The sequence below is a fragment of the Octopus sinensis genome, linkage group LG15 (assembly GCF_006345805.1).
Source record: "Octopus sinensis linkage group LG15, ASM634580v1, whole genome shotgun sequence".
Classification (NCBI taxonomy): Eukaryota; Metazoa; Mollusca; class Cephalopoda; order Octopoda; family Octopodidae; genus Octopus; species Octopus sinensis.
This window is the reverse complement of record NC_043011.1, coordinates 13395420-13539598: the sequence shown is the minus strand read 5'-3', so window position 1 is coordinate 13539598 and position 144179 is coordinate 13395420. Positions and strand designations below refer to the sequence as shown.

The 144179-nt window shown below is 36.7% G+C and overlaps 2 protein-coding genes and 2 long non-coding RNA genes across 8 annotated transcripts in view; 2 read left to right on the top strand and 2 right to left on the bottom strand.

The window, feature by feature from the left end:
* Positions 1-35131: 35131 nt before the first annotated feature.
* LOC115219823 (pyruvate kinase PKM) lies at positions 35132-78795 on the top strand. Of its 2 annotated transcripts, none has more exons than XM_036509497.1 (12): positions 35132-35154; positions 40510-40695; positions 49170-49264; positions 53647-53769; positions 57041-57227; positions 59711-59862; positions 65028-65155; positions 68185-68335; positions 71129-71281; positions 73880-74046; positions 76919-77037; positions 78391-78795. In XM_036509497.1, the coding sequence occupies exons 2-12, from the start codon at positions 40560-40562 to the stop codon at positions 78588-78590; spliced, it is 1611 nt and encodes a 536-aa protein (XP_036365390.1). In that variant the 5' UTR covers positions 35132-35154; positions 40510-40559; the 3' UTR covers positions 78591-78795. The 2 variants fall into 2 exon arrangements, with proteins under 2 accessions (XP_036365390.1, XP_029645964.1); XM_029790104.2 differs by lacking the exon at positions 35132-35154 and adding an exon at positions 35293-35441.
* On the bottom strand, positions 41602-46748 carry LOC118766214. Its single transcript, XR_005002119.1, has 3 exons — positions 46736-46748; positions 42036-42041; positions 41602-41721 (listed from the first exon to the last, which is right to left on the bottom strand). It is a non-coding gene; the product is annotated as an uncharacterized LOC118766214 (long non-coding RNA).
* A 6335-nt stretch (positions 78796-85130) lies between the features above and the next one.
* LOC115220020 (pyruvate kinase PKM) lies at positions 85131-137123 on the bottom strand. Of its 4 annotated transcripts, none has more exons than XM_029790331.2 (13): positions 136964-137123; positions 113935-114003; positions 111522-111666; positions 105477-105568; positions 104884-105003; positions 102340-102526; positions 100611-100753; positions 100375-100502; positions 100145-100295; positions 98787-98939; positions 96593-96759; positions 92906-93024; positions 85131-85386 (listed from the first exon to the last, which is right to left on the bottom strand). In XM_029790331.2, exons 2-13 carry the CDS (start codon positions 114001-114003, stop codon positions 85151-85153), a joined length of 1710 nt encoding a protein of 569 aa, XP_029646191.1. In that variant the 5' UTR covers positions 136964-137123; the 3' UTR covers positions 85131-85150. The 4 variants fall into 4 exon arrangements, with proteins under 4 accessions (XP_029646191.1, XP_036365387.1, XP_036365389.1 ...); XM_036509494.1 differs by lacking the exon at positions 136964-137123 and adding an exon at positions 121628-121672; XM_036509496.1 differs by lacking the exon at positions 136964-137123 and adding an exon at positions 119695-119721.
* Positions 137124-138120: 997 nt separating this feature from the next.
* The window catches only part of LOC118766212, a 7780-nt gene continuing 1721 nt past the window's right edge, over positions 138121-144179 (top strand). The window contains exon 1 of the long non-coding RNA XR_005002117.1: positions 138121-138547. This is a non-coding gene — a long non-coding RNA (uncharacterized LOC118766212). The remainder of the gene's footprint in view (positions 138548-144179) is intronic.

Genomic DNA, 144179 nt, shown 5'->3' with positions numbered 1-144179 from the left:
AGGGGTAAGTCGATTACATCGACCCCCCAATGCTCAACTGGTACTTATTTTCTTGCCCCCGAAAAGATGAAAGGCAAAAGTCGACCTCGTTGGAATTTGAACTCAGAATGAAAGAAATACCGCTAAGCATTTTGCCCAGTATGCTAACGATTCTGCCAGCTCGCTGTCTTAGGAGGAAGCCACTATTAGCCACGTACGGATTTGAATTAGACAATACAAAATCTGAAAAACAGCACACATATAATGAGAGTAATGAACATGGTTCTCGCTGGTGATTTAAGACCAGCTCTTCTTGGAATTACACGTGGGATCATTCAGATCAACGCTAAAAATATTTTACCTCTCGCACCACGTCTATCGACTGGGCATTAGCAACAAGTATGCGAGTATAATTGAATATTGAGGTTGTTGTTGAATGAGTTCGCTATCCAGCTACTCCATGAGGCAAATGAACTTCGTTAAATGGACTCCGTTGACTAAATTCAACCGTTCTTTGGCCAATTTACGAAAACAAAGCAGGAACGGATTACCGAATATTCCTGTTAGAAATTCTATTACTTAAGGACTCAAAATATCTCATTATGCGATATATATATATTTACTTGAAGTTAATATATGTCCTCCGGTCATAGCGTGACCAATGGTTTGGCATCTACAAAGCGCCAAGCTTTATAGACGAGTTGTCAGACTCTAATAATGCTTCTTTTTCGGATAGGTGATCCACTGGCTGTATGCATCTATATATATAAATGATAAAATATACAGACGGAGAGTAAACATACTACTATCATGCTCTTATGAATGAAATCAACCTCTCTGTCTATATATCTACCGTCTTTGTAATGTTGGCAAATGAAATAGGGATAAGAATGTGCATTGTCCGTTTAATTGGAAAATTCTATATGTGGTTGAAGATTGCTCGACATTTTAAAACTGATGTAATATTTACAGTGTTTAATAAAATGAAGTAGCATGAAACAATTGTACTACTCTACCTTGGATATACTTGTTGCTTATTTTGATGTATATATATATGCCGTATATTTCCGCGTATAAGACTACCATTAAATTCTAAAATTTACCCTAAAAATTTGGGGTCGTCTTATATCACCATTCTAAAAATCAAACTTTGAATTTTGAGTGACTTTATAAGTACGCTAACCTCAACCTCGGTGCGATGACCATAGACATACATGAACAGATTAACAAAATGTTTAAAAAATATAATATCGGTAATAAAAACATATTTACTTTATATATTACTTTATATATCTTCATAATAAATAGCCTATTGGAGAGATAATTCTATATCGTTGAAATCAACTTTTATCTATGCGGACTCGGCTGAGGAAATGTAAACATCCAGTTATGGTTGCGCTCACAGTAACCTCTATCTTTCGCTAACCTTTCAAAAATTTTAATGGTGATGTATAACTATTATCATTTAGTGTTAAATAACGCAACTTGGATTACACACAACCTGTAGTTTTCAATAAAATTATTTCACAGTATTTCGTTTTGGATTTGGTTTGCAAGATTCTTTATATGAGTTCGTGTGTTGAAGCATATTCTGTTGTATCTGGGGAGAGTCGTTTTCTTTTTGTGCTTTATAATGTAACACACCCATCGGTAAAATTTCCACTTATTCCTTATTTTTATTTTCCTAAAATTTTCGTTGCGTCTTGCAAAAGGTTGCAAGACGCAACGAAAATGACTCTCCCCAGACACAACAGAATATTTTACAGTAGTTGCATTTAAAACATGAGACGTTGTAATTTTTTAAATTCCTATCACGATAAATAATATTAATAAAGCATCAAACTTTCTCAATCCATAATTTCACACCACTCTCGTCCATCCATTTTCTTGTGAAAATGAACAAAAATGTCAGGTGGAAAATCTATTTTGGGCTTTGTTTTACGTTTAAAAGTGACCATGGGTTTTAATTTTGTACCGTCAGCCATGCAAGATAAGGATCTTTTCGGTTTGAACGGCAGTTTTTTAAAATAATTTCCACTTAACTACTCGTAGAATGTGTTTATAAAACATCTTTTTCTCTTGGATTTATTAAGAAAATTCTATAGTTTGTAATATATTTGTTGTTTTTTTTCTTCAATTTCTGCAATTTCAATCAATCACTGACGTCTATTGAGGTAAGAAAAACATTCTGTGCCGTATGAATATGTCCCTCGTTTAAGAAACAGATTGGGTTTATTTACATTTGTGAAGAAAAAAAGATACCCTTCCCCCACCCCTAACCCTAACTCTAACCCTAACCCTAAAACAGATTGAAATGCAATAGATTGATACTAGGGTCATAATTATGGGTGACAATTTCATATGACACCACTAGAAAAAACTGCCGTTCAAACCGAAAAGATCCCAAGATAATACCACCGTAAACTTCGTTTTCTCATATCCTGTACTTTTAACGTGCATTGTTTTTACTCGTTTCAAATCTACCGTTTTGATACCCAGCATGTCAAAGTTTAATGGAGTTCCATCCATATTTCCAATATGAGACAATGTAAACTGATGCTTTTTTCTCAGCAGGATGATGAACTGGTGAAAACTGATTACTTTGTGATTGAGATCTCTCGGGAGATTTTGGGCGGTTTTTATTTTCTCTCTCATTACCAGATTTTTTCTCCCTTTGCCATTGTCCATCAATTTTCGGCCGTGCAGCCATCTAGCAATCATCACAGTACCACGAAGGTAAATGATTGTCTCCCTTCAGCCTTGGCTATTGGTTTCCGGCTGTGAACTTCTCGAGAAGGTAATTTAAGTTCTGTCACTGAGTTGCAACAGTCCTCTCTCTCTCTCTCTCTCTCTCTCTCTCTCTCTCTCTCTCTCTCTCTCTCTCCCCTCTCTCTCTCTCTCCCCTCTCTCTCTCTCTCTCTCTCTCTCTCTCTATATATATATATATATATATATATATATACACACATATATATATATATATATACATATATACATATATATATACATATATAATAATATATATATATATATATATACATATATATATATATATATATACATATATAATATATACATATATATATATATATACATATATATATATATATATATATATATATATATATATATACATATATATATAATAAATATTAGGGAATAAATCCAAATTTACAGGGAAAAAATCAGATTTAGGATTAAATCCAATTTTATAGTAAAATATTATATAATATTATTAGAGACAAAACCACTATTTTGCAAAACAAACAAGGAAAGACTTAATCAATACATAAAATTTTAATAAAAAGTCAAAAAAACCGCCACTACAATTGTTTCTTGTCCTAATCGACAATCTTGAAAATTGGAAGTCCACCTGAAGATTGTCGATTAGGACAAGAAACAATTGTAGTGGCGGTTTTTTGACTTTTTATTAAAATTTTATGTATTGATTAAGTCTTTCCTTGTTGTTTTTGCAAAATAGTGGTTTTGTCTCTAATAATATTATACATATATATATATATATATATATATATATATATATATATATTATATATATATATATAATATATATATGTTTGTACTGTCGTTACCGTCTTGCTTTTTTTTACCCCTCTGCGAAAAGATCTCAGAATTTTAATTGATTTGCTTTTCGCGGGAAGGAATTTTTCTCTTCGAAGTATACGTCTCGCTTTTATCCTTCGAAACGTTTAGTAGATGAAATCTTAGCGACTGAAGAAGGGGATTTTTCGTTGTGCTTATTGTCCTGTATCTCTCCCTTTTTGTTTTTTGCTTGTCTTGTTCCGTGGTTGTGTCTATGTGTTTCGTCTCTCTATGTGTTACCGACCGTCCTTTTGGTGTCCTGTACACATATATGCGTGTATATATGTACATGTAGAGGTAGGTACGTACATATATGTTTATATATATATATATATTCTATTTATTACATATATATATATATATATATATTATATATATATATATATATATGTATATATTATATATGTATATATATATGATATATATATATATATATATATATATAAGTAATAAACCTTATAAGTAAATAAACGGAGTTGAACGAAGATGTTATTAAAATTCTTTACATATAAAGAGAGAGAGAGAGACATATAATGGGCTTCTTTCAGTTTCCGTCAGCCAGATCCACTCAGAAGGCTTTGATTGGCTTGAGGCTATAGCAGAAGACAATAACAGAATGAAGATGTTACTTTATCCAGTCTAAAAAAAAATATTTGAATAGTTAAAGGGAAGTAACTACCTTACCTTTACATGGTTTATGACTATAGTTATCTCCCACTAAATATAAATATATGTTTATATAGACATGCACACACACACACCACACACACACACACACACACACACACACACATGACTTGAACAACTTAGGTTTTGGTCACATTTGGCGCAGGCTGAAAAGCACCCCCGTCATGTTTAAGGTCATCATAGTCCATGCAATTAGGGTATTGTTTGACAGCATATGTATAGGTGTTAGTATTTTGGCTGGTAGTTCCGAGAGGAATTTGTTTGAGCGATATGAAATCCATTTCTTGCTTGATTAGTTTCGGAATAATGTCGATAAAGCGGTTCCGGTTGAAGTAAAATTTAAGTTGTGCTTCAATGATATGAGCTCCGTTTTTGTCCAAGCCTTGGGTGACTTGTGTAATTGATAGCCACATCTTACCTGTTTAATTCTCCTTTCACAACAATGCAAGGATCATTTCGGTTTGAACGGCAGTTTTTTCTAGCGGTGTCATATGAAATTGTCACCCATAATTATGACCCTAGTATCGATCTATTGCATTTCAATCTGTTTTAGGTTAGGGTTAGGGTTAGAGTTAGTTAGGGTTAGGGTTAGGGGTGGGGGAAGGGTATCTTTTTTTTTCTTCACAAATGTAAATAAACCCAATCTGCTTCTTAAACGAGGGACATATTCATATGGCACAGAATGTTTTCACCTCAATAGACGTCACTGATTAGTTGAAATTGCAGAAATTGAAGAGAAAAAAAACAAATATCTTACAAACTATAGAATTTTCTCAATAAAGCCAAGAGAAAAAGATATTTTATAAACACATTCTACCAGTATACGAAGTTTAAAAGTGTTTAGTTACGTGGAAATTATTTTTAAAAACTGCCGTTCAAACCGAAAAGATCCCCTTTTGGTGCCTTTCCTTTGCCACCTTACCAATACTCCATCAGGATTACCATTGAAACTTTACACTCCTTAGACTCTATCATCATGGATATTGCTGTATACTATTCTTGATTTGTGTGCGCGCACGCGCGCGACTATCTGCCAGGCTCTTATTTAAAAAGTCCCTAATGAACCACTTAAATATACACACATGCACTCCAGGGACCGAAAGTAGTATGTTCTGTTTTGCCCAATCTCACAGTGAGACCCTATTCATAATCAATTAACATTCGCAGATCGATAGCGAGACAATTCTATCATTTTAGAATGGTAAATCCGTAGCTAAGCACAGCTGCTTTCACAATCAATAAAAAATATCATATAGCTAGACAACCTGGCTTTAGCAATCAATAAATAATAATAGATCCTGTAGGTCAGACAATGAATTCAATACGCAAACAACGAGAGAAACAAATGGAAAACAGGTCAAGTAACACAAAGAACGACCCTTCATCAGCTGTCGGCTGTCTATCTACTCCTCATTTCGAGAATTCAACGACAATAGGAATCTTCGAAGACAGTTGCTCCCATAAGTACCCAAATAAAATTTAAGATTTATGGAGGGTCAAAGTTGGGAACAAGAACAGGACAGTGGAGACATACAAGGAAACCGAACGAAAATAAACATGGAGGGCCGTTAGACCAGAACGAAAGTAAAATAACGAACGCTGGAGAAATATTTTCTTTGACAAGAGAAAATAAATCCTTTCTCTAATTCCCTTTTTCCCTCCCCTTCGTCGTTTTCTATCTGTCTCTCTCCTTCTTTCTCTGTTTCTCTCTCTCGTTGCTCACACGTGACCATCGTCCATCTTTCTCTTCTTCACGTAATCATCTTTCTTTTCTTTCAGGACTGTCTTAAGGACAGCACGTATCTTATCTCTCTCTTCTATCAACAAACAAGATGAGGACAAATATCCGTCAAATGTAAATAATGAACATAATGTACGTAATTCCTTATCTCTTAAATACAGAACTACATGTGTGTGTGTGTGTGTGTAAATAATTACAACAAAAGTTTATCCACTTTCACACTTTAACTATGGGTCTTTTATCCGAGGACCTATACACTTATACATATACACACACTCATACATATATTACTGGTTATCAAAGAACGTATGCATGTTTAAAGGTTATTAAATTGTTACTAAGATATGTAAAAGTAGTTATTAATGTGACATCATAGGAGCAATGATAATGTGAGATGTGAGGGTAGTAGTTATTCCAAAGAGTTTTAAAGACACATAAATAAATGGACACATACCAATATCAATTTTCTCTATTACATATGTGAGAAATTCTGTCTGTGGTTGTGTTTGTGGAGTTGTTTGCTAAATAATAATTAATGAAAGTCAATTGTTGCTCGTCGATATTTTTCCATTTTCTGCTTTCTTTAAATTTCGATTCTTGATAAGCTCATGTTTATCCTTGTCTTTACTTATGATTAATGAGCATAATATGCTTGCGTATGTATGCCCATGGTTAAACATAGGTAATATACCGGTAGTGTAATGGAAACTTCTATCCATTAGACGGTTATTTTAACCTCCAACTCAGTTAACCTCATATATATATATATATAGGGAGAGTTTACGAAAAAAGCAAAAGACGAAGACAGGTGGTGTACGAAACAAACAGATGTATGAGTATAACGCTCAGGAATAGAAAAAGTCTTTTACGTTTCGAGCCTACGCGCTTCTACAGAAAGGGACACAGAAAAAACAAGGAGAGAAACAAGGAGAGAAAAAAATACACACACACACGCGCACACACACACACACGCGCACACACACACACACACACACACACACACACACACACACACACACACACGCACGCACACACACACACACACACACACACACACACACACACATATATATATATATATATATACACACACATGTATTTATACTTTTTTACTTTTATTTGTTTCAGTCATTTGAGTACGGCCATGGTGGAACACCGCCATTATTATATATATATATATATATATATATATATATATATATATATATATATATATATATATATATATATATATATATATATATATATATATATATATATGTATATATATATATATATGTATGTATATATAAATATATATATATATATATGTGTATATATATACATATATACATACATACATACATACATACATACATACATACATACATACATACATACATACATACATACGCCCTTCCACCAATGCCCTTGGGCCCGGCATAAAGTGTTTGACCAAGATATACACCAATGCATCCATGTACACATACGCACACCCCCATAAGGCGAACACCCTGCAGTTAGCTATTACCCACTACCCCCAGCACATACTCCCTCACGCAAATTGTCCCCTACATATCAACAAACCACACACACATTATACATTACACTCCCCACGCTAATATAAAAAAAAACCCACAGTTTAATCCTTTACAGAAAGAAAACAGAATATAAAGAACTCAGCGTTATATATATGTAAAGGATGAAATTAATTAGTAAACAATAATGAGATGTCGGCGCCGTAATCAGTGTGTAAAGGATTCGTTCTTTGTTGATTGCCATTATGTAAAGATGAAGGAACAGTAATTGAAGTTGTGAAGAAAATATTTATTTTCTACCTTTACATTCTACAATGCCTTGCCTCGACAGACAGGTGATAAAATCAAAGAGCGTGCAAAGTAAAAAAAAAGTTAATTTTGGCCTGTGTGTTCGTATTGTTGTAGTAAACCATAGAGAGAGATATAAGTAATGTGCAGAGAAGACAAAGTGAGTTAGTGAAAATGGGAGAGTGTGGAACGAAACAACTGCTTCGTTGAAGAAATACTATAGCTGTTCTAGCCGATCAGCCATTCTCACTAAATGAGCTGTCACCAAAACGACTAACTGGTTTTTGCTTGGGGTTCTTGCTTTTATAACTATCCAGAAGGATAGACATATCGTTGAGAACAATGGGCTTCGTTGGTGGTACTATGATATCTCTATTCTAGCTTTTGGTGAAATAGAAGCGGTGAGAAAGGGTCAAGTGGTGAAGACATTATTTCGGCCTAGCTGAAGGCATCTGGAAAATGTAAAACTGCTGTCAGAGAAAAACCATTGTTCCACCGTGAGAAAAGTTCTGTTGAACTGTTAATTTAAATTTAGCTATGGTAGATTGAATCCACTTCATGCCTGCAAGATCCAACATAGTGTTACGGAGGTAAAATTAACAGAAGAACATTGTGCCCTAGTTCCGTTGGTTGGAGTTGAACCGGCGCTCCAGTTGTTCAGGACGACAAAAAAATCCTTTGTCCTGTCAACGGCAACGGTAAATAATGAGTTTAGGAAGTGATTTCTGATCCCTACACGGTCAGGGAAAGTTGAAAAAAAAAAGAATTCCACCCTTTAAAATCGACGGGCACTGGTGTTAGCGGGTCAGTCAGCGAGAGGCCGGATAAAGAGAAGTTGAGTTGGCAAGAGGGGTCAGTTGGCAAGAGGCGGTAGTTGGGGAGAGACGGTCAGTCGATGCGGACAGCCAGCCAGGAGATGATAACGGCGAAGCGAGGAAGACAGGCAGTGAATGTGAGAATTGACGAGCGGGAGGAAGTAAGGAAGATGGCAGTGTAGGGGGGCAGAGAGAGACATTTTGAATTCGAACTGATATAGTGGGGTTTTGTTTTGAGTGTTGCGGACGAGGAACATGCGGTAATGTTTATTAATGTTTTGATTTGTGTTTTAAATGTAAAAAAAGGGGACTTTGTGACGTAATCTGTTGAAAAGAAAAGGAAAAAAAGAGAACTTGTAAATGTAGAAAAAAACAGAAAGACTGATGAAAAGGAAAGAAAAGGAATCTTTGAGAACGAACTCTCAGTGTTAGAAGGAGAGAGAGAAAAGAGACTGTAAAAAGAAAAGAAAGAAAGAGAAAGACTATTTGCTTTGATTGTTGTCGAGCGTTGTATTTTGCTAAATGCCATTGATTGTTCTTTATTTAAACTCTGTGTACGATCTGTTAAATGTTTGTTAACCTTGTAGTTAAATGCTTTTGTTTTGAAATGTTTTGATTGATTTTGTGAAGTTATAAATTGTTAAAGTACTCCACTGTCTCTCACCTTTGTTGTTGTTGTCTCGGTTACTGACTTGCGTTCGCCGCTTTTACTCCGCTTTCTGTGGTGGACTTCCGTTTGACTGAGCACTGAGCGTCGTCGCGGCTTAGGGCCCGTTATCGACCCGGAAGGCCTGGGGTCTTAGGGTCCTGAGTTGAATGAGCGGCGGCGTAACAATATATATATATATATCTACACCCTTAGAAAATTTAATATATATGACACCCCCCGAAAACTTTATATATATAACACCGCTACACACACCACACACCCCGTCCCGCAGAGAAACCACATTATTAATACAAACTTTCCCCACTTCAAGATGAATTTCACCGTCTCCACAACATACCTAACTTAGCAGAATGCTTTGGAACTTTTTCATTTCACCACCTTTTTACAGCAGACGCCGACCGGTTGTGCTAATCCACCTCCACCAGTAGAGAGTAGCCACCATATTCCCTTCCATGTCGGCTACCTCTGATGAGCGTATTTATATAATTGGCTTGTTGCCTAACACTCCATTGTATTTTTTGCGCAAAACTGATTAGTAAGACCAACTGTGATGGACACTTAATACTATAAAATTCGGATAATATATATCTATATATATATACACACATACACACATACATATATATATATATATATATATTATATATATATATATATATATATATATATATATATATATAATATTATATATATATATATATATATATATATATATATATATATATATATACACTATATATACACTATATATATATATATATTATATATATATATATATATATATATATATATATATATATATATATTATATATATATATATATATATATATATACATACACACATACATAGACACACACATACACACACACGCATATACCTAATGCACAAAAGGGATAGAGATGCAGGTAAAGCTGTAAAGTGTGACAACCGATGCAGACAGTGGAGTTCACACCGAAGATCTCACCCACATCATAAACAGTTGTCCGAAAATGTCATCACGGTTTTATCTACCGATGAGACATGACGTTGTAACTAGGACACTCTATAATGAAATTCGTCGGAAGGATAATCCCGAGGACAAAGAAATGAGAACCCACAATATGGTAGAAGCCATAGCGACTCATAATGAAAAGGAATACTGGTGGAATGTACCAGTAAAGACTTCAATAAAATGTAAGCACACCAAACCTGATATAAAGATTTGGGATACAGAAGAGAAACTGTGCACTGTTGTGGAAATTAGCTGCCCAGTGGATGTTAACATAAAGCTGAAGATCAGGGAAAAGGAGAACGCCTGTGCTGAACTATTGAGAAATCTGTAGTTACTCTATCCAGATTACAAGTTAAGGTTTATACCTGTAATTACTAGGGCCCTGGGGTATGTAACACACTGTTTAAGTACCAATCTTGAGAAATTAGGCTTCTCAAAACCAGAGAGGAGAAAACTAATTCGAAGTCTGCAGATCCAATCCATCACTGGAACTAAAAATCTGTAAAACTTTCCAGAAGTTTATCGTTTAAATATATATGAGCATGTCTAGATATGCAACTACATGCATGAGAATACATACATAAAGCATACAAATCTGTACATACATACATACATACATACAAACATACATACATGCATACATACGTACGTACATACATACATACATACAAACAAACAAACAAAAAAATACCCTTTTGTTGATGTTGAAATTCCAATGAAGGAGCCTTGGATCTGGGTTAGAAACCGGTTTTTTCTCTATTGGCAAGAAACTTGAAATAAACTGAATAATGACATGCATACATTATACAATGCATTATACAATGTATGCATGTATATGTAAATCAACGTTCACCACCACCACCACCACTGTATACATGATCAAAGCAACTAGCATCAACACCATAACCAAAACAGCCACTACTCTCACCAACCCAACAACACCATTAGCAGTTGAACGAGATAAATAACTTCACCGAAAATGAAAGACGATGACGTGAGATACGCTGGTGTATTTCAGTAGCTGAATAAAATGTCTTTCATCTTAGGTGCATGAGGATTGACTTGAGGTTTAACAGCAACAATATGTTCATCACCACCACCAGCAATACTCCACCACCTTCCCCACCACCACCACCACACCACCACCACCACCACCACCACCACCACTAACAGCGCCACCAAAACCTGTTCAGCCAAGGCCTTCACTACCAGCCCATGAAAATTTTGAATAACTAGCGACGACAATAACTTTATCTGCATGTTAACAATGTCTATAACTGACTGAACCGGTTCAAAGTACCGGCAACTCGGGCAGTCGCCCGGGGCGCGAAATTTTTTTCCCACGAGAGTTCCGGACCCAGCTATGATCTCATTTACATACAGCCAATCAGAGCTCAACTATCAAACTAGTGTCCACCTAGTCACGAAAATACTCTGGTTGAGTTCATTGGAAAACGTGCGTTATAGCAAAATCCAACTGTTCTAAACGGGTTAATAGGGGTGACAGGTGTGAAATTTAGTGTATAAAGTGAATGGTGAGCTGCTCACCGACGATGCCTAAGTGTTACCAATTTGCCTAATTTACTAGAAAATGTAAATGAGTGTAGTTTCCTAATTTTTTGACTGGTTTTGTACATTCCTAAAATGTTGGTGTTGATCTGGAAAAATCGTAATCAATATGGCGTTGTGTCGTATTGTACCTTTCTTATATATATCAATGGGTACATGCAGTATCACTAATCTCAGTCTGAGCATAGGTACCTAATGTTAGCTCCATTGGTCTATGATCGTGCTCAATTGGTCTATGAAGATGGGGATGGGGCGGGAATGTGGTATTTATGTGAGACTTGCTATGCTGTACTCACAGGGTGGCATACACAATAGGTGGATTTTCAAATGAGTTCATTACTGAGTCCGGAACTCTCGTGGGAAAAAAATTCGCGCCCGCGGCGCCATGTACTAGGGGGCGTCAAGAGGGCGTGACAAATGCAAGGAAATTTCCACGACCGTCAGCTTGTACAAACCTTGTGGGGGGAAATGCTGTGGGGGAAATGTTTTCCTGAAAGTCATGAAGGGAAAAATCGGATCGTATGAATTTTCCGAAAGTCCTCTCTCCACTCATCCTCCGTTCGTTTGCGCAAATTTTTGTTTTCATATTCGTGTTCTACATGCTCTCGAAAACTAGGCCTCTCATTCAGGCCAGAAAATACGTCTCCTCGAATTAGTAGCTAACTTTCCACCAAGCTCAAGTTGGCCAACACGAGAGTATTTTTCACACAGCTGGGATGGCTTTGCTGCTTCGCATCAAATCCAACACCGCATCCAAAGGAAGTCGTCAAATTGTTTCTTCATTAACGCATAATAACCACTGACTCGTGGATATAATGTTCCTCTTTCTGCTTCTACCCCTACTACAGTCTTTTATTTCTTTTTGGTTTTTTTGTAAGCTGCACACCAGCCTCCACCCAAACCAGTTCATTTTTCTTCTCCCGTCATCCTTCTCTCTCACCAGATCTCAACTTAATATTATTATTTTCGCCTGGATTTCTGGAATGCCACGACCACCACATTTTCCTGCAGACATCAATTTACAGAAATTAATTGCCCCCTCTTCATCAGAATTGATTAATAAAGTTCTATTTTTTAGGAATGCTTCTATAATGCTTTAAAAAATGTCGCTATTTACCACCATTTTAACGTTAAGCATGTGTCCACACCTCCTCTAATTAGCTTTAAGCGTTGGCAATGAAATTATATGGAAGCTATAAATAACATCGTAGAAAACACAGTATATGTGTTTTGTTTATTCGCTGAATTTTCTGCGGGATAACGTTTAAGAAAACTCCTTATAAATGCTGTGTGATAAAACACCTGAAAGTCATAGACCAGGCGAGACAACTCGCCTCGGATCGAACCAAGGAGTGGTGGATACCGATATTTTACCATTATTATGGCTTATCGACACCACGCACTTGGATCGAATAGTTTTCACACTCAGTGACCCGGAAATGAACTTTGCTAAGGGGTACAAACCCAGGTCCAAATTTTTTTTTACAAAGAAGCTCGATTTTTTTCAATCTTAATATCAAAACAATCACAGGTTTAATAATCCTTTCCACTAAAGGCACAAGGCCTGAAATTTGGGGGGAGGGGAGTAGTCAATAACAATGATGAACCACTTGTAGCCACCTTTTTGATAAACAGCTTCAGCACCGCCTTTAAAATTTGTAGTTCAAGCCAGAGATTTACTGGTAAAACAATCTGAGCACTGAAAAAATTACAAAAATCGATTCCAGGTGATAAAGCCGTGGGAACGTGTGTTTGTACGCGCAAGTACATCAGCTGTTGCGATTTTATTCACGCGTTGTAGTGAATAAAATCGTTTTTCTTTGAATTTTACCTATTACATAATGTCATTAGATGATGTGTGTGTGTGTGTGTGTGTGTGTGTGTGTAGACGTGCATATTTACGAGTTTCTATCTTACTGCAAGATGGTGTGTCTCAACTAGCAAGATGGTAGCGTCTCCATTTGCAGCGCAAATTTTCGAGACGTTGGCGGAATACTGATGAACCGATCTCTTGTTCACAGAGAAACCTTGATCTCAGTCCCTTGTATTTCTTCTTTTGATGCTGTCTTCATAATAAAACCCACAGAACCGCAATCACGGACATAATGGCTACTACAAACAACTATAAGTCAAATTTACTACAATAAAGAAATATGCAATGACCATTATCCTTATTTATGCCTTGTCTTGTATATATATATATAAACCCTTGTTCTAGTCTAACGACCTTCCATGTTTGTGTACGTTCGGTTTCCTTGTATGTCTCCACTGTCCTGTTTTGTTCCTAATTTTGACCCTCCATAAATCCCAAATTTTATTTTAGAATTTATGGGAGCAACTGTCTTCGAAGACTCATATTGTCGTTAAATGCTCGAAAGGAGGAGTAGATAGACAGCCGACAACTGATGAGAGGTCGTTCTTTGTGTTACTTGACCTGTTTTCCATTTGTTTCTCTCGTTGTTTGCGTATTGGACTAATTTGTTTTCGTATTTCCTGTTGTTTAATGTTGGTGATGTCATGTACTCATACATGCATATGTATATGTATATGTATATGTATATGTATATGTATATATATATATATATATATATATATATATATATATATATATATATATATTATATATATATATATATATATATATATATATATAAGAGCAAAACGCCCCCCGTCCAATGGACGGTGCTGAGTTGTCAAACGTTTAAACCAAATTTTCTCAAAACATCTTGCCCGACCGTCCCATAGGCCTCCCTTTTGAGAAACACTGATTTAACCTAAATTTGAGACAGCAGCAAAACAAGAAATAAAGATAGACCTTTTTTTCTATTCCAAAGAAAAACGATTTTATTCACACAACGCGTAGTATCGATCGCAACAACTGATGTACTTGTGCGTACAAATACACGTTCCCACGGCTTTATCGATTGCATTCTCACCTGGAATCGATTTTTGTAATTTTTTCAAGACTTATACACGCGCTGATACCGCCGGTATCTACACATCAAATTTGAGCGCAATCGGATGGAGGATGCCCGAGATCCTAGAAGACACACACACAGACATACAGAACGGATTTTATATAATAGATATGCATATATATAAGGTGGCGAGCTGGCAGAAACGTTAGCACGCCGGGCGAAAGGCGTAGCCGTATTTCGTCTGTCGTTACGTTCTGAGTTCAAATTCCGCCGAGTTCGACTTTGCCTTTCATCCTTTCGGGGTCAATAAATTAAGTACCAGTTGCGCACTGGCGTCGATGTACTCGACTTAATCCGTTTGTCAGTCCTTGTTTGTCCCCTCTATGTTTAGCCCCTTGTGGGTAATAAAGAAACAGATATGCATATATATATATATATATATATATATATATATATATATATATATATATAGGGAGAGTTTACGATAAAAAACAGAAGACGAAGACAGGTGGTGTACAAAACAGATGTATTAGTATAACGCTCAGGAATAGAAAAAATCTTTTACGTTTCGAGCCTACGCTCTTCTACAGAAAGGGACACAGAAAAAACAATAATGTATGTATTGTTTATATTATATATATATATATATATATGTACACACCAGCATATACATACACACATACATACATACATACATACATACATACATACATACATACATACATACATACATACATACATACATACATAATGGTTGTCAACTTGTTAAATGAGTATGGCCATCATTGACAAATTATCTTTCTGTGTTTTGTTTTTTATTTTCAGTGCCCATGGGACCTACAATGGCTTTTAAAACCAAGAAACGAGTTGCATTTTTTGTTGCAGATGTGGCATTCCTTTTCATGTGCTGCAATTTGGTGCTTGTTTGATTGTGAGCTTCATGTACCTTGTAAATCCAGAACTGTTGGAAAATTCCATACTACGTAGACTGAATATCAGATTAGCTGCTAGAAATTAATTGAATTCAACCTGAGGGCCTTTCAGCATAAATACATGTCACTAGATTTTTAGACACATCAGAATAGAGCTGTAGGAGAAAGAGACAAAGAGCGTCTTTGAAGCCTGTTATCCTGAATTATGTGGCGTCTGTTGAAAATTAACGATAACAGAAGATCGTGCCAGACCTCGGGAGGTCATTAACTAAGCTTTTAGCTATAAATTGCTCGAAAGTTTCACGAACGGTGAGGTGGTTAGGAAGTATGAGATACAACTCTTGTTTTCAAGTCCTTTCGACTTGTATAACCGATTCGTTATATTGTGTTATTTCTAAAACATTGAAAATCTCATTTTTTGGTGATAATTTTTTTTTATATATAATAGATTAAACAATGAAGATATCAAAAACACAGTGACAATGAAATAGAAAAGACAATATTAAAAATATTCAAAAAGAAGCTTGCATCCCAACCACATAGTTCCGGGTTCAGTCCCACTGCGTGGTGTTATGTAATCATCAAAACAAACATGAACAATCAACGTTGCCCATTGTCTCCCTTGATACAAGGACATTCAGTAAGTTTCCCGCCACAACAAATACCTTGTACAACAACGGCAGTCTAATAAAGTATCTCGTATCGTTAACACGTTGTTTCAGTCTCTCTCATTTTCTTAATCTTTCATACTAAGTACTCACTACTTCCTTTAATACTCAATACATTATATATATATAACAACAACATGGTGTCAGAATACTAAAAGAACCCAAAATACAGAAACCAAAAGAAAAAAGAAGTTGAAATCATACTTCAAAGACGAAATGGAAAATTTACCGCATCCAAAAGACCTAGACTTTAATCAGGAAAATCTAGCCGCAGCATGGAAAAAGTGGAAAAAAGAATTCAATCTCTTTTTGATAGCAACAGAAAGTGACATAAAGCCAGACAAAGTAAAAACTTCAATGCTTTTAACTTGCATCGGTTCCAAAGGCCGAGATATCCATTCCACACTGGATTTCGATTCACCCGACGAAGAAATGAACCTTCAAACAGTAATCGAAAAATTCGATGCATATTGTGAACCCAGGAAAAACATAACTTTCCTGAGACACAAATTCTTCACATGTGGACAAGCGGAACATCAAAAATTCGATGAGTACGTGGTAGAGTTGCGCCAAAAGGCACAACAGTGCGAATTCGGCAACCTCACAGACAGTCTCACCAAAGATATTCTGATATGTGGAATCAGAGACATGAGATTAAGAGAAAGATTATTGAGAGAACCAAATTTAGACTTACAAAAAACAATTCAAGCAGGTCAGAGTGCAGAGCAAACACGACTCTAATCAAGGATGCTAAATGCCACATCCGAAACAAGAGATAACGAAATCTCGAGGGTATATAGTCAACACGATAGAAAAGGCGCCAAAACTCAAATAACTCGCCATATGCAATCCAGACATCAAAACGAACAAGGCGGAAGTGACAGAAAGCTCGCGAAGTTTCAAGCGACAAGTCAACACTACGTCACTAACTGTCACTATTGTGGTTATAATCACAAAAGAAATAAATGCCCAGCATTTCACAAGACATGTGAAAAATGCAAGAAACAAGGACACTATGCAAAAATGTGCAAATCAAGAAAATTTGTACATAAAGTAGAGATACATACCGACGATGAATCAGATGACGATACACATGCACTCGAAATGATCACTGCAAATAATTCCCGCGTGCACAAAATCGAAAAGTTCAAGACTCCAAAAGACATTTGGACGGTCAAACTAAAAGTGAACAACTCGAATGTAACATTCAAAATTGATACTGGAGCAGACGTAACCGTACTGCCATTCAGAGAATATAAAAATATAATTCCAAAACCACAACTGCAAAAAACCTCAACTCGATTATCAGCTTACAATAACACAGCTATAAAAGTGCTAGGAAAATGCACAGCAGTCATTAAATACAAAGAATTATCAAAACAAATAAAATTCATTGTTGCAAAAACAAACTCGCACGCAGTTATAGATGCAAAGACAGCTCAAAAATAAATTCGTCGAACACAAACGACATAATAGAAAAATGTGAAGAATCAGTTGTTGCAGATACCCTATCACGTGCATACCTTGAGCAAAATACTCCAGAAGTATCAGACGAAGATATGAAATCGCACATACATGCAGTAATAAAAAATTACCCCATAACCGACACTAAATTAAACGAGTATAAAGAAGCCACTGCAGACGACCCGTCACTACAGACACTTATCACATATACAAGAACAGAATGGCCCCCAAAAGACAAAATACCAATAAACATCAAACCATTCGTCTCCGTTCGTGATGAAATATCAATCGTCAATGGTCTCGTTCTAAAAGGTTCAAGAATAATTGTACCTAAGTCATTACGTAGAGAAGCTCTACAGGAAATACATACCGGACACATGGGTATCGAAAAATGCATAGAGAGAGCGAAGGAATGTATATACTGGCCTGGCATTAACGCTCAAATCAAAGACATGATTAACACATGTTTATACTGCATTGACTACAAAAACCAACAAGCAGCCGAACCACTAATAAATCATGAAATACCTACTACACCATGGACCAAAGTGGGTACAGACGTATTTCACCTGTCTGGAAATTCGTATGTCACAATTATTGACTATACAACAAGATTTTTTGATCTACACGAAATAAATGATTGCCAGTCAAAAACCGTAATCAAAAAATTAAAAGAAACTTTTGTTAAATTCGGAATTCCGCAAACAGTTGTAAGTGACAACGGTCCAGAATTCAATTCGGCTGAATTCAAAAAATTTGCAAAAAAGGCATTCAAGAGTGGCGAAGAACCTCAGTTAGCGCTCTTGGCATTACGCACGACTAAATTACAAAAGGGTGCACCATCCCCTGCAAATCAAATAATGAATAGAACATTGCGAACAAATCTCCCAAACTTACTACACGACAAAATTGGTATCAGGCCTCACGAAAAGAAGAAATCAAACATTACAACAGAACTCCCAGAGTTAAAACCACACGACACGGTTAGAATTAAGTTTAACAACAATTGGTTTAGAAGGGGCAAAATAATTAAAAAACTAGAGCAACCTCGTTCATACTTAGTAATAACAGAGGAAGGTAATACAGTCAAACGAAATAGACGACATATTCTTAAAACAAACGAACACGTTCGCATAACAGAAGAATTAGATTATGAAAATATATTTCCAAAGTCAACAAACACGCATGAAAAAACAAAAACAGCACAACTACAGAATTCAACACTACAAAATAATAAAACCACAAAAAGTGGACGACGAATAATTATTCCCTGTAGATACAGATGATGATAATTAAAAAAAAAATAAAAGAAAAGGGAAGATGTTTATGTAATCATCACAACAAACATGAACAATCAACGTTGCCCATTGTCTCCCTTGATACAAGGACATTCAGTAAGTTTCCCGCCACAACAAATACCTTGTACAACAACGGCAGTCTAATAAAGTATCTCGTATCGTTAACACGCTTTTTCAGTCTCTCTCATTTTCTTAATCTTTCATACTAAGTACTCGCTACTTCCTTTAATACTCAATACATTATATATATATAACAACAACACGTCGCACCTTTGGCGAGTGTCTTCTATAAATAGCCTCGGAGTGGATTTGGTTGACGGAAACTGAAAAAAGCCTGTCGTATATATACATATATGTATATGTATATATTTGTGTGTGTCTGTTTGTGTGTGTGTGTTTGTTTGCCTGTGTTTGTCACTCTGTCATCACTTGACAACCGATGCTGGTGTGTTTATATCCCCGTAACTTAGTGGCTCGGCTCAAGAACTGATACAATAAGTTCTAGGCTTACAAAGAAGAAGTCCTGGAGTCGATATGTTCGATTAAAGGCGATGCTCCAGCATGACTGCAGTGAAATGACTGAAACAAGAAAAAGAATAAAAGAATAACAGAATCTACCTATCTATATATCTGTAGAACGACCGTGCGAAAGGAAAGGTGACGAATGAATGACCCCTTTAATACATCGCACGGTCGCTTATAATAAAAGCAAAAATGGATGAATGAGTATGGGGGCCAGAAGGAAAAGAAGGACGACACAACCATAGACTGTTAAGAGAAAGGTTTTATTTAGGTGTTAGCAGAGTGTGTGTCTGTGTGTGCGACATAAGTACATATATAATAATATTAATAATGACAATAGACAGGCCGTCATGCATACGTAGTACGTATGTGTGTACAGACAAGGGTGTATGCGTGTGAGATAAAATATAGAGCATAGAAAGAGTCTATAACAGGATGTTAGCAGTTCAGACACAATGAAGATAAATACTAGGTCGTAGTAAGGTACACAATAGTTGAAGTGCCGTAACAAGAAGTTGTGGCTACTATGCTGTGCCAGTTACTTGATACAGGAAGATCTCGCAGGTTGAGCTTGCTGTTAACCATGGTGAAGTATTCACAAACAGCGTGGAGTAAAACCTGAGCAAATGTTGCTGTGTACGTAGAGATGTTGTTGGCGTCGTTGAGATGAAGGCGATGGAGGTCCTATATGCTGCTGGATGAAGTGTTGATGTTTCTCCATGTTGTTGCTGGTGTAGTCGCTGGAACTGGCTGTGTGCTCTGTGGTCAGTGGTTAGACCTTAGAAGGTCTAGAACCAAAGACGCTCGACTCGATGAATCACTGTTTTATAGCAATTTATAAGCTCAAACAGAGCTTTAGAAAAACTGTGTCACGGGGCCTTATCAGAAGGTTGCGATTGGTTGAGTTGCACAATGGCGCGTAATAGAGCAAGAGACAAATTGCGCCAATACCAACTAATCAGAGTAGTGGACACAACAGGGTCCAAGCGGCCGAAGGTTAACTGTTATCTGCTACGTCCGTATTTATGTTATATATATATATCAGAGAGAGGGAGAGAGAGAGAATTTCAGTAAGCGTCCGCTACATATCTATCTATCTATCTACACACACACACACACACACACACACACACACACACCACACACACACATATATATATATGTATGTATATATATAATTATCTTTCTTTCTATCTATCTATCTATCTATCTATCTATCTATCTATCTATCTATCTATCTATCTATCTATCTATCTATTTATCTATCTATCTCTCGACATACAAACATACGTATATACGTACAGTAATTACTCGCCATATCGCGGTTCGCCTATCGTGTCCTCAGTGCATCGTGAATTTTTCTGGTTAATATATGTAAATTTATATCGCGTAGTCCTCAGTATATCGCGGGATTCTGCGGCCGATAGGTATTTATATATATATATATTTTCGATTTTAATTATTTCTGTGTTAAAAAAGCATTTTCAAACCTAAAAATTAATAAATTAATAAAGAAAAATACAGTACAGTACTGCACTGTATAACAATATATATAAGATATATTAAAAGAAAATACGTAGTGTACCGTAGATGAGTAAACAAAGAATTGTACATTTTGTATGGAAAAGGAAACTCGGGAGGCGAGTGTGCGGTGGTGTTTTGCATTTATAATAAAATAAACATATACAAATTATAAAAGTAATAAAAATATATATATAGCAAAACCTCATATATATATAAATATATATTTATAAGGCGCAGGAGTGGCTGTGTGGTAAGTAGCTTGCTTACCAACTACATGGTTCCGGGTTCAGTCCCACTACGTGGTACCTTGGGTAAGTGTCTTTTACTCTAGCCTCGAGTCGACGGAAACTCAAAGAAGCCTGTCGTATATATGTATATGTATATATGTGTGTGTGTTTGTGTGTCTGTGTTTGTTTCCCCTACATCGCTTGACAACCGATGCCGGTGTGTTTACGTCCACGTAACTTAGCGGTTCGGGTTAAGAGACCGATAGAATAAGTACTAGGCTTACAAAGAATAAGTCCTGCGGTCAATTTGCTCGACTAAAGGCGGTGCTCCAGCATGGCCGCAGTCAAATGACTGAAACAAGTAAAAGAGTAAAAGAGTATAGTACGAGGGACGTTCAATAAGTAATGCCTCTGACCCACTTGCAGTTGTTTGATCTAGCTGATCAATTTTGCATGTGCAATTATTTATATCTCTATAGATTAAGTGGCAAATTACAGCTCTGTATTAATTGTGGTTTCTGATTTACAGGTGTTTGAACCGAGTCAAGTGTGAAATGGAGCCTGTTGAGTGTCGAGCAGTGATCCGGTTTTTGTATTTGAAAGGACGCACACCACGGGAGACTTTTGATGAAATGAAAGTAACTTATGGTGATGATGCCCCATCATATGACCTTGTAAAACGCTGGCATCGTGAATTCAAACATGGTCGGAACTTTGTGGAAACAGCTCCCAGATCTGGTCGTCCCACCTCTGCCATTGATGAGGCATCTGTCCGTCAATTTGAGGCTGCCATTTTGGAAGATCGACGCATAATTATTTGCCAAATAGCCCATGAGGTCAAGATTAGTACCGGGTCTGTGGAAACTATCATTCATGACCATTTGCATATGCAAAAGGTGTCTGCCAGATGGATTCCCAGGTTGCTCACGCCTTTCCAGAAGCAAGAACGCGTCGATTGCTCGAGGGGGAATTTGGAGATGTGCCAAGAAGATGAGTCAAAATTTTTCAAAAGACTGATTACACAGGATAAAACCTGGGTCCATCACGATGATCCAGAGACCAAAGCCCAGTCAATGCAGTGGAAGCACCGTGACTCACCCCCTCCAAAGAAGGCAAGGGTGCAGCCCTCCGCTGGCAAGGTCATGCTCACAGTCTTCTGGGGCCAGGACGGAGTAGTGATGACAGATTTCCTGGCAAAGGGTACCACAATTGCAGGAGCCTATTATGCTTCACTTTTGAGGAAATTAAGAGAAGTTATCAAAATCAAGAGGCGGGGCAAGATCAGCAAAGCATCCTCCTCTTGCAGGACAACGCTCCGGTCCACAACTCGCGTGTCGCCAGATCAGAAACACAGGTGTGTGGCTATGAATTCCTCCCCCATCCCCCCTACTCTCCTGACCTTGCACCCTCTGATTTTCACCTCTTCCCAATCATGAAGTTGTTTTTGAAAGGAAAGCGTTTCCCAGATGATGCAGCCTTGATTTCTGAAGACACGTTGAGGTTGGAGGACCAAGCTGGGTTCTTCTACAAAAACGGTCTCCAGAGCCGCATCAAACGATGGGAGAAATGCGTAACTCTGGGTGGTTCCTATGTAGAAAAAGACTAATAACTGTGCCAAGTTTCGTTGCTCTACTGCAATGGAAAGTGGGTCAGGGGCATTACTTATTGAACGCCCCTCGTACAGTACCGTTTCTATTTCGCGGATTTTCACCTCTCGCGAAGTGTTTTGGAACGTAACACCCGCGCTAGTCGAGAGATTATTGTACACACAAACGAGCGCGCGCACACTCACACACAGAGTATCATATCAAGATGGGTTAAAAAAACAAATGCTTCATTGGTCTTAATTTATATATTTAACCAAGATAGTATTTATCCTTATTATTGATAACCTAATCCCAGCTATTTGGTTATTTGTTGACCCTTCAAGTGTAAAATTCTTCAGGTTTCGAAGCAAAAAAGTCCTCAATACCACAATTAATAAACTATCATCCCTCCAAATAATATTGCAATTATTTGAAAAGATGATATCAGGGAAGTAAGGTGAAGAGAGTAAGGAGGATGAAGCAAAATTTCTAAATTTAATACAATATTTTCCTGAATGACTTAGGCAACATATGGTCCTACATTATTGTATGGGCGCATTTTCTGCGAGTTTTTGTGTAATACATCCATTTAACAATACATCGCATTAACTGCTTCGTTTTTGTTTAACAGTTTATGATAGACGACATCCTCAACCAAACACAGAGAATACCATTTTTTTTCGGTTGTAGTCCTGGTTTGAGGGCGGATTCTCCTTTTTCATTTGGTGCTAGCCATTATTGTTTTCGTTGAACATGTTAATAGAAAACTCACTTTTTCTTACTTGCGAAAATTCTACACAGGGAAGGTTCGGTAGCAAATCTATTCTTCTGTGAAAAGTAGAAAGCTATTCATAGATTAAAGCTGTGAAGCAGTCAAATGACGAGCGACCGACTGAACTAGTTAAGACAACCTCCATAGTTTATGAATGTGTGTTAGGATCGCAGTGTGACCTAAATTAAACAGTTTTGCTATTTCTCGAGTAATTCGTTTCGGATTTTCCTCATCTGTAGTATTCAGAAGCTCATTATTGATAGAACTTGGTCATGTAGATCGAGGGGAATTTGTGAGAGAAAAGTTTTTTGAGCGAACCCAGTCAAGTCCGGACTCTTTAAGCTTCGTTTCCACAGACAGAGTGAAATATTTCTTGCCGCTTCCATTGCTGAAGAGCCCGTTTTCTAATCCACACAACACGCAATGTCTGATATGGGTTTTATCTAAACTCATTTTAAAAGAGTAAAATCAATACGAAGTTAACATCTATGGCATAAAGTAATCTGCAAAGTAAAGGGAGAAAAGAAACATATTAGGCTTATTTTACAATAAGTGGTCATGTATATAAAGCTGAAGTTGTCTGTGTGTGGCAGGTTTGGTAGCCTTCAACTAACACTATCTCCCCCGAGACCCTGCGGCGCAAATCGACCAAAATTGAGAGTATGATAGAAGAAGGCTTACTCTTCATTCCGTAGAAGATAAAATTCAAATTGGACCATGTTAACACCAAAAATTATTTACATCAAAAAGGTGCTTTATTTCTATGAAAATTCCTATTTTTTACGGGTTTTTGACTGCTGTGTCGCTATTTTTCGATGTATTTCAACCAGAAAAATGTTCACTTAAAGAGAATAACAAGCTACATAATGCAAAATTTTTACTTTCCAAAAATTCCAATTCTAAAGGGTCGAAACAAACCCGAGCAACGCCGGGCGATACTGCTAGTATGTGATAAGGCTTTCGTTTCCAATCTAACAAGCGCGCGCGCACACATTGGTTTCAAACGCCCTCTTCCGAAATTGTTCGCACAGGGCCGAAGACGAGCTGAATCGTCGGACTGTGACTATATACAAATAGTGCGAACATGGGTCCGGGAACTGGAGGTACGGGGGGGGGATTTGCAACCACTGATTTTTTTTGTTTTGGTGGGGGATGCAAAATAAAAAACTGCACCCTCTTACCTTTCTCGGTCTTGGGAAATTATGTTTAAAAAAATTGGTCTGTAAAATGTTGCTTGAATTTTCTGTTTGTTCTCAAAACAAGAACAAAGAACTAAAAGAAAAAGAAAACCAAAATATCCCGAGAAAGGTATATTACTGAATTAAAGCATCGTCATCATTAAAATTTAAAAAAAAGAACATATATATATTACACCAACAGCCGTAGTCACTCCTCAATACTAGCACAATCGATGACCTATTAAACTCCACAATCAAGAACCCTTCACAGACCGGCTATCCACATTCCTTATTTCCTCCGAATACCACGACTGACCCATCATCATCATTTCCATCATGCTCTACTACTACGACCCTTACCACAACTAAACAACAACAATGGCCACAGCCACTCCTCAATACTAACACAATTGATGACCGGATCAAACAACACAGTCCCTAGCATCTCCCTTCAGTGAGGTTACTCAAATTCTCCTCAGAATAACACATAAGATCCATCATCACTATTGCCGTCTTATTCTACTACTACTACTACTACTACTACTACTACTGCTACTGCTGCTGCTGCTGCTGCTGCTACTACTACTACTACTACTACTACTACTACTACTACTACTACTACTATTACTACTACTACTACTACTACAATTAGTGAAGAATCACTCCTTTCCTCACTCCACTGTTCGCCTTAATCTGAATGTATACCTCCAGCTCCATGATAAATCTGCCAACTGTAAATAAAGTAAAACTACGAAAACGTGAAAACCCCAAATATGCCGCTATTCTCAACGCGAGAGACTATACATACGCAGTGACTGCAACTTCACTGATTTATCAGGGACAGGATGCACAATTTGTACAAGCAATACCAACCAACATCAAAACACACATCTTATAACACCACCACCACTAAATGCCTATTTCTGTACTACCCACAAGGGGCTAAACACAGAGAGGACAAACAAGGACAGACAAACGGACTAAGTCGATTATATCGACCCCAGTGCGTAACTGGTACTTAATTTATCGACCCCGAAAGGATGAAAGGCAAAGTCGACCTCGGCGGAATTTGAACTCAGAACGTAGCGGCAGACAAAATACCTATTTCTTTATTACCCACAAGGGGCTAAACACAGAGGGGACAAACAAGGACAGACAAACGGACTAAGTCGATTACATCGACCCCAGTGCGTAACTGGTACTTAATTTATCGACCTCGAAAGGATGAAAGGCAAAGTCGACCTCGGCGGAATTTGAACTCAGAACGTAGCGGCAGACGAAATACCTATTTCTTTACTACCCACAAGGGGCTAAACACAGAGAGGACAAACAAGGACTGACAAACGGACTAAGTCGATTATATCGACCCCAGTGCGTCACTGGTACTTATTTAATTGACCCCGAAAGGATGAAAGGCAAAGTCGACCTCGGCGGAATTTGAACTCAGAACGTAGCGGCAGGCGAAATACCGCTAAGCATTTCGCCCGGCATGCTAACGTTTCTGCCAGCTCGCCGCCTTAAATGCCAAATCACACTTAATAACTTCCGCACATGTAACCCGGAATCCTGAAACCTTTTGCTATTCCTAATACAAAAAGTTATATCTGAAATGTGACTGTCCCTTCATTCAGCTTCTCGACGCACAATTAAAAGCATGACTCCAAACCACCACCAAAGCCACAGTCGAAACATTTCTTACAGTGGCAGTGTTTGTCCAGACTTTCAAAAAGAAGCAGCGCTCTTTATCCGAGAAGACCTGGCAACAAATGTCCTCTCCGACAGCGTGTGATATACTAATGCTGCATGTGATCGACCTCAATTTGATAATAGGCATTACCTACCGTCCTCCTGAAGCAGCAAATCACAGAGATCACTTCAGAGATGTTTTGTTGCTCATAAGTCAAACCCTAAGTGATGCCAGCCCACAGGCCAATGTACTTTTAACGAAGAACTTTAATTTTCCTTGTCTCAGATGTCCGAAGAATAGCTCTCTGACTTCCTATACAGTAGAAGTCAATCTGTTATTGTAAATGGTTTTCTCGCTTCTAAGGCACCTATAATAAGTGGTATACTTCAAGGAACGGTTCTAGGACCATTATTATTTATCATTACCCAATCATTTATTGCGTCACAAGGTACACAAATGAAGCAAAAATATCAAGAGCTATCCAAATCCCAGAAGATACCATCACACTCCAAAATGAGATATTCCTCATTTATCATTGGGCAGATAAAAATAATATGAAATTTAATACATACATCAAAATTTCAGGTTCTTCGTTACGGAGGGAATACATCCAAATCAGAATATTTGACACCAGATAACACAATGATTCAGAGCGCTAATGGCATAAGGGACTGAGGAGTAATCATGTCAGATGATTCATAGTTTATTGGCCACACCACAAAACTGACCTCTGAATGAAGATATCTTCGAGGAAGGATCCTATGAATCTTCATGACAAGATAACCGGTAGTTATGCTAACTTTAGTTCGGAGCAGATTAGATTACTACTCATACATTTAGTCTCACAGAAACTTAAAGCCTGTCTCACACACACACACACACACACACACACACACACGCGCGCGCGCGCGCGCATACATACGTATTCTTCAATGTGGTGCTCCAGCATGGCCACCATCTAATGACTCAAACAAGTAAAAGATAATACACACACACATATATATACACATATACATCTATCTATCTATATATACATATATATATATATACCTCCTTCTTTCCTTCTTTCCTGAGCGTTCAATAATACTATATTTGTTCCACGTCCTCGCGTTGTTGTGTTTTTTGTGTTTTCTTCTTGTTTGGATTAACTATATATATATATATATATATATATATATTATATATATATATATATATATATATATATACTACTACTACTACTACTACTACTATACTACTACTACTAACTACTACTACTACACTACTACTACTACTATAGGATGAATTTTTTTACAGAAAACAATTCCCTCAAAAAATTGGCAGCATATTGAAATACCTTTAAAGATTAAAATTATAAACAACTTATAAACAAGGGCGAAAGAAAATTATTTCTATGCCAATATGCTGATAACAGACTTTTAAATCGTCAATTTCCACATATTATTATATACCCACTACAGAAATACGTTGTAGTGAAATCGGGAAGCTAGTCAACAGAATTTTTTTTTTAAAAGTTCGTTATTTCTATATTGAATCAATTTCGGAATTAATCTCATAGATTTTTTCCTCTTCAGTTGAAAATACGATAAGAAATAAACGAAATGGGCGCATGTAAGTATTTCATTTATTTCTATTCGTATTTTCTACTGACGAGGAAAAAATCTATGAGATTAATTCCGAAATTGATTCAATATAGAAATAACGAACTTTTTAAAAAAACTCTGTTGGCTAGCTTTCCTCGATTTCAGCACAACGTATTTCTGTAGTGGGTATATAATAATATGTGGAAATTGACGATTTAAAAGTCTGTTATCAGCATATTGGCATAGAAATAATTTTCTTTTGCCCTTGTTTATAAGTTGTTTATATATATATATATATAATATATATATAATATATATATATATATTATATATATATATATATATATATATAATATATATATATATATATATATGTACGATCGTATTGATTTGTAACAATATGATAATGATTGAAATGTTGATAGTCAGCTGGTGTGACGATAAAAAGTTTGTTATTTAAACGGCAAGTTGTAAGATGAGAAAGACAGGCGATGCATAAAGTTTTAAGCAAGTGTTTTATTTGCCGTTGCGTTACAAGACACCTTGCCTCGACGGGCGGTAGAATGTTTGTGTTTGGGTTCTCTTCATTGTTTAGTAGTAATTTCTGAAACAGATAGAATGATGTTGTAAGAGAACAGAATTAGAGCTAGAGAGAATTATAGGATGTTGTCACACAGTTGCTTTCACCCTCTGACCAGGGTTGGTCAGCCAGACCTCGTTGAGTCGTCACCGGTTGGTAACTAACTCATTTTTGCTTGGGATGTGCTGGTTTATATAACTATCCAGAAGGATAGATATATCATTGAGAACAATAGATTTAGTTAGTGGTCTTGTTATCTATTCTAGCTTTTGGTGAAGTAGAAGAGGTTAGAAAGGGTCAAGTAGTGAAGACATTATTTCGGCCTGGCTAAAGGCATCTGGAAGATGTAAAACTGCTGTCAGAGAAAAACCATTTTTCCACCGTGGGAAAAGTTCTGTAGCAGTGTTAATTCAAATTTGGCTATGGTGGCTCGAATCCACTTCATGCATGCAAGATTCGCTACACACACACACAGACACACACACACACACACACACACACACACACACACACACACACACACACACACCACACACACACACACACACACATATATATATATATATACTTGGAAAAGGATGTGTGGCGTTCGATCATATAATAATATAAATAATATATAAATATATTCATATATACATTCATATATGTACATACCTGCATATATATGTATATATACATGCATATATGGGTACAGGACATAAAAAAAACGTTGAACACAAGGAGAAACGAAAATATAAAAGCAAAAACAGAAACGAGACATACAACATAAAGAATATTCCCCTTCTCCAGTTGACCCTGTTTCATCTACATAATACATACATACATACATACGTGTGTGTGTGTTAGGGATGTGTCTCGTCCTATTTAAATGCTGTACTAGATGCTGTACTTCAGTAAGTATTCCCTAAGGATCTGCTATGGATACCACAAACCACAGCCTTTCATACCACTGCTAAATACGTATATATATAATATATATATATATTTAGGTAGATAGATACATACATACATACATACATACATACATACATACATACATACATACATACATACATACATACATACATACATACATACATACATATCTAATACATGTGTGGAAAATCAGTGTGTGTTTGTGGCGTTGTTAGCTAACTCCTCCTACATCGTTTTATTGATTTTGATGAAACTTGACATGTGAGTAGAACTCATGTCTGGAAACCTCGTGACATACTTAGATTGCTGAAAAATTGATAATATGGCCCATGGAGGGGAACTTTATATCTACCTCATATAACTAATTTTTTAAAAAACATCCAAGGGAAATAACCTATTACATCAGTACAATGTTTTTTTAAACACTCAAGGGAAATAACCCATTTCATTGTTTATGTTCGATTACTTTGAATATTGATTTTTTTGTGTGTCCAATTTCTAATTTTTGCAGACAATATCACTTTTATACTTTATTTGACACAGGAGTAGAACTCATGTCTGGAAACCTTGTGACATACTTAGATTGTTGAAAAAAATCGATAAATGAATCCTTCTATCTACTACATTTTACTAATATTTTGTTTAAACAACGCAAGGGAAATAACCCATACCACCTGCAGATTTTAGCGAAGCGATCAATATTTGATTCTCACGATCAGCTGACCTAATTCTGCTTTTCACTACTCACACTTTTGAACTGCTAAACATTATTATTGCACTTCCTTGATTTGAATATTAAACATTAAAGACTTCATTCATACATTTCTATACACACATACTTTTTTGAATGCCCATTACTCCGATAATTCTGCATTTTTACAGTTACACTTTTTCCATGGCAGTAGATAAATTCTTTATTCCAAAACATATTTGTAGTGGCTTCATGCAAGCACGGCGTGGATTCAATCCTCGATTGCCAAATTTCGCTTAACACTTCACCAGCACTTTTCTCACGGTAAAACAATAGTTTTTCTGTGAATGACAGCAATTATACATTTCCCAGATGCCTTCACTAAGCTGAATAATGTCTTTGCCTCTCGCCAACCTCCGACAATCTCTCCCTCCTCCAGCTGAGAGTTTTTTTGTACTTTTTCATGAAGGAAAATACACCTTTTGTGGCAGTTATAACAAAATTGCTTTCTTATATCGGAGTAATAAGGCGTTTCAATAGAACATCTTACTCCAGGAATTACCGCTACACCAACTAGTATACATACATACACACACACACACACATATATATATATATATATATATATATATATATATATATATATATATATATATATATATATATATATATATATATATATATATATTACAACAACATAACATATACATACATGCATACATATATATATCATACACGCACACACACACACACACCTATATATATATATATATATTTATATATATATATACGCACATAGTTCATATTCCATATACCCGTACTTCGGATTTTTGTTGCACACGTTTCGTAACGTCCTGTGCCCACATGTGCATATATACATGTAAGTATGTATATACATGTAAGTATGTACATATACGTATACGTATGTACATATACGTATGTATATATGCATATATATATTATATATATATATATATATATATATATATATATATATATATATCTATATATATATATATATATATATATATATATATACATATGCTACTTATATCATTATATCATTGAACGCCACGCATCCTCTTCCAAGTAAGTTTTATCTTAACTCTGATGCGCACCCTATACGATCCTTTTACTCTTTCGTTTTTCTCTCTTTCTCTCTCGTATTCTTTTACCTCCTCTTCTCCCACTATTCTATCCTATTACTCTGTCACTCTCTCTCTCTTCTTCACTCCTCCCTTGATCACGTGGCTCCCACGTGACCATCGGTCATTTTTCTTCTCCTAACTTGTGTTTCTTTCTTTCTCTCCGTTGTAGTTGGAACAAGGAAGACTTGTTCTTGTCTGTCTCCTGTCCAAGTTTGATTTACGCGTTCGCCACCACAACCTCTTTTAGGCTAGCAGACCTTCCTGTTTGTTTTCACTGTCCTGTTTGTGTTACCAATTTTGACCCTCCGCAAAACCCCAAATTTTATTTAATTTGCTTTGCGGGAGCGTATATTGATGTTATCGAAAGTGTATATTGTTGTTAAATGCTCGAAATACGAGAGTAGAAAAACAGCCAACAACTGATGAAGGGTCATTCTTTATGTTGTTTGTCTTGTTTTCCATTTGTGTCTTTCGTTGTTCGAAAAAATAGTTCACATTCCATGTACTCGTATTTCGTACTTTTTGCTGTACACGTTTCGTGACGTCCTGTGCCCATATATGCACATATATATATACGTATAGATGTAATTATGTACATATACGTATGCATTATGCATATTCATATATACATACATACATACATACATACATACATACATACATACATACATACATACATACATACATACATACATACATACATACATACGTACGTACATACATACACACACACACACACACACACACACATATATATATATATATATATATATATATATATATAGATAGATAGATAGATAGATAGATAGAGAGAGAGAGAGAGAGAGAGAGAGAGAGAGGAGAGAGAGAGAGAGTTAAGAGACAGAACCTCCTTAAAGTAATTCAATTAATAATGAAAGATATTATCTATAATCTATAATACCTGTTGCGGTAATAGAGTTAATTGAGGCCTTAAAGATACTTTTCACTCATGTGGTATTGTATCTACCCCGAGCATATTTAGTATCTCTTTGTATCTCTTCTTATCTCTTTGCAGGTTTTCCTTATTCGCTCAGTAAGCTGTAATACCGTAAACACCTTACCAATATGTTAATGTTATTAAGGCGGTGAGCTGGAAAAAACAGGTTGGAGAGTAGCTGAAACTATTCTTCTAGACATGTCCCTTCATAACTCACACACAATAAAAATCCCAATGATCCCCAGGAGGTTCACTCATTGTTGTGCTGAAATTGTATGGGCAAAAAGCAAGGCCGGCAACTTCTGGTGAAACTCACCTACCTTAGAACTAGCAATGTAACATCTGCAAAGCTATTATCCGATCTGCGAAAGATGACTTCGTCGCATCGTGTGAAGCTATCTCATCTTCAAAATTACGACTGATACTTTTGATCTTTTGCTCAAAACTCCACCAAATTTAGCAGAATCGTCTTTCCCTCCACTTCATATCAGCAATATTTCTGTGAGTAGAACCCTAATAGGGAAAGCCTCAAACATTGCTAACCTCTTTTAGAGCCAACACCAAACAACATGCACTTGGCAAATTCCCTCAATTTCTATCCCCTTTCACACTTCCAGGTTCACTGCATTAGATACACATACACCAGGTGTAAAAATACCTTCAGTCACTTCAAACCACCAAGGCTATCAGTGTCCCATTACGGCCAAACATTGCAATCCAAAGATATCCCTATAGTCTCCAAACTCTCTAATCTATTCTGCTGTCTATTCACACGGCCTCTTCTACTGCTACTACAATAGTTTCTGCTCAGTGTCAGGTCAAGCTAGTAGTAAAATTACAGGTTCCACACCAAGTTCTAAATGCTTTATTTCTATAGAACCAATTTGCCTTCAACTTTTATGAATAACTGGTTATTTCCAATATTGTCAACATCCAATACACTTTAATTTAAACAAGTTCCAATGTTCAAAATAAATGCCAATGGCAGATGGACAAACTTATTAAATTTTTTATTAGATGCAAATAAATACATTTGTCGTTCTGTTTCTGTCTCTCGAAATATTAAAGTCATCATACAATAAATTGAGTTTAATTATTATTTTTTCTCATAAATAGGATCGGTAGATTGAATTAGATTATTACTAACAGACTCTCAAATGCTAGCCAGTCTCATTAAATTAAATTTGAATTTTTAAACAATAAATATTTCATTTTGTTGAATTTCTGCTTTAACCTTTTGCTGTTAAACTATACTATAGTGCAAGTAATTTGCGCATCATAATGACCGCAGCATTATAAAATCAAGATCTGCAAATCAAATTCGCCATATAATTTATTGCATCCAAGCCATCATTTTCCAGGGTTGATTTAATCATCTAAATGTCTCAAACATATTAGCTAGCAGGTAAATATAAGACCCTTAGTGGAAACTTCTAATCATTTCCATAACCCCTACTCTGGTGTCAGCGGTTCTATATATATATATATATATATACTTAAAAGTACAAAGTGAGGTAGGGGTTATGAGTGTAACCCACTATGGGATATCAGTTATCCAATATACTGCTGGTGAAGCACCCAGAAGGCAAATACATAAATGCTTATATATATATATATATTGACCCTCCAAATAGATTGCTGGATCTATCAAAATAATCTCTATATATAAACGGCAAAATGTCTGTGTGTGTGTCCTTTATACAAATCCACAATTTTTTAGTTAGAGGGCTCACACTTTCTATGGTCATTCAAAACCGTCCAAGGGTGGTCGTGCACATCTTTACATTTCCCCAGTCACCCCGCAAAGCCATTAAAAAATCAATAGAAGTGACTTTTTTGTGAATTTTCTATCCAAAACCCAATCAAAATGCCCGGAACTTGATACGCCAATTGAATGCCAGCTAGCTGTATGTGATTGGTCGGAGATTTGGACAGTACTCGCATGTATGTGCGCACGCATGCAGCTGTATATGCATGCACTAGCCCTATGACCTGGCGTTGCCGGGTCACAGTGCTAGTTCTTTATCGAATACTGTTCGATCAAATATTTTTTTTTAAATTAGAGACTTTTTCTAATATATGCTACAGCAACCTAAACTAACCTAAGTCCGGGCCTGCCACTGTCCCTCAGAGCTACCTAGTTCCGAACCAGTTCCACCTAAACCGTCTCTCCTCAATCGTTGTCCCCTTTCAAATCCCATACTAACCACTATACCCATTCCTTCTTTCCCAGACTGTTAACCAACTGAAATTCCCTTCTACCTATAATTTTCCCCTCTAAACGTCGACTTGGGGGTATTCCAAGCGAGCAACGACCGTGTGGCGAGTGACTAGTATCTTAGCGAGTTGCACTTTACAGACCTTCGAAAGTTCTGGGTTACTCCTTATCATGTTCGTTGCATTTTAGTATCGCTAACATTTATTTTCAAAATAAATATACAGATTTGTATTGTTGACCTCGCAAGCTTGCTGAATATAAGATGGAAAAATAAATAGTGTCTTATCTCAAGAGTCGTTTATAAACGAGACTCTTGATAAGAAAATTTAGAATACATTTGTAGAGCTAGAGACCTTGAAATATGAACATAGAGAAATTTGTTGAACTAAATTTGTACAACATCGTTACAGTCGTTTACTTCTTATGGTTGGTTTAATTATTAATATTTGCTCGTTTTTGTTGATATTTATTCAGTTATTAGTTATCAAATGACTTCCTTTTTTACGTTTTGCATTCACATCTTTGCTTTTCCTTTCTCTTTCTCTCCCGTTCCCTCCCTTTCGACTAAGTTTCTTTTTCTCTCTTTTATTTCCACTTTCGCCCAACCCATGCACACTACTACCCTCCACATAGCCCAGATTGTCTTTTTATGAATATATAGCAGTTTTCTATAACGTTAAACGTTCAGTATTTGAAGTTGTCATCTTAGGAAGGTAGGTACACTGATTTTCTATAGCAATCTGTGATAACTTTAGTTCTTTTATAAGTTTTATTGTGTTTGAAATCTTCCCAGTAATTTACGAAATAAAAGCTGGTGCGACCCGAAATAACTGATATATATATATAGATTTTTTTTTTCGGCTTTTTTGTTTTTAACAGTCAGTCGCTTTAACGCTAGGTAGGGAAAATGTTGAGTCGGGTGCTTACACAAACAGATCGGGGTACTAATAATAATGTGACTACGTGTTGTTTTCCCACGTGTTTTTAACACTTAAAAACCGTGTAAGTATACATGTATATATCCGTGCTACTTACATGTGGATGTTTTGTACACATCCACACGTCGATGTATCCACACTTTACATTTTGATTGGTGTTGTATACATGTAACATGTATACATGTTACGATTTTCGTTTTCATAAAATATGACAACTTTCTTCACTACTTCTCTTAACTCACAATTTGTGTTTCGTGGTCTACACACACCCCAACACACACTACATACATACATACATACATACATACATACACACCTACATACATACTTATAATCACTCACTGTCACGTACACACACACTTATGTAGAGTTTAATAAAAACCAAACTTAAGCAACAATAACTCATGACTGTTGTAGATCAGATCACACACACCCCCCCACCTCGGTCTATTTCTTGTCGAGATGAGCTATGATCAAAAGTGTTCCGATCGTGACCATCCAGTATTATTTCAGGCCTTTAATATATCTAGAGCTACATTATTCAATGTGTCCGTCCTGGTAGAAGACGAGCTCATCGGGTGACTATCTATCTAGAAGCCTCCTCTTTGGTTCGAACTCGCTAAGTGTGTGTGTGTGTGTGTGTGTGTGTGTGTGTGTGTGTGTGTGTGTGTGTGTGTGGTGTGTGTGTGTGTGTGCGCGCGTGTGTGTGTGTGTGTGTGTTTGTGTGTGTGTGTGTGTGCGTGTGTGTTTGTGTGTGTGTAAAATGTAGATAAATAGTTTGAATTTGTTAATGAGCGAAAAATGACGTGTTCGCAGACGAGAATCGAACGTGCCACCTAGTCTCAACAGGGAGCTCACAGCTTTTCACTAGTAAAATTAAGCTATAAATATTTAAACTACAAGTATAACATCACACACAAACACATTCTCCTGCAGATTACATGTATCTGTGATTTCTTGTAATGACACATATTTCACAATTTCTCCTGTTTTTAAGTAGATAGAACATGGTTATTACGACTTTCTGTTTTTTTTACATTTCTTAACAAGTGTCAGCGGTGTTCGTGTATTGTGTAAAATTAACTCAAATGTTGACGTTGCAGTGAAATGCATTCGTGAGAAATCGTTGCAGCCATTAAACTTTGCACAGCAGTGCAATGACATGTTAAGAACCAGGGAATTCATTCTTAAATATTATCCTGGTGAAACATGTATTTATTCCTCAGCCATCTTAGTTAAACGGTACAAAGTCTTACATCAAAACATCTTGATATTCAACCTTCAAGTTTGACCTTGACATAGAGTTTATATAGGAGTTTATTAGTTAAATCAGCAGGATTGGCAAGAGGTGTTCTCGATTAATCATGGCTTCTGCATTTCATAATTAAAAGTTTTAAAGTGTTTTTTAATTCTTTCTAATTAGCACTCGTTTAAAGTAGTGTTGTTCCTTATTTTTATCTCTCTATGAAAATATCCTAATTGGTTTTCAGATAACGTGTTTTAAAGTTGAGAACATTTATCTTCTCTGTTTATTGCAGGCCTGTGGAATACAAAGCAATAAAATAAAATGAAATGTTAGCAATAACTTTAACTATTAACATCAATACATTGTATCTATGCAATTCGTTATACACACACACACACACACACACACACACACACATATATATATATATAATTCGTTTTTGGATTTGGTTTGCAAGATTCTTTATATGAGGTCGTGTGTTGAAGCATATTCTGTTGTGTCTGGAGAGAGTCATTTTCTTTTTGCGCCTTATAATGTTACAAAACTAATGAAAAGGTTGCAAGATGCAACGAAAATTTTAGGAAAAATAAGAAAAAAATGGAAATTTTACCGGTGAGTGTGTTATATTATAAGGCACAAAAAGAAAATAACTCTCCCCAAACACAACAGTATATATATATATATATATATATAATATATATATATATATATATATATATTGTGTGTGTGTGTGTGTATACATAAATATGTGTGTGTGTGTAATCGGATGTTTATGTATGTGTGTGTGTGTGTGTGTAAGCATGTGTATATGTGTGTGTGTGTTTTATTTTTTTTTTTAAACCAAAGCAATGCAAGTTATAAAAATAATACATATTTATACACACGGATGTACGTTCACCTCCCTGTTGGTACAGGTAAATGTGTTGGCGTAGGAAAATATTGTTTCTGTAGACAAAAAAGCATTTCCGCATATCTCTCTGTTCTTATAGGAAAGTGTTCGTATGTGTGTGTATATTTAATTTATAAATATGTGTATGTGTGTGTGTGTGTGTATGAATGTATGAGAGAGAGAGAGTGTGGGGTGGATTATCAATCCGGACAAAATACTTAGTACACCAGGCTAACGGTACTGTTTAGATAGTAAAGAACTCCGAGTATTCAGGTGGTAGGATCTATATTGTAAATCCATGGTTGTGTTCCAGTTATACTGTTGTTTTTGTTTTTTTGTTTTTGGTTTTTTGTTGTTTTTTTTTACACAGTGATATATATATATTACTTTATTGTAGTAAATTTAACTTACAGGTGTTTCCAGTAATCATTAAAGGTTCGATATTGATTGGTTTACTCAATCGGTCCACTGATCAGTTGAGAAAAAATTGATCCTTCAGGTCGTTCCATTTTTCTCAACCGATCAAAGGGTCAATTAAGTAAACCCATCAATAACGAACCTATAATGGCTACTGCAAACAACTGTAAGTCAAATTTACTATAATAAAGTAATATGTAACGACCATCATTTATACCTTGTTTTATGGATGGATGGATGGATGGATGGATGGATGGATGGACGGATGGATGGATGGACGGACGGACGGATGGATGGATGGATGGATGGACGGACGGAGGACGGACGGACGGACGGGTGGATGGATGGATGATGGACGGACGGACGGACGGACGGGTGGATGGATGGATGGATGGACGGACGGACGGACGGACGGACGGGTGGATGGATGGATGGATGGATGGACGGACGGACGGACGGGTGGATGGATGGATGGACGGACGGACGGACGGACGGACGGACGGTGGATGGATGGATGGACGGACGGACGGACGGACGGACGGACGGACGGATGGATGGATGGATGGACGGACGGACGGACGGACGGATGGATGGATGGATGGATGGACGGACGGACGGACGGACGGACGGATGGATGGATGGATGGACGGACGGACGGACGGACGGACGGACGGACGGATGGATGGATGGATGGACGGACGGACGGACGGACGGATGGATGGATGGATGGATGGACGGACGGACGGACGGACGAACGGATGGATGGATGGATGGACGGACGGACGGACGGACGGATGGACGGACGGATGGATGGATGGACGGACGGACGGACGGACGGACGGATGGATGGACAGATGGACGGAATTTGGGTATACGGTGGTTGTGGGCGGGGCACCTAACCTTGACATTTCACTTCCATGGTCAAAGAAAGCTTTCGTTGGGGTTTTAGGGTGGCTTTGTTGAACCCTATGTATCTTGATGTACCTTTAATGTGCCTGTGATTTTTCTTCGAAATCTGTTTTATTTTTCTGTTTAATAATGTCTTTGTTTGTGTATTTTGTTTTGTCCTGAAATATCCTTCTGTGCGCGCGCGCGGGTGTGTTTATCGGTGACCTTTTGGAGTACAATGTCTATAAATAAAATATATCTATTGTCAAGTTAATATATTGGACTACCAACTGTCGTGATTTAATACCTTCTCATCTCACACCAAACATGCAAAAATCTATATTCTTTCAGTGACCTAGTATCTGAATAAACTTATTCGTGTTTCAGTGGACAAACTGACACACACCTAGGCACTTACTTACCTGGCCAAGCTCTCATCAATTCCTTTAAATATCATTTGAAGAGGAAGGTGTGGGTAGAGAGAGAGGCGCTGCTTCCTAGTATGTTTATCAAAAGGTGGATGAGAGTGGCAAGACAGAGACTGAATGGATTTACTCTGAGTATGCTTTTCTAAGCAGGAGAAAAGAAACTGGAAGATGGCAGAGTAATCTGAGATTTTGCATGGAGTTTACCCCGAATTACCTAAAGTAGAATGCCTCACTATTGGGGATTTTGTTAATTAATTATTTATTTATTTCTCTAACTTCTATTTATATATTCTTTATTATATCCTTTAATGTTTCAATGTCTCCCTTTGATTGATGTAAACTCCCACCTGTTTTGTGTATTGTATCTCAGGATCTTTTCGGTTTGACCGGCAGTTTTTTAAAAATAATTTCTAGGTAACTAAAAAATGTTAAACTTCGTATACTGGTAGAATGTGTTTATAAAACATCTTTTTCTCTTGGCTTTATTGAGAAAATTCTATAGTTTGTAAGATATTTGTTGTTGTTTCTTTTTTTCAATTTCTACAATTTCAACCAATCAATGACATCTATTGAGGTAAAAAAACATTCTGTGCCATATGAATATGTCCCCCGTTTAAGAAACAGATTGGGTTTATTTACATTTGTGAAGAAAAAAAGATACCCTTCCCCCCACCCCTAACCCCAACCCTAACTAACCCTAACCCTAACCCTAAAACAGATTGAAATGCAATAGATCGATACTAGGGTCATAATTATGGGTGACAATTTCATATGACACCGCTAGAAAAAACTGCCGTTCAAACCGAAAAGATCCGTATCTGATCCTTTGTTATTGCCCTCCATGTCTTGGGCCCTTGTGGCCAATAAAAGAAATCATTACTATTACTACTTTAAATATCTGTTCCCTTTCACATTAATCTCATTCTGTTATACTAATTTAAAACTCAATATCAATTTCCCCTTTTATTTTTCCAGCTGACTCTTTAGATTTTATGCTTTGTCTCTTCCAACTCTGATCAGTAAAGATGGTTGATGCTATAACACAGTCAAAGGGGTTTTCGGAAGAGAAGGAATATTCCTTCTTGGAACACCTTTGTTCCTTGGATATTGATACACCTCAGGTAAAGATGCCGCATATGACCAGCATCATAGCTACTGTAGGTGAGTACAATTTTCCATTTATTTTGTTTTTGAAAACCATGTTCCTTCTTTTTTGTAGCAAGAATTTTCGACAAAAATAATAAATCACTTCACCTTTTACAATTAACTATCTAATTTGGATGATTTAACATAAGAATTAACAAATAGATTATGATTTAAAATAAAAGATTTCTTAGAAAGTTTCAGATTTCTAGAGAAGCACTTGGAATTCTTTTCCCAAAAACATTTGCATTGTAAAGGAAGCAATGTCAATTTAGTACCAAAATCACCATATTATCAATCAAAATAGTGAAAACAAACGAAAGTAAATGTGCTCTAGTTATTATCACAGATAGTTTTTAAATTCAAGAATTGATAATGTTGGGTAAGGGTCATGTACAACAGACTCTGGTTAATTGATGTTTTGTGTGTGATATTTGGTAGATGGAAACTGTACAAGAAATCTGCCATATATGTGTTGTAGTCAAAAAGTATCCGACCTTTGACCAAAAAACAAGTAAAATTAAAAAAACTCACCACTTTGATTTAGTCTCCTTCAAAGAATTTGCTTTGGGAGTCTACACACTTCTGCCAGTGTTCCTGCCACTAGTGGAAACATTTCTGGAAATCACTTTTTGGGATGCTGTAGATGCTTGTTGTTGTTGTTGTTGTTGTTGCTGGATTTCTTCTTCTTCTTCTTCTTCTTCTTCTTCTTCTTCTTCTTCTTCTTCTTCTTCTTCTTCTTCTTCTTCTTCTTCTTCTTCTTCTTCTTCTTCTTCTTCTTCTTCTTCTTCTTCTTCTTCTTCTTCTTCTTCTTCTTCTTCTTCTTCTTCTTGCTGTTGTTGTTGTTGCTAATTTTGAGTCAGCTTTGTTATTATTATTCCTCGTAGAATTTATGTGGGTAGCAAGTCACCTTAGACATCCACAAGCTTTCAATAATCTTTCAAGGGCTCAAAACCCTTCTGATAATCTTCCCTGTCCCTAAGAGGCAAACTTTCCGTAGAAGCTCTACAGGACATTCTGTTCCACTCTCCTTCAACCATTTGTCTGTAGCATTATTCACAGTTCCCTAATTATTACCAATTATTACAGGCTCAATCTTTACAGTTTCCATCATACTCCAAATTCTCACAATTTCAAATTTTATGGGATTGTATTTTTTTTTCATTTTTCTTCCTCTTTCGTTACAATCCTGGAATTGAATGGACATGATGGATCAATTAGTAAGCAATTCGCTTTTCCTTGTCTATTACACTTATGTCTGGTTTATTATTTTCTAGCTTCTTATCTGTTTGAATGGGAAAATTCTATAAATTCTTGCATTCTCCAACTCAAACACTCTTTCAACCTAATGATCACACCAAGCACTTCCAGTTTTAAATCCCAGTTTCTGACAAAGCTTCCACATTTTGCTGACACCTTTGACCCAAACTTTCACATTTTGCTAACACCTTCAACCCAAACTTTCACCTTTTGCTGACACCTTCAACCCAAACTTTCACATTTTGCTGACACCTTCTACCCATACACGTATTTTCTTGAGTTGTTTGATTTCAACACTTGATCTTGAACTGTTATTATAAGGCCCTATGTTTCTTTTTTTAACTGCTCATTTTTAAACCAAGCCCAGGTTGTTCCACATACATCCTCAATGGCTTTCCAAAACTGACCATGCAAAGGTTTCTCTTCAGTCTGCTCTCTTGAATTTCATTTTTATCCTTTTCTCTCATTCCAAACTGATCACCTGTTCTTTATCCACTGCCTTTAGTAATTTCTTTGTGTTCTCTAGATATTCTAGTAGGCATTTTCTTTCTGTCTGTACACACTCTTCCTCAGCCGTTAAGCCTCTTTCACTCTGGTCTCTCTTCAAGTACAGCTGATAAATATCACCTTTTGGATGGTGGGCTCCATACATTGCCAACAGCTTTCTAGTTTTTTCTGTTAAGTTCCTGTATGTCACTGTTTGACTGTAATATTTCTTCACTTTCCTATGTGTAGTTCATTTCATTTCTTCATGTTTTATTTCATCTGCCTGCTGTATTCCCAAATACTTATCACACTGTCCTTTCTCAACTGTTTTTTTATTGTTTATCCATTTGGCATTTCAATTTCCTGGATCTTTTCAAATCTTCCTTCTTTCATTACCAATATAGTATACTTTTCAATCCCAAATTCTACACCTACATCATTTGATGTAGAAAATGTGAACGTGGTAAGTAGCTTGCTAACCAACCACATGGTTCCGGGTTCAGTCCCACTGCGTGGCATCTTGGGCAAGTGTCTTCTGATATAGCCCCAGGCTGACCAATGCCTTGTGAGTGGATTTGGTAGACGGAAACTGAAAGAAGCCTGTCGTATATATGTATATATATATATATATATATATATATAGTGTTCATAATCGTCAGAGTGTAAGTACTTTGAGAGAAAAGTTGAACCTAAGAAGTGTCAGTTGTGGTGTGCAAGAGAGACGGCTGCGCTGGTATGGTCATGTGACGAGAATGGCTGAAGATAGTTGTGTGCAAAAGTGCTACACCCTAGCAGTTGAGGGAACCTGTGGAAGAGGTAGACCCAGGAAAACCTGGGACGAGGTGGTGAAGCACGACCTTCGAACTTTAGGTCTCACCAAGGAAATGACTGAAGACCGAGTCCTATGGAAGTGTGCTGTGCATGAGAGGACCCGGCAGGACTAGTCAGGCCATATCCCGTGGCCCCTACCTGGGACGTAGTCGATCCACCTGTGCATACCTTCCTTCTTGTGACACTTGTGAAGACCTGCTGAGGCAAGTGAAAATCAAAATCAATCAAAATAGATGAACATCAATGGAATTTGTATCTTTGTGGTACCAGTGCCTGTGGCACACAAGAAAACCATCCGAACGTGGCCGTAGCCAGTACCGCATCGACTGGCCTCCGTGCTGTGGGAACATGGTGGCACATAAAAACACCATCCGAAGACCCGGCAAGACTAGTCAGGTCACAACCCGTGGCCCCTACCTGGGACGTAGTCAGTCCACCTGTACATACCTTCCGACTTGTGAAGACCTGCTGAGGCAAGTGAAAATCAAAATCAAAATCAAAATCAAAACAAATCAAAATAGATGACATCAATGGAATTTGTATCCTTGTGGTACCAGTGCCAGTGGCACACAAGAATCCATCCGAACGTGGCCGTAGTCAGTACCGCTTGGCCGTAGTCAGTACCCTTGTGGTACCAGTGCCGGTGGCACACAAGAATCCATCCGAACGTGGCCGTAGTCAGTACCGCATCACTGGCCATCGTGCTGTGGGCACATAACAACACCATCCGGTCGTGGCCGTTCGCCAGCCTCATCTAGCACCTGTGTCGTGGCACATAAAAACACCTTCCGAAGACCCGGCAAGACTAGTCAGGCCATAAACCATGGCCCCTACCTGGGACGTAGTCAGTCCACCTGTGCATACCTTCCTCCTTGTGATACTTGTGAAGGCCTGTTGAGGCAAGTGAAAATCAAAGGCCTGTTGAGGCAAGTGAAAATCAAAATCAAAATCAAATCAAAACAAATCAAAATAGATGAACATCAATGGATCTGTATCTTGTGTGGTACCAGTGCCGGTGGCACACAAGAGAAAACCATCTCCGAAAGTGGCCGTAGCCAGTACCGCATCGACTGGCCTCCGTTCTGTGGGCACATGACAAACACCATCCGATCGTGGCCGTTCGCCAGCCTCATCTAGCACCTGTGTCGGTGGCACATAAAAACACCATCCGAAGACCCGGCAAGACTAGTCAGGCCATAACCCATGGCCCCTACCTGGGACGTAGTCAGTCCACCTGTGCATACCTTCCTTCTTGTGACACTTGTGAAGACCTGTTGAGGCAAGTGAAAATCAAATCAAAACAAATCAAAATAGATGAACATCAATGGAATCTGTATCTTTGTGGTACCAGTGCCGGTGGCCACAACTTTGTGGTACCAGTGCCGGTGGCACACATGAGAACCATCCGAACGTGGCCGTAGCCAGTTCCGCATCAACCGGCCTCCGTGCTGTGGGCACGTAACAAACACCATCCGATCATGGCCGTTCGCCAGCCTCATCTGGCGCCTGTGTCGGTGGCACATAAAAACACCTTCCGAAGACCCGGCAAGACTAGTCAGTCCACCTGTGCATACCTTCCTTCTTGTGACACTTGTGAAGACCGGTTGAGGCAAGTGAAAATCAAAATCAAAATCAAAATCAAAATAGACAAAATAGATGAACATCAATGGAATTTGTATCTTGTGGTACCAGTGCCTGTGGCACACAAGAAATCCATCAGTGCCGTAGTCAGTGCGGTGGGCACATGACAAACACCATCCGATCGTGGCCGTTCGCCAGCCTCATCTAGCACCTGTGTCGGTGGCACATAAAAACACCATCCGAAGACCCGGCAAGACTAGTCAGGCCATAACCCATGGCCTCTACCTGGGACGTAGTCAGTCCACCTGTGCATACCTTCCTTCTTGTGACACTTGTGAAGACCTGTTGAGGCAAGTGAAAATCAAAATCAAATCAAAACAAATCAAAATAGATGAACATCAATGGAATTTGTATCTTTGTGGTACCAGTGCCGGTGGCACGTGGCACATAAGAAAACCATCCGAACGTGGCCGTAGCCAGTACCGCATCGACTGGCCTCCGTGCTGTGGGCACGTAACAAGCACCATCCGATCGTGGCCGTTTGCCAGCCTCATCTGGCACCTGTGTCGGTGGCACATAAAAACACCATCCGAGCGTGGCCGTCTGCCAGCCTCGTCTGGCACCTGTGTCGGTGGCACATAAAAACACCATCCGAGCGTGGCCGTCTGCCAGCCTCGTCTGGCACCTGTGTCGGTGGCACATAAAAAACACCATCCGAGCGTGGCTGTCTGCCAGCCTCGTCTGGCACCTGTGTCGGTGGCACATAAAAACACCATCCGAGCGTGGCCGTTTGCCAGCCTCGTCTGGCACCTGTGTCGGTGGCACATAAAATCACCCACTACACTCTCGGAGTGGTTGGCGTTAGGAAGGGCATCCAGCTGTAGAAACACTGCCAGATCTGACTGGACTGGTGCAGCTTTCGGGCTCCCCAGACCCCAGTTGAACCGTCCAACCCATGCTAGCATGGAAAGCGGACGTTAAATGATGATGATGATGATGATGATATATATATATATATATATATATATATATATATATATATATATATATATATATATATATATATATATGTATGTGTGTGTGTGTTTGTGTGTCTGTGTTTGTCCCCCTTAGCATTGCTTGACAACCAATGCTGGTGTGTTTAAGTCCCTGTCACTTAGCAGTTCGGCAAAAGAGACCGATAGAATAAGTACTGGGCTTACAAAGAACAAGACCTGGGGCCGATTTGCTCGACTAAAGGCGGTGCTCCAGCATGGCCACAGTCAAATGACTGAAACAAGTAAAAGAGTATGTGTAAGGCTTTCAAGCTGCTTCTCATTTTTCACATAAATCTTTTATATCATCCATGAAAAAGGAGATGATTTATCTGACCATATCCTTTTCCCAAATCATAAGCTATATTTTAACTTCTCGTAATATCAAACTGAATGGTATCATGGTCAATACAAATAGTAATGGAGATAAGCTATCACCTTTAAATATACCACATCTGATGTTCACTTTCCCAAGTCTTCCAACCGTGTGGTACCATGCCGTATGCTTTTCTGTAATCCAACCATGCCTACATTCAATCCTGTCAATATGCATCTACAATTAATCATCATCATCATCATCATCATCATTGTATAATATAATCACAGTTGAAATATTTACAGTGAAATTTTAGAATAATATTTCATGTTCTTGAGCTTTTAAATCTCATTTTGTAAAACATATGTTCCTTGTTTAACCCTTTCGTTACCAACCCAGCTGAAACTGGCTCTGGCTCTGTAGTATAAATGTCTTGCTTTCATAAGTTTTGCATCAAAATATACCACCAAACCTTAGTTACAATTTATGTTCCTAACACTAGCTGAATGATAACTAAGTTATTTTACTAAAGTCTTTGTTATATCTAAACTTAATTGAAAGAAACACAGAGCATCTTAAAATAAATACAGTAATGAAAGGGTTAAGGGATTAATAGCCTCTCAGACTGTTGTAGCTCCTTTTAGCCCCAATTCCAAAAGGACCTTCACCAACTTTGTGAACATCTCTTTTCTTCCTCTTCTGAACAACGATGTCACAATTAGCAATACCACTTGCTACTGTTTTCACAAACTCTTTAATCTCTTATTCTCTACTGGATTATACCTTGACATTTAGAAGCAAACTTCAGTGTCCTACCCAGCCAACTATCGCCCCATTGCTCTTCTAACTTCACCAAGCTAATGGATGCAGCCATTAATAATGACATTCTCCTCTCTCTCTCTCTCTCTCTCTCTCTCTCTCTCTCTCTCTCTCTCCCTCCAGTGAACCAGTTATTCACCAGAGAAGTTCAGTGAAAATGATGTTGCAAAGCCTTTGACTGTGTTGGCATACAGATACTCCCATCTAAACTTCTAACCTAGGGGCTCCTTGTTTTTCTCATCTCCCGACTCAGTAGCTTCCTGTCAGATCACACCATTTCAGCATGCACCGACAGAGCTCTTTCTGGCCCAATGTCAATCAACACTTGTGTTCCCCATGATTTGGACTTGTCCCCAACTTTCTTCCTTCTGTACATTAATGACCTGCTTGACACCACATCCAACAACATCCTCTTATGCAAATGACATAATCCATCATTTCTCTTTAACTTTCCCCAACCTTGCACTATCCACATGTAACCCGGATGCCATGCACCAAACCTACATTGGTTTCTCTAGTGGGACAATGACAGTTGAAAACCTCAAGCACTACTTATATTAAGAAAACACCACTGCTTCATAGCCCCTCTAAACATGATCCCTCACAGTTGTCCAAATGTTAACGTTACTATCACTTAACTGTCATATACTGTCTCTCTGAATGAAAGTGCATCGTTAGTATGGCTAGGACCACTTCATAAAGACTAATCCTTTCTTTTGGAGTCAGCTGATATTTAAGCCTCCAACAGTTGCCAACACACTACAAGGTTCCGGTGGAAGCAATAATGGAGTACTATTCACATATCTGGACAATGCTGCTACACACACACACACACACTCACACACACACTGACATCCTGGATCACATCCAGAGAAAGGCTACTCAATTGATTGGCACTCCATCACTAAAAGACTCACTCCAGCCTCTGGCCCACTGGCATGCAGTCTCTTCTGTCTGTCTTTTCTAAAACTTTTTTATAATGACCTTCACTCCTCATAGCTGGCTGGTCTCATACATCAACCTCTCAGATACCCCTGACTCACTCATCCCTCCTCATCCTCTCAGCACACTTGATGTTGTCCAACTCCTCTCCAGCCTCTCATTAATCACACTGCTCAATCCTTCATCCTTAGAACATCATCCCTCTGGAATCTCCTCCTTACTCATGTGTTTTTTGCAAGTGTTGACCTATAATAGTTTAAAGAGGACATTAATAGTATCAACCACACCAACCTTGGTGGGCCTGCAATGGTCATGGTCTCTACTCACTCATCTAGACTTAAAAATTAAAAACAAAAACAAAAAAATTACGAAGAAAACAGTTTTTTTTTATCTTAATCCTTTCTTTGCCTGAACAATATATAAGTTCAAAAACACATTACATATGCTGAACTCACATATCAAATCTAGTCAAGAAATCTTACTTCCACTCTAGTCGGCTCAGACAGTCTGGTTAAAATGTGTTTCTTTATTACCCACAAGGGGCTAAACATAGAAGGGACAAACAAGGACAGGCGATTTTATTGACCCCAGTGCGTAACTGGTACTTAATTTATTGACCTCGGTGGAATTTGAACTTAGAACGTAGAGTGCAAGCATGGCTGTGTGGTTATGAAGTTTGTTTCACAACCATGTGATTCTGGATTTCATGTCTCTGTGCAGCACCTTGCATAACTTGATTCAGCCATAAATAGCTTTGAGTTGACTTACAAGGAGGCAATCTGTAGCAATCTATGGTACATGGATACTGTGCAGAAGCCCATTGTTTATGTCATGTAAAAAGCACCCAGTACACTTTGTAACTGGTTGGCTTTAGGAAGTGTCTTATATAAACTGTGCTAAAGAAAAGACAAGATGGTCATGAGTGGAATGGTGTCACACTCCTAAATCCCAAATACTTCTCCCAACAATTAACAATCCCCAGAGGACAAAAAACAATTAAGTCCTCTCAGTTCCTTCCCCTACCCGCAATTTACAGAAGTTTGAAGTGAACCCCATAGATTTCACCAGACTGGGTAAGCATTAGGGTTCATAAGAGCTGCCCTTCTTCCTTTGATTAATTAAAATTTAAAAACAAGAAAAACATGTGAAGTAAGTCATTTAATGTGAGAAAAGGTTAATCCATGTAAGGCTACCCTCATCAACAATTCTTTTTGCCTAAACAGGTCCTGCTTGTGATGACATTGAAGTACTTAAGGATATGATAAAAGCTGGAGTAAACATATTCCGTTTGGTTATGGCCTATGGTGATCGCTATTCTGTAAGTTATACATTTATATTATTGAGGCATGGGTGTGTGGTTAACAAGTTTGCTTCTCAACCCCAAGGTTCTGGGTCCAGCTCTACTGTTGTTTGTTCCTTCTTGAGCCATGCCTGGCTCATAAGGGCCGGTTTCCTGGTTTCCTTGACATATAGGTTCCCCACCTGGACGGAACACCGGTCCATTGCAGGTGAGCTGCAAGATGCAGGAGGAAAGAGTGAGAGAAAGTTGTGGCGAAAGAGACAGCAGAAGTTTCGCCATTACCTTCTGTCGGAGCCGCGTGGAGCTTAGGTGTTTTGCTCATAAACACACACATCGCCTGGTCTGAGATTCGAACCCGCGATCCCTCGACCACGAGTCCGCTGCTCTAACCACTAGGCCATGTGCCTCCACAGCTCTACTGTACAGCACCCAGGGCAACCAAAGACTTGTAATCAGATTTAATTGAATAAAACTGAAAGAATCCCATGTATGTGGGTGGGGATATGTGTGTGTGGGTACGTGCATGTTTGTGTCTCCTTGTCTTGACATCTGGTGATCATTAAAAATGGCCCTCAATGTCATACAAGGAATGTCATCTGTTTCCAATTTTCTACAAAGACGTCTGGCCATTGAGAAATATTGTCTTGCTTGGAAATAGGTGAGGATTGATAACCAGAAGGGGATCAAACTATAAAAAAAGCTCCCTCAATAAATTGTCTGATCTGTGCAAGTATAGAAAAGTGAATGTCAGATGTTGAGCATGATGATGATGGTGATGATTATATACTTTGTAAATATGTCTTGAGACCAAGAGTTGTGAGACTTACTGCAAGACATGCTTCAAGGCCTACATCAGTAGTTTATGCTGAAGGTTTTATTTATTTATTTACCCTCTCTTTTTACTTGTTTCAGTCATTTGACTGCGGCCATGCTGGAGCACCGCCTTTAGTCGAGGAAATTGACCCCCAGGACTTATTCTTTGTAAGCCTAGTACTTATTCTATCGGTCTCTTTTTCTGAACTGCTAAGTTACGGGGACGTAAACACACCAGCATCGGTTATCGGGCGATGTTGGGGGTACAAACACAGACACACAAACACATACACGCATATATATACATATATACGACGGGCTTCTTTCAGTTTCCGTCTACCAAATCCACTCACAAGGCTTTGGTCAGCCTGAGGCTATAGTAGAAGACACTTGCCCAATGTGCCATGCAGTGGGACTGAACCCGGAACCATGTGGTTGTTAAGCAAGCTACTTACCACACAGCCACTCCTGCGCCTATTTATTTATTTATTTATATATTTTGTGTGTGTGATATGAAGGTGTATGTCTAGATTTAATATATTTCCAGTAAAAATACAAATTTCTCAATTTCCAATTAATTCTTGTATGGGCATTTCTTTTTTCTAGCATTTGCATAAATAAAAAATGATTTGAATGTAAATTACTGCATTTAAATGAAGAAATGTTATTATGTAAATGTTACAAGGCGGGTGAGCTGGCAGAAACGTTAGCACACTGGGTGAAATGCATAACCGTATTTCGTCTGCCGTTATGTTCTGAGTTCAAATCCCGCCGAGGTCGACTTTGCCTTTCAACCTTTTGGGGTCGATAAATTAAGTACCAGTTATGCACTGGGGTCGATATAATCGACTTAATTCCTTTGTCTGTCCTTGTTTGTCCTCTCTGTGTTTAGCCCCTTGTGGGCAATAAAGAAATAGGTATTATGTAAATGTTATTTAACCTTGAATCAGCCCTAATTGAGCAGATCTATGTTGATATTCCAGCTATGAACATTCTGTGTTTTCGTGTATCTAGGACTACATTGTCCAGTGTGATCTTGTCCCAAGATGGCAGGGTGAGACTTGAGAGTATTTGACTGCTATTTCTTCTAGATCAAGTGAAATTTCTTTGTTGTCTCTGAATACCATTATATTTATAAATGTAGCAGATTATTAAGTTTCTTCTCAACTGTGGTCTATGAAGATGGTAGCCAGACATTTCATATATTTAGAAAAAAGTGCTTCAACTTGATAAGGTACAGTCTCAGAATTAGGTGAAGAAAAACATGACCAGCTAGTACTCTTTAATTTTAATCTATGTGGAGGCATATGGCCTAGTGGTTAGAGCAGTGGGCTCGCGGTTGAGGGATCGTGGGTTTGAATCTCAGACCTGGTGATGTGTGTGTATGAGCAAAACACCTAAGCTCCACGTAGCTCCGGCAGAAGGTAATGGCAAACTTCTGCTGACTCTTTCGCCACAACTTTCTTTCACTCTTTCCTCCTGCATCTTGCAGCTCACCTGTGATGACCAGCATCCCGTCCAGGTGGGGAATCTATATGCCAAGGAAACCGGGAAACCGGCCCTTATGAGCCAGGCATGGCTCGAGAAGGAACAAACAATCTGAATGTGTATATGATTCAAGTTGTAAGCCACAGTTTTTGTACCCACATCATCATCATCATCATCATTTAATGTCTGTTTTCCATGTTGGCATCGATTGGATGGTTTGACAGAAGTTGGCCAACTGAAGAGTTGCCCCGGCTCCGTGTTTGTTTTGGCATGGCTTCCACAGCTGGATGCTCTTCCTAACGCCAACCACTTTACAGAGCCTACTGAGTGCTTGTACACAGCGCCAGCATGGATGCTTTTATATGGCACCAGCACATTGCTGGATTTTTATGCGGAGTACTTTTTTTGCAATGAGAAGGTTCATAGACTATGTGACTTTTTCTAAAGTTTGTTCTTTTTAGTTCCAGACAGAAGAAAAAAAACTCAGAATACTGTATAGGACCAAGCACTGCAATAAATATTGGAAAAAGTTACTAATTACAAAAATAATTTATTTATAGTTATTATGTATATTAGTCCTGTATTTTGAAAAAAAAGTATATTTTCCAAGAAAATAAGGAAAATTATATGGGTTAAATTTTCTTTTAGCTTCTGTATTTCCGGGGTGCATTTTTATAAAACTGAACTAGATCCATCTTCTGGATAGCTTGAATGCAGCAGTTCTGAGTGAATCACCATTCTTGGGTCAGCTGAAGTTTATCAGCATCTTTTATTTGTTCTAAAAATGAACAGTTTCCTCATGAAAATCTCCACGCTACAAAATAATGCATGATTGATTCAAAACAATGTTAATAAATAAGCATTACATTTGACGGAGTAATGTGAATGTTAAAGGATTAAAGCAGTTTATCAAAAATTTAGTGAATTCATCATCGTTATCGTTTAGTGTCCGCTTTCCATGCTAGCATGGGTTGGACGGTTCAAACTGGGGTCTGGGAAGCCAGAAGGCTGCACCAGGCCCAGTCTGATCTGGCAGTGTTTCTACAGCTGGATGCCCTTCCTAACGCCAACCACTCCGTGAGTGTAGTGGGTGCTTTTTACGTGCCACCGGCACAGGTGCTAGACGAGGCTGGCAACGGGCCATGATCGGATGGTGCTTTTTATGTGCCACTGGCACAGGGGCCAGGCAAGGCTGGCAACGGCCACGATCAGATGGTGCTTTTTACATGCCACCGGCACGAGGCATGCCGGGGCGGCGCTGGCAATAGCCACATTCAGATGGTTCTCTTACGTACCACTGGCACTGGTATCACAACTGCAATTTCCATTGATGTTGATCGATTTCGATTTCGATTTCACTTGCTTCAACAGGTCTTCACAAGTAGAGTTTTGTGTCCCAAGAAGGAAAAGTATGCATAAGTGGACTGGCTACATCCCATGTAGAGGCCACAGGTTATGGTCTCACTTGTCCTGCTGGGTCTTCTCATGCACAGCATACTTCCAAAGGTCTCAGTCACTAGTCATTTCCTCGGTGAGACCTAAAGTTCGAAGGTCGTGCTTCACCACCTCGTCCCAGGTTTTCCTTGGTCTGCCTCTTCCACAGGTTCCCTCAACTGCTAGGGTGTGGCACTTTTTCATGAGATTATATTCTTTTTAGGGATTAATAAAGCCAGTTAAGGCTGGGTATGGCTGCTAGTATTTAGATTAGAGCAAAAATAATAAACATGAAGTTTGTATGGTAAGTATTTAGTTTAAACTATTATAGTGCAATAGTTTGTGACAACAACAACAACTGCAAATAAAAAGCTGATATTTTATGGCAGACTTTATACTGCAGTTGAAGGCATGTAAATGATAATTATGTATTGTTGATAACTACCAAATTTTTCTGATGTCATCATTATCATCATCATCGTTTAACGTCCGTTCTCCATGCTAGCATGTGTTGGACGGTTCGACCGAGGATCTGGGAAGCCAGAAGGCTGCACCAGGCTCCGGTCTTATCTGGCAATGTTTCTACAGCTGGATGCCCTTCCTAACGCCAACCACTCCGATATATAATTAAATATTAATTAAATATTTAAAACTTTTTGTTATAGTATCACAGCAGATTTATAACGAATATCCGCCAAGTTTCTAACGAGTTGCTAACGAATCATTCCCCAGTCGGTATTGCCATTGACATTGCTGGGCCAGAGGTCAGACTCGGCAAGCTTAAACCGGTAAGTTTGTTTGGGATTTGCTACACTCTACTGAATGTAATAATTTACTCATTGTACGTATTCAGATATAAATCACTAAATAATGCATAAAGGATTTTACTCATGTTTTTATGCATGTGTGTGAGAGTATGAGAGAGAGAAAGAGAGAGAGAGTATGCGCCAGCTATTGTTATTGGTTCACCCCTAAGTCAACATAGGCAAATCTATGATCAAAAACATTTTCCATTTGGGACTTTCCATCTTTTTCCCAGGTTTCTAAAATAGTGAAATGTGATCTGATGGGGATTCAGCTGTTATTTCTTTTTTTTTTTTCATTGCCCACAAGGGGCTAAACATAGAGGGGACAAACAAGGACGGACAGACGGATTAAGTTGATTACATCTACCCCAGTGCGTAACTGGTACTTAATTTATCGACCCCGAAAGGATGAAAGGTAAAGTCGACCTCGGCGGAATTTGAACTCAGATCGTAGCGATGAACAAAATACCCCTAAGTATTTCGTCCAGCGTGCTAACGTTTCTGCCATCTCACCGCCTTAATTCAGCTGTTATTTCTAGTAGATTAAGTGACAGCATAGTTGCTCCCTCATTGGTTAAATTCTCTTTCATTGTGAAAGCATTATCGAGAAAATATTATTTATAATTCAATTTTGCTGACCAAATCTTCACTCAAAGACAACATGATAATCTACAATTCTCAGAATTTTATTAGATTTGTTTCATTGCTATAAATGAATAACAATCACTACACAAAATAGTGATGCCAGTACAACTCTTACCATTCTAAAAGAATGAAAGGCTGAAAGTAATGTTACTTACTCTATGTACTTGTACTTGTGGCAACATTCACCCTGGGTGGGTTGAGTCGGCTTCTTCTATCACCCTCGGAGCATTGAGAATTCATGGAAGAAGTTTCGTGGGAATATGTGGATTTCACAAGCGGTTCCCAACAACTGCATGTAGAGACATCCTGTTTGCTGCAGATTGTCTGCAGACGCAGGCACAGAACGACTGAGGAGCCACCGGTTGCCGAAACAGACACTCCGAGGATTTTCACCAGGTTGTGGCCCTAATACCACTCGGTGTCAGACCAATCCGCCTTGGGTGGCCCTACCAGGAAACCAAAGTTCCCGACGACATAGCTCTGACACTACCCGTTGCCAAAGTAATGTTAACCCAATTCACAGTATATTTCTAACAGCAGTCATGGTGAGATTGTCAAAGGGTTTGGAACAACGGAAATATCTGAATCAAATTTGTGTTGGATTTGGCCTAATCCAGTGATTCCCGATGTGGGGCCTGGGAAGATTGAGATCCAAAATTTTTTAGTGGGACATAGAATTGTGAAAATCTTTTTTGCACAGCAAACATACTACACCTATACATTTTTCCAGCCACTGGTGGGAGCCTATATTTTTCTGGAAAGTTATAGTGGAGCCTGGGGAAAATAGATTAGGAAACACTCGCCAAATCCATGTGAAATGGGACAATAATGTGGAATCCCCTTTCTGTGAATGTAGAACAATTGAGCCAGTGAGTTTAATAATAATAACAATAATTGTGTACAGTGCTCAGGTGCACTACAACTCATCTAAAGTGTATATATAATCAGGTGTAGTTTCGACAGATTTCGGGAAGCATGAGGGCCTTAAAGGATGCAGTGTCATGGCAGTCAACAACTGATGCAGGCAGTTTATTCCACGCTTCAGCAACCCTGAGCGTGAAAAAATGTTTCCGAAAGTGTATGACGCGATCTGTGTCCTTATATTTTCGAATGCAAATTAGGCAGCGCCACCTCTAGCTGAACAAATATTCTATGCTGATGAACGAAAATAACCCAGAAATCGCGATACACAGATATTGTTTTGAGCTGAGTGGGGGTGCTAGCTTCCCTTGTTCGAAAATATAAGGACAAAGATTGTGTCGTACAGCCGGCTGGAGATGATGTCTCCTGGGGCTGAATTGCGGCAACATTGCTCCTAGGCCGGGACTGCCATGTTGTGTTGGCACACAATCTTTACTACAAAGTGCTGTTGCTGAGTATCTCATGTTGTGAGATTTAAAAATAGTAATTTTCTAATCTGTATATTTATATATATGTATATGGATATATGTGTGTATGTGTATATATATATATATATATATATATATATATGTGTGTGTGTGTGAATGTATACATATACATATATATATGTGAATACACACACACACGCATATATATATATATATAAATTAGAAAACCCACCTTTTATCAATTTAAAATGAAAAATTAAATTACACCATCTAGAAAATTACATATAATAGAAATATTAAATATAAGATAAAAAAGATACAGATGATTAAGTAATGTGCAAAATAATAAATAAATCGTATATATTTGGTAGAATAACGACATGTGTTTCGTTGCTATATTTAAGAAATGATTATTGTAAAAATAGTAGTAGTAGTAGTAGTAAAATCACTTCAATATAAATATAGCCACTTATATTAATTAATTTAAGGATAACAATTAAGAAAAGAAAAACAAAAGGCTAAAATGAAAGCAATGGAAAATAATTTTAATTTAACAATTAAGAAAAAAAAATGAAAGGGTTAGGGTTAGTGACAGGATGTTGTCTCAGTTTTAGACGCAGCAAATGATTTTAGCTCAATAGAGGCCATTGATTGGTTAAAATTCGAAAAATTAAACTACGTTAAACTTACAAATTACAATTTTCTCAAGAAAGCCAAGAGAAAAAAATGTTTTATTTTGACACATTCTACCAGTATACGAAGTTTAAAAGTGTTTAGTTAACTACAAATTTTGTTGAAAACTGCCATTCAAAAGGAAAAGATCCATATATATATATTACGTTGCTATATTAGTCACGGGCTGTGAATATAGAGGACATGCATAGACTGAAGAGGAATGAAGGTAGTATGCTCCATTGGATTTGCAACATCAGTGTGCATGACCAATAAAGCACAACTGCATTGAGAGAAAAGTGAGGCATAAGAGGGATTAAATGTGTTTCTTAGTGATTTACCCAATACCTATGTTTTCATTTGTTTAAGTAATAACACAAAGAATGTGCAAGGTTGTGTAAAATAAATAGGAAGATATGGTATAGATATAAAACTGGAAAATAGATAACAATAAAAATATTGACTAGCCTAGGCTACTTATTTTATTTATGTTCTGATTACAGAAAATATGTAACCATTCACATATTTCAGAAACTGAAGAAAATTGTAAATAATTCATTAGTTCTACTGATTTCTTTTAAATTCAGGAACTTGGAAGAGAAATATTCTTTAAACATCGATCAGTCGTACGAATCAGCTATGACTCAGAAAACATCAACAATATGGATGATAGCTTCCTGTATATAGATCAGCAGAAACTTATTGACTATGCTAAGGTTGACAGTATCATTGTCATTGAGGATGGACCTCTTTCACTTATGGTTGTAGATAAAGGTTTGTGTTTTCTTTTAATGTATATTATGGTTTTATGGTGGGGTACAGTGGGTGGGTGGGTGGGTGGGTGGGTTGTACTTATTCTATCGGCCTCTTTGATGAACCACTAAGTTATGGGGATGTAAATACACCAACACTAGTGGTCAAGTGATGAAAGGAGGGTGGATTTACAAACACATACACAAAGATACACATAGATATATGCATGTGTGTGTGTGTGTGTGTGTGTGTGTGTATACGAGCAAAACGCCCCCCCGCCCCGTCCAATGGACGGTGCTGAGTTGTCAAACATTTAAACCAAATTTTCTCAAAACAACTTGTCCACTGTCCCATAGGTCTCCCCTTTGAGAAACACTGATTTAACCTAAATTTGAGACACCAGCAAAAGAAGAAATAAAGATAGACTTTTTTTCTATTCCAAAGAAAAACGATTTTATTCGCACAAATATGCAGCCAAAGAGTTTAAAGTACCAGTAATGATAAGGCTGTTGACTGGGAGAACACAAACATGGTTTAAACAGTAAGCTTGGCAGGAAAGAAACATGCCTTTAAGCAGTACAAAAACAACAAAAAATGGAAGGTGCAATTATGTACAGGTTGACAGAAGAAAAGCAGAACAAAAATGATGCCTGCAAATGGGTTAGCTAGAGGTAAATCTAGATGGAAAAGCATGATGAATTTATGAGAACGTACCTGGGACAATAATAAGTTTATCCAATAAAACATGTAGGAAATCAACTTGGGGTGATTTTTGATGAAAAGCAACAACCTAAGTAACTAATTTTAAGCTAACTTACTTTACAGGATGTTCAAGGGCATGGAAAAACTAGTGGAGCGCAGCCTTGTAAACCACATTCCTTGTTATTCCATCTGCAGCGTAGTAGAAAAAGTTTGTTGAACAGTCAACCCTCGAACAGCCAGAACAGATTTTATATAATAGTTGTCAGTGCGAAAAGCAGGGAGTGCTGAAGTCCAACCCCACGACTTTCAATGACTACCCCTGTGCTTTGTTGATAGTCATCGCGAAGCTCATGTGAATAGGGAATTGAATGTGTTTCATCGGGTAAACACAGCCCGACGGAATCAATGGCATGCAGGAAATAAAAACAACATCCCCTGCTCCTTGACCTGTGATAACTTTTGCCTCGAGAACGTCATCCAAAAGTTGAGTGAGAACCAACCGAGTGTTATTACAAAGTCGTGGGGATTCCAAGTTTCGGAGGAGAATAATGGGACTTCCAACCTTGAGGCAAAGTTTATGGGGTGGCAAACCCAATGGTTCTTGTGAATTAAGAAACTCAGTCAGGTACACCATGACTTGCTCTGGGTCAGTAATTGGATCGACGGATGCATGTACAAATGTACGTTCCCACGGCTTTATCGATCGCATTCTCACCTGGAATCTATTTTTGTAATTTTTTCAAGACTTATACACACCCTGATACCGTCGGTGTCTACATATCAAATTTGAGCACAATCGGATGGGGGATGCCCAAGATCCTAGAAGACACACAGACAAACAGCCAGAACAGATTTTATATAATAGATATATAATGATTGCCAGCTCACCACCTTACTACACACTTCTTACCACACAGCCACGTTTGTGCTTATATTTTTATAATCATCAATTTTTTAATTTTTAAAATTTTTATACCTCTTCTGTGTTCACTAGAGTACACTTACTGTACCTCCTCTAAGTTCATTACAATACACTTATTCTACCACCTCTATTTTCACTAGAGTACACTTACTGTACCTCCTCTATTTTCACTAGAGTACACTTACTGTACCTCCTCTATTTTCACTAGAGTACACTTACTGTACCTCCTCTATTTTCACTAGAGTACACTTACTGTACCTCCTCTATTTTCACTAGAGTACACTTACTGTACCTCCTCTATTTCCACTAGAGTACACTTACTGTACATCCTCTATTTTCACTAGAATACACTTACTGTACCTCTTCTATTTCCCCTAGAATACACTTACTGAACCTCCTCTATTTTCACTAGAGTACACTTACTGTACCTCCTCTATTTCCACTAGAGTACACTTACTGTACATCTCTATTTTCACTAGAGTACACTTACTGTACCTCCTCTATTTCCACTAGAATACACTTACTGTACCTCCTCTATTTTCACTAGAGTACACTTACTGTATCTTCTCTATTTTCACTAGAGTACACTTACTGTACCTTCTCTATTTTCACTAGAGTACACTTACTGTATCTTCTCTATTTTCACTAGAGTACACTTACTGTACCTTCTCTATTTTCACTAGAGTACACTTACTGTACCTTCTCTATTTTCACTAGAGTACACTTACTGTATCTTCTCTATATTTACTACAATACACTTACTGTACAGTATTCATAATAAATACTTTCAAAGTTGTGTATAAATTCATATAAATAGTAATCAAAACCTAGTAAAACGGGATAATCCAAAACATTACATAAGCTTTCTTTCTTCCAACAGAACTGCAGCTTCAGAAGTCCACCTTAATCTGTGAAGTTATTGAAGAGGGCCTTCTTGGTAACAGGCAGACGTGCCACATGAAAGGGATGCCAGACATGTATGAACTGAGTGACAATGATAAAAACGACCTGCAGTTTGCTTTGGACGAAAAGGTGCAAACCATTTTAATCTTGTATCATCATCATCATCATCATCGTTTAACGTCCGCTTTCCATGCTAGCATGGGTTGGACGGTTCAACTGGGGTCTGGGAAGCCAGAAGGCTGCGCCAGGCCCGGTCTGATCTGGCAGTGTTTCTACAGCTGGATGCCCTTCCTAATGCCAACCACTGCGTGAGTGTAGTGGGTGCTTTTTACGTGCCACCTGCACAGGTGCCAGGCGACGCTTGCAAACGGTCACGATCGGATGGTGCTTTTTATGTTTTATCTTTTACCTGTTTCCGTCTGCAACCTATCCTAGAAGGATATCGAACTCAGTACTTGTTTTTAAGCGTGGTACACTTTTTGCCAAACCACCAACACATCCCACAGAGATGTAAACAAACTAACACTGGTTGTCATGCTGTGGTGGAGGGCAAACACAAAGACAGGCAGACAGGCAGACACACATCATCATCATCATCATCATCATTTAATATCTGTTTTCCATGCTGTCACAGATCAGATTGTTTGACATGAGCTGGCAAGCCAGAGGACTGTACCAAGCTCAAGTGTCTGCTTTGGAATGGTTATTATGGCTGGATGCTGTTCCTAATGCCAACCACTTTACAGAGTGTACTGGCTGTCTTTTTTTGTAGTACTTTTCCTAGACAAAAAAACCATATTGATTCATAAGATCAATATGGTCTTATTTTTCAATGTTCTGATTGATCTCAGAATCCAACCAGGCAGTTGCCTGTACATTGTCACTGTCTTAGAAATATACACATTATTATTATTATTATTATTATTATTATATTATTATTATTATTATTATTATTATTGTTATTATTATTATTATTATTCTATGTTTGACTTTTGCTTTATGTCTGTACAAGTTGACTCCAAGTCTCACCCAGAGACCTCAAGAGACAACAGGTTGGAAGTTCATGTTGTTGTTATGCCTAGTGTGCCATATATTTGGGGTGGGGGTTGGTGTTGTACTAGTGAATGTCTAATAAATAAATTAGAAATTTGTTTTAAACCTTGGGATTACATAGAGAGTATTTTGCGTAGGATATGGGCAGTTCCCATGAGCACTATCTTTTGAATTTCTGCCATTTTGGGGTTTCCTGGTATCTGCGTTAGGTAGCAATCAGCCCCTTTCGCTATCATTCCTATTTTTATTATTATTATTATTATTATTATTATATTATTATTATTACTCATGTGGATTCCCATCATGCCTTGATTGTGACTCCAAGATTACAACATGGTCATTCCGGTGTATTCTGATTACAAGGTGTTTGTGGGCTCACAACAACAGCAGAGGTCACCAAATAACTTACAAAACAAGATCTGTCAACTGAGTTGGAGGGGGGGGGGAGTAGTTTTGTGGGAGGTTGATTCCTGTTGCTGTTACAGTTTCTGCCACAAACTATTATTATTGCCTTTTATTTTGTTAATTTTGCCTTTCATCTTTCCGGATTGATAAAAGAAAATACTTATTTCTTTACTACCCACAAGGGGCTAAACACAGAGAGGGCAAACAAGGACAGACAAACGGATTAAGTCGATTACATCGACCCCAGTGCGTAACTTTATCGACCCCAAAAGAATGAAAGGCAAAGTCGACCTCAGTGGAATTTGAACTCAGAACGTAGCAGCAGACGAAATACCTATTTCTATTTCTTTACTACCCACAAGGGGCTAAACACAGAGAGGGCAAACAAGGACAGACAAACGGATTAAGTCGATTACATCGACCCCAGTGCGTAACTTTATCGACCCCAAAAGAATGAAAGGCAAAGTCGACCTCAGTGGAATTTGAACTCAGAACGTAGCAGCAGACGAAATACCTATTTCTATTTCTTTACTACCCACAAGGGGCTAAACACAGAAAGGACAGACAAACGGATAAGTCGATTACATCGACCCCAGTGCGTAACTGGTACTTAATTTATCGACCCCGAAAGGATGAAAGGCAAAGTCAACCTCGGCGGAATTTGAACACAGAACGTAACGGCAGACGAAATACCGCTAAGCATTTCGCCCGGCATGCTAACGTTTCTGCCAGCTCGCCGCCTTAATAAAAGAAAATACCAGTCAAGTATTAGTGTTGATAGGATCAACTACCTTCCTCCACTAAATCTCAGGCCATATGCCTATATTAGATATTGTTGTTGTTCTTGATGATTATTTTATTATTGTTGTTGTTGTTGTTAGGTGGGGAGCTGGCAGAATCATTACCATACTGGGCAAAATGCTTAGCAGCATTTCATGTCTTTGCATTCTGAGTTCAAATTCTGCCACGGTTGACTTTACCTTTCTTCCTTTTGGGACCAATAAAATAAGTACCAGTTGAGTATCAATTAGCTCCCTCTCCCAGAATTTTAGGCCTTCTGCCTATAATGGAAGGGATTATTTGTTTCCCATTCTTCTGGCCTGTGGCCAACATTGGTGGTCTACTCAGTCAAGATGAGCTCACATCTCCATCACTCAGAGTGGGAGCTGACGTCTGTGGGGCACTGAGGTGTCACTGTTGTAGGTCTCTCCACTCCACACTTCTTCATGGTCTGTCTTGCCACCTAAATGCTGGTCATTTTGCTCAGAACGACCTTACGAGTGAGATCGTTGCCAGAGCAACGAGCTGGCCTTTGTACCGATGGCACATAAAACACACCATTCGAGCGTGATCGTTACTGCGTCACCTTACTAGCACTTGTGCCGGTGGCATGTGAAATATTCGAGCGAGGTCGTCGCCAGTGCCGCTGGACTGGCTCCTGTGCAGGTGGCACGTAAAAAGCACCATTTGGGCATGGCCATTGCCAGTACCACCAAACTGGCCCTCGTGCCGGTGGCATGTAAAAGCACCCACTACATTCTTGGAGTTGTTGGCGTTAGGAAGGGCATCCAGCTGTAGAAACTCTGCCAGATCAGATTGGAGTCTGGTTCGCCAGACTTCAGTCAAATCATCCAACCCATGCTAGCATGGAAAGCGGACGTTAAATGATGATGATGATGACACCGAACTAAACTTAATTATTAAGCAAGCCCTGGAGCCAGCTGGATTATCCAGAAGTGATGGGAAGAGACCAGATAGTCTTATCTTTTGTCCCTGGGTAAGAAGTAGGAGCCTCATCTGGGACACCACAGTCTGTGACTCTTCTAGATGCTGTGCTAAATGGGAGGGTCACTGTTTCCATAGCTGAATTGAACAAAATCCTTAAGTATTGGTACCTGTCAGTGAACCATTTCTTCCAGCTGGTGGCGTTTGAGACATTAGGGGGAACTGAGCTACTAATGGTGAAATTCTTGTCATTGTTGGCAGCTCGCCTTACCAAGGTGTCAGGTGATGCCTGTGAGGGTGTTTGGCTGTTCCAATGCCTTAGCCTCTCCATCGCCTGTGGTAATGTCATGAGTGTGTTGGCTTGCTTCAGTAGGTTCCATTGAACCTTGTCGTGTGCAACCACTTAAGACACGCGGTGTTAAATTGATGTGTTTTTTCCCTTTCACTTTTCTTTTTTCTTTCATTTTTCTTTCTTTTCCTTTCCTTGTTCCTCTTTTTGTATTTTTATCTATATTTTTGGATATTAAATAAATCTGATTGTGTCTTGAAAAAGAATACATACCATAATGTTAATGAGCTAAAATAATTTTTAATTAATTAAATAAGAAAGAAAAGTTATTCCAGTCAAAACAGAAATGTAAGGGATACAACGTAATCCAATTAAAAAATTGTCCTGTGACATGCAGTGGAGAGGTGACCACCCTGGATATAATTTGGCATTATTAGAGCTCAGTGAATCATTCTTACTTGTATGTACCAAAACGTAGAAAACTGAAAGAAAATTGTAAAGATTTCCAATGCTTGATTGTCTGGTCAAAAGTTTGCTTCCCAATCACATGGTTTTCAGATCTTTATGTTTATTTGTTTACGTGAAGGCTCATGGCCTAGTGGTTAGGGTGTTGCACTCATGACTGCAAGATCACTGTTTCATTTCCCAGACTGAGTGGTGTGTTATATTCTTGCATAAAACGCTTCATTTCAAATTGCTCCAGTAACCAGCACTGTGACTCCTGAGACTCAAGATAGTAATGTCCAGTATATTTACATACTTACTTCTATGCCATCTGTTTGTTCAGAGAAAGCTTTATGTCCCCAGCAATAAAGCCTCACAACCACATTAACCCCAGTTCATTTCCATAACACAACACCTTGGCTAAGTGTTTTCTACCAAAACCCCTTTGGTAGAAGGAGACTGCAGAAATCCATTGTGTGTGTATTGTGCACCTATGTATTTTTATGTTATGCAGTAGTGTATGTTTTTTTCTGTTTCAATATATATCAGTGAAAAATGTAAACATTGGCTAGAAACCAGTACTGTTAAATAAAGTTCACTATATAAATTACAACCGTGTTTCGTGGTCTGTTACCACAACAGCTCCTTTATAGGAGCCAGTTAGCTCAAGACATCATCAGGAGGAACCACGTCCGGTTTCGGCCCCTACTTCTCTACCGTTTTGATGTGGCGGGGCCCCACCTTTTGGAGGTGTCTTCAGCTCTGGTGTTGGGTGCGTGTCTTCTTTCTTCTGTTCCCTGGCCTCTTCGGTGTATCGTCAGCAAGTGTCAAATTTTCCTTCTAAATACCTGCCGCTGTCTCAGTGAAACCTATGAATAACAACTTGTTCACAAGTCATGATATATATATAGTGTAAACTTACTATATGACATAGTGTCCTGCACATGTTTACACTAAGAAGGAAACATATTGTCCCTGTTGTAATTCACAATGAAAATTATTTCACTTTTCATAGTATGCCAGGCTTTGATTTCTGTAAAACAACTTGACAAAACATTCTTACTGATGTCCTAAATCAATGGTTATCAAATGTATTTTGCCATGGAACCAACCCTTATACAATTTTCTAAAACTCACTGAACCCTTATTTTATGGACAACCTCGCTCGGAAAAGTATTTCTTCATTTAAAAAAAAATTATATATAGTAACTTATTATTTTGAAAATGATCCATAACATTTTATTTTTTTATAAATTTTGTTAAATTTTATAGACCACCTTACTCTTACAATTCCAGAATTTTTCTCAGAACCCACTAATCTTATGTTAGGATGCACATGTTGATTGTAATATGTTTGTTTTTGTCTTTTGCTTTCCAGGTAGACATGGTGTTTATGTCGCTCGTTAGTGATCGAAAAGTTGTCGAATTAGCACGAGATTTTCTTAGAGAGAGAGGAAAATCTATAAAGATTATATCAAAAATTGAAAACTACAAAGGAGTAAAGAAGTATGTGGTCTCCCTTTTTTTTTTCCAGAACTGATGAAAGGGGTCTATTGTGATTGTTGTTATTTGTAAACAGAGGTTGTTAGTAATAAATAGAAATACATAGGTAGGGGTATGATAAGCTAGAATAAGGGTGGATTGTGATCTCTTTTAACATAAAGTCCAAATGAAAGAATTACTGAAGGAGCAAATGTGATCAAGGGGATCTTTTCGGTTTGAACGGTAGTTTTTAACATAATTTCTAGACAACTAAAAAATTTTAAACTTCGTATACTGGTAGAATGTGTTTATAAAACATCTTTTTCTCTTGGCTTTATTGAGAAAATTCTATAGTTAGTAAGATATTTGTTGTTGTTTTTTTCTTCAATTTCTGCAATTTCAACCAATCACTGACGTCCATTGAGGTAAAAAAACATTCTGTGCCGTATGAATATGTCCCTCGTTTAAGAAACAGATTAGGTTTATTTACATTTGTGAAGAAAAAAGATACCCTTCCCCCCAACCATAACCCTAAAACAGATTGAAATGCAATAATTAGACTAGGGTCATAATTATGGGTGACAATGCAATAATTATACTAGGGTCATAATTATGGGTGACAATTTCATATGACACCACTAGAAAAAACTGCCGTTCAAACCGAAAAGATCCATCAAAGGTATTCCAACTGCAGCCAACATGGCTTTTGAAGCTATGTATGACTACAATAACTGTGATATTTAAGAGGGTTGAGTGTAATATGAAGGGTTTTTGGCTGTTATTTCTACCAGACTGAGCAACTGTATAGACATTCTCTCATTAACTTGGATATTTGTTGTTTTTGTTAAGTTTAAAATTCATTATAGTTTATGACAGACATATTTTGGACCAAAGATGACTGAACTGGGTGTGTTGCATTTTGGGGGGAAAATTTTGAGCAAACTTATGCTAGTAATTTAGTTTTTGGATTTGGTTTGCAAGATTCTTTATATGAGTTCGTGTGTTGAAGCATATTCTGTTGTGTCCGGGGAGAGTCATTCTCTTTTAGTGCCTTATTATTTAACACACTCACCGGTAAAATTTCCACTTATTTCTTATTTTTTATTTTCTAAAATTTTCGTTGCGTGTTGCAACCTTTTCAATAGTCTTGACTATTTATTGCAACACGCAATGAAAATTTTAGAAAATAAAAAATAAAAAAGTAAGTGGAAATTTTACCAGTGAGTGTGTTAAATAATAAGGCACTAAAAGAGAATGACTCTCCCCAGACACAACAGATTATGCTAGTAAAGTGTTTAATAATTTCTCTAACATATATATTGTGTGGTTTAACATGAGATAGCTATGTTTAGTAGAGGAGAGTATTTACTGTTAGATTTGTGTTTGATGATCACAGTCTGTTCTTGTAAATGAATTAAGGTACCAGTCAAGTAAACTATTCTGGATGTGCATGGAATTAGTAGAGAAGGCATGGCAGAAACGTTAGCACGCTGGTCGGAATGCCTAGCGGTATTTCGGCTGCCATTACGTTCTGAGTTCAAATTCCGCCGAGGTCGACTTTGCCTTTCATCCTTACAGGGTCGATAAATTAAGTACTAGTTACGCACTGGGGTCAATGTAATCGACTTAATCCGTTTGTCTGTCCTTGTTTGTCCTCTCTGTGTTTAGTCCCTTGTGGGTAGTAAAGAAATAGGTATTTCGGCTGCCGTTACGTTCTGAGTTCAAATTCCACCGAGGTCGACTTTGCCTTTCATCCCTTCAGGGTCAATTAAATAAGTACCAGTTAGGCACTGGGGCCGATGTAATCAAATTAATCGCTTTGTCTGTCCTTGTTTGTCCTCTCTATGTTTAGCCTCCTTTGGGCAATAAAGAAATAGATAATTGGCATTGATTGCAGTGGTTGTTAAGCATGCAGCCCAGACTGAAAGAGGCAACTAGATGTAGTCCAGAATAGTAGGTCATCTTACTGACCATTTCACTGCAGACATAAAAGTAACGGACTGCAGGTCAGATATGGCCTGTATTTGACCAAACAGTGAGAGACAGCAGGACAACTGATGAATAGCAAACCTGCTTACAAGGACAACAGACTAGCTATGGACTCACCAACTCAGATACAGCTTTTATATGTAACCCAGATACTATCATTCAGAAAAGTGACCAACTTGACGATCATTATTCCAAGTTGTGAGTTACAATTGAGTTCTTACAAAAACTAGTATGAATCCACTATGATCTGAAGCATATTATGGACCATATATTTATTACAATGTGCGTTTCTTGATTAGCCTCAGGGCTATTGATATACTCAGTCAGTTAATTGTATACATAACCTGAATATCTTTCTGCCTGTACTTAAGTACCTGCATATATGTATTCCTCTGTTTTTGACCCAACACAGTGCCTTACCATTTAAGTGCCTGATTCACTTGAATCCTGATCTATTATATATATAGCTAATCCAAACACAAAAACACAAAGAGAAAACACAACAATGTGAGGACGTGGAACAAGTATAGTGTTATTGGACGCACAGGAAAGGGAAGAAAGAAAGAGGGTTTAACGTTTCAAGTGGAGCTCTTAGTCAGAAACATAGGAAAAGGAAAGATCCAAGAAAGGGAAGACGGAGGAAAAAAAATCGCGAATGATACACACGCAGTCACATATATGTATATAAGCACACACACTCACATATACGTTGGTATAAAGATATGTGAATATAGAAGTATAGTGGGGTATGTGTGTGTGTTGGGAAGTGTATAATGGGTAGGTGGGTGTTGGTGACACAAGGTTCTAAAGCAAACTTCTTCACCACATGCCCATATGCAAACATGTATGCATGAATGTATCACTGGTAGATCTCTAGAATACTATGTTCATTTTTATATCTGTGACATTTGTTCTTTTCTTTCTATTATTTTATTCATGTCAAAATTGAAATCTCATCTATAAGTCAGTACACTTTATCACTGTTGATTATAGCTTTTAACAGCATTTTTCAATTTTATTTTTTGTTAAACTAAAGTTCTAATTTTTTTCCTTCTGTTTTCCAGTATCAATGATATCATCTCTGTATCAGATGGAATCATTATATCTCGAGGCAATCTTGGCATTAGCATAAAACCTGAAAAGTTGTTCAAAGCTCAGAAAATGATCACTGGTCTTGCTAACATTGCCGGAAAATCTGTTACATGTGCAAGCCAGGTCTGTAGATCTATGAATTTACTTCAATCATTTCACTGTATGATAATATATTTCTGATAATATTTTATAATTATGTATTTATACCACTATCCATGCATACTTATGACAGCAGCAATCAAGCTTTGTGCTACTAAAACTTCTATACTTGCTTGCTTCTTTCATGCACTTGCTTCATGGAAATTGGGTCATCCCAGATTAGTGATCCCAAAGATGTCATTATGTGTATAGCCAACTAGATTCACCACTCGTCTCTATTGCTGGTGGTAGTGTGGCAGCCCTTCTGCATCCTCCAAGGTGATGTTCAGCCTCTGGGGATCTTTCCCAATGATGTCCAGCCATCTTGAATTTGAAGAACAGCTCCAAATATATATGTATCTTTATTTAGTTTGCAAGATTCTTTATGTGAGTTTGTGTGTTGAAGCATATTTTATTGTGACTGGGGAGAGTCGTTCTCTTTTAGTGCCTTATTATTTAACACACTCACTGGTTCACTTTCCACTCATTTACTTATTTTTTCTGAAGTTTTTGTTGCTTCTTGTAACCTTTTCAATAGTATATAATGTATATGTATATATAATATATATATTTATATAATATATAATATATATATTATATATATATATATATATATATATATATATATATATATATATATTATATATATATATATATATATTATATATAAGTTTTGATCTGTCATTGCCTCTGTGAAGCAATGCTTCACCACCTCTTCCCATGTCTTCCTGGGTCTTCCTCTACCACAGGTTCCCTCCACAGTTAGAGTTTGGCACTTCTTTACACAGCTGTCCTCATCCATACACATATCAGAGCAGTCATCTCTCTTGCATGTCACATCTGATGCCCACATTTTCCTCAAGACACTCTGTCACACACACACACTGACATTGCACATCCTGCGAAGCATGCTAACTTCATTTCTTTCAAGCCAATGCATGTCCTCGGTAGTCACAGCTCATGTTTCACTGCCATGTAGCATAGCTGTTCACATGCAGGTATCATACAGTCTGCCTTTGCAGAGGCCCTTTGTTGCCAACAGAGGCAGGAGCTCTCTGAACTTTGCCCAGCCTATTCTTATTCTCTCAGCTACACTCTCAAAGCATCCCCCCCCCACTACTGACTTGGTCACCTAGATAACAGAAGCTATCAACTACCTCTAGGTTACCCACCTGACATTTGATGGGGTCTATTTTCTATACATTTTTAGTGTTTATTGTACCTGTGCACCTTCCACACACAAAAACTATTTTCCCAGTTAACCTTCCTCTGATATTGCTGCACCTCTTATGTGTCCATAGCTTGCACTGGGTATATCTTATGGAATTTCTACCTATGCCTTTCCTATAGATCAGGTAGGGCCATCCATCTAAATAAAGGGATTTGTGATTTGTCTGCTTTCCTACTTACTAAGACTTTGGTTTTTGCTAGGTTAACTCTAAGACCCTTTGATTCTAGATCTTGCTTCCACACCTGAAATTACTTCTTTAGTTCTCGTAGTGATTCAGCTCTAAGAACAAGGTCATCAGCATAAAGGAACTCCCAGGTGCAACCCTTCTTAAATTCTTCTGTTATTGCCTGGAGGACCATGATGAACAACAGGGGGCTGAGGACTGATTCTTGATGAACTCCTACTTATACCCTGAATTCATCGCTATTGCCTCATCTTACTGACTGCATCTCTGTACATGACTTGTACAGCTCTCACAAACCTCTCATCTATCCCTAGTTTCTGCATTGACCATCAGATAAGAGATCAGGAGACCCTGTCAAAGGCTTTCTCCATGTTAACAAAAGTCAAGTACAGAGATTTATTTTTGGCTAAGTACTTTCCTGCAGCTTCCTTACAAGAAATACAGCATCAATGGTGCTTCTCCCTGGCACAGAACCAAACTGCAGCTCATCTAGACTAACTCTCTCCCTAATTAGTTGGGCTATGACCCTCTCCATGACTTTCATCACCTGATCCAACAATTTGTTACCTCTGTAATTAGTTCTATCTAAAGTATCATCTTTACCTTTGTAGCAGTTGACTATGGTGCTGTTACCGCAGTTATTGGGTATGACTCATTTGTGTACCACCTGATTAACTATACAGGTAACTAGATTATAACCCACACTGCCAGACATCTTAAGCATCTCAGTGGTTATTCCTGAGGGGCTGGGGGACTTTCCCCATCTTCATATCCTTCATGGCTTTGTCTACAACACGGATCTTTACGGTTTGAACGGCAGTTTTTAACATAATTTCCACGTAACTAAACACTTTTAAACTTCGTATACTGGTAGAATGTGTTTATAAAACATCTTTTTTTCTTGGCTTTATTGAGAAAATTCTATAGTTAGTAAGATATTTGTTGTTGTTTTTTTCTTCAATTTCTGCAATTTCAACCAATCACTGACGTCCATTGAGGTAAACAATATTCTGTGCCGTATGAATATGTCCCTCGTTTAAGAAACAGATTGGGTTTATTTACATTTGTGAAGAAAAAAGATACCCTTCCCGCCACCCCTAACCCTAACCCTAACCAACCCTAACCCTAAAGCAGATTGAAATGCAATAGATCAATTTTAGGGTCATAATTATGGGTGACAATTTCATAAGACACCGCTAGAAAAAACTGCTGTTCAAACCGAAAAGATCCCTACAACACTACTGTCTATTCGACTTTGTCTACAATGCTACTGTCAATTCTTCTGCCTAACACTTGAAGATAACAGTTAATGAATAGCTATTGTGTGATTCTGTAATAAATGTTGATTTTCTTTAACCTACAGATGCTGGAGAGTATGACCATACATCCTCGACCTACCCGTGCTGAAGCAGGAGATGTCGCTAATTCTGTCTTAGATGGCATTGATTGTGTTATGTTGTCATCTGAAACTGCTAAAGGAAAATATGTAATACAAAGCATCAAAACTTTAGTGCAGGTAAGGCTACAAGGTTATACTGCAATAATTTTATAGCTTAAAAGATAGTAATTTATTGTACTACTAATCTACTCCTTTGAAAACTCTAAATGCAGCTAACATCATCGTCATCATCATCATCATCATCGTTTAACGTCCATTTTCCATGCTAGCATGGGTTGGACGGTTCGACTGAGATCTGGGAAGCCAGGAGGCTGCACCAGGCTCCAGTCTGATCTGGCAGTGTTTCTACAGCTGGATGCCCTTCCTAATGTCAACCACTCCATGAGTGTAGTGGGTGCTTTTTACGTGCCACCGGCACAGGTGCCAGGTGAGGCTGGCAACGGCCACGATCGGTTGGTGCTTTTTACATGCCACCGGCATGGAAGCCAGTCAAGGCGGCACTGGTAAAGAAAACCCTCAACCTAAAACTCTCATGTATTCCATTAATTCCTTCTCTAATATAAGCACCAGAGGAACAATCTACTTGGCAAATTTCTCTTTCTTCTTGGCTATACTAAGAGATATATATCAAGGCGGTGAGCTGGCAGAAACGTTAGCATGCCGGGCGAAATGCTTAGCGGTATTTCGTCTGCCATTATGTTCTGAGTTCAAATTCCGCCGAGGTCGACTTTGCCTTTCATCCTTACGGGGTCAATAAATTAAGTACCAGTTGTGCACTGGGGTCGATGTATTCGACTTAATCCCTTTGTCTGTCCTTGTTTGTTCCCTCTATGTTTAGCCCCTTGTGGACAATAAAGAAATAAGAGATTTATATCAAACAGTAGTTGCAAATATCCTCAAAATCTTTGCAAGAATTTTAACTGTCTACTCTGGTAGTGCAGTTGTGTTGTTGACAGAACCATTCAGTCACTTTATCTTTCCTTCTTTTGCTGTGTGTCTGATTAGCTTACAGCTATTAATACTGCAGCGATTACATGTACATGGCAAAAAGTAAGAGGTAAACTTTTCACACTTCACTTTATCCATACAACTATTGCTCTTAAGAAAAGTAAAAACATCACATTGATCAATTCTCTCTTAACCCTTTTGATGTCAACCTGCCCAAGGCCACCACTCTTGAGTTCTATAACACAAACATTTTGCTTTAAAACCTTCCATCAAAATTTAATGTTTATTTATGTTCCAAACACTAACTTAATGATAACATTTTATTTTACTAAATTCTTTATTATTTTCAACATAAATTGAACAAAGAGTGTTTTAATAGAAATATGATAACAAAAGCATTAAAATGTAGAGTCTTTATGTTTAGTCAAAATGAAACAAAATTATAAGGTGATCTTGATTCCAAATCTTTTCTAAAAATTCTGTGTTTTAAAACGTCTGAAGTCAAACTAAAAAGTAGATGTTAGTGATGGTTTTAATAAATTCCATATTTTACTGTTGATTAACCACAAAGAATTGTGTTTTGACTTAGCACTTCTAACAGTGTGTAAAAAAAAATAGGTAATGAATGGTGAGCCAAAAAATAAAGTTAGCATGCTCCAGTGGGTGTGTAATATTATCGTGCATGAATGCCTGAGTACAAATGAGAAAGGATTCAGACCATGACAAGCCTTCATACCAGCATGGAAGGTGGACTTAAAATGATTATGACAATTAACCCTAGTAGTACACACCCTGGTGCATTGTATCAGACTAAAGAAGTTATTAATGCTACAGTTATTTATGTGTGTATATGTGCTGTTGTGTTTGAACTAAGTGTGAGAGATAGTGTTTATAGATCATTTAACATATAGGTAAGATGGACTGTGTTGATCTGTTTTAACAATCTGTGTCCTTCACATATCAAGATGGTTTTTGTTTTTTGTTTGAGTATTTGAATAGCCAAACAGTCAATAATGACAGCAGGTATTTTACTAAACTTTGTGATAATTACATTTTGGTCTGTATACATGAATATTTGATTTTTCAAATTGGTGGTATTGTTGAAAAATGTACATGGTGAAAGTTACTACTGAGAATATGATGATGTAAATAAAAATGCCAGAATAACAGGAAAATAACTGGAAAATAAGAAAATCATATTTCTCACTCCACAAATATTATTTTGCTTGAAATACTATACTCTACGTTGTTTTAACATTTCAATTGCTATTTTAATTTTTTCCCACACATCTCTGTTATTTGGTCTGTTCTATTTGTCTATATTTTCCTAATCAAAAGCATTCATCCTAGTGAAATCAACACATCAGGAAATCTACCCTAAATATTCTTGGAAAGTTTCATACCACCTTACTTTAATGCAGTGTTTCTCAACCTTTTTACCCTAGCGTAACCCTTGGAAAGCGGATGCTAAACGATGATGATGATATATATTTATTTAATATTATAATATTACATTAATCAATAATATGTTGTGCATGTATAGTAATATTACGATCATGAAATTAGCATTAGCTTATCTCACACTTTCTCGGGGAACCCCTAGGAATGTATTGTGGAACCCCAGTTGGGAAATGCTGCTCTAATGAAAAACTCTGAAAACTGGACTTTCATCATGACATCAAACAAGTTTCAAACTGATGTGGGACAAATAAAAAAAATGTCTTTAATAATTATTTCTAGTTTAACTTTTTGTGAATTGCTTTGCAGATCTGTCGTGAAGCTGAAGGGGCTATGTTCGCTTACCAATTTATGAAAGATTTGAGCACAATCAGTGATTTTCGTTTGAGCAAAGAGGAGGCCACAGCTCTTGCAGCCGTGAAGGGAGCAATCAGCTGTGAAGCAAAAGCTATTGTAGTAGTAACTTCTTCAGGAAAGTAAGTAACTGTTTCTACTGGCTTGGAAACAAAATTTGCTTAGTGGGTGCAAACCCAGGGTCAAAATTTTTTACAAGCAAGGTCTTATTGTTTGTTTTTTACTTATTTTTATTCTTTGATTTAAAAAATTTTTTTGGAGAAGAAAACTAATTTCAAGCTACTTTTTGTGCACTGTTTTCTAAACCTGAGAAAAGTAAGTAGGGGTGCAAATTTTGATTTTGTACCCACCAGGAACTTTAGGTGTACTTTCACCCCATGTTCCCAAGCCCATAGCTGTTTTTTTTTCCTTTTTCTATTTCTGTTTAATGAGTTCAACATTAGTACAAAGGAAGGGTATAGTAGGAAAGGGTATAGTAGGAAAGGGTATAGTGTAGTTGATTAAATCAACTCTGGTACTTTATTTTATTAACCCTGGAAGGGTTAATAAAAGCAAATTTGATTTTCACAAGATTTGAACTCAGAATGTAAAGAGTAGTAATTTATTCAACACTAACCATTCCACCATTCACAAATAAGTTGGATGGGTTACAAAAGTAAGATCTATAAAAGTCTTTGAAGATATCTTCTATCATTCTAATATGAAATGGAATTAATAATTTGTCTTCTAATCAAATGAAGTTGAGATGAGTTATGTATTTTTTATTAAGTGTTTCAGTGTTTGTAGCATATGAAGCAAGTGATTCTTTCAAACCCCACAAACTTACTCTGCACTTTTACATAATGAGGCCTGCAATTACAAGGATTGCAAATCAAAAAAGTTCATAATAAATGTTCCAACCTCGTGTAAATGGGTGATCAGTCTTTAGATGGTGGTGGTCGTTATTGAGCCTCATACATACATAATGGAACGACAAACAGAATGGTTGGCATGTAAGGGCTATGGTCTTCTGTACTGTGTTCCTATCCGCTAGCTGGCCTGAAGCCTAAGATAGAGCCAGTCAAGTTGCGTCCTCATAGCTTGCGTGTCCATGCAGAAAAGAAGAGATGAGGTCACGTGCTGAACCTCAATGTTGTGTAGTGCCCTCTCTCTGTATAGCCAGCTTGTTTACCCGCTGTCAAGGGTGGTAATGCACCTACAAGTCCGTACTCACTTTAATTGCAATATAATAGGCACAGGAGTGGCTGTGTGGTAAGTAGCTTGCTTACCAACCACATGGTTCCGGGTTCAGTCCCACTGCGTGACATCTTGGGCAAGTGTCTTCTACTATATCCTCGGGCCGACCAAACCCTTGAGAGTGGATTTGGTAGACAGAAACTGAAAGAAGCCCATCGAATATATGTATATATATATATATATATATATATATATGCGTTTGTGTGTCTGTGTTTGTCTCCCTAGCATTGCTTGACAACCAATGCTGGTGTGTTTATGTCCCCGTCACTTAGCAGTTCAGCAAAAGAGACCAATATAATAAGCACTGGGTTTACAAAGAATAAGTGCTGGGGTCGAGTTGCTCGATTAAAGGCGGTGCTCCAGCATGGCCGCAGTCAAAGGACTGAAACAAGTAAAAGAGAGTAAAGAGAGTATAATCCCCAGACAGAATCAGCATCACACAGCTTGCATTTTGTGTTAGAAGTTCAGTCCATCACCCCAGGCCCAAGGTTATGGCAGAAGAGAACTTACCCAGAGTGTCACAGCAACATTGAGTCTGTGACCTAATGATTGCAAGGAAAACTTAATTGTTTAACAATATCTTTACTGGCATAAATGTTTGATATAATGAATATGTGTTGGGCTTGATAGGCGCAGGAGTGGCTGTGTGGTAAGTAGCTTGCTTACCAACCACATGGTTCCAGGTTCAGTCCCACTGCATGGCATCTTGGGCAAGTGTCTTCTGCCATAGCCCCGGGCCGACCAATGCCTTGTGAGTGGATTTGGTAGACGGAAACTAAAAGAAGCCTGTCGTATATATGTATATATATATATATATATGTGTGTGTGTGTGTGTTTGTGTGTCTGTGTTTGTCCCCCTAGCATTGCTTGACATCCGATGCTGGTGTGTTTACATCACCGTCACTTAGCGGTTCAGCAAAAGAGACCGATAGAATAAGTACTGGGCTTACAAAGAATAAGTCCTGGGGTCGATTTGTTCAACTAAAGGCGGTGCTCCAGCATGGTCGCAGTCAAATGACTGAAACAAGTAAAAGAGTATATGTATGTATATTGTATTTAGCAATGATTTAATGGACTTAGGAATGTATGATTTGCATCAACCAGATATCAGCAGTCTTAAGTTCATACAAATTTGATGAAGTAGTGAAATGTGAGTATGCTTACAATTGCATTTTAAGGGAAAACCGAAGAAACTGACACTTTTTTCACCATTTTTTGCAGAAATTTAAAACAAAATTACAAAAAAAAATTTATTAAATTAGTCAACACAAATGTTATAAGTTTTTAACATTTGCATTTGAAACAAAACATATGAAGATACAGTAGCAAATAATGAAGTCCTAGTGGCAAGTTTCAGATTTTGGCACAAGGCCAGTAATTTCGGGGAAGAGATTAAATTAATTATATCAATCCCAGTGCATGTTCTATCAACCCCGAAAGGATGAAAGGCAAAGTCAACCTTGGCAGAATTTGAACACGGGACCTAAAGACTGACAAAATGCCACTAAGCATTTAGCCCAGTGTACTAACTATTCTGCCAAACTTTTTAATTATTAACAATGAGTTCAGTACCTTAATTGCTCCATTGTTGTACATAGCATTGAAAACAGAGTTCTTTATACTAAATTACAACAAAAATTATATAACTATGTATTACAAAATTCATTTCGTGGATTATAATCTTTGACATGACTAAATTGAGCAATTGATAATATTTAAGTGTAATGTTACATGGACATTTTACATATCAATTTACAGATCTGCTGCTCTCATCTCTCGTTATCGACCACGTTGCATAGTGATTGCAGTCACAAGGTCACCAATCACAGCAAGGCAGCTCCATCTCTATCGTGGAGTTCTTCCAGTCATTGACCAAAGTAAGATATCTATATTTTATTTTGAAACTTAAAATCATATTACAGTCATTGAGTATTTCTTCTATGAAAATAGTCCCTCTGAACGATCCTTTTTTAAATTACTTTATAAATCAATGTAAACAATTCTGCTTCCCAGAGATTAATCTTTTAATGTCCTATGTTTTTCATATGCAAAAATTCTTATAACATTGATCAGTAAACAGTTTATACTTCTCAATCTGGTATAAAAAAATATTTTTACATTGGAAATTTAAAGAAAATTCAAAGAGAATTTGGAAAGGAAATAAAATGTTATTGCTATGAATGATATAAAACAAATCCAAGCACCCAGACTTTGGTGATACAAAAGTGCAAGCCACAATTCCATTAACCTAAATACTGATCTACCAACCATTATTTCATTATCTCACATACTGCAACGTTGGCCATAGTTCCTTTAGCCTATCATACTGCAGTGTTAGCCTACATAATGTCATGTTATCCATAGTTCCATTAGCCCGGTTTCTGGAATGTTAGCCATAGTTCTATTAACCCACAAGTTGAATTGTTGGGCAGAATCTCATACTGAAACACTAGTCATAATTCCTTTAGCACAGATACTGCAGCCATAGGTGTGTTGCTAACAATTCTGCTCCACAACTATCTGGCTTTGGGTTCAGTTCCTCTCTGCACCACCACTTTGGGCATGTACCTTTTACTATAACCCTAGGCAGACCAAACCTTTATGAATATATTTGTTAGGTAGAAACTGGAAAGAAGCCTGTCGTTTATATATGACAGTTGACAAATGAAAGTAAGTGATACTCAGTACATTTGGCAGGAGTTACATATATTATTTAATGACAGTCTAACTCAGCTCCATGGAAACTGATATTTCATAGGCTTGTAGATCAAACAACTCATCAGGAATCTAGAGAGAGAGAGAGAGAGTAATAGAATATAAGACAAATTTAAGATGGCTAAAAATTAGAAGCCATCTTGAATTATGGCCAGCACTGTATATAGGTCACAGTATTGGCCATAATTCCATTACCCTATACATTTACACTGGACATTATCCCATTAGCCAATATACATATACACATACCTTTAAATACACACACACAATGGGCTTCTTTCCATTTCTATCTACCAAAACGTCCATTTTGGAGTTATGGTAAAATAAACTTACTCTCAGTGTAGCATAGTGAGTCTGATTACAAACCGTTGTTGCAAAGTAAACTTCATTAGTCCACATTCTGCAGTTTGTGGTCATAATTCCATGGTTGTTCATATCGCCATTAACTTAAATATTAAACCATTTCCCCTCATTAACCGACACGCTAATAGTCGTTTTTAACATTTTACCTGCAGGCCCAGTTACTGGTTTTTGGGAAAAAGATTACAACTTAGGAATCAAGAAAGCCTTTGAGAATGCAGTGGAAAGAGGATTCTTGAAAGTCAAAGACCGAGTTATGCTGGTGCGTGGTTGGACTGAAGGCAGTGGTTCCACTGATACGATGTGTGTGGCTACAGTGCCCGGTGAAAATGATCCGCTTCCGATGACATATTAGATAATTTTTTTTTCTTTAAAGCTTGTCGAGAGAAAATTTATTTCATTGATTATTAAAGCTATTTCTTCTTAAAATGATATTGGAATGTATAAGTTCAAGGGACCAACTTCCTTTAGTTAGCATACTTGTTTGAGGAACAAGCAAATATGCTAATTTACTAACTCTAGTAAGATTGATGTAAATAAAACTTAATACTATACTCAAACCAGACTATGTTTAAATTATAAATTAATATAAGTATCATTGTGAAACTGCTGTGCTGACCACTTAGTAGGATACTAAATTTAATTCTACAATTTTGAACTTTACTATAAGTGTGTTAACATTTTAACTACCAACAAAAAAAAATCCATTTAAATATGAAAGTAGTACTAATTAAAAAGATATGGTATTCAAAGCTGGGATCCTTAACCATAGCTCTGCTCAAACAGATTTGATATGAATGATTTCTAATTTAGGCACAATGCTAACGATTTAGAGGGAGGGGATTAATTGAAATGATTGATCTCAATGCCTGATTGTTTTTGAGGTCAATAAAATAAAATTAAAAAAAAAAAAATGAAGGTAAAGTTGACTTTAGTAGGATTTGAACTCAGAACATAGAGTTGGAACAAACACTGTTTGGTATTTTCTCTAGTGCTCTAATAATTCTACCAGCTTGTAATACAACTTTTTCAACCAAAGCTGGTGGCATAAATCTTATTTCTAAAACTAACAAGGACAATTCAAAGCTTCTTGGAGTGTCACTTCAGATTTGCACTGTGAAAGTACATATCCTTGTCCAACTGGACACATTTGCGCTTATGTTGTTTGTATAATAACCTTTCACAAAGACAGCTTTATAATCTACAACTAAATGATTCTTGGGGTTTGAAAATTTATGACACATTTTTGAAACATTGTGTACAGTATTTGAGAGGCATTGGAGAAAGATCACCACATAAAGGTGGCAGGGCTTATCTGCTAGAGACAGTTGATACAGTAAAATCTGGAGCAAAGAAGATCCATCCTGTAAGTAGTGTGGAGTGACATTTTATACCTATTTCTTTACCTCCCACAAGGGGCTAAACACAGATGGGGACAAGAACAGACAAACGGATTAAGTCGATTATATCGACCCCCAGTGTGTAACTGGTACTTAATTTATTGACCCCGAAAGGCTGAAAGGTAAAGTCGACCTCGGCGGAATTTGAACTCAGAACGTAACGGCAGACGAAATACCGCAAAGCATTTTGCCCGGCGTGCTAACGGTTCTGCCAGCTCGCCGCCATACCCTGAACACATTTTAACTGGATGCCCCAGGGTACCAGGAGAAGATGGATACAAATGGAAATTCAGTAACGTCCTTAGAAAAGTTGCCAAGTGAAAAGACTTGCAGAGAATTAAGACCAACAAACAATAGGCATCACCCACAAAGGTATTAGATTCCTAAGGAAAGGTAATAAAACTTCAAAAAGCAAAAATAGTTTAGAGACACTTTCTATAAGACTATGACTGAAGGATGAAAGCAGATCTGAAAGGAAGACGCGTCCTTCCAAAAGAGGTGGTAATACCAATACTCCATCATGTACAGCTTGTCTAAGAGCACAAAAGCAATTACCATGGCCAAACTCATGGTGTCTTGAGAGGACAGACTTAACATTTCTCACTAACTGAAGAAATCCAAATACCAGAATGTGGTTGATGAGGCTCTTTTCAAAGAATGGGATGCAGTGCCATTCCGCCATTAAAGTTAATTGTTACAGTTTCCCAGTATGATTACTGCACTATATTCTTGCAGAAGATTTGTTTAGGACCCAGATAACTTCATAGGGAACTAAGGAGATAGCTATGGCAGCTGAAATCAGTTTAAGGTGGTTGACAAAAGTACAGATAGAAACATTTTTGTAAATGAAGGTTAATAATTTACTCTTTGTTGTTCCACTCAGGTGAAGCAAATGAGCTAAAGGGCAAAACACGGATCTTTTCGGTTTGAACGGCAGTTTTTAAAAATAATTTCCACATAACTAAACACTTTTAAACTTCGTATACTTGTAGAATGTGTTTATAAAACATCTTTTTCTTTTGGCTTTATTGAGAAAATTCTATAGCTTGTAAGATATTTGTTGGTTTTTTTTCTTCAATTTCTGCAATTCCAACCAATCAATGACATCTGTTGAGGTAAAAAAAAAACATTCTGTGCCGTATGAATATGTCCCTCATTTAAGAAATAGATTGGGTTTATTTACATTTCTGAAGAAAAAAGAAACCCTTCCCCCACCCCTAACTATCCATAAAACAGATTGAAATGCAATAGATCAATACTAGTGTCATAATTATGGGTGACAATTTCATATGACACCACTAGAAAAAACTGCCGTTCAAACTGAAAAGATCCCAAAACACTTGTGACAGGTCAAAATACAGACTAAAGCCATTGCATCAGTACAAAAGCTTAAGTCCCCATCAAGAGGAGCCAGTAATATCTTTTAGTTCCTACAGTTTTTGCCTAGGGAAAAAAAAAAACACCTGACGTTTATTTAACCAATATTCTATGCAAACTAAAGAATAAAATTTTTTAAAAATTAAAAAAAAAAAAGAAGAAAATGGTTCCAGTAAGAGATCTAGGATTTGAAATGTAAATAATACACATATTAGGCGCAGGAGTGGCTGTGTGGTAAGTAGCTTGCTTACCAACCACAGTCCCATTGTGTGGCATCTTGGGCTAGTGTCTTCTGCTATAGCCCCAGGCCGACCAATGCCTTGTGAGTGGATTTGGTAGACGGAAACTGAAAGAAGCCTGTCGTATATATGTATATATATATATGTGTGTGTGTTTGTGTGTCTGTGTTTGTCCCCCTAGCATTGCTTGACAACCGATGCTGGTATGTTTACGTCCCCATCACTTAGCGGTTCAGCAAAAGAAACCGATAGAATAAGTACTGGGCTTGCAAAGAATAAGTCCCGGGGTCGATTTGCTCGACTAAAGGCGGTGCTCCAGCATGGCCGCAGTCAAATGACTGAAACAAGTAAAAGAGTAATATACAAGAGTCAAGTCAGATATTGTACAGATTTATATCTGAGATACAGTGTGGCATTGAATGAAGATATTACTAAACATCTGTTTGCATTAGTTTAGTAACTGCCACAAAATTCATTTTAATGTTTAAAATGTCCGCTTACTCATGAGTGGACAAATGAAAGAAAGTGGCACTCAACACATTTGGTAGGAATTACGTATATTATTCAATAAGTCTGACTCAGCCCCAAGCAACTTAAAGATTCAGGATCTTTTTGGTTTGAACAGCAATTTTTTCTAGCGGTGTCATATGAAATTGTCACCCATAATTATGACCCTAGTATCGATCTATTGCATTTCAATCTGTTTTAGGGTTAGGGTTAGGGGTGTGGGGGAAGGTATCTTTTTTTCTTCACAAATGTAAATAAACCCAATCTGTTTCTTAAACGAGGGACATATTCATACGGCACAATGTTTATTTTACCCCAATAGACGTCAGTAATTGGTTGAAATTGCAGGAATTGAAGAAAAAAAAAAACAAATATCTTACAAACTATAGAATTTTCACAATAAAGCCAAGAGAAAAATATGTTTTATAAACATATTCTACCAGTATACACAGTTTAAAATTTTTTAGTTACCTAGAAATTATGTTAAAAACTACCGTTCAAACTGAAAAGATCCGAGATCCATAGGCTCATAGAACAAATGTAACTCATCAGGCATCTCAATATGGCTATCTAACAAGTTCTGTTTGTTATACAAGCCTACAAAACTAAGTTGCACAGAGCTGAGTCAAACTGATTAAATAATGCTCACACAATATATATCAAAAAAGTTCTTGGACTACTTAGGTGCAGGAGTGGCTGTGTGGTAAGTAGCTTGCTTACCAACCACATGGTTCCAGGTTCAGTCCCACTGCATGGCACCTTGGGCAAGTGTCTTCTGCTATAGCCTCAGGCTGACCAAAGCCTTGTGAGTGGATTTGGTAGACGGAAACTGAAAAAAGCCCGTTGAATGTGTGTATGTGTATATATATATATATATATATATATATATACATTCATCATCATTTAACGTCCGTTCTCCATGCTTGCATGGGTTGGACGGTTCGACCGGGTATCTGGGTAGCCAGTCTTATCTGGTAATGCCCTTCCTATATATATATATATATATATATATATATATATATATATATATATATATATGACTGGCTTCTGTGCCGGTGGCACATAAAAAGCACCAACCGATCGTGACCGATACCAGATCCCTCTGGCACCTGTGCAGGTGGCACGTAAAAAGCACCCACTACACTCGCAGAGTGGTTGGCGTTAGGAAGGGAATCCAGCTGTAGAAACACTGCCAGATCAGCCTGGAGCAGCCCCTGGCTCCCCAGACCCCGGTCGAACCGTCCAACCCGTGCTAGCGCGGAAAACGGACGTTAAACGATGATGATGTATGTATGTGTGTGTGTGTTTGTCTCCCTAGCATTGCTTGACAACCGATGCTGGTGTGTTTATGTCCCCGTCGCTTAACTGTTCGGCAAAAGAGACCGATAGAATAAGTACTGGGCTTACAAAGTATAAGTCCTGGGGTCGAGTTGCTCAATTAAAGGCAGTGCTCCAGCATGGCCGCAGTCAAATGACTGAAACAAGTAAAAGAGAGTACTTATGTTTAATAACCTTCAAAATAGTCACCTTGTGCTGCAATATACTGGACCCAGCATTTCTTGCCACTTTTTGAATCCAGCCTAGAATTCGACAAAGGTGTTAAAAATGCAACCTTTGAGCTGCATTTTCATCTTGGGGAAAGAGATGGAAGTCTGCAGGTGTGGAAGCAATACCATGTTTTTGGTGAGAAACTCAAGTGAGGAGAGCTTGGTAACAGGATGCATTGTTGTTGTGAAGAATCCAATTCTTCACACTCCACAGATCCAGTTGTTTTTGCCAAATGTCCTTCCTCAGACACTTCTAAATGTTGATCGTCTTCCAACAACCCTCATACAAAAGCTGATGAATTTTCTCCACATTCCTAGGTGACCTTCATGACAGGCCTTCCAGATCATTAATTGTCTTCCAGAGATGTTCTGCTTCTGAAGAGCCTGTGCCACTTGAAACATTGTGTATGACTCATTGCCTCATTGCTGTAAGCTTGCCAAAGCATGCTCAATGTAGCAGACTCTCCAAATTTAATGCAAAATTTCACATTAGCTCCTTGTTCCAACTTCCTGTCCATGACAAAAATTTTTTACAATTTCTCACTAGACACACAATCATAGGCTGCCATCTGTTGGGATGCTACAGAACTAGTCTCGGAACTTTTTGATACCTTATTATATATATATAATTTCAAATGCCCTAACCTCTTAGCATGTTTTTTAAACAAGTCACTAAGAGAGAGAGAGAGAGGAAGGAAGGAAGGACAAACTGAGACAGAGAGGGAGTGTCTGTCATGTGGGTCTTCTCAAAGCATGACTTCTCAAAGCAGAAGTACGAGTTACTGAGAGATGAGAAGGGGAGACAAAATATTTCGAAAACAATTGGACGGATTTTCTTTGAAACAAAGTAACTATTTTATCTAATTTTCCGATCATATGGATAAAAAAAAATCACACGGCATGCAACGCATACTTGAGAGTGCACGCTCCTGATATATATATATATATATATATATAAAACCAAGATAAAGCAGGCTTGAACAACATGCCTAGGACATCTCAGTATGTCTAGCATGACATCCCCTTCTTTATGTACCTGATATGACAAACTGCATAGGCAGATGCTACACTATTAGATGCACAAAATCCTACCCATAACAGACAGTTGCAGGAGGAGTCGGAACGATTGTCATACTGAATAAAGGTGCCAAATGCATCTTCCATTTCCTTCAATCATATTACACATACACACACATGGTCTGATCAATAAGTATCCGGACTGTTGCCATAGTAATGAAGCTAAAGCATGCAGAGTGAGGCTGCTTGGTACAGATTGACCTTGAACCCTGCTGTGCGTGTGCACTAAGTTTTAACATTCTTGCTCACTTCTGCTGTTTACAGCAGAAGTGAGCTCGAATGTTAAAACTTAATATGCAAGCACAGCAGATTTCAAGGTCAATCTGTGCTTCACTTTGCTTGCTTTAACTTTGTTACTATGGCAACAGTTTGGATATTTATTGATCAGACCTCGTATGTATGTATGTATGTATGTATATATATATATATATATATAGCTAGCTATTTGTCAGAAATAAATATTTGCTTTGAGAAAACTAAAAATCAAATAAACATGTTATGTACAATTTTATATTCTTTTAGTTTCTATAGACAATGTAATTTATAAATTTTTTTTAAAACTATCCAAGAATCATGTAGTTTTTAGTAGGTGGATTTTTCAAAAATGGAAGAAAAAAAAAATCCAATAATTTTATTTAAGATACTTTATTTCTAAACATACTTTGGCAGAAAAATACAACCTGATATATAAATATTGTTTATTGATTTTAAATAAATGAAAAAAATTAGCAATAAATTAGACATTTTAAAATCATTTCCTCTATCTATTTAAAATCCAAGTGTATTTTTTGGTAGGGGCTTAAAACCAGCAATAGGAGGCATCTCTCCAGAAATAGCTGGACATGCTAGAACCCTTACAGTGTCATTACATTCATTGTTATGACGAACACCACTCATGATCACCAAATGATCGCCTTTCTTTATTGTCTTTAATTGTAAGCCAATTCCTATTCCACGATAAATCCTCCTATCCAAATCCACCATAGGATCATCTGCAGCAGCCTCTACAATAATAAAAATCAAATTTTTAATTTTAAAAATAATTAGATCTTTGGAAATACATTCTTAATTCATTTTAATTCTGTCACAATGTCATTTCACAAATTCTTCAGAATCCATATAAATAGATTCTACTTTAGTAATTTTTTTTTAACACAAAATTTGTTTACTAAATGTTGAATAAAAACTAAAATCTTTTGATATGATTTTCCATTTTTTTTTTTTTTTTTTACCTAATGTAAATACGATTTTGCTACAGAAGTCTATAAACAAATTTATTGAGCTTAACATAACTACAATCAGTGATTAAAAGACATTGCTTTATAAGGCACCAAATTAAAAATTAAAAATTGCTGTAGTCAAGTTTTATAAGAAAAAAAAAAAAGGCATGTAACAACTTAATAAATTTTACATATCAGAGCAGTAAGACTGATTGAGATAGACCATATTCTATACAGTACATGTTAATGCTTTTCTTTGCTCAAATAAAACAAAAAACTAACAGCAACACTTATTGATTACAGAAGATTGCTTTGTCCAATGATTTTCACCTTATAACAATTTTTTTTAGTCTGTCATTGAGAGTACAAATGTTAACTTAAAACCATCTAAGCATGAAAATTAAGATTATACTTTTCAGGAATTAAATGTCATTTCATATGTATTAGAAGAATTCATTTTCCTATCTTAAAATTTTGATTAACAATCATTAATCTTAAGACAGTATATAAGTGGTCAATTTTATAGTCAATGGCAGTAACCCTGTCCAATACTGTAAAGAAGCTGTCTTTGTAGAAGGTAACATAAGGTCTTCAAAATCATCAAGGAACAAAATAAAGTCATTTTTTTTTCTTCTCTAATTTGATATAACTTATATTTAAATATATCAAGGTTAATCATTTGTTGAAGTATATTGACAAAATAAATTAAAACATTAAAAAGGTGGAAAGTACTACATAAAAAATTTTACATGGTAACATAATACACATGTCAGCTCAAGCAGCAAAATAGTGACATAAGAGGAACAGGAGAATAACAACCTAACGATACATCAGTCTTAGACAAATTAGATCTTTATAAAAAGGGATTCTTCCTGTAAAAAGTCCATACCAAATTATATGCATATCAATCTATTTCTCTACTACACCCTTTGGAATTTCTGTTCATAATTTTATTTTTTCTTCTTAGAACCACTTTTAGTTTCATTCGTGCCAAGTAGAAAGCTGCTTACTCATAAATATGCTTGCATATAATATATACATGTATACATACACACACACACACAAATCTTAAGTGAATTATATGCAGAAGTAAACTACCTGAAGTAGTTCTCCAAAAACCACTGAAAGATAAATATAAAAACCAACAAGAACAAGACTAGAAAAAAATAGAAAAGATCCAAGTAAACCAGTTTTCTCATAAGAAAATAATGCAACACTTCAATAAGTCTACTGATTGGATGACAACCAACTGTTTATGCAAAATCCAATTAGTAAATGCCCTTGAAAGAATAAATTCTGAGCTTTTACTAGAGACTGAACCAAGTGTTAACAGGAAAAAAAAAGCTACCAAGGAGTATGGTTCTATAGAGACAGCCACTTAGTATTGTACTAGGTGAACTTTTCCTTTGAAATTCACATATCTTGATTATGAAACAAAAGTAATAGGTTAGTCTGACTACAAATATTATTCTTAACTATTTCATTTGTTCTTCATATATGTACCTAATAAGGAGAAAAGTTAAAATTGCTATTCAACTGCACTTTGAAGAAGAGTAAATAAAAATAACTTCAGAAGAGTTTTTGGTACAATAACCACCAAAGCTAAATTCTTTTGAAAGGCTCAGTTTTCGAATTTTTGTAATATTGTGTCTGTATCAAACAAAAACAAAAGTTTATTAACTACATACAGAATGGAGGTAAGCAAAGACTACAATTAAATTCACCCTAAAAAGTATTAGCATCATCACTTATTTACTACTTTAAAAATATATAAATAAAATACATGTAATTTTAAAAACAAACATTCTCAATAACTTGTCCAGCCTTTCTACTTCACACCACTTTCATTAAAATGTAAAGCCCTTTCAGTTCTCAAATGAAGAGGCAAAGAACAAACCACCACTAATGAAACTATTTTCTATCAAAGTCACCGTGTTTTCAGTGTTATAGCTTGAACAATTCTGAAAATGCCATTTCCCAATTTTACATTAACTTACTTTTCTGCTTATTTAACATCAACAATTATTATTATTACTACTATATATGTACACACACACCTGCACATGTGTATTTATATACACACCTGTGTGGATTACCTTATTCTAGATCCTCACTTAACATGTTCCAAACACCTTTTCAATGAATTCAGCCTAGTTTATTATCATAGAAAGTACCTAATTGAATATACTAAAATGGTACTTGTATAGTTAAAGTTCTTTAAAACAATATTGTGTATGTTACAAGATGAAATATTAGTTCACTCATACTTTAAGAAAGTGCCTAGCTCCAACAAGAGTCTACAAGCAACAGCAAAAGCTCAGTTAGAGACATTTTCAATAACATCATCATCATCGTTTAACGTCTGCTTTCCATGCTAGCATGGGTTGGACGGTTTTGACTGAGGGCTGGCAACCAGATGGCTGCACCAGGCTCCAGTCTTGATCTGGCAGAGTTTCTACAGCTGGATGCCCTTCCTAATGCCAACCACTCCGAGAGTGTAGTGGGTGATTTTTACGAGCCGCCTGCACTGGCAATGACCTTGCTTGAATCTTTTTACACGTGCCCACCGGCACAGGTGCCAGTGAAGCGACGTTGGTAACCAACAATACATCATATATATATATATATATATAATATATATATATATATATATGAAGATAATTAAAAATTAATGTTTATTAAATATACCTAAAACATCAGATATGCATATATTTTTAAAAAATAACCTATAAATAATACATCTTGAAAGACCAATGCCATTAAAAAAAAACAATTTAAGAAACATTTTGCCACTGTGTCCATGTGTACTACTATCAAAGAAGGATCACCATGAAAGTAAAAATGATAGACAAATGTAAAACAATGATGAATGAGTGAAATGACTTACCAAGAGATCCTTACAATAGGTTAGGTATAGATCCAAAACCCAGAACAGCAAAAGATATCTGGTCTTATGAAGTATAATGGAATCAAAAAGATGAGGCAACAAGCAGAACCTGCTGCATTGTTTTCATTACTTAAACCGGTTTTTCTCATGGAATACAACACTAATAATGGTAGCCATACACGTGGAGCACCAGAAATTGCATACATTAGAAATTTTAAAAATATATTAATATTAATAATGAAATTATTGTATACAGTGCTCAGGTGCACCACAACTTGTCAGAAAGTGCATATAAAGTATTAGATTCAAGCAACAATTTTAATTTGAGAATGTTAATTTTTAGTTTCAAAAGCAATAAAGAAAGAATATTTCCTCGTCTTCAAGAAATATAAAGTAGAGAATTATATTAACCAACAGGTAAACATGAAATAATTTACCGTTCTCGAATTCCTTTTTTAAAAGAACTCCATTTACTAACATAAAAAGCCAGAATTTCACACCTGAAGCTTCAAATTGTCATAAGATTTAATAATCCCACACTACTTTCTTACTCATTGAAAGTCAATAAATAAGAATGTCATAGGTGTATTAGTGAATTTTGAAATACAAATACTTGTGTATATATTTCAATTAATTTGTTTTTTAATTAATTCTATAAATCTCAGCTTTTGTACAATGTACATCATAAGTAACATTTGTTAATGAATTTCAAATGTATTATCCACACAATTTTTATATATATATATATATATATATATATATATATATATATATATATATATATATATATATATATATAAGTAACTATGTTGAGGAAACACCAACAGACAATTTATATCAAGCTTAATTCTAAGTTTAGCATTCATTTTATGTAACAAATAATTGAGGTCCTAATAGCGCCACCATCCATTCCCACTAAGAAACTTACCTCCCCTTACAAAGTAAAACATCAAAGAATTTCCAAAAGACAAATAAAAAATATACACATAACAGGCATCTGCATAGTTTTTTTCTCCAGAAATTTCCCTCAGACACTTGCCCATGGTGCAGCAAAGTGGGATCAAACCCGTTACCATATTGTTGTGAAGAGAATTTAATCTCAGTTATGCTTGCAACCATTTGTTGATGCATTTTTCCAGTCCACTATATTTACAAAAATTAAAGAAACATTTCAAATTGTTAAAATTTAATTTCTCTTTTACTGACCTAAATAGATGAAGAATAGGTTGGGAAAAGGAATGTTAGAGACAGCAGAAAATTAAAGCTTTCTGGGTAGACATTGCAGGAAAAAGACCAGTAACCAATTAGTTAACCAAAGTTAAATGTTAGCCAAAAGCACTTCCAAGCAGAAGGAGGTAGATTTTAAAATGGGATTAAAATTGTCAGTTTCAAAGAGAAAAAAAAAAACAAAATAAATAAGGGATAAATGACAAGGACGACTAAAAAAGTATTTGCACACATTTATTAACAATTTAACAAACCATTTTAGACACAAACAAATCTACAATTTATTGAAATATTGTATCTCAAAAATGAAGATTTCATAAAACAAAGAAAAAATGTCCTAAAACATCAAAATTAAAAACTAAAACAAATAGAAAGTATTCCTACAAGACTTTTGAAAGAAAAATCTATTCATGAGTTTTAAATATATGAAATAATTAGCTCAACTTATACTTCATATTCAGGAAACGTACTACAATAAATTCTATAACTAAGATATTTTACATTAGATTTGCCAAATATATTGGGTTATATTTGTCGTATTCAATGAGTATCAACTAAAATATGAAATATTTTTTAGTTTACAAAATTACAAAGGAACCATGTAGCTCAAAATTTCAAAACTGCATTTTGAAATTTTATAAATTCTGGTCCCAGTTGAAAAAAAAAAAAAAACAAAAAACAAATGAATCAAACAAATGAAATACTTGCAGGAGTATAACACATTGTAGATTTTGAGTCTTTAAACAGCTTTAAATACAAAATAATTTTGGAAGTTGAACTAATGTTATATTAGAACAAGTTATTCATGTTAACAACTGTGTTATTTTGCTTCAGATCGTTATTTTTTTCTATTAGACATGATTATTTCTTTTCAAAAATTCTTAGCAATGAAAGTTTCTTGTACAGAAATTTATGTAAACCTTCATCTTGAAAGTAAAAACAATGAAATCACCATCGGGATTAGCATAGAAAGAAATGAAAAATTGAGAAACGAAAGCTCCAAGTATTATTATACTTAATATTTTAGATGTTGCTGCAGAAGTAGTCAAAAGGTATTACTAAAATCACTTAATTTTATAGTCACACTTTTCATGGAAAGGATAAGTACATGATTGTATTTACTACAAAGTAAGTCCCTATTTAAGACAGGGTAGACATCTGTTATTCTATATAAGAAAAAAAGGTCACTAAATTGAAACAGGAGTTTAGAGTAAGTCTCTAAAGAACTGGCAACCCAGCATCATCAAAATCACATCGTTCAAAAGTGACTGGCCATAATAGGAGTCATTTCATCTCTGCCGGGTGCATTGATAAGTCTCAGCGTGTTAGTGAAGCCTGAACCAGATTTCCAACCAGTCACAATCACTAGAGGAACTCCCTTGAAGATAAACCCATGGTCATGCCCAGCTTCCAGAGCTCTCTGAATGCGTTTATCAACATCCTCAGTCCATTGACTGTCTCTTTTCTCTGTGTAGGAAATTTAAACAGAGCATAAGACCTAGAAATGCTTACAAGTAAATGCATTAAGTGTATTTATTTCATAAAATAATCAAATTCATGCAAATATGTATAAAACATCACACAGGCATAAGGAAAAGAAAATAATGGGCAGCACACAAAGGGTGATGCTAAACAACTGTTTAAGTAGTTGAAACAATATGATATATATAATGTTTCATTAGGTTTTTGTAATTCATCACTTTTCTTTATATTTTCAAGATTTTAAAGCAAACTTATTTTTTAAAAATCTGGACCTTTTGAAATTGAACTTAAAATTTTATGCAAGATAAATTAAGAATGAAAATAATAATCTTAACTATAATAACAGTGATGACAATTGTTGGAATGAAACTAAATGAAGAAATTATAATTTGCTTTTAGAATAGAAATTTTACCAGGAACATGTAGGAGAAATGGAATATCCCCTTACTAATAATATTCTACAAAATAAAAATATATAACTTAAACATTTTTTAAACTGAAATCATTTATTGAAAATGTTAAAAAGAAAAAACAATGTGAAACAAATATATTACAAACTCTCAAATCAAATGATACACAGCTAATAGTATTTAAATAATATTTTCTCAAATTCCTAAAGAATTACCGTGGAAAAAGATAAACATATATTTGGATGTATTAGAAACTGATTTAATGTAATGAAAGTAATAACTTTTCTTTTGAATGTAGCAACATTCTACAATGATCAAAATTTAGTTTACTGAACTTGTTAACAATTGATTCAACCAGAACATTAAATGAAACCAAACTTCAAACCTTGTGGTGAAAAGGAATTTTTCATGTTCACTTAAGAATGGAAATGAATTGTAATTTTGTAAAGAAATTAAATTCTAAATATATAGTAACCCTTCAACTAATATCACAACTCAAGAGAAATGCTAAAATTATGGAGTAATTCCTACAACAAATTGGTTAACTTTTACTTGTTCAAGATTCTTTCCACATTTACTAGCCATTTCCATCATCCCCTTTACCAATATGAAACTTTATTGAAGCTCATCAATTCGTTTCACCAGCCTAGTGTTATTCAAGTTTCATCACATACCCAAGGTACTGATCCATGTTGCAATACAAAAAAGTTCATGATAGGCACTAATAAAAAAAAGTGCCTTTAATGCAATTTGATATTCAAATCTTCCTTCATAAACCAACCAATATTCCAAGTTCAGACAAGCTAATAAAATACCAAGTTCCAACTAAACATTCTATATTAGGCAGACTGAGGATTCAATAACAAATTGAGTGAACTCAGGTTTTCAGCCTTCCATGGTGGGCAAGTCTTGCTTGTATAATAGAAAAATCGATATCACCAACAAATTTAATTAAGCTTGAAACTTCTAAACTCATATCTAAGGTAACCATTTTGTCAGATCTAATGACTTTATAACAAATTAGTTTGCTTTTACTGGCTTCTAAAAGCAATCATCTTAATGGGGAAAATATCTACACTACAAATGTATTCATAAACCTATTTGCCATTAATTAATATTTTTTTCTTAATTACTTTGGTATTTTCCCTGTTTAACAAGACGCAGTGCTTTGTTCACATGCATTTTAACAATAAGTTCATTGTGTTAGTGGGTTCTAAAAGTAGTAGAATCTCTAAGAATAAACAAAATTATATGTGTATCTTGCATAGTTTAAGCATTCAACTGAGGGTTAACTTACCTTCATAATAAATTGGAATAATCCCTCTATACATGTGAGCCTGGCGAGCAACCTGTGCAGTTCTAGTAACAGCCAGGATTGGACAACGTGGACGATAGGCAGAAATAAGATGAGCTGACCTAAAAAATGCAAAAAAAATATATAACAAAACTTACAACTGCTACTGATTTTCAAGACACATTTGAATGAAAAGTTATTGCAGTTCATAAATATATATAGGCGTAGGAGTGGCTGTGTGGTAAGTAGCTTGCTTACCAACCACATGGTTCCGGGTTCAGTCCCACTGCGTGGCATCTTGGGCAAGTGTCTTCTGCTATAGTCCCGGGCTGACCAATGCCTTGTGAGTGGATTTGGTAGACGGAAACTGAAAGAAGCCTGTGCGTGTGCGTATATGTTTGTGTGTCCGTGTTTGTTCCCCTAGCATTGCTTGACAACAGATGCTGGTGTGTTTACGTCCCCGTCACTTAGCGGTTCGGCAAAAGAGACCGATAGAATAAGTACTGGGCTTACAAAGAATAAGTCCTTGGGTCGATTTGCTCGACTAAAGGCGGTGCTCCAGCATGGCCGCAGTCAAATGACTGAAACAAGTAAAAGAGTATATATATATATATAGCAGCAATACAAGGGTAGAAGCAATGTAATAGGTAACATTTTATTTGCAATAGTTAAATCTGAAAATTTTATTTAGTTTACTAAATTAGATCTTTCAGATTTTAACAGTCATTAACCCTTTAGCATTTAAACCAGCCAGATCCAGCCCAAATGTTCTACCTGTTTTGTGTTCAAACTGGCTAGATATGGCCTCTCACACCTACCCTACAATGTAATTCTAAAAATAAACATTCACAACATCAAAATCCCAAAACTATGGGATAATGCATGATAAATTCAAAATGTGAATACATAAGCATTGCATTTGGCAGAATAATTTGAACACTAAAGTTTTCTCATGCAAAGGAAAAAACGAAATGATCAAAATAATCTGGTAATTGTTTCTAATTAAAAGAAAAGCCATGACTTCAGTTTTCTATAGATGAGTAGGGCAGTAAACAAAAGTCTATTTACCATCACCAAAGACTAGATTTTAGAACTATCAGCAAAACAGGTCATTTGAAAGGAAAGTATGTTCTGCAGTTTGCTGAGAAAATACAAGTAGATGCAAATAAATACCTGCAAGGTTTTGAAGCTAAGCAGTAGAAAAATATTTAACAAGTTTCAAATTTTGATGTTAATCACTTCCTCATTATTCTCAAAGCCTGTAAAAACTAATTTCTTTTCAAGGAAACTCCTCAGTTTACAGATTAGATTTTATCTGTCGGAGAATTTAAGAACGATATTTGAGATTAGTTAAGATGGTTTTAAAAGAACATACATTGTCTGTTGTTGTTCAGTCCACATTTAACAGACCTGTAATCATCCATCTTCTCAGGAAACCTATCTAGAACACCATTGTCTAATGTAGTCCTTGTGTTTTTAAGGACAGGATATGACTTGTGAGAGAATTGCCTATTTTTAGCAAAAGAGACTGATAGAATAAGCACCAAGGTTTGAAAAAAAAAAAAAAAGTACTGTGGTCTATTCATTCAGTTAAAAATTCAAAACAGTGCCCCAGCATGGCCACAGTCTATAGACTGAAAAAGTAAAGAGCAAAGGTTTGTGACATACTCCATTATATATATATATATATATATATATATATATATATAAAATCATTATCAGTTAGCATCTGCTTTCCATGTTGGCATGGGTTAGATGGTTTAACTGGAACTGGTAAACCAGAGAGCTGTACCCGCTTCTACAGCTGGATGCCCTTCCGAACACAGAGTTTAATGGGTGCTTCATACGTGCCACTGGCACAGGTGCCCTTATGTGCCACCAGTACAGGTGCCTGTTGCATTACACCGGCATTGGCCGTGACTGATTTCACATGGCTTGACATGTCTTAAGCACAACACATCAAAGTTCTCCATTTATCATCACCTGCATAAGGCCCAACATTCAAAGATCATGCTTCACCACCTTATCCTACGTCTTCCTGGGTCTACCTCTATCACAAGTTTCCTCCATAGAGATTGGCACATCTTTACACAACTGTACTTGACCATACCAGCACAGCTGTCTCTTATGCCCAATTTTTCTCTCTCGTACATGCACACTGACGTTGCACATCCAGCGAAGCATGCTAACTTCGGTTCTTTCAAGCCTTCACATGTCTCTGCAGTCACGGCTCCACTTTCACTGCCATATAACATGGCTGTTCTCACTCAAACATCATACAATCTGCCTTTCATTCTGAGGAAGAGGTCCTTTGCTACCAACAAAGGTAGAAGCTCTCTGAACTTTGCCCAGCCTATTCTTATTCTAGCAGCTACATTCTTGGCGCATCTACCTCCACAGCAGACTTGGTCACCTAGACAACAGAAGCTTTCAACTACTTCTAGGTGTCGCTTCTGGCATTTGATAGAATCAATCTTCTGTATGTTTATAGTGTTTATTGCACCTTTTCCAAGTTAGTTGGGCTATGACCCTCTCAATCACTTTCATCACCTGATCCTCTGTATTTATGTCTGTCTAAAGTGTCACCTTTACCTTTGTACCAATCAACTATGGTGCTGCTACAGTCATTGGGATGATTCCCTCGTGTACAACTCAATTAACTATATGGGTGACTAGACCATAACCCACACTGCCTGATGGACTGGGAGCTTTCCTGGTCTTCATATCCTTCATGGCCTTATCTACCATGCTACTTCTATTCAGATTCTCCTTCTCCCATGAGTTCACCACATTTAGCAGCCTTTCATAGTGACTCTGCAAAGAAAGAGGCTTGGAAGTTCTACTAACTGCAAATGAATCATCATCCATGCAAATACTTCTCTCCAACATCACAAGTTTCCCTGGCACACTATCTTGCAAACCAAAACACTTGAAATTGCTGGTCCTCACTCCACAGAACATGGCAAACTTCTTCCTTTCTGCTTCACCCCTAGCTAAGTATACCTGCCTCCTAGATTCCCTTATTTCTTTATTGCCCACAAGGGGCTAAACAGAGGGGACAAACAAGGATAGAGAAAGGGATTAAGTCGATCATATCGCCCCAGTGCGTAACTGGTAATTATTTAATCGATCCCAAAAGGATGGAAGGCAAAATCGACCTTGGTGGAATTTGAATCCAGAACGTAGCAGCAGACGAAATACTGCTAATCATTTCGCACAGCGTGCTAACGATTCTGCCAGCTCACCACCCTTTCTAGATTCCCTTCTAGCTGCCTTCTTGCTACTGCCACACTAACAGTCCTTCCAAGCATGTTTCTTTGCTTTAATGTTCCTGTCAACCACAGTTCCATCACCACGTCACCCTAGGTTTGGTTGGGGCTAACCACAAACTTGGTCTGTGGCTTTCAGTAAGTTGTCTTGTAGGAACATCCAGTTATCCTCGATGTTACAAATCAGTAACTCCTCCTCCTCCTCATTAAATGCTTCAGTTAGGATGTCTCTTCAAAAGAGACTGAAGCTTCCGGATAATCCTTTTCCAAATTGGCTTGCTTCTTAGAATCCTTTGTGCCTGTAGTTTGAAGTCACTAATGTGTAACCTACGCCGAAGGTGGAGTGGGGAGAGAGAAAGAGAGAGAGCCAATATATTTTCATTCATCATTCAAAGCTACAAAACTTTTTGATATTACTGACCTTCCAGTTGTTGTAATAACAATGATAGCAGCAGCATGACACTTGAATGAAGCTTCAACAGCTGCAATTGCAACGGTGTGGGTAGCATCTGTTGGAGTTGGTGTCTGACGTCTGAGTTCTTCAAACAGTTGACTATGAAACACAGCAGATTCAGCTTCACGAGCAATCTTTGAAAAATACATAGAACAACAACAGTATTAATCATATTGGAAGATAAAAATTCTTTAAATTTACATAACTGAGAATAATACAGTTACACTGCTAAGGTTTTCTATAATGAAAATTTTAATGTACATTAAGTCTATATTTAAAAAGGAACAAATCTGAGACTGAGGAACATGTCAAAGGAAAAAAAAGCAGTGCATCATAATATGAAGTTATTCTCAGACTAGAAACCTGCTCTGAATGTTTGCAGTAGTGTGAACCATTAAAAGATACCCAAGGGGCAGGTGATAGTTTAAACCAAGAGAAAGGTTAAGTGGAACTGCAGATATACCAACGATCATAGCTCCCGGCTCACGGCCTGTATGACATGATATGCACTCCTCCAGCTCCTAAAAGTCTAGCACTGGCCAGATTTTATTCTTTTTCAGCCTGACTATTGCCAACATAATCTTCTTCACTTCTTTCTATAAAATAGAAATACTCTCCTCTATCCATTTGGCCACCTTTCTCTCAAACTCATTCCTAGCCTCTCCTTTCAGGAATGTTTTCATAGCAGCTCACTGTTTCTCAACATGGAGGGTTCTTCCTTCCAAAAGTACTCCATCAGCCATTGTTTGCCATCAAACTCAGCCCAGAAGTCCTTATCTTCAACCCTTTTGTTACTGTATTTATTTTGAGATGCTCTGTGTTTCCTTCAATTATTTTAAATATGACAAAGAATTTAGTAAAATAACTTAGTTATCATTAAGCTAGTGTTAGGAACATAAGTTGTGACTAAGGTTTCGTGGAAGATTTTAATTCAAAATCTATGAAAACAAGACATTTGTATTCAGAGCCAGAGCCAGTTTCAGTCGGGTTGGTAACGAAAGGGTTAATCTTGTTTGCAGTATTTCTTCCCCCAAGAATAGGATGCTCAAAGCATTGCTTGGTGAACTCAAGCCAGACGAATGTTATTATAACTTGAATTCGTCAGCTAAACAATTATGCCTGAACCAAAACACATGTAGACAATGAGGAAAGAATTTACTGAATGACTAAGTAGATGTAGAGAGACAAAATAATATTAAGCTTCATTATAGCAGGGGAGAGAAATTTGAAATACAAAAATTAAATAAGGCATCCATTGTGGAGCAAGTGACCGTTGTTAAGTTTGTCTTGATAGACCTCCATGAACCATAGCCTTAGCAGTGCTTACTACATCCTAGATGACAGCAGCAAAGATTTTGAATGAATAAACAGGCTATGGATAACGTCTACAGTGACCACAATTTACAATGTTAACCAATTTTGATAAACTCATTTTCATCATTAGCATTTCAACATTTCTTTTCCCATGCTTGCACAAGTCACATGAGACTACATGGAGGCAGAATTTTCTATGGCTTGATGCTTGAACTATCACCGACTGTCACCCAAGTAAGGTAACATTAACCACGGTCTAACCAAACAATAAACAGCCCAGGCATGCTTCCACATAAGATTGCAAACAAATAATACCATATGTATGAAGGGTAGTGTTTTCTTTAGAATAAGCATGTACTTATCAAGATAAAGGAAATACACAGTAACACAAACACATACATAATGGGGTTTTTTCCAGTTTCTACCTACTAAATTTCACTCACAAGCTATTAGTCAATGTGTGGCTACAGCAATGGACACCTGCCAACAGTGTCCATACAGTTAGAGCAAACCCCAAATCATGTGGTTTTAAAGTCAACTTCTTAACTACACAGCCAGGTTAGCACCCTATAACAGCCCTGCTTGTGCTTGTGCCCAAAAGCGTAGCTTTAAGGGAGGAAGTTACTCTCTGACCTAGCCCAAATGTTTGCAACAAAGACAGCTGCTAAAACAAAGGTTATGTTTAACTAGGAAACAGATTATGTCTATCACCTAACATGGTTAAAAAAAAAAATTTTTTTAAACGTACAAAATTTGGCAAATTTATTAAAATTGTAAAAATACTAATCAACAAAAATACTAATAACAAATCATAAAATAGCTTTGAACATTATCAATCAACACCTACTTTAGCCATCATACGAACAGCATCCAAAGGATAGGAGCCTTTGGCAGTTTCTCCTGACAACATAACACAGTCTGCACCATCCAGAACAGCATTTGCAACATCACCAGCTTCAGCTCGAGTTGGACGTGGTTTCTTCACCATACTTTCCAACATCTGATAAAATAAATTGATCATCTCTGTGAAATGTAAGCAACCTCAATAACGAAAAAAAAAAAAAATATTTACTTTATATATAAGCTTTTCTAACTTGGATGCATACACAGATCTGCCTGAATGCTTGCTACAGAGTGAACTTTGTGAAAGACCTGAATACAAGGGCTAACTGGCAGTGTTAAACCAGGTAAGAATAGAGACGGATCTCTTCAACAGGCAGCTTCCGTCAAACAAATTTCATTCACAAAGCTTTGGTTAATTCCTGGCAATAACAACCTAAAGTATTTCCTTGAAACAATATTATAATTAGAAATATTGAATTTCTAAATGTCTCAAAGAGACATGAGTGGTGGTGGAGCGATAGTGGTTGTATACTGTCAACATAACGTGACAGTCCCGTAAAGGGAATTACATCACTCCTATATAGCCTTAGGAAGCATCGACGCTTCCTGTCGGCTTTGACACATTTCCTGTGTCCTTATATTTGCGAAGGATATAATTGATACTGGAACTGAAAGGCATATATTCAGTACAAATTAAATGTATCAACAATACAATTCGTTTTGATAGCAAAATAAATAACAGATATGGAATTTTCAAAGCCTATAAAACTACACTTGGTGTGATAACTTGTGACAAATTAAGTTTAAATAGTTAACAGCTAATGTCCAAGAAAATATATAGATGTGAGCAAGAAAACAAAAATTTACTGAAACTAAATTGAAAGGCTGACAAATGTCAGGTAAAACATTTGATTTAAGAATTATCAGATAATTATAGAATTGTCTGCATTAAGAGAAATAAACAAAAGAGACTAAAGCTAAAAGTAAATAAGATTGATAAAGCTGGCTGAATGAGTTTTCTAAATTGAAGATAATTTTAAGAGCTTCCTGGAGTTAAATGAACCGTTAATTGCAACTAGTATTTATTTTCTATCCCAATAGGCTGAAATATTCATCATCATTGTTCGACCATGGTCGAGACAATGGAATTTACTATGTTACGCTAGACTTCATGGTCCATCATAGCATTACGGAGGTCCTGTTTCTGAATGCCTGTATCCTGGAGATTACATCAGGGTAGGACAGTGAAATATTACATTTAATGTCTATGGAACATTCTGAACTGATGACTTTTGATCTGCAAACAAAACAATTTTAGTGGTTATATAATGAAAGACACCAAACAATTATGTACATACATACCTGAGTGGCACAAATAACAGGTTTACCAGCTTTGTTGCATTTAGCTATCATCATCTTCTGGGCTAAAAACACTTTTTCAGGAGGAATCTCAATACCCAAATCACCACGCGCAACCATGACCCCATCAGTTTCCTTCAAAATTTCATCAAAGCTGAAACAGAAGAAATAAAATTGTCAAAGATGTTCAACAAACTGATGGGGAAGCAAAAAATTTAATTTGAAATAATTACTTTTTCACGCCTTGGTGGTTTTCAATTTTCACAAAAATTTTAATGTCTTTTCCTTTCTCTCCAAGAATTTTTCTGATTTCTCGAACACCATCAGCACTTCTTATAAAAGAAGCAAACACCATATCAACCTAAATAACAAACGAATTAAATTGAGAAAGTGTCAAGATTTTGTAAAATAAACCAATATTCAATATTAAACTCTGGAAGAAAAAAAAAAAAAAAAAAAAATTACATACGTCTTGTTCTACACCGAATAGCAAATCTTGTTTATCTTTTTCTGATACAGCAGGCAAATCAACAGGAACTCCAGGTAAATTGCAGCCTTTCTTACTACCAAGGTCACCACCATTTTCAATTTCACAATCCATATAGTCAGAACCTACAATTTAAAGATACCAAGTTTAACCAGGGCCTACATGCATCATACAACCTTCCCTTCCCTTCACTTGGAGAGGAAGACTTTTGGTAAAAGCTCTCTGAACTTTTTTCATCCTATTTTTATTCTATCAATTACATTTTCTGTACAACCTCCTCCACTGCTAGGTTACCTGGGTAGCAAAAATTATCTAAAACTTCCAGAAAGTCACCGGGATATTTAAGGATATCAGTTTCCCGTGTATCTGTGGTCTTTATGTCTCCCATACGTCTTCCAAGTATGAACACTTTCTCCGTTAATCTTCCAACTATTCCACTGCACCTTTTGCGTGTCCACGGCTTGCACTGGGTATACCAAAAGGAATTTCTGCGTACACCCTTCCTATATACCAAGCCAGGCCATTTACCTGATGGGTGAAAGGTCCTCTCTGATTTTTGCTCACTAGGACCTTATTTTTTGCTAAGTTTACTAAGATGCTTAGATTGCAAGTTCTGTTTCCACATCTGGAATTTCTTTTCTAATTCTGTTACAAATTCAGCTACAAGGGCAAGATCAGCAATATAGGCGTTGCCATGGGCTTCCAATCTTAAATTCCTCTGTTATGGCCTAGAGGAAGATGAATAGGAGGGGGCTGAGAACTGACCCTTGGTGAACACTGACCTGTACATTAAATTCCTTAGTGTACCCATGGCCAACTCTTAACTTACTACCAGCATTCCTGTACTATAGAGCTTTCACAAGCCATTCATCTATCCCTAGCTTTCTCAAGGACCACTATATCACAGAGTGGGGTACCCTGTCAAAGGTTTTCTCTAGATCAACAAATGCCAAGTACAACAGTTTGTTCTTAACTAAATACTTCTTTTGCAGTTGCCTGACTGAGGAAAAACAAATGCAAATTAAAAAAAAATATACTTTGTTTAATGTTATCAAGCTGGAAATAAGTGCTGTTCCTATTTTGAACTGATAAGGAATAACCAGCTGTAAAAGCAGTTAATGGTCAATAGCATAGTGAGACCCTGGTAAATATAAAATCCTCCAGTGGACCAGAACAAAGGAACCAAAATCAAGTTAAAGGTTCATTGATCTTAAACCAGTGAACTTCAGAGAAACTTATGAAAATAAAATACTTCAAAGTATTCTACGAGAATAATTACCCATCAATATTTATATGCTGATGTTAAAAACATTTGTTTTTTATTAATGTTTTGCATTCTTTTTTTTATAATTACACTCATAGTATTTCCATCTTTCTATTCTTCTCACTTTAGATATAAAAAAAAGCCATTTTCTTTCAATGCTGATAAATGCTAATTTATTTCACCTTCAATTAACCAAACTCTTCCACAACCATTTCCCATTATATATCATTCGTCTCTTTTCTCTATCACAGCTTTATTTTTGATCAATATATTCTAACACAAATCAATCCAATGTGTTTATGAAGATTAGAAGCACTGACAAATAAATCTTTCAAGTTTTATGGCACTTATATAAGAAACATCAAAATAACGTTTTGTTTTTAAGAGTACTACAGATTCTTGGATTTCTAAATATGATAGAATATAAAAATCAAATAAAAATATTACCCATGTTTTTAACAATAACAGAAATTAAGCCATCATCAATGTACATTCGAGATCCTACTTTCATGACTTTGGTAATGTTTTTGTAATCAACATACAAAGTATTTTCATCACAAGCCTCCATAGCACTCTCATTTGTTGTAATCTTTATTTTTGCTCCCGTTTTCAAAGACACTTCAGCTGAGGGACCCTGAAAACAATTTTAAGTCATTAATAAGTATTCAAAAACATCAAAACAATCATCAATGAAAAACAAAACTGTATATACTTTCATTATCTATAGTCAATATTTACAACTAATATTCTGAAAATATCTGAGAAATTTAAGTATTCATCAAGTGATAAGGAACTTAATCAAGGGACATTCAAACATCATAAGTGGAAAGTGTAACCTCTCGAAAGAGCTGTTCTTCACTCCTGCTCCAGAGCATGGGCTGCGGGGTCACTCCGCAAAGGTCTATCTACAACGATTTCATCTCAATCGAAGGAGAGGGGCTTTCTCCGTCCGGGTTGTGGATTCGTGGAATAAGCTGCCGGACGAGATAGTGAAGATGCCGACGACCGCTCGGTTCAAAGTCTCTCTTGACCAGAAATGGCCTGAACTCTTTGTATGACCACCCTCCCTGTACATAACTCCCTGTACCCCTACATGGCTTTTGCTTTTTGAGCCAATAAAAATTGAATTGAATTGAAAAAAAAAAAAATTAAAATAAATCAAAACTACCTGCTCACATTCCTGATGGAAAAGGCAGAATCCTAGATTTTCCAACTATGCTAAACTGGAAATAACGTTGTTAGATAGTTTTTTTTTTTCGTTCTTTTTTTTCAAAATATTAGAGAATTAATTATGGTATATGCAAAATTCTTAATATAATAGCTACCTAATGCAGTAAATGTCAATTCAGATTTAGGCTATAACTACATACCCAGTAGGGCATGTAGTTATAGCCACTCACTACCTTAAGAGCATGCTATCATAAGAGCTACTGATAGTTTCATGCTTTTATGTAACCTTAAATAGGCATATTTATAAAACACACCATGTCAGGCTCAGTTTATGTGTTAAATATATTTTAAAAAATTAGGGCACTGGACAGGGAGAAAATAAGAAAAACATGAAGGCTGATGCAAAAAGATGGAACAAGAAGAAAGAAAGAAAGAAAACTAAGTTCCCCATCCTCTCTAATTGCAGAAACCACAATGCGGCTGGTACAGAACAAATAACAGAAAATATGTCAAAGTCTGCAAGACAGCAAATCGATCTGGAGCAGGGGTATCCTCCAGTTTGACAAGAGCACTGTATACAATAATTTCATTATTATTATTATTATAATAATCATCCGAAAAATGCCAATCAAGAATGCTTAATACTGATGCATCAGTTTCAGCAATTTCCTGTTGCCTCATCAGTTAAGCCAGCTTGCCTTTGGCCCCTTCTGGACTCGCTTCACCATTAGCATTTATGTTTTTGTCATCCAAATAATTGGATGATTTAGCAATTTGCTAATGTGTATATATAAAATTAATGCGTGGTGTGGTGTATATTTCAGCCATGTATCCAGAATTTAATGTCTGTGGAAGGGTTAAGGGAAGAGCTATTTTTGTATCATCAGAATGTATTGTGCACACTGAAGTTTCCTCAATAATGCTGTTTGGAAGTCTTAAGATTGTTGTTTAGCCCCAAGTTAGCCCTGATCAAGCAGCTTTACGATCAAGAGCATTGTCATCATTGCTTTTTTTCATGTGTAGGGTACCTAGGCCCATGTTATGCAATGTGTCCTTTTCAAAGACAAGCATGATTTGATGGAAATTTGGTTGCTATTTCTAGCAGATAGAACAACCACAGAAATTCCCTTGTTGTTTCACAATACTCTGCAGCCTAAATAGAATGATTGATTGTGATACCTGCATGTATATTATGTCTTTTCAGACAAACACAATAACAAAATTATCAACCCATGCCAGCAAAATGATCAAACAAAATTAAACATCCTAAAAGCTGTGTTGATATGCACACCAATGATGATGGGGGCAAAAGAACCATTGCACTACAATCAAATCCACTCAACTGTCCTGCTATGGTCACGACCACATCCTACAGTAAAGCAAATGAGCCAGTAAAAGAGTATTAGGGATCACTAGACTTGTTACGAATAGTAACCAAATCCCATCAAATCACAACCATTTTAAAGGAAAAAATGGTCACAGTGAATAGTGTAGTCCATGTACTACATCTAAAAAGGATCTTATGTGCATGACTGAAAAGGTCATGAAGATCAGACTTTGAGGATCTTATTGAGTCTCAAAAGTCTGCAAAAACAGATACCAAAATAATGCAACATTAATTGCTTTCATTTGCTCAATCTCTCGGTTGTTAACCGCCTACAATAAACCAAGAAATTAATTGTCACACCAAATCAACATTGCACATTTTCACATAAGCTACTCATTTTTAATTTTTGTAAATGAAGCCTTATCAGTCCTACAAATTCAGCTGGAAAATGGTTTACATTTCTCGTGTTCTCAATAATTTTAAACTCAACTTACACCCTTGAGAAGGCCTGTTCTTATCTCGGGTCCTTTTGTATCCAGTGCAACAGCAATTATCTTCGGTTTATCAAACTTCTGGGTAGCTTCTCTCACATTCTTAATAGTTTCACCATGGTACTGAAACAAACAATTTTTAACAGTAAAATATATCTTTCCATGAAATGTAATTGTTTTACATATTAGCGTATTTATGGTGAAATTAACAGATATAAAGGGAAACATGAAGATACCTTTCCAATATTCTTATGTTTAGAAAAATAAAAAAATAAAGAGCAAAACACATTAGGAGTTAACCACTATTTTACAGACTAAAAATTAGATTCATAATATAAAAGTTCTAACTTGTAAAAACTTAAAATTATTTTATATATTTGCTTAAAAATAAAATAAGAAATAGGTTTTACAAGGGATGTTAAAAAAGTAAGACTAAAATATTTAAGGACACAACAGCAGGAAAAGAAAATACCTATTTTTATTTCGTTATCAGACTCAAAACATTTGAAACACCCTGCATGTGTGATTAAAATTATCGCAATAATTTTATCATTGAAATGAATATTTAAAAGGTTAAAAACAGAACCGATATTTACTTCATATGATCCATGAGAAAAATTAAGTCTGGCAACATCCATTCCTTCAATCATCATCTTCTTTAGAGAATCAACATCTTTGCAAGCTGGGCCTGAAAGTGAAATAAAATGTGTAATATGCATATACTATTATAAATTTTAAGATTCATTTTTTTGTTATCTACCCAACATTTAAAGCAGTGGTTCCCAAGGTGGGCAGTACTGCCCCTTTGCAGGGGAAAGATCCAAGGGGAGCATTGAAGAAAGTGGGGTGATAATGGGATTGTCAAAAGTGGCGAAGGATGTAAACGAAAATGAATAATGGGTTAATTAGGTTCAATTTTTATTTATGAAATACAGTGGTTTTGAATCTGCTACAGAAAGTGGTCTATGTTTGTGGTGGTGAGTGGAGGAAGCACTTGGAATGCAGCCTAGGTGCCAAAGGGGCAGCAGCCTGAAAAAGTTTGGGAACCACTGATTTAAGGCTTCACTTGCAAGAGAAATCCTAGATTTTTTCCCACCTGTGTCTGCTACATACTACTCCAATAAGATCCATTGGCGATTGTTACAACATGTGTGAGTTATGTAGAGTCTAAGTAGCTCTTTATAACATTTTCAACAATGTAAGAAATGAGGAACTTAACAAGCCGAAAAGCAATGGTACATCAGATTAATCATCACTAGAAATTCGAAGTCAAATTTGAAAAATTTCAGGGTTATTCTTAACATTAGAGGTACATACTGCTAATGATGAAAAGCCTAATAAAAAAAAAAAAAAAAAAAAAAAAAGAAGTTGATAATGTGTATGCTGTTTCTAAGGTAAATATTTTACAGCCAACTGTATTCCATTTTCCCTCCCAAATGCAGCAAATGAAAATTCATGCATTTACTTGTATCGGCAGATAAATACTTCTGCTTGATCAATTAATCTAGGATTAGCATCATTTTTTTTTTAAGACAATGAACAGATTTAGCAAACTAATTTATACCAAGCTTTTGATACCAACTACCAACCCACCCAAAATTTCCCCTGGTTCTATCTTTCAAACTTGCTGTTTTAACCTTTAGTATTCAAATTACTCTGTGAAAGGTAATACTTGATTCACATTGCTTTGAATGAATTATATATCTTTTAACTTTGAGATTTTGATTATGTGATTGTTTATTTTTAGAATAAACTTGTAGGGTAGGTGTGATAAGCTAGATTTGGCCAGTTTAAACAGAAAACCAGTAGAATCTTAGGGCTCGATATGACTGGTTTAGCCAGTCCAAAGGATTAAATTTATCTAAGTTAATACGTATCAAAATTTAATGTTAATTTGTTCCAAATAAAGTTATTTTACTAAATTCTTCATTATTTTAAAAATTAATTGAAACACAATATATGACAAATACAGTAACAAAAGGGTTAAAGACAGTCTAAGCTCAAGTCTTTTACAGTAATCCCTTGCTATATTGTGGTTCACCTTTCACGGTTTATTATTTAAGCATAGACTCCTCTGTAGCGTTTTACATTTATAATAAAATATATACAAATTATAAAAATAATTTTTTTAAAATCTACAGTACAGTACTGTTTCTACTTTGTGGATTTTTACCTATTGCAGGGGTTTTGGAATGTAACACCTGCCGTAGTCGAGGGATTACTGTACTACAAAGCTTTTCAAAGAAGCCAATCAAGTTATTCAGCAAAACCTATTGAATAAAATAAACAGAACTGAACAGTAGATTGCTAAAAGTCAAAACATCTCTCTAACCAATATGCTTGCTAGTTTGCAACATATGACAAAACTTCACAGCCAGCACTTAAAATGGTTGGCACAGTTGGTTGATTCAGTTAACTGCCTCACAACTAATCATTACTGTTATAGTAGGATCTCATTTTTATTATAGTAAGATGTAAAACTTCAATTATCAGACAAAAATTCCCTCAAGGAGGGCTTAAAAATCTGAAAATAAGAGAGAACTAACATCAATTGAAGTTTTTTGGGAGATATAGAAAATGTAGTGAATGTATTTAACAAAACATGTTTAAGACGTAGAATTGAATTTGTTGTTTTTTTTTAACATTTTAAGCATTCTTAGTGAGAATTTTTTTAATTGCCCAAACTTTCCCAACTCACTATGTAACAAAACTATTAAACTATTTGTATTTTGTTTGCAAACTGCACCCATAAGATATTTCCCATCTCCAGCCACACTGCTCATTCCAGCACATATCAAGCAATAACTATTTACCCATGGTTCATCGCATTATTAAAGTTCAGCTTCAGAAACTTTATGATTCAATCAAACAACACTAGAGTTATAAACTCAATCTGGATGTTCATGGTTCTACTTAATATAATTGGTGTTTTCCTGTAATCTCAGTTTTTTTTTTATCATTGCAAAATTGTTCATATTTAAGTCGACCCAGAAGATAAAGTCATGCTGGAAATCTATAGTAGAACACACTAAGACTGGTCAACAAAAGTGAATCACTATCATAGTGGTTAAGTCCATTCAATATTGGAGCCAAAATCTGCAACTGGCTCACCTAAGGTGAACTACATTTAATAGACACATTACTGCTAAATGACCCAAATATGATCTTGCCATGCAAGTCCTACCTACTACTAGAGAATGTATATGAGCTGAAGCTCCCTTATTCCTCCAGTGACCTACTTATCTTTTCAGCATTTGGAACAGCTTGATCAATATCTATTGAAAGATGCAAAATCTCCAAACATCAGATTCTAACACTAAATATTCCAAAAATATTCCTAATGTCATGTATCAGAACCTTTTTCTAAAACTCTCAACCCATACTGACAATTTGATTAGATAAAGAAAAGCTGAGCTCATCTTGAACACAAGATTTCCCACCTTAGAGAAAAACGAAACTAAGTTATAAAAAAAAATCTACACCCTTCAAACTGGGTCTCATCCCATCAAAGTAGCCTGCCTCAATCACCTAGCGTTTGTTTGACTAATAGAAATAACATCGAAATTCCCTTCAAATCCTGTCCTACTTTAAAAAAACTTCCACATAGCATAATGTCCTAGATGTAACATGCATGAAATAAAAGATGGGATGGTAACAGCAGGAACACTTCACCAGAACATCTGTTATGCTAAAATTTAGCTGAAAAGCATGAAAGTATAATTAACAGACTAAATGCAAAAGTAGTATTGGTAGAAAAGTAACATGTTCTCTTTGTTTCATTAAGGGTCAACAATATATTTCCTAAGTAACCACAACAATATATCTTTCATAATGAACTAGCAAGGCATTTGAATAGATACTCGTTACATTCAACTTCAAGTGATGCCTATAATTCCAGCAGATATTTCTTAGGTGTGTCTTTCGGAAACTTAGTACAATTCAACTTCCAAGTCTATTGTAATTGGACAACCTTCCTCAGTCAGACAATTGTTTCACTGATCTTTGAATTGTTGTTTAGCTCAATCACAGAGTCGAGAAATCACAACAGTCCATCCTGTAACCATAGCAACAATTACTGAAGAAACAGAATCCAATCACAAATCTACTATCCTTTACAGACTAAATCTGCAAGTCAATATGACATCCACTACATAGTCACTTGACCATTTAGAAATGACCAAATTTTCCTCAAATCACAATAGCAATCATATAGGGATATACTGAACAATGCAGAGTTAGATTTATAAAAACAGAATTATCTCAGCTGGAATGCCTCTGATCCAGTGTGCTGACAAGTTAAACAACTAAATTTGGTAAAATTAATTTTAATGAAAAGACATGTTCTTAGAATTATTTCGCCATCACAGCAACTAGTTCTCTCTGCTCCACAGAGCCCTGAAATCCATTTTTCACATAAGGACTACTGTGAACAACAAATATCCAATTTTCTTTCTCCATCAAATAAAATAATTCCTAAACTTGATATTAGGAAAGCTTTCTACCAAATCCCTTTCACAATAAACAAAAAAATTTCATTTGCATGTATTTGAGATTACCGTTTAATTAGAGAGATGCAGTGAAAAGATTTTAATGCTTCAGGGATCATCATCATCATCATCGTTTAACGTCCGTTCTCCATGCTAGCATGGGTTGGACAGTTCGACCGGGATCTGGGGAGCCAGAAGGCTGCACCAGGCTCCAGTCTGATATGGCAGTGTTTCTACAGCTGGATGCCCTTCCTAATGCCAACCACTATGAGTGTAGTGGGTGCTTTTTACATGCCAGGTGAGGCTGGCAATGGCCACAATCGGATTGGTGTTTTTTACGTGCCACCGGCACAGGGATCACAACTACAATTTCCATTGATTTTTGATGTTGGTGTACTCTACTCAATAGGTCTCCTCAAGCACAGGGTCGAAACGGTGTTTCTTTACTTGCCACCTGCACAGGAGTCAGTCCAGTGGCATTGGCAACTGCTGGGTGCCAGTCATAGGATTGGTTCAATTTCGATTCCAATTTCACTTGCCCCAATCAATTTGTCTTTAATCAATTTGTCTGATCTCCATGAAATGCATATGATTACCTATTGATGATCAAAATGCACAGTCAACATCTCATGATAGTTTTCATATATAAACTTACAAATCTGGTGCCTTTCTCTTAATTGTAAGGCATCGGTTATGATGAGGGTTCCAGTTGATCTAATCAATAGAACAGCTTGCTAGTGAAATTAATGTGCAAATGGCTGAGCACTCCACAGACACCTTTAACGTATTTCTGAGGAAGATTCAGTGTGACACAATGTGATAAGGCTGGCCCTTTGAAACACAGGTACTGCTCCTTTTTACCAGCTGACTGAACTGGAGCAACAGGAAATAAACTGTCGTATTCAAAGGCACACTGCACAGCAGGGAATCAAACTCACAACCTTATGATGAGCCAAATACCCTAACCACTAAGCCATGCACCTTCCACAACTCTCAGACACGATGAAAACCATCATGGAATTTCAGTGTTTTCCCAAGTTTCCACTATTTCTATATTCAAGGAACAGCCCCAGGAGTTTATCAGTATACTAAACCATTGCTATTATCTCTTCAGGGGTAAAGGGGGGGGGGAACCACCACCTGTGTCATCTCTTGTGAAAGGTAGGAGGGTCCAGTTTGCTAGACATTGTTGTAGAGCTGAAAACAAGGCAATTTCTACTCTTCTCCTCTGGAAGCCATCTGCTTGCGATACCAGAAGGCACACACTCTCCTACCCTGATGTAATCTCCAGGGATACAGGCATCCAGCAACAGGACCTCCATAATGCTATGATGGACCGTGAAGTCTGGTGTAGCATGGTAAATTCCATTGTCTCGACCACGGTCGAACAATGATGATGATTATCTCTAATTGCACCAAAGAAATGAGCCATTTAACAGAATTCTAAAATCAAAGTTTAAAGATTTACCACCCTCCACTATAAACACTGGATCAAGTGAAACCATTGCTACACTGCTCAACAACAATTCCATAGTGACGTGCATCAACCCATTGCAATTATTCTGACATGTTTGCAAGCAATGGCTAAAGCAATTCTGTTGACAATTCAAAGCATATTACTGACATCTGATGCAAACATGCTTCCCTGGGCATGGACACATTGAAACTCCGACGTCTGGCAGCTGATTTGGCAGACACCCATAAAATTATTAACCATCTTACAAACAATAACTCTGAGCACCTTTTCAAACTCCACCCGTCTAACACCCGTGGACATATTTACAAAGTCAGAAAACAGCACAGCTCCCATGACTTTAGGAAACATTTTTTCACGCTGTGAGTTGCCGAAGCATGGAACAGACTGCCAGCATCAGTTGTTAGTTGTCGGAGCACTGCATCCTTCAAAACTTCCATGCTTTCTGAGATTCGGCAACACTACACCTGATTTTCTCTCCTCCATACACACACACACAGGCATGTATCTGACTCATACATTGTTCGCTTTCCAGACATTTGTACATTACTGCATACACTTTATACACACTTTCTGACAAGTTGTGGTGCACCTGAGCACTGTATACAATAATTTCATTATTATTATACTAACAAATACTAGTAATTGTCATCAACCAAATTAATTGAAAAGAAACATACCTATAGTACAGACAATTCCACTCATACGCACATGACAAGGCTCAGAATCAATATCCAAAGCAACCATGTGTTCCAGTTGTGATCTGGCACAAGCTGCCTGAAGTTGTTGTGAAAGACCAACATTTGTCTGAGTACCAGAACCAGGCTGAAAAAGAAAAAAAAATAATTCTTTCATGGCAAAATATACCATTAATAAATTAGGATCATATTGTGTCTTACCTTTACAACATAAAGTCCTGGATAGCAAGATTGACAGCAATTCATATACTAAGATGAATTTACAACATTTTAACCATTAGATCAGCAGGTTACAAAGTGATTGATAGAGTTTCCCGGGGTTTGACCGACTTATGTAGAAGAGTGAAATATGGTTAGGGGTCAATGGGGAAAGACAATGAAATTCCAGATGGTTATAATGTTCAAGTCCAAGAAATTAAAATTTTAAAATATCAATTATACTCTGTCCCTCCATGATGTTGAAAATTTCCCAATTAGGAATGTAATTTCTGGTATAAAACTGAAGTTATGTTAACATCTGCTGCCAAGCAGATAATGTTTTATTATTATCATCATTATTTTTTGCAATGGTCAGTTTTAATAACTAAAGTCAAAGCAGTTTTCTTAGCATTACAAAGACAGCAGAGAATATTTGTATAATTTCCTCCTTGTATAACAAAAGAATATCTATGGATGTTCTGGCTTTATTTTCTAACTTCTCACCAAGAGCTACTTTCAAATATAAAAAATTCTTTCATGTTAATTCAAACAATTATGCAGTCATTTATTCACATACTTTCACACATGAATATGCCTGTCAGGGCACATCTGATTTGTAAGTTTTGACTTCTATAAATGTTCGCATGTCTAAGTGTGCTAAACTCAGATTTTCACACTTCTATTACATACTTGTAATTTCCCAGTTAGGAATGTAATTTCTGGTATAAAACTGAAGCTATGTTAACATCTGCTGCCAAGCAGATAATGTTTTATTATTATCATCATTATTTTTTGCAATGGTCAGTTTTAATAACTAAAATCTGTAAAGCAGAAAGAGTACTTAGTTGTGAGTGTTGATAGTTTGTATATTCCCATCTCTAAAATGCTTTTCTAGTATAATTAGTTTCAATCAGTTACATACAACAGGAATGTTCTTTGCTTTTGCCTACACGTTTAAGTCATGTTTTGTGCAAATTGGTATCTAGAAAAGGAAATAATTTAAATTTGAAGATATTAATATGCATTATTGTGTTCATAGTAACACAGTAGTTTCAGACAGAAACAATACCCAACCAGCTCGACAGAAACCATATCCAACCAGCTTAACGATACCTAGATACCGAAGTAGCTAGATAGAAAGTAGAATGGTCAGGTTCATATAACCTAGAGAAACAGTGTAAGTAGTTTAATATTCTGTTGATAATAGCATTATCATCATTTAATGTCCGTTTCCATACTGGCATGGGTGGGACAGTTTGACGGGAGCTGGCAAACCAGAGGGTTGCACCAGGCTCCAGTCTATTTTGGCATGCTTTCTACAGCTTGATGCCTTTCCTAATGCCATCAACTTTACAGAGTGCACTGGTTGAGTTTTTTACATGGTAGCAGCATAAAACAAAAAGCTTTATTTTTTTTCTAGAAAAATCAGACAAATCAAGAACTCAGTGGAGTGTAGCTAAGAGTGACCAACTGTAGAGATCAATTTTATGATGATGCCTAAAGCAATTAAGTTTACAAAAAGAAAAGATACAAGTCGTTACCTTCTAATAAGATGTGGAAAGCAAACAATAGTGTAATTAGGCACACACACTATCACATACCAGTGACAGTGGTTAAGTAGTTCCGCTTAGAAATGGATTGAGAAAGAATGGTATATACCAATGAAACGAGCAGTCAATATGAAGAAATTAAAGTGAATAGAGAGAACTAACTGAAGTTTCTGTATTGAATATGAAATGTTAATTTACGAGTTAATTTTATGAAAACAAATGAAATGAGAAAAAATGGAGGGTAGAAGGAGATGCTCATGTAGAGAACAGAGATGATTGCAATGGTTTAAACATTATCCATACAATAACATGGAGTAAAAAGGTAACAGTGGTTGATTGCAGGGAGCACCAGACTAAGGTTAGAATTCAAGTCCGAAAGGACCCCAAAAACAAGATTCAAACCCAAGTTGCATAAAAATATGATGTACTCCAAAATCCATGCCATTATAGAAATACAGTAACATATATGGTAGCTTACAGAAAGTAAATTTAATAAAGTTTACATCTTTACAATTAAGACCAGAAACCTGTCCATTCGAAGGTTTCGTTATTAATTACTTTATGCAAAAAATAAAAATAGTGTGAAGGAGAATTTTTATTCAATATATAAGACAGCCGATGATGATGATGATTATATAAATACTAACCAATCCAAAGGGAGAGGAATGAATTCTCTGCAATTCCCCAGCACCTGGTTGGGCAAGAAGTTGAGCCATCTGAGAAAATATAAATTAAGATTAATAAAAATTATTGAAATTATCTGTAGAAAAAGAACAAAATATGTACATTGTATTTCATTAAGTGACATCTTACTTTCAAAATAACAATAAAGGAGCAGAGAAAAATGGACAACATACAGCAAATCCAGACAAAACTCACTATCAGGGCATTAAGGTATTCAAATTCCAAAACCTGCACTCGACTACTTGATCTTCATAGGATGGTAACTAATGATCTTTTAAAGTGTCTATAGATTAACTGGATAGGTGTAAAAAGCTTTCAATAGTTCCCTTCAAATTATCTGTTTTCACTTTAATAATCACTAATACAAATAGTACACCAACAACTACTACAGTCTACTTTAGCAAGTTATACACGTGCAGCTGTATTTTTATACCTTTGTTGTAAAAGGTGTATTACATAATACGTGTCAGTGTTTCAACTAACTATATTTTACTCTTAGCAGCTAAAAATATCTCCATAAAACCTGTTGCTACAGAAAGGTCACTGAGAATAAAATTCCTAGGAAACTGAAAATGAATAATCAGAGACTTTGGAATAATACTGGAAATAGCTTCAGACAACTTTAAGTTAAACATTTAATCTGGATAATCACTCTCAGAAATAAACAGCAAAACATATTTGTCAATTGTATTAAAAAAAAAAAAATATATATATATATAAAAAAAATGGAAACATTTGAGTTATGTCTGTCTCCAACTGAAAGAGAGAACTTGACCAAACCAGTTGAATAATGCCATCACCAACAAGAATTTATTTTATTCCTTAAGCCAATCATAGTTTCAAGATTTTATTTATTTATCAAATTAAATGAACCAAAGCTGGTGAATTGGTATTTAATTGACTTCAAATGATAAAAGCAGAATAAGTCCCCCATCTGAAAGATTAGTTTGGCTTAATGTATTTGCTCAATATTTTCAGTAACATTAGATGTTTTTTTTCTGCTGAAAAAAAAAAGGGGGGGGGGCTATAACAAAATTATATTTCAAAAGTAACATTGATAACATTAAAAGGAAAAACAAAAAAAAACAGCTGAAAGATTTAATAATGCACAGCCTGAAAGGAAAGGAATATTATGAAAAGGAAACCAAATTCCAAAACTGACAAACTAAATCAACATTTGAGTATTAGTTTCATAAATAAACTAAAGTTGACTCATTAAAGTCTTGAACATTGCAACACAATTTAAAAGAATTTAAACCAAATTATAAAATGAAAAAGAACTAAGCAAAAAAGTAAATGGGGGGGGAAAAAAAAAAGGAATGCTTGAAAATTTTAATAAAAATTGAATTCACATGTTTGACAATGGAAGATTTAAACAAAATCTGAAAGGGAATTGCCACTAATCTAAGCGTTCAGCTTTGGCAAATTATAGTAATTAAATAAAACTCATAATCTAAGTAAGTCTCATTGTAAAGTTGCCAGACAAGTTAACATGACTTTTGGTAACAGTGTATTTATTGATTACACTGGTCAACAAAATAAAACCATGTTCTGGCATAAAATATTAGAGCTGTTTTAGACTAATTTTTTGGTGCCGATTTTAAAACTGACTTCAGATTTACTCAATCACATCACATTTTTGTGCCATCAACATATACCTTTATTTACCTGGAGTTAACTTTACACCACTATTTGTGGGAATTTTGGCTGGATTGTCATGCTAATCTTGAATAATGTTCAAGTTGAGTTTTGCTTTAAAATCCTTCCCTTTCTTTTCAGGTGTGAACTGGGTCATTGTAATATAGTAATGGATACAACATCAAAAAGAAGGATGTGCTGTAATGACTCAGATATCTTCTGTTACATCTGTGGAAACTTCACTCCAGAGGCTCAAAGTCACAACATTAATAACTTTGTCAAGATTGTGTATCTTGCTTTAAAGTAACACTTGGAGACCAGGACAAAACCTGGGCTCCCCAAAAACTTTGCAAAACCCGTGTTGAAATGGTGTGATGAAGCAATTGAAAGCCCTAGTGGAGACTGCATCAGATATATATGTACCTTTCTCAATAACAAGAAGAAAGCAGGAATATTTGCTGGACCTCAAATAAGAACACTGCTCAGGGATGCACAGTTTGTTTTAACAATGAGTATGGCAGAGGCTAGAGCTTGGAATGTCTTCTCTGGTATGGTGCAGAATTTCCTTGGGAATAGGAAGGCTGGCAACTTTCATGAGTTTGTGGAGGAGCTGCTCTTGAGATTGCAAGCACTTGGATATAGAATGACCATTTAAATTGCACTGCTTACACAATCACTTGGGTGAGTTTCCAGGGAACGTGAGTGATATGAGTGAAGGAGAATGCTTTCATCAAGACAAACATATTGGAAGAATGCTCCCAAAGCCGATGGGACTCAAATATGATGGCAACTTACTGTTGGAGCTGATGAGACATTCCAGAAGCTAGGCACAAGAGATCATCAAAAACAAAACGAGGAAGTTCTTGTAGTAATAAGATGATTGGAATGAATGACCTCAATGAATAGAGGTTTTGCATTCATATCTTGTTATCATCAAACTTAATTCTTACATGCTAATGTGCATTTACTCATACAACTTTGTGCTTTGAGTTATTAGATTAAAAAAAAAAGTCTATTAAAAATTATATCTATGTACGTTTAATTCTTCCTTTATGAGCATTAAATAGCTGATCCTAGCAAAGCTAAATGGATATATATATCTCAAAAATCTGATGTGATAGATAAAATCTAATGCCAGATTTGATTCAGCATCCTAAAATTAGCCAAAAGCCATTGATAAACCTTGTGCCAGAAAATATGCATTGACTAGTGTTATGCAATAAAAGTATTGGGGAGAAAAATTGCTTCGCGAGTCAAGAGCAAAAACTCCTAACAATTACATAAGTTACACAGGAATAAGTTCCAAATCTAATATATTCTATACACTCAACAAGGACCCAAAACAAGGGTCTATAAAGAGACCAGCAGCGAAAAACTTTTTTTTTATTTTAAGTTGTAAAATGAAATTAAAGACTAGTTTTGCAGTTTTTCTTTACAAAAGATAATTAGTTACTTTATCCATATATGCAAACTAAAATAAGAACCATAAGTGAAATTCAAAAGTTGTTTTAATCTAAATAATATACTTGAAATTTTATCTGCCCACCTCTTACAGTGATAAAGCTAAGTTAACCCTATCATTACGATATTTCTGATTGAAATACACTGTATTTCAATTAAATTCTAAAATAATTGTGAATTTAAACTAACTTCATAAAGTAAAATATTAATTATATGTAGGAAGAAATAAAACCGGTTTCAAAGCTAAAATAGTTTGAATACATTTTCAATTATAACTTCCGAGTACTGTTCATGTCCAAGACAGTTTAGCTCAGATTTAGAAATTTTTCCAAGTCAATGAAAACATTTTCTGCTTGTTTTTCAAACAGTAATTTCCTTGTGGCTGTTGACATATTTTATGAATTTTCTTTGCATAGATTTTCATGACTTAGTGGAGAATGGTAATTGTTGTTTGTCATTGATGATTAGAAGAAATTTAAATCAGGTTTTAGAAACAATACATACATTTCTTGATAAGCAAAAAAAAAAAAAAAAATGCATATGAACTCCTCTTGAAGGGATTTTTAGAAACACAAGTACAATTGCTTATGATGGTAAACAGAGAGGAACTGTTAAATGACTGGAGAATCAAACCCAATTAGAACATATGCAAGAATGTTTCATTAACTAAAAAAAGTCAACAAAAAGATCTAAAGACCTTAAGAAAATATGTAAAAACTGAAGAAAATTATCTCAAACTAGATTAAAACTTGATTAAAGACAGAAAAATAGAAATCAAAACAGAATACCAAGTCAAATACATTTATAATGATCAAAATAACATTACAGACACTACAATTTTACAGAATATAAAAAACAGTAAAAACCCGAGACAAATAGAAAAGCAACTGGATGTACACCAACAAGATATACTTGGTACACAATTACAAATAACATTACAAAATGTTCAAGTAATAACATAAAAAACTTCAAAGCTATAATTTAAAGAATATCCAGGCAAAGTTCTTGAAATTCTAAACATTCTCAACAAAAAGCAACAGGCTACATGTTGCAGCAAGTAAAGTATTTCCCAAATTCTTATTTCTCTATATTACACAAGTTTATTTTCATTGTTTATGTATTAATATAACTTTGTATTTTTGACCCAGGAAAACCTGGGACAAGGTGGTGAAGCACGACCTTCGAACATTAGGTCTCACCAAGGCAATGACTAGTGACCGAGACCTTTGGAAGTATGCTGTGCGTGAGAAGACCCAGCAGAACAAGTGAGACCATAACCCATGGCCTCTACCTCCAGAGCAACACCCTTTCCATTTTGTCTACTGGAACCACATGGCAGTTTGAATAACAGGAAATCAAGAGAATGTAAGAATTTCATAGCTTACTACATAATTTACTTAGTTGGTCTTTATAAAATACACACACACACACACACATCTATAACTAAAATCACATATGGCCTAATCAGTAGCTTTTGTATCAAGCAAAGAAATAATTGCCAGTGCCAAAAGAACATGTTTTCAAAACACACAAAAGCCCTAATCTTTTATAAAGTGCTAACTACAGATTCCTGTGTTGTAAATAATGTTGTGCTGTGGGAAAAGGTGGTAAAAGTATGTGTGAGAGAGACACCCATGCTACCAACACATACTCAAACTGTTTGTGTACATACACAATAACAATTTAATATTTGGTGGCCATTTCTAATGAAGCTGTGAAATACCCACAGTGCCAACTAACATCTTTATAGACCAATTCTGGAACAGTCACCGGCTGACGATACATCGAAGAGGCCAGGGAACAGAAGAAAGAAGACATGCACCCAACACCAGAGCTGAAGACACCTCTGAAAGAATAGGCCCCGCCACGTCAAAATTGTAGAGGAGTAGGGGCCGAAACCGGACGTGGTTCCTCCTGACGAGGTCTTGAGCTAACTGGATCCTATAAAGGAGCTGTTGTGGTAGCAGACCACGAAACACGGTTGTAATTCCTTCCATATGGCAATTGCTAACTAAAGGAAATAATTCTATAACTTTTTAAAGAGCAAATCATTCTTGAAATTAAATTTATCAATCTTTCCTAAATAAGAATTTCCCATTTAACGATAGAGAGTAAGTAGAGAGGAAGCATTTTAAATGCTGAAACTAAGAACTGAAATCTCACAATCAAAAGTTTATTTAAATAATGACCACATGCATGCACACACACATGCACACAAAGATATCAGAGAAATTGAGTTCATGCCGTTTCTCAAGGCTAACAAGGTCTCGATAATTATAGGTTTCATCAATGTAAATTGAAATGAAGTTTTGGCATTCAAGTCTTTGTCAAGAGTGAATAAATTCCAAAAAAAGTGTTATTCCTAGCTCTTTCAAAAGTTTGTTAACTCTTATGACATCAGCTTTATAAATGGGAACTGAATTCAATTTGTCAAGAGTTTACCATTGACATAATTTAACATTAGCACAAGGCCAAATGCATAGAAGAAAAGAGTCAATTCTATTGACTACTCAACTTATTCCATTGACCTGGAATTATGAAAGGCAAATTCAACAACTAAAGGCATTGAACTGAAAACATGAAAGGTTGAAACTTAATACAAGCCATTTTGCTCAGCACTGTACCTGGTTTGCCATTCACTAAATGATAGTGACTTACGTGAATAAAAAATACTTTTGATGTAATCTATAAAATACAAAGTGAAGGCACATGGCTTAGTGGTTAGAGCGTCGAGCTTATGATCGTGAGGTTGTGAGCTCGAATCCCGGACCGGGCTTCGTGTTGTGTTCTTGAGCAAGACACTTTATTTCACGTTGCTCCAGTTCACTCAGCTGTAGAGATGAGTTGTGATGTCACAGGTGCCAAGCTGTATCAGCCCCTTTGCCTTTCCCTTGGATAACACTGGTGGCATGGAGAGTGGAGGCAGGTATACATGGGTGACTGCTGGTCTTCCATAAACAACCTTACCCGGACTTGTGCCTGGGAGGGTGACTTTCTAGGTGCAAGCCCATGGTCTGTGTCGTGACCGAAGGGGGTCTCAGATAAAATACAAAAACAAAAATGTGACAAAATGTAGCTGACAGATTCGTGATTGCGGTGATGAGAAATTAAGTATAACAGAAAACCTTTAATAATTACTTCAACAATACAGATGAAGGCACATCAATGTAGTTGCTCAAAAAATAGCAACCAAATCTTACTCCTTCAATAAGGATATTGGGTAATGTAAGCTCAGATATAGTATACATGGTGGGGGAGATGGGATGGTCACAGATGGAACACCTGTGATCGTAGTCTTTCCTACTTGATTAAAGTTAAACTAAGGATAAACAAAAACAGAGTCAACGTACTCAAGAACTTTTTTTTCTACAATTCAAACAGATCTTAAAAGAGGTTATTTTTCAAACAATATAAACAAACTAAGGTTTCAACCCTTTCAATGCGCATATATTACAGTTAGTATCGAAACACTTGTTCTGATAAGTTATTGCTAACAAAAAATTCAGTACTTTTCTAGCGTCACTGCCAAAATGATCAAAATATTCTATAACTAAAGATGTCAGCATAGTTTCATCGAAGTTTAAATACTTCAGTGATATAATAGTATAAAAAGTTTTGAAAAAAAATTCAGATTGTATCTTTTCCAAAACTTAGAGCATAATTGAAAATTTTCTAATAAAAGGGGAAAAAAAGTAGCTTTTTACAAAAAAAAAAAAAAAAAAAAAAAAAAAAAGCATGACAGCCAGATTAGCTCCCTTGGATTTACATACATTCTCAATTTGCATCTCTAGAGTAGATAAAAACAAGTAACCAGACAAATATTAAAACTGGGAATATCAAATTGTACCTATGTTAAAAATCAAATTTCTTTATTATTATTTCTGAAGCTATAGCAGAGTTTGAACTTATAGGTCTATCATTTAAAGCTAAAAACTAGCATAATTTCAACTCCTTCGGTCATGACTGACCATGGGATTGCACCTAGAAAGTTACCCTCCCAGGCACAAGTCTGGGCAAGATTGTTTATGGAAAAACCAGCAGTCGCCCATGCATACCGGCCTCCCCTCTCCACGCCACCAGTGTTATCCAAGGGAAAGGCAAAGGGGCCGATACAGCTTGGCACCTGTGACGTCGCAACTCATTTCTACAGCTGAGTGAACTGGAGCAACGTGAAATAAAGTGTCTTGCTCAAGAACACAACACGCAGCCCGGTCCGGAATTCGAACTCACAATCATAAGCTCGACGCTCTAACCACTAAGCCATGTGCTTTCAACTATTTTACCAAACATATAACGCAATTCTTTGCTATCTGTGCAACTATCACTCATATTGTGAAATTTTAATAGATTATTTAACCTTTTACAAATGATAAAACAATGTGACATCTAGCATCAAAATCAAAACATGCAATGTTAGTATTTCTTGTTTCTTTAGAGACCATTTCCTAGAATGTTACAGTCATTATGCTTTTGAAAAAGCAATTTGCAATGAAAGGGTTAAAATGTTGAGGTTATTTTTTAATCTGTTAAACAAAACATCAAGTAAAATAGATGCACCTTAACTGCAGTTAGACCTTTACAACAGGCACTACCCATTAAACACTGAAATAAAAGTTGTGAGAAATAAGCGTTAGAATCAATAAAGGGAACAAAGTGTTTCTCACTTTTGTCTAAGCCTATGGAAGTCGGAAAAAACAGAAAAGCCAATATTTAAGTTTGCCTATTCATCTCTAATTCACTAAATTTCCATACTGGTAGCATTAAGGGAGCTGATCCACTGGGTGAGCGAGTGTGGGTGAGTGAGTGAGTGAGCGAGTGTGGGTGAGCGAGTGAGCGAGTGTGGGTGAGCGAGTGAGTGAGCGAGTGTGGGTGAGCGAGTGAGTGAGCGAGTGTGGGTGAGCGAGTGTGGGTGAGCGAGTGAGTGAGTGAGAGCAAGCGAGCGAGCGTGTGGGCGAGAGAGCGTGTGGGCGAGAGAGCGTGTGGGCGAGAGAGCGTGTGGGCGAGAGAGCGTGTGGGCGAGAGAGCGTGTGGGCGAGAGAGCGTGTGGGCGAGAGAGCGTGTGGGCGAGAGAGCGTGTGGGCGAGAGAGCGAGTGGGCGAGAGAGCGTGTGGGTGAGCGAGTGAGTGGGCGAGCGAGTGAGTGGGTGAGCGAGTGAGTGGGCGAGCGAGTGAGTGGCCGAGCGAGTGAGTGAGAGTGTGTGGGCAAGCAGGTGAGTGTGTGGCCGAGCGAGTGAGCGAGGGTGAGTAAGTGAGAGTGAGTCCCACCCAATTTGTCATGTGTATATCTATAAATGCAGTACTGCTAAATGAACTCCACCAACATCCCATTTCATAAAGAATAGACAAACTTGTATGCATCAGTACTATACTTTTTTTTTTGCTGGCTATCATACTCAAAGTGTGAATGCTAACCTCTGGACAAATTACTCTCAAAACATTGTCACATCCAATTTTATTCTGATGTTGCTACACCAAATAGTGCTTTCACATAACCAATGGAAGACTAAAATGTTATACAAGTTATAAAAAAAAAAAAAAAAAAAAAAAAAAAAAAAAAAAAAATTTTCCTTGAAAAATGTAATCCACATGAAAAAAATTAGCAAATGTCAATCATAGTAATTTCAAATTTGCTAAAACTGGGGGGGGGGGAAATTGTATTCAACTAGGTGGGAATATGAATTAAATATTAAAGATGACAATGTATATTAAAGACTAGCAGTATAGCCCAGCTTTGCTCGAGATTAAGTTAGGATTATTAAACTAATCAAGCTCTTTATTTCAAACCAAACTAAGTAACAACAACGTCAAATTTGAGCGAAATCCATTGAAATTGGTAAACTTTCAGCTGAAAATGAGCTGCTGACAATTAGATTGGGAGATCCCATAAGGAATCGGTTTATCGATTTTTTTTTTTTCGTTTTTTGAGAACTTGGAGCATTCAAAGATCCCATGAGCCCTAAGTAATGCTGGCATCAAGTTTGAACAAAATATATCAAAACTGCTATAAAGAATCAGTTTATCAATTTTCTTTTTATCCCGATTAAATAGAAAACCCAATAAGGAATCAGGTTATTGATTTTTCACTCCAAATAGGACTTAACCGAACACAACATTGCTGATTCAAAAACATCAATATTTATACTTTAAAGTTGGTTTTCATACCCAACCCAGCTCTGCAGAATCAGTGTCGCGACGGGAGCACATGGGTTGGGAGTTTGATCGGCAGAGGTGATCAGGTTCCATATGCCAACCCTTTTGAAAACACCACCCCCATCATGTAACCCCACTTTGCCCATGGGTTGGGAACCCTTCCAGCAAGGAAAATAGAATGCCCAAAAGGTCCCCCCGATCCTCTGTGTGAGAAGCGGTTATGTTCAGATCACAACTAAATATATATATATATATGGGCAACACACAAACATATACGTACATACGCCTATTGCATACGTTTTTTTGTACGCCCTTGCCCCTGCCCCACCCCCCTACCAAGTAATACCAAGCAAATTTGGCACCAAGACGTAAGTTTTGTAAGAGGAATAGAGAGACCTACCTTCACCCACAGAAATGTAAGAGTCAGATCTCTCCTTTTGAAAACACAAACAGTTTCGAAACATTGTTTACAAAATAATAGTTGATTGTTTGCGAAAAAGCGTGTCTCGGGCAGCACACACTGCATACCTGTGTTTTGTACGCATACATGTTCGTTCACACAAAACCCCAATCTGTGTTTTTGCCTCTCAGTCACTAACAAGACAAAAAAAAAAATCTCTCATTGCTAGAAGGGGACTTAACTCATATTTGCAAATGGTGTATTTCTCTGGCTTGAAATTTGTTAGAAGTTATTTTTACCACCATTCACTGGTGCCTTGGGGAAAAATAACTTGACGAAAATACAGCTAGGATTATGACAAAGGTCCTCCTAAAATTTGAGCGACAGGTGTGCTAATTTGTGGATTTGCATAAACTACATTCATGTACACACATCCTGCCTTTTATATATACAGATTTGTTTGAAGAAATTAAAACTTATCTACATGTATAAATCGATAATACATTGATTAAATTCATTGCTGGTACCACTAAAACTTTAGATTTGAAAAGATATAAAATAATCTGATCTTCACCATTAGAATAGATTTTGAAAAAATTAAATGCTAATTGCAATAAAGGCATTCTAAAAAGAAAAAAAAGAAAAAAAAAAGACTGTCAAATTGTAAATAACCAACCACAAAATTTAGAAGCCATTGTGAAAAGGTTTCAAATCTATTTTGAAGGAATTGAATGAAAGCATTTAAAATGTCAGTGACACCTGTGCTCTGGAATACGGATATGGTTAATAAATGTTGATAATTTAAGATTTAACCCATTAGCAATTAAACCAGCCATAAGTATTCTGCCTGTTCTATGTTCAAACTGGCCAGATCTGGTCTCTCAGACCAACCCTACAATATTGTTTTAAAAATTAATAGCTACCTCATCAAAATCTCATAGCTACAAGATAATGTATGATTAGTTCAAAACAATGTGGATGAAAAGCATTAATTTGGGCAGAATAATGCAAACACTAAAGGCTTAAATATTAAAATTAATTTTTTTAAATCGCTTTATGTGTTAATTATTCCAAAGTATTTTCAGCCACTGAAAAAAAACTGGCCCTTTACTTTAAAAACACTGGCCAAAAAATATAGACACCTCGGTGAAAAACTGATTTATCAAAAGGTCATTTCACCAACATTTTTAAAACCAAATTGGTAAAAGAGTTGGATCGTAAAGTAGTGAACGGCACATTAGAACCAATTAATCACAGAATTAGGGCTGTGCCATCTGTCACTATTTGGAAACCAAATGGCAGAGTTCACATCTGTTCCATTTTAAGCTCACTATCAAACAGGCTGAAGAAGATAGCCACCCAATGCCTAGATGTGTCTGACTATTCCATAAATGGTACAGTAAAAAATCCCAATTTTACAGAAAAATTAAAAATTACTGATGATACATAAACTTATTGGGCTTTATAAGTACAAAATGTCATTTGGAATTCCTAGTGCATATCTTGTTAATCAAATCTTGTTTAGAATGAATCATTGTCAGGCATGTCTGGGCAATATCATCACGATGACAATATCACCCAGATATCATTTTAGTGATGAATAAAGAATAATCAGTTAAAAACATTATGGTTTACAGTATCAAAGAAAAATTCAACTTTTTGCACAAGGTTAATCATTTTAGTTATATTAGTACATTTGGTAAAAAAAAATTACCAATTCCAAAAATGCATATTAAGTATTGGCAATCATTTCAACAGAATAGTTAGTGTATTGTTTTGTAATTTAATGGAAAGTAACTTAGCACTGAAACAATAAGTGAAATGAAATTTTAGCACAAGAGATGTGTCAGCAGTTGGTGTTTAGAGTGGGGCTGTTAGATGAATAAAGAGTTAAATGTACATTGGCACACTCATCTAAAACATTGGATGTACATGCATGGCGATATTCACAAATAGAAGGATTATATAAATTTAATCAATTCTTCTATAGTTACTTTGAGTTAGAGTGGCTGTATACTGTCAACATAACGTGACAGTCCTGTAAAGGGAATTACACCATCGCTATTTAGCCCTAGGAAGCATCAACGCTTCCTGTCGGCTTTGACACATTTCCTGTGTCCTTATATTTGCAAAGGGGGGGCAAGCACCCCCACCAGCTAGGACTAGCAGCCTGAAGACATGCATGTTTCTGGCAGGTATCTCAACTAGCAGGACTTGCTACCCTGGACTGATGACGGGCAAGACCCAGAAACATGCATGTCTTCAGGTTGCTAGTTCTAGCTGGTGGGGGTGCTTGCCTCCCCTTTACGAATATAAGGACACAGGAAATGTGTCAAAGCCGACAGAAAGCGTCAATGCTTCCTAGGGCTAAATAGTGGTGGTATAATTCCCTTTACGGGACTGTCACGTTATGTTGACTTTATACAACCACTCTATCGCTCCACCACCGCTCATGTCTCTCTGAAACATTTAGAAATTCAATATTTCTAATTACTTTGAATTAATCATTAAAGAAATCCCTAATAAACATTCTCAAATAAAGATCAACCAGTACATAAGAGATCTCAATGATTGCAACATTTGGCATCCTCAAGACTGCTGACTGGTCCTGACTACAAGTTTGATGTAAATCATAATCAGTCTATCTAGAGTCAAAACATTAAATTGTTAAAAGTCAATAGAATGCGAGAAAAAACTGATTTAGCCTTGAAATCTGATATCAATATGGCTTTTTATTAATTCATTAAATGATAGGACAAAAAGCTAAATACTGATGATAAACATCAAAGAGAAAAATTGAATAAAATGTGACGTCATTACACAGGAATTTATTAATCTGCAGTTCAATTTTCATGGGTAATTATTCCAAAAATTTTACAAAATAAAAATTCAATTGAGTTGTATGAAGGGTATTTGAGCATGGTTTAATTGAAACAAATGAGTTGCAGATGCTGCTGCCGAGGAAAAAAAAATAGATGCAATAGTCATGTTATGTTGCTGATATGACAAAGAATGGTTAAAAAAAAAAAAAATTCTGCACCATGGCAATGAATACTATTAACTATAGTGGACCAAACCATTTAATGATAAAATGTGGTTTATATTATCATAGATTTGTTTTCAGAATTTCCATACATTACACTGTCAATAAGTAATGAAATATTGAGAATGGTCCATAAAACTTCACCATTGCTGGACTACTCAAAAAAACAAAACGAACAATTATATCTAGGCACAGCCATAGGTGTATGGTAAAAAGTTTGGTTCCCAACTATATATCTTCAGATTCAGTTGTGGGCAAGTTGCTTTTTTTAACCCCAGGTAGACAGGAACTGAAAGAAGCTGAGAGAGAGAGAGAAAGAGAGAGAGAGGAAGCATGCGTGCATGCGTGTTTGTTTTACTGTCTCCTTGCCTTGGCACTATGTGACAGTGGCAAATTAGTGTCACCCTCATACAAGTGATGTCAGTTTCCAATCTTCCATGAAAAACATGCCTGGTCATGGGAAAGTATTATCTTGCTTGAAAACAAGAGAGCGTTGGCAACAGGAAGAACAACTGACAGTATAGAAAATTCACCTCAGCAAAATTCCATCCTATCCATGTGAGCATGGAGATGTAGATGTTAAAACAGAAGATGGTGACCTATAACCGACCCACATAAGCATGGAAAAATTAAGTGTAAAATTATGAAACTAAAATTACATCATGTGAAAACAATTTTGCAGAGTCCTTTATTTGAACAAGGAATTCAAAAAGCATGGCATGAAAATCCTTCATTAATGGAAAGACAATCAGATTAATCTCATACTATTCTGCCCTACATCTAGCACTGAAAGAAGAGAGAAAAGAAAAATTACTAGCAGTGTGCTGCACAGCCAACAGCTAAAGACAATTATATCGTTATTACTGTAACTAACCTATGATCAAATGAAGGCCAGACAATAGCAATAAGTTAAACATTTGGTGTGGATTATTGAAAAGTAAATGGATTTGTGAAAATTAAGAAATTTGGCTCAATAGCAGACTTGATTAAAATAGACAGATTCTGGTTACAGGATTGCCCAGTGTCATTGCTGACACTGACGAAGTACACAGACGAATTCAATGACTGGCTGTTGCATGAAGCAGATTGAATAATCACCACCATTGCCACTTGCTGATTACGATTTATAACCAGTGTCACATTTGTCACAATTACACAGATGCATTAGGTGGTGACAAGTGTATACTTGCCATCATCAATTAAACATCAAGATAAAGTATTGTTATCTAGATTGTGCATTGAAATTTGAACCATTTATCAACACATTGAGTATGAAATTCATAACGCATGGTTTTTGTGCAGCCATGATTGGAGCTTCTGTTTTCCTCCTCCAAAACCATGATCAAGACCCTGAAGCAGGACAGTGGTGCTGCAACTCCTGATGAACTCAGAACTCTGATGATGCAACATTGGTATAAGGTACATCTATCATTGTACTCAACTCAAATTACATCAGAGTGTAAGTACCTTGAGAGAAAAGTTGGACCTAAGAAGCATCAGATGCGGTGGCATGTAAAAGAACCATCCGAGCATGGCCGTTCGCCAGCCTCGTCTGGCACCTGTGTTGGTGGTACGTAAAAAGCACCCACTACACTCACAGGGTGGTTGGTGTTAGGAAGGGCATCCAGCTGTAGAAACACTGCCAGATCTGACTGGCCTGGTGCAGCCTTCGGGCTTCCCAGACCCCAGTTGAACCGTCCAACCCATGCTAGCATGGAGAACGGACGTTAAATGATGATGATGATGATATGATGAGAAGATAGTTGAAAGACATAAAAAAAAATAAAGTGGTCATCACTAAGGCCATCCTTTCCTGCCATGACTGCATGATATATTACCTTCACATCCATGGTTCTGGTTTTCCACCCAGTTTTTTTTTTACCACGTTTAATATCTTTTCTCATTTAAGTATTTACTACTGATATTTCTGGTTGCACATCTAAGCTCTTCACTTACCTAAAATACTTTTCTAATCTCATTATTCCTAGGTAACTTGATCCGTTATGCAGAGTACTCTGTACCTTGTTCTTTTCTCGGCAGTCAGCTGAATAGGATTAGTTGTCTTGTTTTTATAATTATCCTGTATTACTAGCACAGTTTGTTGAGAAGAGAATTATTACATTTTGTATAATGTATTTTGTCCACACACAATGTATGCATTATCATCATTTTAACATTCATTTCTCTATGCTTGCATGTATCAGACAAATTCACTGAGGAAGTTTCTCTTAGCCAGATGCCCTTTCTACTGCCAACCCTCACCTGTTTCTAAGAAACTTATTTCCCTATGACCACACATACAGGGTGTAATGGGCCGATTATCACCTTTTTATATTTTTAATTTGGCACATGTGCATTGTTTTTGATTTTGTCAACTACACAGTATTACTATACTGTGTAGTTGGGCACCATCTGTGAGAACAGCACCATGATGCAATGCACTGCCAGAAATTTGAAAACGACATGGTACTGCTCAGTATTCATACCAAAAGGTCCAATATGAACAGATAGTGAACACACAGAACAACCATTGGCTTGCCATGTCCCCAAAACATCGAAAATGATAAAAATCGAACATCCAGTCAACATCATGGTATTTGCAATGATCACTAGTGTTGTTGATGTTATGCCTCCATTCATCTTCCCACATGGCCTCACACTCAACACAGACCTACATCAAGTGCCTAAAAGAGGTACTGCTGCCCTGGATCAAGAGGGTGGCTGCTGGAAGACCCTATGTCTGGCAACAGGACTCTGCACCATGCCACACAAGCAGGAGAACCCAGTTATGGCTGTCAAAAATTTCTGCTACCACATCACCCTTAACAACTGGCCACCTAACTCCCCAGACTGCAACCCCCTTGATTATTATGCGTAGGGCACAGCTGAGCAAGAGACCAACAAAACTCCTCGTAACACCAAAGGTGAACTGAAGGCAAGGATTATGGCAGCATTCACCAACTTAAACAAGGAGACCATCCAGAACAGGAGATTCTGAAGTTGTCCGGAGGCCATGGCTGAAGCTGAAGACAAATTTTATTGAATAAATTTACTCTTTAGTATTTCAAGATATGTAATTTTGGTAAATATTTCTGTTAAAATGAGATGTCAGTGTTATTTTCATCTTTGTGTAATTTAGACAAAATATTCACTGTACCCTGTATTTTTGAAAGACTTGAAACAAACAACATTGCTCATATGAGGGTGGTGCTTGTTTACAACTAATAAACATCAAGGATACACGTATTATACAATGAGCTTCTTTCAGTTTCTGCTTACCAAATCCACCCACAAGGCCTGGAAGTAGAAGACACTTGCCCAAGGTACAGCACTGTTGGACTCAACACAAAACTACACAATTCAGAAGCAAGCTTCTTAACACACAGATTTGGAACAGGCATTTCATTTGCATCTTTGGTACAAGTGATGAAGGTGCCATGCAACTAAATGATCCCAACTGAATGAAGATGAAGAACAGCTTTTAGGTATACAACAGTTGTATAAATTTTATTTTATTTTTGTGGTTATCAATCCAAGTGAAAATACTGACTTCTGGAAGAATTCTTGAATGAAACCTCAACACTTATATCTAATGATTATGAAAGTGTTACAAACTGGAACTTATTTCTATGTTGATACAACAAAATGCAAGTTATGTCTTGGCAAGTGACACAATACCTTGCTGCAATTGTAGTGCAGTACCTTGAGATACATTTATAAAGCAAACTAATCTAAGAACGAGCAGTTTAGTGGCTACATCACTAAGCAACAGTAAACCTAAAGTGCTAGTGATGACAGCATTAAGTATTGTATATTAAAAGAAAACAGTATAAATTATCAGTGGTTCACAGGAAATGAAAAGAATCAGTACATCAGAGCACAAGCCAAAAGCTCTGCTTTCTCCTCAAGCACGCATTCTGATGTCTCACTAAATATCACCAGCTACTTCAGATATGCTCACTGATCAACTTTCCACATGCTTTTATGGTACCACTCCTTTGTTAATATATATCTTGCATTTTTGGTATTGCTCAGCTCATGGTTAAATAACATCTCAGGTATTAATTTTGAACAGTAGGCCTCATAATTAGCACATTCTAATCAAAATCATCAACTATATGCTCCTTAGCAGCTGCCATATAATCACATTCCATAAAAAACTTGATTACCACAAAAATATATTTTTATGAAGTGGGCATAACTTAGCACCCTTTAAATTCAAGTCTTTCTACATCATCCCAGACTAATAAAGAAAAATGATTTGGTATCACTTAGATTCCTTTGCATACTAACCAGACAGTGAGATGCCACCACCTTCCTGTTCAGCCACATGGTCCAAGAAATTCTAGTTTGGAATCTATTTCAATGGATTTGATGCTGCTCAAATTTCAATATTTCCTATGACACCATTTGATCTACCTTGACCAATAGCTGCCCAGTTTCCAGTAGCTATCTTGAACTTTCTATATCTCTCCATTCACCCACCTGAGCCCAACAAGCTAGGTTCCTGTAATGAACCTATGAAACTAAGTTGCATGGGATTAAACCAAATTGTTTAAAATTATATACATATGTATACATACACATGTATACATACATATGTATCTCATCCTTTAACATCTGCTCTCCATGCTGGTATGGGTTGGACAGTTTGACCAAAGTTGGCAAGCCAGAAAGCAGCACCAGGTTTCAGTCCTATTTGGCTGTGTTCCTATGATTGGATGCCTTTTCTAACACCAACTACTTTACAATATGCTGGGTGCTTTTAACATGGCACACACACTAAATATATACACTAGAAATACACTAATAATGGGCTTCTTTGAGTTTCCATCTACCAAATCCATTCACACAAATTTTTTTATAGAAGACACTTGTTCAAAGTGTCACACAATGGAACTGAATTTGAAATCAGATGTAATGTGAACTTTTAACCACAGCCAAGTCTGCACCTAATGTGTGGATGTCATCATCATCATCATCGTCGTTTAACGTCCGTTCTCCATGCTAGCATGGGTTGGACGGTTCGACCGGGGTTCTGGGAAGCCAGAAGGCTGCACCAGGCTCCAGTCTAATTTGGCAATGTTTCTACAGCTGGATGCCCTTCCTAACGCCAACCACTCCATGAGTGTAGTGGGTGCTTTTTACGTGCCACCTGCACAGGTGCCAGGCGGGGCTCACATTGCATTTGATGCCAGTACAAGTCGGCCAAGGGGTTATGAAGAAATTGGTTACCGACTGCACTGCAAAACAGGCGAAGAGAACAACATCTCACTCATACATTCTATTATTGGTATGGTTTCTCTGCTTGCATTCCCTTGCTGGAACCATATATACATAACCATGTATATACAGAAAATGCTAATTTGGTGGGGTTGTTCTGTATCCAGTAGGGGATGTATTTTAAATAAGTTTCAAGGATAACAAAATATTTACTAACTGGGCAGGGTGGATTCAATACTAATAGAGTCAAATTTCCTATAAACTTAGTTCTAACAAAGATATCAAGTCTTGCTTGATAGCTTATTCAACCAGACTTATGCCACCAGAACAAACATTACTCCTTTATTGGTTTCAGTCATTTGACTGTGGCCATGCTAGAGCACTGCCTTTAGTTGAGGAAATCGACCCCCAGGACTTATTCTTTGTAAGCCTTGTACTTATTCTATCGGTCTTGTTTGCCGAACCGCTAAGTTACGGGGACGAAAACACACCACCATCGGTTGTCAAGCGATGTTGGAGGGGACAAACACAGACACACAAACACTTATATATACATATATACGACGGGCTTCTTTCAGTTTCCGTCTACCAAATCCACTCACAAGGCTTTGGTCGGCCCAAGGCTATAGAAGACACTTGCCCAAGGTGCCACACAGTGGGACTGAATCCAGAACCATGTGGTTGGTAAGCAAGCTACTTACCACACACAGCCACTACTGTACCTTTAAAAAAAAAAAAAAATTCACAATTTTACTTGCAAGGATTTTCTCCACTGACTTCACCTAAAAAACTGAATCACCAAAACTACATCTAAATTTATTTTGATATAATTTTTCATTCGAAACTAAGAATTTGGTCTGAACTAACTTCTAATTTTCTCTAGAGTACAGAAGTTCCCTATAAAATACCACTCCCATATCTAAATTATTACACTCATATTAATATCTAAAAGGATACTGAGAAGTCATACACGTGATCTCTGCACTCCTATGTTCAGAATCTCACTTCTAGGCTTTCCTCTGCACCTATTGTAAAACTTTTACTTCTGAACATACCAGCTAGAGTTCATCTTCGCAAAAATTGCCCCACTGCACCTACTTCCTCGCTGCCTTTTCTGACGTTTTCTCCATATACTGAATCAAACATCACCTGTAAATCCTTTGTTTTGTATCTTTTCTTTCCACACAAATGTGTCTTTGTACAGTAGCCACCCAACATCTTTGGCCTAACAACTAAACCCCTATCAATTCTTACTCATGCTAGAATTTTAAAATCAAATTGCATCAGCATTTTTTTGAATTTAAAATACTATTGTAGTTAGTAAAAGAGAGAAATACTACAAACAAGAGCTAAGTTTATATTACCACAATGTCAATTAATAATAATAATGCATGGTAATAATTATAGGGGAGTTAATCCTTTCAAATTTTCCAAAGCATTTAGCTAAAGATTAATAGCCAGTAGTCTATGAAAGGTTAGCTTTTCATAGACTGATGTCTATTTGAATTAAGCAAACTGAGGTAAGCAGAGTTGAATTTTGCTAAATAATACCGGGAAAAAAATGACAAGCAAACAGAATTCCTTTCTTATATTTAACAGTCTAATCATATGCGAATTAGTCTTTTAAAGTATTTGTATTTGTTACAAAAATCAAAAATAGTTATTGCATGTTATACAGCAAGAGAATGTGGTGATATTAGCAGTGCTAAAATTAGCTAAATTCTTGTTCAGTGTCTTCAGCAACAACTTTACAGCATTCAAGGTTTTTCTAAGAATGGGTAACTTTCCAAAATGTTACTTATGAAATTTGCATACTATCTACATCTAAAGTGACATTATCACAATATAAAGGATTTTAAAATATTTAGAAATTCATCTGAAATAGCAAGAAATGTAAAAGGCAAATGCAATAAGTATTCTTTAAAAACTGTCACAAGTTCAAACAGTTATAGCAATTATGCCCAGAGGAACAAGTACTATTTGAGCCACCAGTACCACTATAAAATAGATATTGTTCATTTGTCACATTCATTCCATAAGTGGTACAAAATAGATTCAGTTGTAAAATAATTGCTCGAAAACAAATATTCGCGATGTTCATCATCGTGCAAGTTTGCTTGTACAAGTCGAATTCGGATCACTAACTTGGGATCTTTTCGGTTGGAATGGCAGTTTTTTCAAGCGGTGTCATATGAAATTGTCACCCATAATTATGACTCTAGTATCGATCTATTGCATTTCAATCTGTTTTAGGGTTGGGGGAAGGGTATCTCTTTTTCTCCAGAAACGTAAATAAACCCAATATGTTTCTTAAACGAGGGACATATTCATACGGCACAGAATGTTTTCACCTCAATAGACGTCATTGATTGTTTGAAATTGCAGAAATTGAAGAGAAAAAAAACAACAAATATCTTACAAACTATAGAATCTTCTCAATAAAGCCAAGAGAAAAAGTATGTTTTATAAACACATTCTACCAGTATACGAAATTTAAAAGTGTTTAGTTACGTGGAAATTATTTTAAAAAACTGCCGTTCAAACCGAAAAGATCTCTAACTTGTCTTATTGTATCAGAAGACCAAAGAAAACTACTAACTGAGAGTTAATAGTTTTGATTCGTCATGTTTTATCAAAATGAGTTTGTAAATCCACAGTTTGGTCATAAAAAAATGTCTAAATTAGGGGAGAGGACACAGTAACTTTAGAATATTGTCACTGTCTTGAAATGAACTAGCAAACACAATGGTCTGACGAGGAAGTAGGCAAATTCTCCAAAACAAGTGCCATATATTCCAATAACAGCTAGAAATGTAAACAAAGACAATTTTAAATAACTGTTATGGTTCCACAGCAATGGGAACGCCACAAATTCCGCCGAGGTCAACTTTGCCTTTCATCCTTTCGGGGTCGATGAATAAAGTACCAGTTTCGCACTGGGGGAGGCGATATAATCGACCCAATCCCTTCGTCTGTCCTTGTTTGTCCCCTCTATGTTTAGCCCCTTGTGGGCAGTAAAGAAATACATACATAATACCCATAACAGCCACCGACAATACATGAACCACCAGAGGTCCACAGCGAATTTTATGTACAGCTTGGTTGCGAAAGTAATGCTAAGTTAAATTATTGTGATCCACGAATTCTGGGAACCACCTTCCGAAAAACGGTAATGCCTCGTCATAACAGAAAAAGAAAAGAAAAACCCTATACAGTTGTGGCGAGTGATATCGTTTCCGTAGTCCCGTATTGGGATAGGAAAATTTTGTGCTAAGCCAGATGCAAGAATGTGCAACAATAATTATTGTGATGATGTAATTGATAAATATATACTGTTGCGAATAATGGTGATGAGTGGCACTCAATTGGCACTTCTTTCAACGCATTACCAGAACATAATCCAACAACTGGTAACCATTAAACGTATCCTACATAAACTATTTAACTTTACCGGGCTCAAATGTTAGCTGGAAGAAATGCTTACTAATCTAAATGCTTATAACATACCAAATTCTACCCTAGCCAAAGATAGTATGTTAAAAAAAAAATAAAGGTAAAATTTAACCAGATCTAAAATATCAAAGATTATTGATTTAGTGGTGAGTGTCAAGGTTGATCAAAATCCTACAACTGACAACCGTCCGATCGACATTTGTGGTTACGAAACATTACAGAAATTTTTACCCAGCTGACATGTGGGGAGATATAACGCAACATCGTTATAAATTACATGCATTTTTAAATCAGGGACGTTTCTTTTTTTGCACACCCCCATAAAAAAAAAAAAAATACTTCATTAAATTGTAGAGTAATTAGGTGAGTGGACAAGATCATATTCCGAACGGCAAGATACAAGAAATAAAAATACACACCTTCCAATTAAACAGGCTGCCATTTTATAAATAAATTTACCCATTAATTATTTTTATCTAAGCCAACACAGGAAAAAAACACTGTTAATCTCATCGGTCCCAGAAATTGCAAAAATATACGATGAGAATATATATTATTTTGGTGAAATATTACACACACACACACAATATATATATATTAACCGAAAGATATACGAATGCATCTTTTCCCCTGACTTATGAATCACTTAGACGAATCACGCATGTATGTATATATATATATATATATATATATATAGGTCTGTCTCAGCCATAACACGAATGAAAATAATATTAAAACGAGTAACATGTAGTAAAATAGACTTGGACGGAGAAGGGTTGGTTTCACCTTAAGACAAAAAAAGCGAAAGCGATGACCTTAAGAGATCAATAGACATACAAAATATATTGCATGATCGATCGCTTGGACAACAGTAAAGTGATAAAAAAAGAGGAGTATTTAATAAAATGCTGCATTCATAGAAATGTAGAAATTTACAATATGGGTAACTTGCAAGATAATTGATTGCCTTATAACAGTTTGCTGTAGGTCAAGACTGATTGAACAGTGATGGCCATTTACGTCTTTTGTCTTAATTAAACCTCACCAAGAGCTATTAATGTCCATTGTGTCCTTTGTTGGGTTTTTTTTAAGACAGAAAGGGCGTATTTGGGGTGGATTTGATTATTTTTAGCTAATTGAACCACTGCGGAAAGAGTACACCATTGCTTTAAATGGTTAATAAAATAGGTGTGTGTATAATTGTCTTGCCGTGAAATAATCGGGAAAATGTAAATAATAAAACAGCTGAAGTGGGTTTAATATGAAAGCGTCTTCGTTGGCGACTGTAAAAATCGGTAAAAATTCATTAAAAAATATTTTAAAATTAATATAAACGGTACAGACATATTAAAGACATAATAATTACACTTCATCACAATTACAGCAGTTTTAAATATAATAAAATATAGAACAAATATTCGGCGAACAATAGGAAATAAACTTGGAGAATTTTAAAGAACGTCAAAAACTGAAACGGCCAAAAAGGAGGAAGAATCAATGGTAAAAATATGAAATAAGAGGGATTGGCAAGAGAAAAGGAAGAGAAATGTCTAATATGAAGTTATATGTTGCCTGCAAAATATATAAAAGAAAGATTAATGGGATTAGAAAAGATAAATAAGTACCTTGCAGATATTAATACAGCACGTTAAGAGTGAAGAGTGTCGTATGAAGAGTGCGACAAACAGCAGTGCGAGTGGCAAAACAACCTTCACCCGTTTTAAACGACCTTCGCTCTCAAAGCACCGCGTCCTTTCCTTATATAGAAGCTCAAGGTCGTTATTGTGTTGAGACGACAAATAGCTCTTTCTATCACTCTTTCTTCCTCTCTCTCAGTGTTTCCCTCTCACTCTTTCTCTCTCTCTCTCTCTCTTGCTTTCTTTCTTTCTTTCTTTTTGCATTTGTCTTCAATTTCCCCTTCTCTTTTTATTCTTCTTTCTCTCTCTCTCTCTCTGCCTCTCATCCTTGCTTTACTCCTCTCTCTCTCTCTCTGGTTCTCATTCTTGCTTTACTCCTCTCTCTCTCTCTCTCACTCCTTTCCTTCCTTTTTGTATTTGTCTTCAATTTCCCCCCTCTCTTTTTATTCTTCTTTATCTGTCTCTCTCTCTCTCTCTCTCTCTCTCTCTGCCTCTCATCCTTGCTTTACTCCTCTCTCTCTCTCTTCTTTTCTTTCCTTTTGCATTTGTCTTCAATTTCCCCCTCTTTTTATTCTTCTTTTTTCTCTCTCTCCCTCTCTCTGTCTTTCATCCTTGCTTTACTCCTCTCTCTCTCTCTCTTGCTTTCTTTCTTTTTGCATTTGTCTTCAATTTCCCCCTCTCTTTTTATTCTTCTTTGTCTGTCTCTCTCTCTCTCTGCCTCTCATCCTTGCTTTACTCCTCTTTCTCCCTCTCTAGTTTTCTTACTCTCTCTCTTTTTTTGCTTTAACCTCCTCTGTCTATTCCTGTTTCTCTCATTCTCTCTACTCGTTTTCTTTCTCTCTTAACCTTGGTCTCTCCCTTATATTTCTTTTCTCTCTCTCTCTCTCTCTCTCTCTTTCTAGATTTTCTTTCTCTTTCTCTCTTAACTTTGGTCTCCTTTCTCTATTTCTTTTCTCTCTCACTTTCTAAATTTTCCTTCTTTTTCTCTCTTAACCTTGATCTCTTCTCCCTTTCTCTCTTCTAGCCCCCCCTCTCTCTCTTTCTATTTCTTATCTCTGTTTCTATGTCATATTTTCTTTTTCTCTATTTCAATTTTTTTTTACTCCTTTTTTTCCCTTCGCCTTTCACTTTCAGTTACGTTAGCACTTACCCCTACTCTCTATTTACCTTTCTATCTATAACTCCTTTAACTTTATTCCCTCTTGCCATTGTCTCTTTTCCAAACTGGTTGCTACTGGGGAAGTCACAAGGCAAAGCATATATTTTGGACGGCAGTCTGACCACATTTTTAAATTTCTTGAACCTTCCAGTGACTCATTTCTTTTAGAATTTTTACTGTAGCATAAGAAAGAAAGAAGAAAAACTTATTAAATATCGAACTATGATGCCCATCAAGGATAAGTTCGATTGGAACTGAGGCGATTGACTTAATTTGAGTTGATTTTAGTGACAATTTCTACCTTAACCAAGAATCACCTCATGACGTGTATGACAGCACGTCAGTATTCATTGTGTATACGGGTAATAAATGGATAGATCGTTCGTCTGGAATATTCAAATGAAGAATAATTGGTATGTTTTACACTTGATTTAATCTGTAGAACAGGAAACATACTTCCCTGTCTTCCCCGCTTCTTACCCTCGCCTCCTCTCCTCCTTTTTCGAAAGCTAATAAATATCTTTTTCTTAGTTTACAAAAGTACACAGCAGACAGCTGGCTTCCACGGCAATTCATATCAGCATTTACAAGAACTTTACCGTATTGTTCCACTTATAATTCCATGTTCTAAACGGTGAAAATATATGAAGGTTTTGGTTTTGTATTCTAATTGTCTTATTACATACCTACCGTAATAGTACAAATAACATGTAACCAATAATTTAGTTGTACAAAAACCCAAGAAATCTTAGTGCGAGTGGTGCATAGGCTTAAAGAAGACATCAGGGTGGAACAGGAGATGATAAAATAGTTATTCTTGATTGAGATGACACTGATTTGCGTCTCGTTAGACTGAAAAACTGTGATGCATCGACTAACAGAGTGGTGCACCAGGCTTCTGATAAACTAAGATGGTAGCATCAGCTAAGGCCTTCGTGGTTTTATTAAAGGCCGCAGACTCTGTACCATGAAGAGTGATAGGCTGGTGTTTTTATATGCAACTAGCAGTATCGCCTGGCGTTGCTCAGGTTTGTAAGGGAAATAACTAGATAAGCATTTTTAGAGAGTTATAGCCAAAAAGTAGCAAAAGAATGCATTAAAAATGGAAAAAAAATTATGGTAAATTTTTTTTAAATCGTTGACTCATCGTAGACATTTTTAGAGAGTTACTTCCCTTATATAATAGCGAAAAAATGCATTAAAATGGAAAAAAATGATGGTAAATTATTTTTTAAATCGTAGACGCGCGCTAATACCCAGAAGGGCTCGATATGAATCACGACTATAAGATACCCGGTTTTGGTTAAACTGCACCGCAAAATGTGGGAGTAGTTAGGAATCTAAATCGTAGGAGACAGACACACAACTTCTCTTTTATATATAAAGATGTCGGAGAGCATTTGTAAGGGGTTACATAAATTCCAATGCAAGCCTATTGTTTGCCTGAACACTTCATACAGCACTTTTGCAGGAATATTCAGTACCCATATCAAATACTGTACATGATATGACTCGCTACGCAGATCAAATAAATATCTCCTAGACGGTATTTTCAAATTATTAATAAATAAAGCATATTTGAATTTTTTTTTAAATGCAAGTACCTACTTATGTTAGTGTATGTCTGTGCGTGTGTGAGCAAATATACATAGTAGAAATACGAACATGGTGAATTTAACTGTTTCTCTGTAGATTGAAAATTAACGGACAGCCTTAATCGCTATTCAGATATTATCGTGTTCTCATCAGAGGTGTCTACATTATTTGACGAATCATGATATTTTTATCTGTGTCCACTTTAGTAGGATTTTCTTCACACACACACACACACGATGATAATGATGATGATGATGGAGGTATATATATATATATATATATATATATATATATACATATACATATATATATATCATCATCATTTAATGTCCGTTTTCCATGCTACCATGATGGTTTGACTGAAAACTGATAAGCTGGGGAGCTGCACCAGGTTTCAGTCTGATTTGGCAGAATTTCTTCAGCTGGATGCCCTTCCTAATACCAACCACTCCAAGAGCGTAATGGATGCTTTTTACATGCTACTAGAATGGGTATCAGTTACAAAACACTGGCATCGGCCACAACAATCTCATTTGGGGTTTGACAGGTCATCACAAGCACGGTGTATTGCCAAAGGTTTCACTCACTTGTCACTGTAGTTTAGTTAATTCAGAAGTCTAAATGGGAAATATTATTTCTTGCTTTTTTGTATTTTGTATTCATTACCTTGATCTTTCTGTCCCAGTTAAAAAAGCAGTTTTTAGTTTTTAAAACCAAAAGAAAGGCAATCAGAATAAAATGTTAACAATATATCAACAATATTATTTCTTTAATTTTGAAAATTGCATTGGATTCTACATCCTTAGATTTACAATCTTTGTCAGTTTTCTAAAATTTGGTTTCAAATAACTAACAATTTCCTATTGTCGTAACTTTTTCTCTTCATTTTCTACTATTATTGGTTGTTCGTAAAATGTCCACTGATGCTTTGTTTCCCTTCATCATCATCATCATCATCGTTTAACATCCGTTTTCCATGCTGGCATAGGTTGGATGGTTCGACTGGGGTCTGGGAAGCCAGGAGGCTGTGCCAGGCTCCAGTCTGATCTGGCAGTGTTTCTACAGCTGGATGCCCTTCCTAATGCCAACCACTCCGAGAGTATAGTGGGTGCTTTTTACGTGCCACTGGCTCAGGGGCCAGAGGAGGCTGGCATCGACCACAATCGGATAGTGCCTTTTATGTGCAACCAGCATGGAAGCCAGTCAAGGTGGCGCTGGCATTGGTCACATTCAGGTGGAGCTTTTTACGTGTCACCGGCATGGGGATCACAACTACAATTTCCATTTGATTTTGATGTTGATGTACTTGACTTAATAGGTTTCCTCAAGCATGGCATGTTGCCCTATGATCCAAGGTACTTTCAAGTAAGCTAGTTATGTGACACTGGTATAGGTTACAGCTGTGAACTCACTTTATTTGCTGGGTTTTCTCAGTCACAGCAGAGGTCTTGGTCTTTTGTCATTGCCTCTGTGAGGCCTAATGTTCAAAGGTCATGGTTCACCACCTCATCTCATGTCTTCCTAGGTCTCCCTCTACTCCGGATTCTTTCCACTGTTAGGGAGTGACATTTCTTCACACAGCTCTCCTCATCTATCTGTAGTACATGACCATACCAACACAAACATCTCTCTTGCATACCACATCCAAAGCTTCTTATGTCCAACATTTCTCTCAGGGTGCTTACACTCTGTTGTGTGTGCACACTGACATTACACATCTAGTGGATCATGCTAGCTTCATTTCTTTCGAGCCTACGCATGTTTTCAGCAGTCATGGCCCATGTTTTGGTTGGATGGTGTGGGAGGAGTTAGAGTAACCCCAAATACACAGACAGACACTGTTACACATTTAAGTATATATATTTGTTGTTGAATATCATCCTGGAAAGATTCGATGATCCTCAGCAGCTTTGGTGGACATCCGATTTTTTGAAGCAGGATGAAGAGGCCTTTTCTACTGACCAAGTCAAAGGCCTTTGTCAGATCAATGAAGGCCATATATAATGGTATTTTCTGCTCTCTGGACTTCTCCTGAAGTTGGCGTATGGAGAATATCATGTCAATAGTTGATCTGCTTCTTCTAAAGCCACACTGCGATTCTGGATAAATTCGAGAAGCAAGCAGTTGTAGCCTGGACAGGATTACACAGGCAAAAGTCTTTCCAACAGTGCTGAGAAGAGATATTCCACGGTAATTGTTGCAATCACCATGGTCACCTTTGCTTTTGTAAAGCGTGATGATGTTAGCATCCCACATATCCTGACGGACTGTACCCTCTTCCCAGCACAGACAGAGAAGCTCATGAAGGTGTTGAAGCAGGGCAGTGTTTTTTCTGGCTTTGATGATCCCTGAGGGTATTCCGTCTTTTCCCGGAGCCTTGCCACTGGCTAGGGAGTCGATAGCTTTGGTGAGCTCTGCTATGGACAGCAGACTAAGTTTGCACATGGCTGGCAAAATCTTGACATCCTCGATTGCAGCTTCAGTGACTGTGGTCTCCCATGAGTAGAGATCCTGGTAGGACTCCACCCATCTATCCATTTGCTTGCTTTGGTCATTGATGAAATCTCCAGTAGTTGATTTCAGAGGGGCTGACTTGGTTGCAGATGGACCGAGGGCCTTCTTCAAACCAGCATGCATCCCATGGGTGTCACCACTGTCAGCAGCTGACTGGATACTCTGACAGATTTCCTGCCAATACCTATTTGCACAGCGTCTGGCAGTCAGTTGGGTTTTACTTCTTGCCTTTCTGAGTTCTTGAGTGTTTTTGTAGAAGAATCACTCTTGTATTGCATCAGATCTGTACGCTTTGCTTCGATAACTGTTTCCAGCTTTGAGAGCCCAGCACTGAACAAAATCTGGGTTTTGCCTTTCTCTCATGCTGAAAGTATCTATTGATGTGGTATACAAAGCTTCCTGGATACAATTCCACCTACTTTCAGCAGAGGAGGATGGGCAGCTACTAAGAACAGCCTTGATAGAAACAGCAAAACGTTTCCGCAGTGTAGGGTCTGAGATTCTGGCAGAAATGAAATAAGCTACAGCTGGAATTGAAAAGGGGTCAGAGAATTGATTTGCTAGATTTACGTGCTGGTGGCAAGTAAAAAGCAACACCCGAACATGATCGGTGCCAGTGCCGTCTGACTGGCTCCTGTGCCGGCGGCACATAAAAAGTACCATCTAAACATGGTCGATGCCGGTACTGCCTGACTGGCTCCCATGCTGGTGGCACATAAAAACCACCCACTACATTCACGGAGTTGTTAGCATTAGGAAGGGCATCCAGCTGTAGAAACCTTGCCAGATCAGATTGGAGCCTAAGATAGATTTGACATCCCACCTGCATCCACTCAATATTTTTACAGATATTTATGGCTACATTATCTAATTTGTCCTTTATTTTTAAATCAGTAAGTGTGATCTGAAGATTTGGCTGCTATCTTTAGCATTTCAAGCGATCATGTTGAAATTCTCTCATTGTGATGAAGATGCTTACTTTTTCCAATTATGATATATTTGTATTTATTATCAATGTCACTTTATGATTAAATTTCATGCCCTATTTGTTCCATTTGATGTGTTTTGTTCTGGTTCTGGCTAATTGCATCCATCAATAATATATTCAAGGTGAATTTAATTCATGTAATTTCAGTTATATGGAGTCTTATGTATTTTTACTAAGTGTTCTGTATTCTGAAATTCTTCCTCTATTGTTCCGTTGCTTGCTCTACTTGTTTGTTTTATTTATTAACAATTACTGTTTATTTTATTCTGTAGATTTCATTTCGTAGTGCATCGTTTTGCAAAGGGAAAATCTAAATATTCTTCTGAATAGATATTTTAGAACAGTCATGTAATTATGTGGACATTCACCGTCTTCTGCTACTTACAGTCATTTGTTAGTGTCTTTCTTATAAAAGGACATAATATACCCACTGTTCTTTATCTCTATATTAATGTTTGAACATTGAAGCGTAGTGTCATTTAGATTTGTACTTATTCTCAGACATGGTTTCTATGGCTGGATGCCATAGAAACAACTTAATAGAGTGTATCGAGTGCTTTTTACATGACATCAGCAGCAAGTAGTGAGGTCACGAAATAACTAGCAAGGCAAGACCCCTCTCTCTCTACTGAGCAGGGAATACTGTTGAAGGTAGTGACTTTGTGCAAGGTTATAAGAGATTAGAGTATGATGGAGGGACAGAAGCAAGTGTCTTGCTGTAGAGGAGATACAAGGCTGCCTCAGTTGGTAAAAATGTGTCATGATGTACTCTTAATTTATAGGGAAGCGTGTATAAGTGAAATGGTGCAGAGGACTGGAATGCAGTGAGTACTGAACACAGGTGGAGGGGGCTGATGTTAAGAAGATGAGTTGTGGGCAAGGGATTCATCAAGAACAGATTGTGTAGGAGCACAGACGTGAATGATATACCTTTAGGGCCCCACTTT

Coding starts and splice junctions, on each gene's coding strand:
- LOC115220020 (XM_036509494.1), bottom strand. CDS start 121,666: ATGGGTAGTGCCTGTTGTAAAGGTCTAACTGCAGTTAAG. Junction 111,667..113,934: donor ATTCCTCTCCCTTTGGATTG/GTTAGTATTTAT, acceptor TTTCTTTTTCAG/CCTGGTTCTGGTACTCAGAC. Junction 100,754..102,339: donor TGTTATTGTTAAAAACATGG/GTAATATTTTTA, acceptor TTTAAATTGTAG/GTTCTGACTATATGGATTGT.
- LOC115219823 (XM_036509497.1), top strand. CDS start 40,560: ATGGTTGATGCTATAACACAGTCAAAGGGGTTTTCGGAAGAGAAGGAA. Junction 68,336..71,128: donor CTGTTACATGTGCAAGCCAG/GTCTGTAGATCT, acceptor TTTAACCTACAG/ATGCTGGAGAGTATGACCAT. Junction 74,047..76,918: donor GTAGTAACTTCTTCAGGAAA/GTAAGTAACTGT, acceptor ATCAATTTACAG/ATCTGCTGCTCTCATCTCTC.